The following is a 144,179-nucleotide window of genomic DNA, read 5'->3' as shown; positions in this document are numbered from 1 at the left end:
TAATAGGCTGGAGTAGTGCTATGCCAGCATAATTAGGTGCATGTGAGCTTAATTTCATGAACACAGATCAATACTCAGTGGAATCTGCAAACTGCAATAGTGCATTGTATATAGCTCCTAGATCAATATTGTCTAATAGAATATGTACAGTCACTTTTTAGCGAAATACTCTAATAGAGCATTCACTGATTAAAGTACTCCAAGCTAGATAATTGCAAGAAAAATGTTGTTAACCAAGGAGCATAATGCATGCATAATGGGAACACTGAATGAGCATAATTGGCAGGAATTTTCTGAAAGTGTTTTGGACAAAATTTAGAGCATATTAAGACTCAGGCCTATATAGCTAGCATTGTGCTTTCAGGCACCCACTGTACATGCTCAAATGTTCACATACAGTACAGTAGCTGGTTCCATAACTTTTAAATATCAGTGAATCACAAAAAAGATTGTATTATATATAAAGATTTAATTAGTTATTCGGTTATAAATCTATTGTATACTTTATGAGATGTTCAGGTAATCTAATATTAACAAAGTTGATGCATGAATACACAAAATGTGAGCTTACAGTACGTACAGTTTGTACGTGTTTTGTACATGTTTGCTAATCTTCAAACTAATAGTTCAATCTAACAAAGTGCGATAAATGCTAATAATGTCATGTAATGCTATTGAATTGAGTTATCAAATGTGTGTATAGTTCCTCCAGTTGTAGTCGAATGTCTAGTTCCGACGGATCCTAAACTTGACCTTTGTTGATTTGTATAAACTGTCATCACCAGGACATTTCCCCCTCACAGTGACAGCATGACGTCTCCTTGTTAAATTGTCATAGGTCACAGGGCTTGTACCTTTACAAAGTACAAAAAAAATCATTATTGACAGTAGTGATGACTTAGAAGAAGAGATACAAGTTAATGTTGTACTAATTCTCAAAACCAGGTGTTACTGTAATTCCCTGATATGAGTATTAAATATGTGACTGGGCCTGCGAAAACAGGGCATGTGGGCACAAACTACACCCTGTCACTCTACAGGTCATATCTTAGTACTGGAACAGAACATTTCCATTCTGTAACTTGCGTCATACAGCCAATTAAATGCTTACTAAGAGCTGAAACTTGCAGTGCCATAGCATAATGGTACAAAAAGGTATGAGTGATGAAAGTTTGAAAAAGTAGCCAAAAATCATGTGCCCACATGCCCTATTATCGCAGGCCCAGTCACATATTTTAAAGTTCATCATTTTGTATTATATAGATGTAATTCCTTGTATTTTATAATTCATTTATTATATTGTAATTCATAAATTACCAGTTTTTTATTGCTAACATCCCTCCAAATTGATTTCTTATTTCCCTTCCACTACATGTCCATGAAGCTTTTTTGTGAAGCCAGAAAATTCCAATAGATTACTGTATTTTAGTTTTAGTCTGGATTTTTATCAGGCACAAGTGTATACCAGTCATAGTGTGTTCATACATGAAATGGCTGCAATGATGTAAATGTTTTAATAATGCACAGAACATTTAAAATTATTATCATCTACACCATTTCATGGCTGCCGCCTTTGACTTCACAACTTTTTTCTGCACTCTTTTATACAGCTAGGGTGTTAACATAATGGAACAGTGGAACTTGCCACCTGCCTACAAGCAAAATAAGTGAGCTTGAATTTATGTGAGTATAGAAGCTTAAATCCGGTTACATTTGCAATTTACGTCTCAATGTATCCTGAATCAGTAATTTAACATATAATTATCACTTACAACTCCTGTATCTCTTCCTGTCCAATCTACATTCAAACATAGTTTCAGAATGAGATGGATCAGCAGAAAATGTGACCGTCACATCATTTTGTGACACTTGAGCATCAGCACTGATTGAGGTGAGTGAACAACCTTGAGTAAGAAAACAAATATAAACACTAATTATTTTGTTATTTTATTTATTAAACAAAACCAAAGATGTATAACCTTAATATGTAATATATTTCTAATGTATATACAGTGTTTGAAGCATCTTTAATTTAATTATGATGCCAAAAGGTACTTTTAGTGAACAACTTCACATTGATATACTTAGGACATAAGGTAAACATAATTTAGTCGTGAATATAATAATCATGCCCAGAAGTGCCTTCAGTTGGCCTGAAAGCTTTGCTAAAAGTATTATTTGTGACCAAATTTTGGAAAATCACCCATATGGGCGCATGTGAAATAATTAGAATTTCTATGTTTAGTGGATTGTTAATAAGAGCAGGACACAGTTTTAAAAATATTTCAAGAATTTTCTTGTAATTAAAGGTATTGAGAATGGCTTAAAACCATAAACAAGTACATTTGCCTTGTAAAGTTTGTGATTTGATTATTAATTGTTTTAGGTGTCAAATGTGCCCATATGGGTGATTTTCCAAAATTCGGTCACATTTAGCAGAATTTTTTTCCTGCAAAACTGATGTTTTCATACTATCAGTTTGATACTCTGATTTCACTGTTGGACATCAGTAAAGCCCGACAAATGCCTTTAGCACACAACATTATGCTTTATGCATGAAATTAATTTTGTCCTCCTTTGTCCCATTAGTTTTCACTTACAGCATAAGCTGTCAATTCGTGGTAGTGCACCAATGGAATTGTGTTACCTATCATGCAAAATTCTCTGTAATTTTTGTATCATGCCTCCAACAGTAGAAGTGGGCAGATATGATGTAGGATAGCTTCATATGTTGTTCTCTGTGTGTAGGGCTGTGCAACAGGCAGAACATAGCCAAAAACCACATGAAATGGCTACAGTAAATTGCTTGTTATATTATAGCAATTGCACCTGTTTTGTTACACAATCATATGTAGCTGCCTCTGGTCCATTCTTTCCTTTCATACAATGTTTACAGAATCACTGATGATGAATAATGTCAAACACAAATGACAGTGTATAACAAGTTAAGAGTTACAAGCTAGCAGGAATCATTACAATGTGGTGGATAGTACTCTAATAGAGCACACGCTTTTCTGAGTACTTCTAAAAAGACTGTTCTAGAATTTCCATATACAGTGGAACCTCTCTTATCCGGGAGTCTGGTACATACTACTGTCCATATTTCAGAAATATCCGTAACTAAGAATAACATGCTATTATACTAAAGTGACTAACTTACATAGAAGTAATGTTGTTATTGTTATCAGTTAGTGCTATGCAGTTTAGTGGGCAGAGGGAGAGTCACTAGAGAATATTCATGGTCACTCCCCTAGGCTGCAAAAATCCATTATCACCTAGCAAGCAAGTGGTACTTATTATTAGTAGAATAAACAAGCCAACAAACAGGTAAACAGCAACCTTTGGGCTCCCTTCTTGTGCTTTCATCTAAACCAAACTTCAATATGGTCAATGAACAACAAGCCACATGACCAATTTGGGCTGTCTGGACAATGGAGGTGCCCGGACAATGGAGGTGCCCGGATAATAGAGGTCCAGTTAAGGGAGGTTCCACTGTACATAGATCTATGAAACTATAATTATATTATGTGACTGAATTTTGGAAAATCATCCTTATGGGTGCATTCAACACATTAAATATTTAGTTCTGAAACACAACATTATAAATTAAATTCCTACCCTTAAAACCACAGATACCTTGAATTACAAGAAATATTTTAGAAATGTTTTCTGCTATTAACAGCGCCATGCTAGTTTCAAAAATTCTAATGTTTCAGGTGCGACAATAAGGATGATTTTCCAAATTTGGTCACATATAAAGCCTTACCATTCTGGTAATAGTATGAAACTAGAAATTGATGAACTGTCAAAATTCCCCCGTTACACTATACTTTATTTTATTTATTAATGCTTTACAACACAAGTGCTGAAGGTCTGTAGGACACCTGGTCCTACAGCCTGCTCAAAGACTTTAACTACTGTACCTTGTGTTTAGCACTTTTCATGCAATGACTGCTACTAGCATATATATAAAATTTCTAATTATTACAGTATGGATCTTAATAGACTGCATACAGTGGAACCTGCTACATGTAATGAGGACACTTGAAAATGAGGACACCTGTATAATCTGGACACTTGGTAATGGTTCCAAAATATCCCTTAGCATGTAAACTGACCTGGAAAATCAGAACACTTTGATAATGAGCACACTTTGATAATGAGCACACTAGTAGTAAGTTGAACATTGTGTTGTAAATAAATAGAATCTACTGTATATAATCTTGCTATGCAATAGCTAATGTATATACAACTACTAGTACCAGAATACATACCTCTACAAGTTGCTGCAGTACCAGTCCAGCTGCCTCTACCACTTTGTATCTGACAAGTCCTACTGGAGCTACCAGACAGATCAAAGTCACTATCACATGTGATACTACAAGATTCTCCATCAGCAGGAGCATCATCACGTGTTAATGAACACGTAACATTTCCATCATCTGGGTCAGGAAGTAGTGGACATCTGTTGTCTGATAAGTGACCTACATTGTAGCAGTTACATAATGTATTCCTCAATGGCTAGATATGTGTATGAATAATAATTGAACATGGATCAATCAGGCCTATGTAAAATTGATGTGATCAGAAATGAGAAGAAGCAATGATTGCCTGCACAATTATTTTACAGAAAATATCTTAAAATTTAAAAACCTACAGCGTATTGGACAGCTTTGAATTGTATAGATGCAATGTGCACAGTAATAAAGTCATTGGATATTTTATTATTAAAGGAATGGTCTAGGAAGTGGCTACTTAACATTAATATAGCAAATACAATGATCATGCATTTAGGGAACACGAACCCGTGTTATACAATATGGTATAGCATATTTGGTGAAAGTCACTATTGTTATTTAGAGGAAATTTAAGTTATAATTAATGGAATTAACTACAAAACAACAGGGATACTAACTACAATAATACTTTGTTTACATTCACCCAAGCCCCATGGATACCAAGAACATGTGTGCACTTCCAATGGCTATATTAACTTTAATACTGAAACAAACAAGTTTGATTACATCTTGTACTTGTGCAATACTAGATGTCCAGGACATTTTAGGAGCATCTTAACTCACATATTCTTGCTGATATCAGAACAATTTAGATTGACAGCTATTGCCAAGCTATACAACACTACTAATTGTTTTGGCAACAGCACAACTTAAAGAGAGACCAAAAGTTACGAAAGCACAAACCGACTAGAGATCACCTCATACTACGTGTACATACATACACACTAAGCAATCACTGAATAACTTACGAGCGGTACACATGGCAATTTCCCCACTCCATGTTCCATTTTCATAACATGTCCTAGAATCACTTCCACTTAGATCAAATCCAGCATCACATTCAAAACCACACATGTCCCCAGCATTAGGACCTCCATTGTCTCCATAGTCACAATCAATCATTCCATCGTCAAGAGTGAGTGGTTCACATATTTCTATGATATTAAAAAGTGCAGTATGAAGCTCCTTATAAACAAACCAATATTAAAGAACATGAGCCGAACCCTAGCTGGGTTCTAGAGCAGTGGGGTGAAAGCTAATCTAAACAAAGTAATTTCTATGTTTCTAAATAATCATCTTCAGTCTGTCTATATCAAGCTGAAGTGCTGTTTCATTGCCTGTTTTTTGCAGCTTACTCACCAAACTCTAACCATATTGCCAAAATAATGCTCACAACATAAACTAACTACAGTGGAATTTGATTGAGAGCTTCCACGTGCATATACTTATAATTATCTCTTACAGTACGTTCAAGGCCATGTGTAGAGAAGATCCACTGAAAACTGTATTACAGCTATAGTAGAGTCCATGACTTAAAGGTCACACCAGCTAGTTACATAGAGTACTTTATTCTTTCTAAAAAAATGTGCACACGTTTTAAACCCAACTTATTGTTCATGGTTTATACTATTCTGTAAGCGTCATTTGTGCTTGAAATACTACCTATCAAGCAACTCGGACTGCTATCACTAACTTCTATGTAGAGAAAACTTTAGCTGCTTATTATCACAAATCACTATTCAGTAGGTAAAATGTCCTATATACTTACATGCAATTGTTGCAGTCAGATTGTTACGCGCAATCAGCTGGTCACCTAAAAGTGCTCACATCTTTTAACTACGTATTATAGTTGCAGGAAAACATTATACATGTAAATAATAATGGCTCATGTACTTTTATTAAAAATTTCATGTTACATTATGTATCTGCAACACATGATGAATGGTATTTTGATGTTCAGTAAATATTATTAATTCATATTAGGTTTGAGAAACCAAAGTGCATGCATAAGCAACATGATATTTATTCACACTGTGAATATGAATAGTTTATTTCTTATATATACACTTACGTATATGTAACACTTGGAGTGCAGAGTTTCCAATTTGGCCGGGACATTTAGCTCTTACTCTCACTTGATTATCACCTGGTCTTACTTGCTGTGAAGCATAGGTGAAAGGACTGGTACCTAAGGACAACATCATAATATTAAGTGTGTACATGAATAAATTGAGTGCAGTGTAATACATGAATAAATTGAGTGCAGTGTAATATAATAAGCAACAATAATGGCAATAGTATCAATTCATAATGGAATGCAAGCCCCTGCAGCAGCAAAGTAGGAAGTAAAGTATTCTATACCAAAGGAACTATTGCATGCCAGCAACTTCTAAAGCAATTTTGAATTGTAAAATCTATATGGCTGGGCAGGATCTTGACAAATGACTCAAGTGAGAGGATATCCTGGTGGAATTTGTATCAAAATGAGAATAAAATGATTGGAAATTATCATGACCTTTACCATCCAGTAGATGGGACATATGCAAGTCCAATTGCTGTAGTATAGTGGCATGATTCCAGGATTGGAAAGATGACATGACAGATACTAACAACTTAATTGCAAAGAGCATCCAGACACTCTAGATGCCTTTAGCAGCATTGAAATCAAGTAGGTGGTGGTGTACCAAACAGGAGAGAACAAAAGATTTGTGTATCATCATAGAATAACCAGTAAGGTCCAAAAAGGAAGATATGTGCTGTAGCTGAGACATTCCTCGCTTAGTTTTAGCATGGCCCCTAGTTAAAGAATTTAAACAGAAAATGCAGAATTTGAGTGATAGTACAGTACCTCAACAATTAGGTAACCACTTAAAATAAAGGTGGATGATCGATAGTGCCATGCTTTAGTAAAATAAATAGCGACTTAGTCTTAAAATCTACAAATCACTCCTACCCAAACTGGGACAATGCTGCAAGATCCGTATAAGTTCATTGGCTGCTCTAACATTTAATTACGTTTTAGAGGAAGTGCTTGACCACACTTCTGTCTCTCTGTGACCGGGGTTTGTCTTGCTACACTGTATCTGCATTCTGCAGAATTTTAGTGCAAATGAGAGTGTAATCTTACCCTACATTTACAAATAAAACATTTGCCTTTCATGGTTCAACTATAATCACACTATTCAACATTATTTTGTCTAACAACAGTTGATCGTAAAGTATTTTATTTTAAACTTGATTCCAGGCCTCGTACATGCTACATTGATATTAACACTCTCCAATTGTCAACTCTTGCTGAAAATCATTCACCTAAATTAGCACTGATCCATCATTAATACAGTGTTCATTGTTGTACATTATTTAAATGTGACCAGATTTTAGAAAATTAGCCCTATTGTAACAAGTGAAATAATAAGGATTGTACTACATATTTGCTGTGTTACAATAAAGACAGTTATGTGTTTGTTGGATTATTCCACAGATTTAAGATAGAGAGTTTATATTAATTACAGTAATGTTGATATTGCTTGAAATGCTGTACAAAACATTTGAGTGGTCATAGGCTGGTTTTCCCAAATATGGTCACAAATGTTTTAATCATTACATCCTTACTTACATTCCACAAATTGTCGGTTGTTCAATTTGCAGTCGTATAGAGCATTTGGATCATCAGCAGCAAATTCAACAGTTATGGTTAAGTCATTTGATGAAATACTGGCATCAAGCATTGTAACCTCACAGTCAGCTGTAAAGAAAGTATACATATACATTACAATGCACCATATGTAGTAGATTCATTATAATATTAATATATTAAGCACTTGTTGGATCATTTCACAGTATATATGTGACTGGTCCTATGAAAATAGGGCATGTGGACACATGATTTTTGCCTACTTTTTCAAACTTCCATCACTCATAACTTTTTATACTATTATCCTATATATGGCAATGCAATTTTCAGCGCTTAGGAAACATTAAATTGGCTTTACATGGCAAGTTACAGAATGCATATTCTGTTCCAGTACTGAGTTATGAGCTGTAGTGTGACGGGGTGTAGTTTGTGCCCACATGCTCTGTTTTCGCAGCCTTGGTCACATATTAATTTTGCTGTAATTCAAGGTAGTGACTAATGAATGTAAACACTAGTGCTGAACAACAGCTTGATGAATGCCACATTTGGGTCATAAAATTTTGAGTTGTCAAATTATTTTATGGCATGAATAGTGCCACTATTTCTTTTGATGCGGTTATGTGCAGGTTCAGTAGTCATGATTGTTTTGTTAACCCTTAAACCCTCATAGTCCAGAAACCTGGATTTGAAAAAAAAAACTTAAAATGCATAATACTTTATGCCAATTTACATGCATGGTTTCAAACAGCCATATCTCGTGAAACATTCATTCAGTCTCTTTGAAGTACAGATTTTATTAATTGCCAAGGAGCAAACTATCTAACTGTGTATAACATTTTAACATACAACGAGGAACTCATTCATTACAAAGTGTTGCACTATTTTATTTTACCTTCGTATTGTCACTGTGTTTGCCAGCCATTAAATATATATATATATATATTATAACAACTGAATCAGCATTGCGTCACGAGCAACATGACATCAAGACAAAGTCAATAGGACAATATACGGCCACGTTATGGCCTTTTATCCATCGTTATGTGAAGAGAGAATATCAAGAGATACTTCCATTGTAATTTTAATGAAGTTCTAGGTTGGAAGGATGCAACAGAGGATGGAACCATTTAAGCCAAAAATTTACGGTGAGTATATAAAAGGACATTGATAGTTTTAAGATAGTTTTAACAGTTATTATTAGTATTATTAACACTTTACAGTGACCAGCACTGAAGGTCTGACAGCAACATGTCTGCAGCCTTAGGATTATCTAACCTAATTTGAAGGACTTAGAGTTATTGTACTATGAGAGTTGTTTGTTTTAAAAGGCGTGCTTAAATTCCAGTTTACTGGACAATGATTTTCAGTGCTTGCATTTTTTTAAAATGGCTGTGGGTTTGAGGGTTAAAAAGTAAACAAACAACTAGAAAAAATTTGGAATTTTAAGTTGGATTAGGGATCAAAGAAGTAGTGAAACAAGGGAATAACTAAAATGTAGTGAAACAAGAGAGGTTGTCATAGTATACCTGCAGATATACTATTGGACCTGATTTAGTCATATGCATGGTTATAGACTGAAGTGTAGGAATTAATGTCCATTGGTGTATCAGCAGGTATAGACAACCACTCTGTTTCTTAGCTATTCCCTTGTTTCACTACTTTTTTCTTTAATCCCTAATCCCAACTTAAAATTCCTTCTGTTCGCATATATATACTGTGTGTGAGTGTGTGAGTGTGTGTGTGTGTGTGTGTGTGTGTGTGTGTGTGTGTGTGTGTGTGTGTGTGTGTGTGTGTGTGTGTGTGTGTGTGTGTGTGTGTGTGTGTGTGTGTGTGTGTGCGCGCGCGCGCGCATTTGGGTGTGTGTGTGTGTAATATATAAACCATGGCTACTAGGTATATTGCACTTATATACATCCCGACTGCTATGTCAGAGGAAATGCAATGTTGGTGATGTTGATAAACCCTGAGGCAAAGCCAAGGGATTTATCAACAGTAAACTTCCAATGAGTAAGGAGGAGAGGTGTATATATAACAAGTGCAATACACCAAATAGGCATTGTTTGATATGATGTATAGCATGCCTCGTAATTAACATACACAACATGAAACACTAACACATCAAACGCACACAAACTAACTTAACAAATGAACTCATGCATAATTTGCATTAATGTGGCAGAGTAGAGCTGTTTGTAGGCATCCTCTAGCAACTGAAATAGAAGATCAATTGGATTGTGGGACTTAGTAACAGTAAACATTTTCTGTATATATCCCTAGGACTTGTCCGTTCATAACATTAGTTGCTGCCATCCATCATCAAAGTTGTGAGGTATGTCTATAGTATGAATCCAGTGTGTGGACTCTTACTAGCTGGGGTGATTGGTCACCCGGCGCTGGCGGGCTATTTGCCAGCACTTGCTTGGGTGACTGATCATACTACCACCCACCATAGGGCTATTAGCCTGCAAATAGGCATGACACGTATTAGTGTCACGTGCCTCAAACCACAATGAGTATTATATTTACCTAACTGCAGGCTTACCTTATCCTTACCTACTTACCTTCCCAGTTATGCATAGGTATATGCTGCCTGTGGTTTGAGGTCTATATGCCTAAACATACACCTGGCAACTTGTTAGAAGTTTCACACGATCATGTATACATACTTACGGGCAGTACATGTTGTTTCATCACCAGTCCATGTCCCAAGATCTGTACACATCCTGGAGTCACTACCATCCAAAATGTAGCCACGATCACAAGTCAGAGTACAACTATCTCCAGCATTAGGACCTCCATTGTCCCCTAGCTCACAATTAACTGTCCCATTTCCAAGAGTGAGGGGACTACATATATCTGCAGAAAACAGTAAACACAAATGAGTACATTTTAGAACAAAAGTTCTTACACGTATTTACTAATTATAGTAACAATAATACCTGACTACTCTATTAGAGTAACTGATATGACTGTACTACCAACTTTTTCCTTGACACCTGTCCTCACTATTGTACAATTAGTCTACCTATTATGTAGCTAGCATTATACTTGGTGTTTCAGGCACTTGTTATGCTCAAAATTATTGATAGTACCTACAGTAATATCACACTAATTCCATGAATATACCAATGTCTAAGTCTTTTGTTGGACGATCAATGATTTGACCAGAGCACTGAGCTCGCACCCTAACAATATTTTCTCCATCTCTCACACCATCATCTTCTGTATAGGTGTGGGGACTGGTGCCTACAGAAGGCAATACACACTGTATGGCGTGTTAATATATCAATCTACTTACAATTCGCAAAGTCCCTTTTGTGTATTCTGCAGTCAAAAAATATATTTGGATTTGTACTATCAGAAGTGAAAGTGACTGTCATGCTCTTATTCATTGAAGTGATAGATCCATCAACAACTGAATTTACTTGACAACCATCTGAAATTTGAACAGTATTTAATATCACATACAATATGCTTTTGGTCACATATCACATTCATATTGTGCTATTATTGTGCTATTATAGTGCACCCATGGCTCCAGAAGAATGTATGTGGGCCTGGAAGTTGCCATTACAATTTTTCAATAATAATAGATGAAAATTTTTTTGGAAATTCTTGAGAGCATTTTAGACAAAATTTTGAGCATATTTGACTCAGGCCTAAAAAAATCCCACACAAACTTAAATACTGGTTGAAGGCCTGAAACTACATATTCAGATAGGTACAACTTTCTTGTAAATTTGATGCTTTGCTTTTTCTATGATACAAAGCATAACAACATAATGTACGTATGTTGGTACGTATGACACATTAATGCTATCAATTGTGCATACAATACTTACCAATCACACATTCAGCTGCTAAAGCTGGTGCCCAGTTGCCCTTATTATTACAGGTAGTTGCAGTAGTGTCTCCAATATTGTAGCCTTCATCACATGAGAAACTACAGCTGTCTCCAGGAGTGGGTATTCCATCATCACCCAGTGAACAATTGATTGAACCATATTGAGGAGCACGTAACACTTCACATCCTGTGGAAGCAGAGAACATACATTGAAGACAATACATCAACAATACATTGAATATTTATTGTATTATTACGTATATGACCACACACATACATAATATATATCATATCCCTGGTTTTGATGCTTATAATAGGTATTATACAACAGGTGTAATCGTGTTGATAAAAACCAGCTTTAAATATCTGAACAATTATCAGTGTTATCGATTGTGTACTAATTCCTAAAGCCATGTCTTTCTCCTCTGCACAGTAAATCTTTGTGCACCTTTACATGTGAAGAAAGGTAAACCTAGAGATTAGAACATGGTGGATTTTTTTTTTGGTTTTGAAACAACATAAGGTAGTGTTAAAGTACAAGTATAGAATACTGTGAAGTGCATAAAATTCCAAGAAGAGTCGGATTCCCGCAGGTCCCAGGTCCTTGGTACCCTGCCAGGTCCACTGTTTGTGACCTACCCAGTTTAAAGTGAGGAACCCGGTTTAAAGTGATCAGATGAAAAGGGTGATTATGCTTGCAATGTAGGAGTTGCATTATCTCAATCATGGGTGGCTCTAGTAATGCCTATGACTATCATTACTTCAGTCAGGCATGTTACTGGGGAATATTATTTATTTTATTTTATACTGGGATTCTATTGGTGAGGATGGAGTATAATATTTCTAACTGGACACAATACAGAAACATGGATTTATCATGGTAGTGTTTTTTCAAATTTTCACATGTAATCTACGAGAGCACTTGCCTACAGTTCAAAACCAAGGAAGAAATACTGGTAAAATAATGTAAATATGCTAAACTGCATCTATACATTGTATTTTACCATGATTGATTTTACTATTACTATGAATGATAATGAGAGCACAATGAAGACTACAGTACGTACGTATTAGTTTACAGCGAGTGTTATCACTCCAAGAACCATCATCACCACATGTTATAGTCATGTCACCAACCACCATGTAACCATCATCACAAGTGTAGGTACATGTGTCACCAGGAACAGCTATTCCATCACCTCCAATTGAGCAGTCAATCATTCCATTATCAGGAACATCGAGTGGTGGGCATGCAGTGCCTTGTGGTAGAAATACATGTAATAAAATTAGTGATACATGTACATATACTAAACAGAAAAGATGGATAACAGCTTATGTCAGGGGCAGTGGAGCAGGCCAAAGAGTGAGGGGGCCAAGCCAGTGAAGACCAAAAAAAAAAAAGGTCACAGCCTGCTGAAAATAGCTGCTCTACACCTCCTTATTTATAACTACACATAAGTAGCTAAGTAATTTGCTACACTGCTTCTCTGAATAGTGTGACTGCTCTATTAGAGTATCTTGATCTTTTCTTGCAAACAGTGTCCCAAAAAAGTGCCCCCCCCCCCCCCCCCGTCTCCACCGCCTATGGCTTATGTATTTGCAGGCTACTACAGTGGAAACTAGAACAAACTTTGAAGGATACTACTTTACCAACAATTATTCCCCTAAGCTGGTAACCTTTTAGCAAAAATTTATTGGCTTTAATCAGTATGCAGGTGCATACAGTTGCACTACTATATAAATGCCTCACTGAGGGAATGTAGCCTTTCTATACAAATGGCTGCTAAAACAGGTTCCACTGTAGTTGCAGTGCATTCAGGATGCCTTTTTGTGAAGCTAACATGACATGCAACACTATCTAATCAAAAGCATATGACAACTTCACACTATACCTTGTGCACACACAGCATTAGTTCCACTCCAAGTACCATCACCCTGACAGATCCTAGTTTCACTACCACCCAATTCAAAACCATCATCACATGAGACAGTACAAGTGTCTCCAACCTCGTTACCAGTACAAGAAATCATTCCATTATCAGGAGCAGTGAGTGTGGGACATTGTACTAGTAAAATACGACAAATGTAATAATAAATTAGTAGTAATGTGACCATCTCTACGTTTAACAAATTGACAACTCAACTTCTTAAAAAAGCAATATATTGAAATTTTAATTGCTACATAACACTATATTCTGGTATAATCAGTGACCTCCATGAGGAATTAATTGGAAATAGTTTGTTGTATTAACAGTTATGAATATACTAATAGATAAACAATTTGGTCAAGTAAAAGCATATTTCTTACCTATGTCACAGGTTGGTTTAGTATCAGTCCAAGTCCCATCACCCTGACACTCCCTGACAGGATCATGAGACAACACATAACCATCATCACACTGGTATATACAAAAGTCCCCTTCAGTTGGTATCCCATCATCTCCCAGTGTACAAAATACCATTCCATTTTCAGGATCAGTGAGAATTGGGCACAACCCAGCTGCAAATTTGTTTCAAAATAACACACTGACATATAATTACAGCATTTGTACAGAACTTATTTAGTTATGAAATAGTATACAATGTAATTTTATCTGGGAAGTCTAATATACACATTGTATAGATTTAGGTGAGGGCATTACTCTACTTGAGAAGTGACTCAAGCAAGTGTATGTAGACTAGCAATCTGTAATGACACTGTAGTGTGTTCAGTAACGTCTCTGTCTGCCCACTTAGCTGCACAGCGTTGTTAGTCACTAACTTACTTTAGTGTACATGACTATTTACCATGTATTTTGTAACTGTAGTAGTGACATCTGTAGTTAATATTAATAAACTGGCAGGCATGATGAAGCAAGTTAACTGAAAAGACTGCCAATCATTCCACCATAGCTTTACACATTACCACAATGAAGACTGGTGCAATCCTTTTTGTACAAGAGGGAAGGCGATCAGTACTAACTACTCAGACAATGTAAGGAATTTTGCAGATACAGCACATGGATATCTAAAAATTGTTAGGCTAAATGAAATTGTAAACCAAGTTGTATGCAATGATTGTAAGTCATTTATGATACCTTGGTTTTGCACAACATATGTATCAGACTTTGTAGTTCATAATTTACAGACAAGAAGCCAAATCTAATATATTTGTATACGATATATTACATGTATACTGTATGGTATGTGTTACTACAGATATTGTGGTATTCATAATATATACCAAAAGTGGGAATTAGCTTTTGTCTTCCTCCTATTAATTTTTCTCAATAAGTATTCTATGTTAGAATTTATTAACCACATATGCAAGTTCAGGTTGAGCTGTGTTCACTATGGCTTTTAGAGGGGCTGTTCTAATAGAGTAAATGCAATTAATAGCTGTTCTATTAGAACATTTCTATCTGTTGTGGATCAGTTGTGATACTCCTATTGTAAAATTCTGACAGATGGACAGAATCACACACATCTTAGTTTCATCAATGCTGACAATGCATAAATTGACTTAATTTAATGTGATGACATGCTTTCAATTTTTTCAAGCAAAATGTCATGTGTATTTTGCTTGAGTTTTGTCCTATTATGTTGGTATTTTTGCTTATTACTTTGTCTTCGAATAATATTCAATGCATCCATAACCAAAAGATACACACATATGCTTGGAAAACATACATAGTTGTCAGGAATCCATAATAAGGATCCCTGAGGTTAATGGGTAATGTAATAATGTATACATATTGTGCTTATACTATACCTGATGAACAAGTAGCATCAGTTCCACTCCAAGTACCATCACCCTGACAGGTCCTAGTTTCACTACCACCCAATTCATAACCATCATCACATGAGACAGTACAAGTGTCTCCAACCTCATTACCAGTACAAGAAATCATTCCATTATCAGGAGCAGTAAGTGTTGGACATTGAACTAGTGAAAGATAAAACCACAACTTTACTCACACAGTACCAACTAATCACAAAGTAAATAGATTATAATTAGGAAATACACAAGTAAGTGAGAAATTAGTGTATACCCGATGTTTTACATTGGAGAAAATCAATGAAGGTTAATCTTGATATGGCATAGAGACAGACGTACGTGGATTTAATGAACTTAAGAATTATAAATATTTTATCCAGGGCTATTTGTATACCTGCTGAACAAGTAGCATCAGTTCCACTCCAAGTACCATCACCCTGACAGGTCCTAGTTTCACTACCACTCAATTCATAACCATCATCACATGAGACAGTGCAAGTGTCTCCAACCTCATTACCAGTACAAGAAATTATTCCATTATCAGGAGCAGTGAGTGTGGGACATTGAACTAGTGAAAGATCAAAACAACTTTATTCATACAGTACCAACTAATCACAAAAAAGTGGATTAAAATTAGCTAGAATTATTCTGAAATACACAAGTAAGTATGAGAAATTAGTGCATAACCGATGGTTTACATTGGAGAAAGTTAATCTTGATATGGCCTAGAGACAGACGTACATGGATATAATGAACTTAAGAATTATAAATATTTTATCCAGGGTTATTTGTATACCTGCTGAACAAGTAGCATCAGTTCCACTCCAAGTACCATCACTCTGACAGGTCCTAGTTTCACTACCACCCAATTCATAACCATCATCACATGAGACAGTACAAGTGTCTCCAACCTCATTACCAGTACAAGAAATCATTCCATTATCAGGAGCAGTGAGTGTGGGACATTGAACTAGTGAAACACAGTAAATGTAATTTGACAATATAACAATTTAAGACAACTAATTTTGTTATAAAACTTGAAGCAGGTGAATTCCAGACTACACATAATTCACCTAGATCACAAGTAGGTTCACTACCAGTCCATGTCCCATCACTCTGACATTCCCTGACAGGATTATGAGACAACTCATAACCATCATCACACTGGTATACACAAGTGTCTCCATCAGTAGTTAATCCATCATCTCCCAGTGAGCAAAATACCATTCCATTTTCAGGATCAGTAAGAATCGGACATAATCCAGCTGCAAAAATAATTTGATGTGCGATTTCATGTTCAAAATGACACAAATAATATCATGTCATGTGCATTTTGCTTGAGTTTTGTTGCCAGCATTTTTGCTCCTTGCTTTGTCTTACTTTTGTTCCAAAATATATATATATATATATATTCCAGCAAAATCAATTAATGCATCCCTAACCAAAAGACACACATACATACTTGGAAAAGTTATGAAGCCTTATACCAGCAACCTCATCAGGAAACATAAAATGCATACATATACGGGATCCCTTAGTAAGGATCCCTGAAGTTAATGGGCAATGCATTGATTTATAGTTTTTATGCTTATATAGTACTATACCTGCTGAACAAGTAGCATCAGTTCCACTCCAAGTACCATCACCCTGACAGGTCCTAGTTTCACTACCACCCAATTCATAACCATCATCACATGAGACAGTACAAGTGTCTCCAACCTCATTACCAGTACAAGAAATCATTCCATTATCAGGAGCAGTGAGTGTGGGACATTGTACTAGTGAAAGATCAAAACAACTTTATTCATACAGTATCTACTAATCACAAAAAAGTGGATTAAAATTAGCAATTATTCTAGTAAGTATGAGAATTTAGTGTATAACTGATTAGGGTTTACATTGGAGAAAATCAATGAAATTTAAACATGTTTATCTGGCAAAGAGACAGAGATACAGATCATAACACATGTAATTATGGTGGATATAATAAACTTAATGATTATAAATATTGTATCCAGGGTCATTTGTATACCTGCTGAACAAATAGCGTTAGTTCCACTCCAAGTACCATCACCCTGACAGGTCCTAGTTTCACTACCACTCAATTCATAACCATCATCACATGAGACAGTACAAGTGTCTCCAACCTCATTACCAGTACAAGAAATCATTCCATTATCAGGAGCAGTAAGTGTGGGACATTGTACTAGTGAAATATAGTAAATGTAATTTGGTGATATATTATTTAAGACAACTAATTTTGTTATATAACTTGAAGCAGGTGAATTCCAGACTACACATAATTCTCACCTAGATCACAAGTAGGTTCACTACCAGTCCATGTCCCATCACTCTGACATTCCCTCATCATATCACCAGACAACTCATAACCATCATCACACTGGTAAGTGCAAGTGTCTCCTTCAGTTGGTACTCCATCATCTCCCAGAGAACAGTCCACCATTCCATTATCAGGATCAGTAAGTACTGGACACCGACCTATTATTGTTGCTTATGTTATTTCATGTAGTTTACAAATTATACATATGTACAATAAAGGGAATTTTTAGCTAGCTATAAGCAAGTGTCAAAATTTGGAGGTGTGGCACGCTCTTAGCCTATACAGGATTTGTGAAAAGGGGTCTACCATGCACATCAAATTTACCACCTTTACAATGCAATTCATAACTGTAGTTTGAAACGAGGCAGTGACTTACAATGTGGTCAGTGATGAGCAACAGCAAAGAAAAAGTTTTTAAATTTAAAAAAAAAAGACAAGACAAGACAAAGACATTGTGGTAAATTTCAGGTTTGTGTATCATTATGATACTTAAAACTAAAGCTTTGCTCACTCAAGTTCAAACTATTGGATGTATGTTATAGACTCCCTTCACAAATGTGGTCACATAATTATAGACTTGAAGTCTCTTGCTATATGAGAGCAGTTCAAAAAATATTAATGCATGTCTGATGTAACAATCAAGTCATTCTGTAATAAGGTCACTGTCTAAAGTCTCTAAACTTATAAAACCTCAAATGTGTTATTTGTACAGAAGGTGAGCTGCCTAATGTAGCTACTTGCTTATTAAAGTCAGACAATTGGGCCAGAGTAAAACTGACAGGTTTCATTATAAATCATAACTACAATAAATGATTACACTTCACTCTGTTATTCAAACATTTTTTTTAATTTTAATTACACTACTAGCTTATATTCTTTTACACTTGTGTATTTAGTTGCCATTGTGAAGTCAAGTTTTTCCAGTTTCTGAACATGCTAAAGGGAACTGTAACTTATACATAGTCACTAACTAGACGCTGGCAGTAAATCTACCTATATTATGCACATAACCATAAAGGAAATGGAACTGTGCACAAAGTTTAAGTTAAATATATGTATGTATATAATTGCGTGACTTTTCGAGACTGTTACTGAAATGTGATAATGTGTTAACTCACCAGGACAAGTTGTAGGTTCATCACATTCTCCATCTTCATTGATAATTTGTCCATCAGGACAAAAGCATCCCTCAGCACATCCACTATGACAAGTTGTATCAGTACTATCACATGACTGAGGACAAACTGGACCACATTGCTGGAATGTCATGTCAGCTTTACAACCATCAGCTATTAACATACAATACAATAGTACATGTAAAAATTTACACCACAACATTTCACAAGCTGTTTTCTAATAGATATTATGAATATACCACTATATCTCTACATAGCTTGCATAAAAAGTATTGAGGCAAATTAGCTGTGACTCCTGCTAGTAATCAATTTTGTAAGAATAGCGGTATTGCAACATCGTGTATGGTGGTAATAAACTGTACGTTGTCAATAATAATTAACACCATAACTGCCCGTAAGGCTTACAGTTCATCTAAAGACATACATATCATGTTTATACATGATGTTAACAGTATTAGATATTTTTAACTTACAACAGCCATAGTAATCTCTCCAGCCTTGCAGCACCACTCCAGTAGCTGAACACGCAGAAGAATATGTAGCTAAACTTTCACAGAAACACTGATTTATATTCTCATAAACACAGTTACAGATATCAAATACACAGTCATCTTCAAATGGCTCAGGATCAAGTGCTGAATGGCATGCTGAAAACAATTCACCAGTCAGATAAGCACATCGTTTTATGGCTTGTTCTCTTTTGTCCCCAAAACATAATGGTGTATCTTCAAGTATACCGCAAGCTGATGTATCCCCTGTAGCCCAACTTGTAGCAAACTCATCTGCTGTGGAAAGTTGATTACCATCTTGGTCCATGAAGTCATCTGATGGATTACCATTGTAGTTACCACATAGTCCACACAGTTTGTCTTGCCATGTGGTAGAAGCAGTGACCTCCACACGGTTTACCCCATCATAAAATATTTTAACACGTTGTTCAAGAAGTACAACTTGTGGATGTCCACCAACTCTCAGTACTTGCACTTTATCTGACTGATAGATCACCCCAACACTAACATCAGACTCTAGAACACCATTGACTGTTATTGTTCTACCATTACCCCTTCCCAATACTATGGTTAGTCCATCTCCTGGAACAGAAACTGTCACTTGATCTGCAGATGAGAGATAGGCATCCTTTGCAGCATTTCGGACGACAACAGTGAACTCATCACTGTCACATGGTGTAGAGAGAATGTATTCACAATCTCCTTGAAACTCATAGTAATGGAGATCAAATGTTTGATAGTGAGGATCACCAGCAGCAATACATATTTTTCCATCAATCAAACAAGGTTGTGATTCACACTGGAACTCCCGATTATAACAAGTGCAACGAGTAGAGCAGTTAGGCTGTAGTTGTATACCTTCTTCATACAAAACACCATCCACGTTACATGCTGCAGGGATTAATTTTAAAAAGTTAGTCAATACATTAGTATGTGTAAAATATACCATTTTATTCAATACTTGGTTTTCATATCTTGCAAGCAATAAGTATTAATGTGTATTGTATTTAGTCAATGTAATTGTCCTATACACAGTAGCATGCAGTCTTGGAGTGTATTTGCTTTAACCGCTTTTTGCTTATTGGTGTACAGACAAACGACTACTTGAAGATATCTAACTATATTCACTGATACACACAAACATACATTACCTGTACACACTTCCTCATCCACACATACTCCATCAAGTAGATATTGTGTATAAGGACAGAAACAACCTGCAGCACAACCTCCATCACATGATTCATCTTTGTTATCACATGTTTGAGGACAAATTGGACCACACTCCTGGTATACCATACCATCTGAACAATTAGCAGCTAAAAAGCACCAAAATTAATTTCATAGTATATACAGTAATAGTACAGTATAATACCTAGTCCTTTTAGTCTAGCTACGTTCATGCATACAAATTAAACTAACAACAATACTGTATACTTAAACATTAAAACAGTTAATTTTATAGTGTTCCTTTATGGTGTAGTGAATGTACAATACAAAGCTTACGGCAGCCATATTCATCTCTCCAGTTTGATGGTTGAACTCCAGCTTCAGCACAAACAGCAGCATAAGCGGCCAAAGCACTGCAATAGCACTCCTCACGTTCTTCAAGCAAGCAACAACAGTAGTCAAATTCACAAGCGGAGATATAAAACGTAGGATCCACTACAGCATTGCAGTCAGCAAAACTTCCCTGTGTCATTACGTTGCACCTCATTTGTGCCTCTGATACAGTAGCTGAATCATTATTACATCCTTCATATCCTGATGCATCCCTTTTTACCAAACAACCAGGGACTCCCCAGCTATCTCCAAATACATTTGGTGAACTTACAATTTCACCATCCGGTGTAGTAAAGTCATCAAATGGATTTCCATTATACGTACCACAATGCCCACAGATTTGTCCTTGCAATGATTTAGCAACTTGAACTTTAGCAGTGAGACGTCCATCATAGAATACGCGAACACCATAATTCTTGAGGGTCACAATTGGACGTCCACCAATTCGTACTATTTGAAGTGTTGGTGTCGAAACAATAACTATATCACCAATGTCTCGGTGCAAGTGCCCATCAATTGTGATACTGGCTCTGTGTCCAATAAAACGAGACAATAAGATTTCTCTAGGACTACCATCTGGGATCAAAATTCTAACTTCCTCGACACAAGACAGACGTGCAAAAAAAATTCCGCAACGAGTGTTGACAGTTGATATAAGAAATGCATCACTGTTACACGGTTTAGCTACATAGTATTCACATGTTCCCATATAATCATAAAATCTTTTATCCCATGTAACATAGTGTGGATCACCATGAATTAGACATCCTGGGCCATCAATTGAGCAAGAAACTGTTACACAGTCAAACTGTCCACCAGAGCTACATGTGCATCTAAGAGAACAGTTTGGTTGTATCTGCTCTCCAATCTCATACTGTCGACCATCCCACACACAAGCTGTGTGAGGATAAATACAGTACAATACTGAGTAACAATGTAGTCATTGTGGTTTAATTTGTGACTTGGCCTGTTAAAATAGGGCATGTGGGCACAAACTACACCCCACCACACAACTGGTCATATCTCAGAACTGGAATAAGATATTTGCATTCTGTAACTTGTATCATACAGCCAATTATATGTTTAGTAAGGACTGATAACAGTATGGCCATAGCATGATGTCATTAAAAGTTATGAGTCATGAAAGCTTGAAAAACTAGGCAAATTTTACGTGCCCACATGTCCTATTTTTTCAGGCCCAGCCACATTTTGTACTTAACATATCACTCAGTCATGTTCTATGTACATTCAGCCTATATTACTGTAGCTTGATCTATTCCTGCTTTACAATATTATATGACAACTAATCTAAAACATGCTCAGCTAGCCTTTCAAAATAGCTAGGGTGTAAAAGATATGGTGGCCATTGAATGGCTACAATGGTATAATTATTATGTTAGCAAATTAGTAATGTTGCAAATTACTATAATTAACATTAATTTTTATGGTCAGCATAATGTTTTCAGCATAGTTTTCAATACAGGTTTTTGACTCCCTGCTTCACAGGCTTACTGTTAGCCTCCTTGCAGGTCCCTAGAGGGATAGTTGTCCAATAAATAGTATTATGGCCATGGTTTAATTAAAAGTAACATTTTGAAGCTTGGCTGAAAGTTACTTACATAACACATTACAGATATTAGACGTACGTATGTACACATAATCACATACACTAAACATAATAAGCATTTAAAGTGAATACATACTTAATGGCTGTGTTAAGTCAGTAAGACAATAAACATATTTTCCATTTTCTCCAAAGTTAGAACTATCGTCAATGTTGATGATGTTAGCTGTACCCGATGCAGGATGAGTTAGAGCCATGTTACCACAAGAAAGTCCAGATTGAGCAAATGTACCACCACTTGAACTCCACTGAATTAAGTCATCAGCATACAAGTATATGGCATAACTCATTTCTCCATCAGATGCCAACACCATTTGAAATGTATTTCCCTAAAATAGAACAGAATACATTTAGAACAGGCTATTGGTGTAATTGCGTGCGTACGCATGTGTGTGTGTGTGTGTGTGTGTGTGTGTGTGTGTGTGTGTGTGTGTGTGTGTGTGTGTGTGTGTGTGTGTGTGTGTGTGTGTGTGTGTGTGTGTGTGTGTGTGTGTGTGTGAGTGTGTGTGTGTGTGTGTGTGTGTGTGTGTGTGTGTGTGTGTGTGTGTGTGTGTGTGTGTGTGTGTGTGTGTGTGTGTGTGTGTGTGTGTGTGTGTGTGTGTGTGTGTGTGTGTGTGTGAGTGTGTGTGTGTGAGTATGAGTGTGTGTGTGTGTGTGTGTGTGTGTGTGAGTGTGTGTGTGTGTGTGTGTGTGTGTGTGAGTGTGTGAGTGTGTGAGTGCGTGCGTGCGTGCGTGCGTGCGTGCGTGCGTGCGTGCGTGCGTGCGTGCATGCGTGCGTGCGTGCGTGCGTGCGTGCGTGCGTGCGTGTGCATGTGTCATGTACGGTATGTATATAGCATGCAGTCACAGCAAAATTAATGATTCAGAACTTGTTTTGAAGAATTTATGTTGATGTTGTACCAAATTTGTACTGTGGCACTTGTATATTCATATTTGCTAAAGACACTTTGCCACAAATGTCACTTTGTGATGTATTCCTAACAAAATTCCAGTATTGCAGAAAGGCAAACATTCCTATGATTCTTCTGTGACCCTTTGGAATAGGGCAACAGGGGCGGATCTAGGATTTATAAAAGGGGGGGGGGGGCTAACTCAATATACTAATCTCTTGGGTAGAGGTGTGTGAAGTGCACTTCCCAGCATGCGAAGCATGCTGGAACAAGGGGGGTCTGGGGGCATGCTCCCCCAGGAAATTTTTGAAAAATAGATGCTAAAATACTGCAATTTGGAGACATTTCCACATAAAATTCATAATATTTTCTGCCTGTAGATATTTTATATACTGCCTTTAGATTATAGGTATGGCTCTCTGAAGCATTTTGTTAATGGAAAAGTTTGGGCAGCCAAGGTCATGATGTACCCCTCTCACAATTGCACAACACTGAATAAGTGCATGTTAGAATAATAATGTTAAAAGTGGAAAACTTTGAAATTTGAACAATACAAGATTGAATCTGAGAGCATTTTCAATGGAAACTGTGTACCTGAATTAAGTATTGCCATACATATTAACTATACGAGTAGATGAATGAAGCCCTTTAAACAGACCAATGCACTTCATTGTATGTATAGTTGCAGGCAGATTTGGCATAACAGAACCAACTACATGTTTCCAGTGAATGTTCTATTAGAATAGTTAGCTGACTGCTCTATTAGAGTATCTCGATCTTGTACACCTCCAATGCTGATCCGGGTCCTTGTTGCATAAACTTTAGCATAAATCCACTGATAATACCTTAAAAAGATGTTTATAAGGTGGTTTTATGAGTATTTGTAATATTAGTGATCATATAATTATGCTAAGACAAAATTTCATTATAATACTCAGCATATTGATCAAGTAAAGCCTAAATATGAAGGGGGGGGCTTCAGTCCCAAAAGCCCCCCCCCCCCCCCCCCCCTGGATCCGCCCCTGGGCAATTGGAAACAGTGGAAAGCCATTTTCAATTCAGTTTTCAGTTTCAGTTTTCAATTTCCACTGTTTCCAATGTCCCTTTTTGGAATATTCACTACCCTGAGCACTGTATACACATCGCATAATTTATTAGGCATGCTATTCAAAGGTTTAGTAATATACAGCACATTATTTAAACTTAAATTCATCAACAGCAAATGGACAACTATGTAAGTGTTTGAATATTGCAAATATGAAAACTTATATAAGAACTACAATTCTGCTTACCTGAGCAGCTGACCCACCACGAGCCCCAACACTATCCCAAGTAACAATGAAGAGGTGAGTGGCTGTGAATTGTGGTAAAAAAGGAAATGCTTTCCTTATATCCTCATTAGCTCTTTGTAGAAGAGTAGAAACAGTGCTCTCCCGGAACCACACATCCCCATTTACCGTTGTATCAATATTCACCCAAAAAGGAGCAACTAAATGATGATCTCCTCCCAGTGGAAATTTTTGTGTAGTATACTGTATTGGATCTTCTGCAAAGTTAGCTCCACCATCTGTGGTTATCTAAAATTGTAATACAGTTGAATCACATGACTAGCAAAATCTTTCTGTATAGCAAACATTCTGTGTACATGAAAGGTAATTGAAAATTATATTATACGAAACATTAACTTCCACTACAGAAACAAGTTTGATATAAGCTAACATGTAGCCACACTGTAATGAGAAAGCTTCTGTGCAAAGTACATTCATTAAAACCATGCAAGCTTCCATGGTCTATTTATAATAGAAGGCTGTAGATGTGCAGTTTCAACCAAAGATGACATCACCTATATATGATATTCTTAGCAGCTAGTTATAGATACTCACAGAACTAAGGGTACAACATGTAATATTGTAACTTATAATATACTTACACATAGATCAAAGAATGGAGCATTGCAGAAACGGTACACCTGGTTAGGATAAACACACTGAAATGCGGTATCACCAATGGCAAGTCGCTGGTTGGGCTCATTGAGACCTTCACCATAGGGGTAGAATTTAGGCAAGGGAACACAAACTGTGGTCCTCAGGAAACACAGCAGAAAGATTATACTTCCTTTAAACATCATACTTTGCAAGTGGAAAATGACAATGTTGCATCTCTTTTTATATCTTACCGATGCTTGGTTACTTACGTAAAGCCAAATGCTGCACACATGACATAATATGATGTAATAATTGTACATTAATGTTTATTATTGACAGATGTCGTTTGTATAGTAGATGTGACCGAAAGGATATGGCATTTATAATCAATGGATGCGCTTCTAAATTTCAAACATTTACTGGGGAGGGGGAGGGGGGGATGGTGGCATGCCTCCAGACCCCGTGCTTCTTCGCACACTCACCCATGTCAGAGTATAATAATGTCCACCTTCTAACTGGAAACCCCCTTTATAAATTCCTAGATCTGCCACTGGGAAGAATAGGAGTGTCAGCATAGCCAAAATAAGAAAAAAGAATACATAATGGCAGAAATGTACATGATACATATTTTTATGCTGACAAAATTGGATAAACAACCCCAGTTCCCAAAAGGAATAGAGGTGGGGTGATTATTACATCATTCCTGAGGGGTGTTTATCCATTGAAGAATCCTAGCAATGCATGTCTTAATTATTTAGACAATGGTCTGTGTAACTGGAATTTTGTTAGTAACCCATAGAGTGAAGTTCTATGCCACTGTCTAAAACAATTTTATAACAGAGGTGATTACATCAATTGCTTGTGGTTAGCAAAATCCATTAAAATAAAGTAACTACTGACCATGACAGGAAATCACAGTTATCATAGAGTAAGTCACAAATTATACATCAGCTGAAGCAAATATGTGGCACAAATCTGTACAAGGGGTCTTACAGCTTTCCAAATTTCCAATCATAACTCCTCATGATCATCTCAAAGTTACACCAACCAATAGTGGCATGTTAGGGGTATGTACAATGTGACCAAGTTTCAAGTTGATACCTTAGTCACAAGTAAAGTTATGGGTTGTCAGGTACATGCAATTGGAAAAGCTATAATATGCATACACAATTCAAGACACAATTTAATGGTGAAAGTCTATCTACATATCTATCATAGAACTACTCTGTACATTAGTAACCATAGTTACACTTGGTTGATACAGTTTACACTAATAATGAACTCTACAATTCCCTCTGCTAAGCTAATCATGGGATGTCTGGTGATTTTAAATATTATCTGCATTTGTATGTCACTTATTATTTCTACATAACAATCCATTAGTTTTGACCATCATACGTAAATTCCACAACACCACACCATTATTACAATCAATCATAACATAATCTACATGCTATGACATGAGTATAGAAAAGCCAAGCAACTCACTTAAGATAGCTAAGTCCTACGTATAAAAAAATTATACTAATGAGATAGTAGCACAATATGTGACCTGGCTTGCAAAAATAGGGCATTTTGTGGGCACAAAATTTTGTATGGATTTTCATAACTCATAACTTTTGTGCCATTGTACTATAGCCACACATCTTTCAGCATTTCTATCATATAAATAATTTAATTGGCTTTACAATATAGGCAGATATTCTATGCCAGTATTGAGATATGACCTGTTATGTGAAGGGGGAATACAGGGTGTAGAGTTTGTGCCCACATGCTCTGTTTTCACAGGCTTGGTCACATATGAATTCACTATAAAAATTAAAGCTCAGTGCCATAAAAGTTTAGTGTTATGACATTATGTCTGTCAATGCAAATGGTATAACATACTTGTGTTGTTGGCTAAGTGACATTCAAATGGAGACAACATTAAATTTGCATAATACAAGACCACAAAGTGTATTAAGTGTCATATACTACTTTAAATTGTCCACCACTCTTAACCACATTTTATTTTTACAAAAATATTTTAGTGATAGCTAACATGATGTTATGAGAAATCCATTAGTGTACAGGAAACCATCTAACACTATGTATGTACAAAACGTTTATATGATACAAGCAATAGTGATAACTATGACTCTTGTTAGCATAAGCATTATGGACAATATGTGTATGTACTGTAGTAGCAGGTGTTAAGAATGGCATATGTGACCGGGCCTGCGAAAACAGGGCATGTGGGCACAAACTACACCTCGTCACACTACAGGTAATATCTCAGTATTGGAACAGAATATTTGCATTCTGTAACTTGCATTGTAATGGCAATTAAATGCTTGCTATAAGTGGAAAATTGCATTGCCATAGCATAGTTGTGCAAAACGATATGAGTGGTGAAAGTGTGAAAAAGCAGGAAAAAATCATGTGCCCACATGCCCTATTTTTGCAGGCCCAGTTACACATTGTAATGTTAATGTTGAGGCTACAAGGAAGATGGCAGATGTTCTTTATTATGGAGCGATGGCTTAAACTTTATTAATGTTTCACGTTCTACAAAATCCAGATAAGCTGAAAGAAAAAATGTGAGCCTAAGGTCAACTCCATATCTTGAGCATACCAGCAGAGTTCCAGAAGTCTTTGCCGGCAAATGCTGCATTTACTGCAGTAGCTATTTTGGTTGATCCTTCACACTTCCTACTGAAAATGACCATCAATATTACCAGTAAAAGTGTGCATGACATCTTTTCATAGTGCATCTACCAACTGTTTACAATTCAGTTCTATGATAGGATTTTTAAGTTTTAATTCCTTAAATCCAAGAGACAGCATAAAAAAATTATGCCTCATTTGTCGCAAATCATTCATGGACAGTACCCTGTTGGCATAAAACAGTATGCTTCAGCAACTTAGCTGATATACACAAACAGTTTGGTCCATATTTCTAGTATCACTCATTATATTGTAATACTTTTAGTGCATGGTTTCCAGCTTTTCAAAGGTCAAGAAATGTGACTGCAAGAAAATACCATATGTATGTTCGTGCAAGCCTAATTTTACAGTAGAATGCAATAAATGCAATGGGTGGAAATTGTAAAAAAAAAAAATTTAATTTTTAAAAGCATTTCTTTCACAGTGGAAGAAGCTGATAAAGGCATAAACCTTAGTACCATTGCGATCCCCAAAGCAAGAGGAGTTTCAAAATCTCTGTTTTGTGTCAGTACTCCCGGAAGATATGAGCATTAGTCTGCCAACGTTTACAGCGAATGCAGAACAGAGCAGTTAGAATTTCATACCTCCATAAACATGACCATACTTCTTCTCACCAAACAGGCCTTAAGTGGTTATCATTGGAAGATTCAGTAAAGTTCTCAACAATAATATAAATATATTGTCATTCTCATTATCAGTCAACCCTCCGAACTTGAACCACCCATAGAATTTAAGAAAAAACATCACTATTTAACTAGATGAAGTACAAATTCAGCAAATATCATCTACTATTATACAGCCTTTTCACAGAGAAGCTTTAGAGGTAAGGGAACAACAAGGTGGAATTCTTTGCCATCAGAATTTCAAGACAACATGGATTATTAGTCATTTAACAATAATATTAAGAATTATCTTCTCGGCTTGTACCAGATTACAGTTAAAGTATATGTATGTATTATAACGTATGTATGTATGTATGTATGTATGTATGTATGTATGTATGTATGTATGTATGTATGTATGTATGTATAGTATGTATGTATGTATGTATGTATAGTATGTATGTATGTATTAATGTAGCTATAAGTAGGTAATTTGTGTGTATAGCTATGCTTGTAATTTAGCTATATGTATTGTAAGTGTACATACTCCTGCGTGGAAGAACGGCTACTTTTAGCCAAGAACAGGAGGTTAATAAATAATCAATCAATTGTGTTGGACAAACAGTTCACTATCGTGGGTTTTTTTTTTTAAATTCCCAGGGTTAGCTATATAGTCTAAGATGTGGTTCCCTTGCCAACCACCCCTAGCACAGGAAAGCACTAGTGTTGTTCCATTATCAGCTAGTTATTACAGTTCTAGTTCCAGTTTTGGAACCATAATCTTTAAAATTACAGTTCTAGTTCTAGTTCTAGTTCTGGAACCATAACCTTTAGAATTACAGTTCTAGTTCCAGTTCTGGAACCATAATCTTTAGAATTACGGTTCTAGTTCCAGTTCTGGAACCATAATTTTAGAATTACAGTTCTAGTTCCAGTTCAGGAGCCATGACATTTACTTGATATTCTAGAACAACACTTATTTTAACTTAAGTATTACCAAAAGCCCATAATGAAATATGGAGACTCACTATTAAGTTATATAAGCTAATATGCTACAGGTTTACTTGTTTCATATATGTACCTAATACTGTATAGTATGTAGCCAATACTGTATAGTAGTTATCAGCATTATTACACTAACAACTATAACCCTAACACTCTATAGGGTGGTACTAAAAGACTTGTAGCTACATGTAATTATCAAACACTGAACCAGACATAACATGTGACCGAGCCAGCATTTTGCATTCTGTTCTAATATTATAGCTAATCAGTTGTTTCAAGCAGTTTTTAGCACATTGATGTATACATGGTTGTAATACATACATCTTTTATGAAGTTATATACTACATTAAGTGCTTTTGTCTGCAGATAAATTCTGGTCTTATAAGAACATAAAATCTCATTGGCAAAAGCTGTATGGTTATGACCAATTCAAGTTCCAGTATTAGTTCCAGTACTTGATAAAATTTCTTTATAGTTCTAGTTCTAGTTCCAGTCTTGAAGAAAATAAAATTATAGCTCTAGTTCCAGTTCCAGTCTTAAGAAAAGCAAAATTATTGTTCCAGTTCGGAACTGGAACAAAAAGGGCAGAAACTGGAATTATTTTAGTTCCAGTACTGAGAACTGGAACAACACTAGAAAGCACATCATTTATTTTCATGTTTTCTCCTCTGCCCTGGTCATAGGAAAGGCCTGGAAGACAAAACATACCCAGCAATGGATTCTCCTATTCATGGAGAACCTGATTGTGTAAGTTGCATCATAGAGGACTGCGTTCATAAGTTATAATTGTTTACTTTAGCGCCTGTAGTTTATTTTCCATATTGTCATTGTCTGTTGTTGTCACTTTGTAGTGCTGTAACTTGGCTCTTTAGAGCTGAAACTTTGGTTGACCATCCCTTTGGCTATCTAGATAAGAAAATAATAAAATGGGATTCAAAAAATGTGCTAACCTATCAGTGGGATCCAATCACAAATTACAAAAAATGGTATTGGCTTGGGTCCATCGAGCAATGCTGCTGTAAAAGGTTATGTGATGATGCATAACCGTTGACAAAAATAGTTGCTAAATGGAATTACTGGACACCGGAAATAATCTACTTTTTCTGATGGGTGTTTATCCACTTAAAAATCCTAGTAATGAAAGTCCTAGTTATTTAGACAATGGCCAGCACAACTGGAATTTGTTAGGAACCCAAGTGTGCAACTTGTTTGTCAAAGTTTGTGGCTAGGTGGTTTTCAAAGGACAGCTGTGTAGGTCTCTTAAACACTCTCCAGATGCCATTGCCCAAATATAATTTATAACAGAGGTGATTACATCAATTAGTGTGGTTAGCAAAATCCATTAAGTAGTAAAGTAATTGCTGACCATGACAGGAAAACACAGCACTTAAACCATTACATGGTGTGGATGCTAATGTAAAGAACATATGCTGCCTGAAATAACTGTCTGTAAAAACATTTGAAACCTACTAAATGTTGCAATTTTATCTCTTTTATAGAAAAAACTCCTTGTATGCTCATGATCATATAGCTTTATTATTAGTGCATAGAACAGTACATTATTGTAAAGTACATATTACACTGAAACATATCAGTTGGTTATTAATAATGCAAATGTGTGGCCAAATATGTACAAGGGGCTGGTCTTATAGCCTTTACAAATTTCCAAGTTTGGCCATAACTCCTCATGTTTATAACCTATCACCATAAAGTTACAACAACCAGTAGTGGTTTATGTTAGGAATATAATGTGACCACATTTCAAGCTACAGTAGTACCTTGTTCACAGGTCATGGTTTGTCAGGTACATGCAATTGGAAAGGCTATAAGTCCCTTTTTGCAGATCTGGTCATAAATATAAATATATATATATATATATACACGCAATTTCAATGGTAAAATATCTCACACAGAATAATATTTAAATTATCTCATGTACGTACATTAGTAACCATAGTTACAATTGGCTAATATAATTTACACTATAATACCATACCTGTTTCACTGCCCATACAAAAGTCTCAATAGTAGCAGTGAAATTTATCCCGTATTTCACTGGTAGCAGTGAAAAAGTTGTAATTGCAATTTCATTGGCTAGAATTTATGTTAACAATTAGTGTTGACACGTGTTTAGTACATAGTGACAAATTGCGTACATAGCAACGCTAATGCACGGCATGCGCATATGCAGCGAGTATGGTATTAACTGGGAATAGCATGGGTAGCAGTGAAATTTGGGATAAATACCACTCTTGTTGTATTGGAAATGTTAAATTTCACTCGGCTTCGCCTCGTGAAATTTATCTCCATTTCCAATACAACACTCGTGATATTTATCCCAAATTTCACTGCTACCCATGCTATTACTAGTACTAATAGAAGACAACTTCCTGGCTCCAAGCTAATGGATGCCTGGTGATTTATTATCTACATTTGTATGTCACTCAACCATGTGGTGTTTATAACAGAGGTATCTCTACATAGCAATCCATTAGCATTGACCACCATCATGTCACAACAACCACACCATTGTTGCAATCAAGCTCATAATTAATATAAAACCAAGCAACTCACTTGGTACAAGATAACAAAGTGTGATATAAATCCTAATGCATGTATATACAGGTATATACTATTGAGATGATAACACAATAATAATCATGGAGTCAGCTGACTGTCATGAAAATGTGGCATTGTTGTGGTCAATGCTAATTGATTGTTATCAAGAAAGTACAGTATGTTGTAGACACCACATGGTTATTAAAAAAAATAATGCAATGTCACATGGTTAAGTGACATACAGATGCAGATCTTACTGAATTTGAGACCACTCTGATCATATAGCTAGGTTATATTATTTGTGACCTGCTAGTTGTTTTCGCAAAATTAAATTTTACTATAAAAAAATGTATTGAAATAAACTGTGTAAATATATATATATATATATATATATGCTACATAAAAATTTACGCACATTTTAGTCGCTTCAGTATACACTGAAACAAAGTTCAAGTTAATAACACCATCGGATTCACCTGTTCATGAGGAGTAAGAAAATCTTTGTTTCATACTCATACAGTATATTAACAAGAGTTAATAATAAGATAACTCTTGATATTAAGGTACGGGCACTTATTTACAATGTGGTAGGAATAAAGCTTACCGGACATCATCAATTTTCTTTGTTGGAATGGCCTTATCCATTGTCCGCATGAAGACATACAGGGAAAACACTATACTTTGATCGATTTTCTAGTTCATGGTGAACATACTGAGCCAAGTCCCATCTATATAAGTTGTGATCGATTAAAAAAGCACCTGTAATTATTTGCCATATTGTTGCTGTACAAATTGAATTCCAACATTTATAGTGCTAAGATTATTCATCTCAAAAAGCTGAAACTTAGGCTGCCCATTCCTTTGTTACTATAGATAACAGAGAAGCAATTAACCAAAAAGTTTCTGTGACATCTTAATTTCTGGTAGTGTCAGTTTTTTTTCCCTTTATGCATCTACCAACTGTTTACAACTCAGTTCTATGAAAGGATTTAAAGTTTTAGTTCCTTCCATTACCAGGAGACAGCATATATCTCACCTGTTGTCAACCACTCCTAGTCATCATGGACAACGCTCTGTTGACATATAACATGTTTCAGCAAGTTGCTTTGTCAGGAGTAAGGTCCATGAAATGTTTGAATTTCTGTACCTACCAAAACATCCTTGATTACTGCAGGGTCCTGAATTACTATCATCAACATGATGCCCATATATAAGCAAACAGTTTGGTCCTGGTATATCACTCATTGTAACAATTTAGCATACACCTGTAGCTTCCAGCTTTCACAAGATCAAATGCAAAAGATTCGGGTCCATTGAGTCCAAATGAGTTAACATTGCTGGAAGTAATGCTAGTAGTAATGATAGTAAAACACACACACTTGCTAGCTGCCAGAAGCAAAATGATAATTTCAAAATTTTGCACAACATAAAATCAAAAGTGATTTACAGCAACATTTATATGTACGTACATTTAGTCATTTACCACAGATGTACAGTACATATAGCTAGCTCACAGCACATGCATATATCAAAAATATGCTGGTACATATTTCATACATGAACACACAAACATCCTATTTGCCCTGTATTGAAATAAAAATAATTTTTAAGGTCCAGCAGAAGTAATTAGCACCTGACATCAATACACGTCCACTGTAGGTTCACTAAAAATGAACACTCAGACTACTACTGATTTGATTAGGTGGTGTTGTGTATAAATAATTCCTAAGGAATGACGAAATAACTAGCAAAGAAGAGCTGAGGTGATTATAACATTATTCTCTAAGGGGTGTTTACCCACTGAAGAATGCTAGCAATGTACGTCTTAACTATTCAGACAGTGGCCTGTGTGACTGAATTTGTTAGGAATTCACAAAGTTTGTCAAAGTTAGTGGCTAGTAAGACACCTGTGTAGGTCTCTTAAGCATTCTCCAAGTGCATTCCATTGTCTAAAACAATTTTATAACAGAGGTGATTACATCAATTACTTGTGGTTAGCAAAATCCATTAAGAATTATAAAATAAAATAACTGCTGACCATGACAGGAAATCAGACCATAACATGGTGAGGATGCCAATGTAAAAAACGTATGCTTCCTAATATAATTCTTTAGACTAAAACACGTTTGATACTGAAATTTGATTGGCTGAAAACGTGGTCACTAAATCTCATACTGCCACACTCATGTCCAATAGAGACCACACTCTGAGGTGAACATGGAAATCAGTCATCATTCTAGTAATGCCTCTCCAGAGATGGGCCAGTACAGGGACTTTAAAATAGACTATACATATGTAGTATAAATTAATTTATAGAGACCAAACTAAGGCCAGACAAAGTTGATTGCTAGTTCCCATTTCAAGCATTTTCTAAACTGATGCAGGAGGGTGGCCATTATCAGGGGCAGATTTGGGGGGGAGGGGGGGCTAAGGGGGCTGTAGCCCCCCCCCCCTTTCTTTCTAAGTTAGTACTTGGCCAATAAAACTTCAACTCTTCTATGTGTATCAAAAGCAGACTTATTTGTGACCGGATTTGCGAAAAGGGGTCTTCCACACACATCCAATTCTATGAACTCAGAAGACCATAACTTTGTGTTCAAGAAAGATGCAAACTTGAAAGTTTATCTATCCATTAACCTATGTTGCTTACCTATGACCAAATTGCAAGTCAATAACTTTTTCCAATCTCAAGTTATGAATTGTCAAAGTTCAAAAATTGGATGTGTATGGAAGGCCCTTTTTCGCAAATCTGGTCACATTTCAGGAACTATGCATCACTACCAACACAAATAATGTCTATGTAACTATACCTATTGTTCAACTCTGTTCCAGGAGAGTATAACTTCGTTTTCCTCAAGAGTTCTTCAAGAAAAGGTTTCGATTGTGGGTTGCATCTTTAGTTATAAAAGTTTTAATTGTGGGTTTTGTTATATTCAGATAATTAGCAGTGTTTTCCACTTTGGCTATAAGAGGTGATTAGTGTGGTTTTTATATTTTGAAATGAATTTATTATATGATTCAAAAAGTGTTAGTTGGTTTAATTGGTTAGAGTTATCAGCTTCGGCAGTATAATAATTATGTAGTTAGCTACCAACTCAGCCATTTAGCAAACTGTAGTCTTTTGGTATTTTACAAGTTTATAAGGCAGCTATAGCACTTTTGTCTATGAATGTAAAATCTGTATCAGTTACTTTCTGATATGACCCCATGCTGTGGGTTATGGTGCTGGTATTTGTAGCTAATTATAGATCAGTCTTCATAACCCAGCAGATCTAGAAATAAGTTGACCATCACAACAGCAAATTCAGAAACCCCATAAATGCAAATATAGTTGCACTTTGCTAAGGATTTCCAGTGGACTAGCTAATAGCTACTAGTACCCTTCACTGCATTCTGCTTTTCAGTATGGGGGTTAAGGTTAACAAAGTGTCACTAGGCTAAGGAGCATGCATACTCTGCCTCTGTTTAGCTATACATGTTTCTTCCACACATTATTCCACAAAGGCTTCCCCTATTGTCTGGCTTGTTTGATCATTGGAGTATTTAGAAACAGCATTCTTCATGTAGACTGCAAAATCATCACAGTCAAACTTGTATAGTTTGTAGTCATAGTCACCCAATGTTGATGAATCCCAGATGGCCTTTAGAAGATGATAGTCTAGTGTTCCATAAAGAGAGTCTGCCTTGAATCTGTTGATGTTGAGGCTGGGGTAAGCATTTTCCACAATTCTTCCAACTTCATGTGTGAAATAATCTACTCTTTCCAGTGGGATCCAACAACATTATTTTTATCAGTAAGATAGACAGTTGAGGCTGTTGAAGAGGAGCTGATGCATTTTGGACTTATGGTGTACAGCTAGCTATATCTAAATGATTGGTAGCTACAAATGATAAGATTATCATGTATGCATGATAACTACTCAATGCATATTGCAATCAGTCTTGATTTAATGGAAAAGTTAAAGTGTTTTCATAAACTAAAATTTCATTCAGTATTTTCCACTAAAAAACTGCTAAAAACACTCAGATTCACCTTTAGAGGGCCTAATTTTCAAAAATTTCCTGGGGGGGAGGGGGGGGGCTGCCCCCAGACCCCCCTAGGCTGCTTTGCAAACTAATGTAGTCATTATTCCAAATAGCTAATTTGACTATGGATACTACATGAATCTTACTACTAGGGCCTTGTGAGAAGGCTTGGTATCTTCTAATATCTGGCTAGTTACCTATGTCCCTGTCCAGCTTAGCCCCCCCTTTCAAAAAATCCTAGATCCGCCCCCGATTATTCATTATGGCTAAAACCATGACAAAAATGCCCAGAAATGCAATAATGAAAATTATGTGAATATTTGAAAATACATACAGTGAAAATAGCCATATAATGAAAATTTTGTGGCACTTTCATTAAAGTATGTTGGCAGAAATGGGAAACTAGCAATCAACTTTGCCTGGCCTAAAAAGGAATTCCTTGTAAATATAAAACACGGCAATTACACGCCTGTAACATTGGCAATGGCATGGGCATGGCTAGTAACAGCCGTACTGAATCAGAGGGAGGCGTAATGGGCTTGTTTGTACTACATTTTTTGTTTACAAGCAGCTGTAAAGACGCAACAATGAGATGTAGTCAAATAATTAGTAGCGATTCCGGAATTCCGTAAATTTTGCATAAAACTTTCTCTGTGAATCTTCTATTGGAGAGTTGGCACAATTTGATTTGCTGTGATTTTTCAAATATTTGGATCATTTTTAGGGTTTCTGGGCATAAGGAATACAGTGTTGCAGTTAGTTTCCTGCCATAAATACGTCTGTGTGGTGTTTTATGCCAATTATTTTGCAATATAAAATTTTATATTCTCTTTGCAAGAAACGACTCAGCAGATATTAGTTACAAAAAGGTGAACATTTTTGTCCGTGTAGTTTTTTCAATACTAGTACACTAAAAGTCAGCAAATTTGCAACACATTCAAGTAGCTTAATATGTTTGGTGCCGTGATCATTTTGGTAGCTATCAAGGAGCTGTACATTAAGTGTAAAAATAGTTATATAAGCAGCTATAAATCAACAGTACAACTCCTTGTTTTGCATGCACATTGTATTTTTGGGTGGAGGTGACTGGTACAGAGTGTTTGCACTCAGCCATGTGCATGCTGTTTTGCCATCTGTAAGATGCTAACTGAATGCATGCAACTATTTAGTGGCCTTTTACAGAGGTGACCTTTATTCAGAGGGTCTTACTAAGTAAGGTTACACTGTGGTCAATGTACTAAGGTATTTAGAACAGAAAACAAAAGTTCAAAACGTTTTTGCAAAGCTGAGTTATAAGCACTTTCAATTGTGCCATTTTGTGACTTTTTCAATGGAAATATACAGAGAAAATTATACCTATTTTAAAGGAGAAAATTGCTTAGAACTCCACCATCCTATGACAGATTTTAAAATATAAGTGTTCATGAGATCCTCAGGGCATACTACACAAGGCTATGTTCATTAAAAATTATTTAAAATTCTCCCGGAATCGGTAGCTACAATTACAGTAGTTGTACTTCAAGTCCCTTTAGATTGGAAAAAGGCACTGGTTGCTCCAGTTTTCAAGAAAGGTAATCGCACATGTTTGTATAACTACTGCCCTATCTCACTGACATGTATCCCTTGCAAGATGTCATTTACAGCCACATAGTTAAGCATCTTTCAACGCATAACATACTTTGTAGTGATCAGCATACTGTAGATTTAGAAAACACCGCTCTTGTGATAGCCAACTCCTTACCACTATTGAAGATTTTTCACGGCATATTGACACAAATTTATGTTATAATTTATTATTGGATTTCTTCAAAGCTTTCAATAAGGTACCACATCAGCTCTTGCTTTTAAAGCTTGCACGTTATGGAATTCAGGGCCCTGTATACTTGACTGGATTAAAGATTTTCTTACTAACAGAACACAGCAAGTTGCATTCACTAGTAGTCCAGTCATTGTATTGTCAGGTGTGCCCCAGGGCTCTGTCCTGGGACCTCTTTTATTCTTGTTGTATATTAATGATCTTCCTTCTACTGTCTGATCTTAAGCTATATGTGACCGGATTTGCGAAAAGAGGTCTTCCACACGCATCCAATTTACCAACTTTGACAACTCATAACTTCAGATTGGAAATGGCTATTGATCTAAAGTTTGGTCAATATTGAAAACCAACATAGCTTAGTGGATGGAGAAAGTTTCAGGTTAATATGTTTCTGGAAAACTGAGTTATGGTCTTCTGAGTTCATAGAATTGGATGTGTGTGGAAGAACCCTTTTCACAAATCCAGTCACATAATTTATGTGACCAGATTTTACAGAACCGAACCAAATCGCACATCAGGCAAAATCAAACTAACATCACCAGTGGATAGCTACGCTATCGTACTACAAGTTTTGACCCTCAGCACTACTCAAACTACACGAGGCTGGTTTTAATAGACGTCTTTTCTGGGTGGTGTGGAGTGCCCAAATGGCGGTTTCAGGCTTTGTGAAGGACCTGGCTTGGCAAGAATCAGTGGTTTACTGGTGGACAGCCTTATAATGTTGGCCAGACGTGTTCTCTGTAGAGTTTGCTACATATCAGCCACTAAGGAGCCAGCACAGCCCTGTAATCTCGTGTCTGGACTCCAATCGTGGTCTGCCTCCATTTTGAGGCCTATGTTTTGCCCTCCCCGCCACCCCCCAGCCTCCACCCCTTTGTGAGCACTCGTGATACTACTTCGCTCATCCAACTGCTCAGATTTTCTATCTTATTTGGCGGGAAACTGTACAAGCAGCTACAAGTACTGGAAGTGGCTTGAAAGGTAACAGATTGATGCATCTTTTGTGTAAATTTCATACGCGTGCTTGCTATCCTTGGAGAGTTATGCTGGCTTCAATTCTTTAAAACCGTTTATCTTGAAACTTCTAATGTGCGATTTGGATCGTTTTTCCAAAATCCAGTCACATATTATTATATAACACTCATCTAGCTGTAAAGGAGCCAAACACACAAAAACATACTTTGGAATCACTCCATGACCAGTGCCAGCCACCACACACTGACCAGACTTCTTTCCACTGCTCCAGGATTCTGGGCAGGTCACGTGATCTCACGTGATGCTCCAGAAATAATTTATAATTATGTAGATGACACCTTAATAATAGAATCATCCACACACCTGAAGATATAGCAATGTTGCAAAGAGACTTGGATGCTTTGTCTAAATTGGTAGATAAATGGCTAATGAGCTTTAACCCTTCCAAACAGGAATGTATTTAGGGGGGTTTCCTGGGGTTCTGGAAACCCCCTACGAAATTTTTACTTGTTGGTTTGCAGTTATAATACCAACCACCATAGTTTGGATGCACAAATATACAGAAGAAAAGATGGGAATTGAGCAGAGTTACAGTAAAGTTAATAGGAAACTTGTTCAAAAGGGTTTTAGAGAGAACAAGAGTATGAATATAACTATGCAAGGAAAATGTTAGTAAAGATCGAGATACTCTAATAGAGCAGTCAAAAGTACTCTAATAGATCATACATAATGGAAATCCCCTTTGAAAAATCCTGGATTTGCCCCTACCAAATGTATGCACCTAACTATCACCTGCAAGACACATCCTTTACCTTCAAGATACTCAATCTGTGACTCATTTATTCAACAAACCAATAGTACCAAATACCTCAGAGTTACTATTACAAGGAATCTCTCATGGTCTGAACACATCAACAAGATAACCAACAAAGCCTATTCCACCAGAGCTTTCTTAATTCCAAAGAAATCTTAACCAATTCCAACCATCTATCAAATTAGCTTTTTACACAACCTACATTCACCCCATACTAGAGTATGCTCAACTGTCTGTTCCCCGTATATATCAAGTCAAGGATATATTGAAATGGTCCAACGTCGCTCTGCAAGGTTTGTGCATAACAACTTTATCAGAACAGCTAGTGTCACAACAATGTTACACCTATGGGGTTTGTCCACACGTTGAATGTTTTACAAAGCATTCCACAACCAAATTCCTATATCTATCCCTATCAATTATCTTCCAATGACCAGAGAAACTAGGCAACATCATCAGCATCATTTCATACTTCCAAAAACATCTACAACATCATAGCAAAAAAGCATTTTTTCCAGAACAATACAAGAATGGAAGTCATTACCACAATTCCTAATCAAACTAGATGACTTAAACTTATTTTCTATTAACATTTCAAATTGTTGTACCAATGTAAATGTATGATTTTTGTGTTGTTTTTTTCCTGAGCATACCAGCATTGCTGACTGCTCAGTATAAATAAATAAATAATAAATAAAAATAATAAATAAATAAAATAAACATCATGAAATCTTAGTTTTATCGTGCGCATTACATATAAGTGAGTTTTGCATTGTTTTGTAATCTTTTTAAGTCTTGTAATGTATATAGAACATTTTAAAACGTATTGTTGGGTAGAACATAGTCACTGGTGCTTACTTTAAAGTGCGTAGTTTCTGCACTTGGGTTAGCGATTTTCATCTCCACAGCAATTTTCTGATGGTTGTGTCATCAACTGAAAAGTATAAACCACTTCAAAGTTAGAATAACAATGTCGTAATTGAAACCACAACTCCACCTTAGATATTGTTACATCATTGTGACACCTCCACTTCAGTTAGAAGTTGTTAACTTAGTGTTTACTTACTTGAGATAGCCACTTGCCTATGGGTATACACCATTGTATTGAGAAGTGTGCAATAGGTGAAACATAAGTATTTATTCACCACTGCAAAACATACAAAGATTGCTGAGATCTGATAAACCCTGAAGTTATTCTCATTACATGTACGTACTAACTTGTAGCTAGAAGCAACTGCAATTTCAATACAGTCCAGGTTGCTAGATGGCTTCCTATATCAATTGCACCATTTTCCCCTTTAAAATGTATGGGGAACCCCAGAGAAAATGTACCTTTTTCAGTTTTAAAGCACTGTGGTGCCAAAGTAGCTAATTCCATCACAACAAACTATATATTTCTGAGACCAGCAATCAGTACTCTATCTATTGAGCATATAAAAAGTCCAATTTTCCAATATTTATAAATTAGACTGGAATGCCTACTTATACTACAAAACAATTCCTTGTATGCCCATTATAGCTTTATTATTAGTATACAGAACTGTACATAGGACATAGGTTATTAATAATGCCTAGATAATGGTAGGCAGAGTTTACTTTGATGTGTGGAGGTCTCTAATTTACAAAGAAATCTGATATGTTATGATCAAAGTCTACACTTACGCTCACACCCCACGTGGGCATTATGCGATTCAATCACTACTGCAAATGTCAGTATGTTCAGCGTACTTCACAGCATTACAAACGAAGAACAGTAGGAGAAACGCCTCTGCAGTCACCATGGATAATACAAATGATTCCCGGCATAGGGAAGCCATTGCGCTAGCTACCGTGAATCAACTCCTTGAGCTGTCAGCAAAAAAATGGGACACAAAGGAGGACAAAAGTATAACTTAGGTAAGTCCATGATGTGTGCATTGTACATACGGTGGTATATCAAAAGGCACGTGTTTGGATGAAGCGACATCAAACAGTGAAAGAATCAAGTCTGTAGCCTTAGCCATTATCAAGTTATGCTTGTCTGAAGGAATTAGTCAGTCAGTTAGTCAGCAGAAAATTCCACTAAATAATTTTCATTTTAAATTTGTAGCAACTTTTTGGAGGTCGTACTGAAGGCACTTTTGGGCTTGGTTATATCTAACCAATACTGGCAAGGTGCCATGGAGATATTGTGAAGTTGATTTTAGGGTAATATTTTTGGCCAGAAAAGCCCAAACCTTCATGATCCCTAATATACAGTGCTACCATACTGTATGATAGCTGAACTCTCTACAGGATGACTGGAACTCTTTACAGGGTGACTAGTTTCTAGCTAATCTCCCTACAGGGTGACTTGTTTCTAGACAAACTCTGTGCAGGGCAACTTGTTTCTAGCTGATCTCTCTACAGAGTGACTTGTTTTAGCTGTACTCTCTACAGGATGATATGTTTGTAGCTGAACTCTCTACAGAGCGACTTGTTTGGCTGATCTTCTGTGCAGGGTGACTTGTTTCTAGCTGATCTACTGGACTCTCTACAGAGCAACTTTTTTGTAGCTGAACTCTCTACAGGGTGACTTGTTTCTATTACTATACCTTCTGCAAGGTGACTTATTTTGTAGCTGAACTCTCTACAAGGTGACTTGTTGTTAGCTGAGCTCTTTTGGGTTGGCTTGTTGTGTAGCTGATAGTCTGGTTGTTGAAGGGTGATACTTGGAAAAAATGGTATAAAGATAAATTTGGCATTGTTAGATGCAGAATTTCCTGGAGAACAACATATCCAAAATCCTCTAAAATCCTCTTTGGAGAAAAAAAGTTATGGACGTTTGAAGTTTTATGCTGATACAGTGCAACAAGGCATTAACATCCAAAATTGTAAATTTCATGTTTCTGATTGTAACTCGAGATGTGCACCACACATCTTAATTCTGTTTTGTGTACATGGTTATGCTCATGTATATATGTACTTATTTGTACACAGATTGCCATGACAACAACCACAATTATCTCGCAATTTGTATATTAATTTATGGTTTTTAGTTTTCTCCATATCTAGTTTTACGTATAATAGCTAGTTTTGAGTTTGATAATAATTTTGTGGTAGACGCATTAAGCCCAACAGGTCATAGTCAGTAGCCCATTTCAAAAATTGCTTTAAAAGTAAGCTACGGCCATTTTTGTGATTTGCATAAGGCTTCAAAAATATTTTGTATATGTTTCTGGAAAAAAAATAAACACTGTTAAAAGGTTTTTGTAAATTAATTTCTTTTTAGTATTTTGTTTAATGACATTGTGAACTCTCGTTACAATTTTTTAGTTGAAACCACAATTTATGTATAAAAGTGTGCTCTGACACTGCAAATATATATTCACAGTAAAGCCGTAAATTATGCAATACTAATGGGCAGTGCACCACATTAAGCATAATGAACAAATCAGTGCATATAAATGTGTGAGTACAGAGGCAAATGTTTTGCCATTAGGGTATATAATTAATAGGCAAGGAATGATTCCCTCTTGGATATCAATACCAAGACTATACAATAACAATGTCTAGTGTGAATAAAGAGCAGTACTTATAAATCTACTTAAAGGTCAGGTCTAGGAAACTAAATATCTGTTATTTCCACATCCTTTGCCACTAGAACTATGCTGTGGCATTTTTGGTGGATATTTTGCATTCAAATAGTTAAACTGTTCTGTAGGGCCTTAGCGATTTTTAGTATCTCATCAGCATCCACTTGTATTTTCTTTGCCACATATATTTTCCCATTATTAAAGATGTAACAAACCATTATTTGTCTGAATATCAAAAAGATTGAGCATGTGCAGTTCAGTGTTTAAGATTACTGCACCTATAATACCAGCTATACCTTGTTCACTGTAGTCACAAAATCCTTAAAGATTGTGCAGTGAACCTTCTAACATTTATGTTAGTAAATTCTGCAATCACAAAGGACAACTGTACATAGCTACATCTGAAGTAGACTATAACATTGTGGTCTTGTGCTGCTTTAAGATCAGTTACTGTAAGTATATAGTTAACTAACAGTGATACAGAGAGTTGGGGTATGAAAATAAGCCTATAGTGTAATATATTATATCCATATTGACTCACATGGCCATTTTCTGATGAAAAACTAGAAAACCACAAAGTAATGCATGGCCTAGTAATCCTACTCCAATATTTTAAATTATTTTCTCTCAATAATAAATCTGATAAAGCATGTCTATATTGATCTTTGTTGAAAATCACCTACAATAATTGAAAATTTCACCTTGTGTATGTTAACTTGTGATCAGCCTCACAAAGAAGCAAGCAAAGTGTATAAGCCCTAAAGGCAGCCACATATAGGCTGGCTGCTGGGGTCTCACTAAATGTGACTGGGTCTGCAAAAATAGGGCATGTGGGCACATGATTTTTGCCTACTTTTTAAAACTTTCATCACTCATAACTTTTTGTACCATTATGCTATAGCAATGCAACTTTCTGCTTTTAGTAAGCATTTAGTTGGCCTTATGATGCAAGTTACAGAATGCAAATATTCTGCTCCAGTACTAAGATATGAACTGTAGCATGTCAGGGTGTAGTTTGTGCCCACATGCCCTATTTTCGCAGGCCCGGTCACAAATAGTATTATGGTGGAAAGCATGAAAGTATTGATGTTGAGGTATTTAAATTACAGGTTCACTTGCAGGTTACCCACTGTCATAAATGTTTACTAAGTTGTGCCATGCTTTAAGGCATTCGTAATAATAGACATGAGCTCAGTTCAATTTAAATGCCAACTGTCATAATTATGGTGTACATGTGGCAGTTTCAAAAAGTTAAATTATGTCATAACGGTGGTCAGTCAATCGTGGACTTACAGCTTGAGGGGAGAACATTGTAAAAGGCTGAAAGATTATTGTTAAAGAAATTGTTACTGAGAAAGCATGGCTCTACTCATATGTAGCTATTAACATTGAAAACAATAATTATATATGTATACAAACTGTAACAAAACAAGCATGCAGCTGCACAGTTCTGAATTACCTAAAAGTATTAAAATGACTTTGTTTAAATTTTATGTACATATAAGGTTAAGGTTAAAGTGTTATAAAAAGCAATTTTTTGTAAACTCAATAACTGATTCATGCTCCTATAAATTATAGTATTTTTAATTATTAAAAATCAAACGACTGTAGAAAAAATTCTCAAAAAGGATTTTGGGTATGTCATTCTCTACAGCTAATGACACCAAAATTATTTAGATATCATTTTACTGGGTATCACCCTTCAACAGCTATACCAATACATGTTTATCTTCTCCCAGAAACATATCCAAAAATTTTTGAAGTATGTGAAACTAGAAATATTTTTATGAAACCTTATGCAAATCACGAAAATGGACATTTTTTTAATGGGCTACTGACTAAATTGTTGGGCTTAATGAGAGTTTTCATCTACCACAAAATTATTAAACTCTTATTGAACTCTCTACTTGATTGGAGGAGATTGCATTTTGCAGAATCTGAACTTTCGCACAAAACTCCTGACCATAGACAGATCTGAGAGGGGTCAAGGGGGGTTTTGCCCCCCCCCCCCCCCCCCCCCCCCTTCCCTTGGCCCCTCTCTTGCCCCCTTGGACTTACAGGACTATAGTAGCACCAGAAACAGGAATCATGCATTCACACTGTATTCAGAAGTACAACAGGCAAATAAAAAGCAACAGTTATAAATGCACTTTACAATTATAAACTGTACACTGTGAAGAAAATGAGATAAATAAGTCTGAATTTTTGTGTTAAAAATGGAGATACTCTAATAGAGCAGTCACTACTCTAATAGAACAGTGATAATTCTGATTTCAATACTACAGTTAATACACTTTACCATCAAACAGGTTTATCTAACCAATTTTATATACATGCATTTTGTTAGCTAAATATAGCTATGGAAGGAGGCTTATTTTTTTCTCAGAAGATATTCAGGTATACTAGACAAAGTTATGTAAATTAATATAAGGCTGCAGCACATGTTGCTGTCAGACCTTCAGTGCTGGTCACTGTAATGTGCTAATAATAATAATAATAACTTGTGACAGTTTTCAGGCATTTTTCTCCCATTATAACTATCCTATATTTTTTTATATTACTGTAGTGGATTTTATCCCATAACTTCTTGCCTCCCCCCCAGCAGTGTCTCCTAGATCCGCCTATGGTCATGTATCGTTTTTGCAATGTGGGGAGTCATTTTTCTACACATTACATTCCAACCACATGACAAGATGGCTCACACATTCTCAACCTATACTCCTAAGTACTTATTTTAGCACCTAAGGTTACTTTAGTAAATAGGCATCAACAAAGTGGTTATTTAGTTAGAAATGGTATCACTACAACCAACAAAACCCACAATTATTTCTTTTTGTGCCCACAATTTAAACCCACCATCAATGTTTACAAACCTCTATACAAAAGTAATGTGGTAAATGCAGGTTTGTCTTCCTTCATCTATTAGGCGAGCACACCTGAAAGGTATCAAGAGTTTTGACCAGGTAATACAGTGTTGGATACTCTCCCTCCCTTTCTAAAATGAAATCTTGGTGGTATATATTACTTATAGTTATACCATGACAACTTGGGATTTGCTTGATATATATGCCAGCACCCTTGGACCTGCGGACCTCAGGCTTTAGGCAAAGGTATAACGGTCAGTTCTAGAGTTTCAGCAAGTTCAAAATTATATACAGTGTAGATTGATTCCTGTTTTCATTTTGTGTATTTAGCAGTGGAGTAGCTAGCCCAGAAGGATTGGTTGGGCACCATTGTATGCGTACAAGCTGCAGCAATCAGCATGCAAATTAAGCATGCTGCAGCTAGGGGGTTTTTGTGGCATGCCCCCCCCAGAAAAGTTTTGAAAATTACATGCTGAGATTCAATTTGGTGGCATTTTGCAGCTAAAATTTGTCATCTCTAGTAGGACACTAGCTGTATGAACGTTTTGCTTACATAATTATTACCTAATTCGCATTAGTTACGTACACTGCTTGAAGCCTCTTAGATTACCTATCAGTGAATCAATAGTAATTGGTAAAATTACTGGTTGTTTTACAGGAAGTAAATCCCAAAAAAAATCAAGCAGTAAATTAACAGATGGGAACATTTTGGCTACTGATAATTTACTTATAATACACCAACTAGTAAATCAACAGTGAACCAATGAGTAAACTTACTACACCAGCAGCACTATGGTTTCTGCTTTACTGTTAGTTTACTGTAAGACACACATCACTAGTAATTTAAGAGTAAATTTCAGTGGTGGTTTACAGTTAGTTTACTATACCACAAATACCATGCAGTAAATTAACAGTAATATTAATATGAATAATGTTTGAAAATTTATTGTTTACAGCCAAAAATTACAGCCACATTACCAGTAAATTGGATACAAGACAACAATACATCACATATTGCACAAGTCTAGTACTGTCAGTGATATGGTCATCTGAAATGATCATTTAGTAGAGCTGGATGATCTTCACTGAAGACATGGGTAAGAACATCTTGATAGAGGCAACTTCACAAGGGATGATGAACTGGCAGGCACTTGGAAGAAGCTGTTAGATGAGGCCTCACTGGCATTCCAGATTCCACTGTTTCATTTCTACCTGTTAGAGGAAATTAAGATAGCTGAGACATGGTAGCATAGCAGTATCATCTACATAGCAGAAAATTTACAGCTATGTTCACTTCAAAATTAAAACAGGGACAAAAAGAGTTTCTATTCTTAAACTATAGCTTGAGAAGTATTATTTAATAAATATACAACTGATCTCCCCCCCTTTCAATTTTACAGTATAACGTAGTGATACCAAACTTCCATATTGTGCATCCTTCAACATTATTAATTAACTCTTTCATGGCTGAATTTCCCGGTGCACTTTACAAGGCTCGCCGAATCATGCTGTATAAGCCTCACTGTACACTAAACCACTTACCACTACGTAAACGCTGTGGACTAACGATCTTGACTAGGTTGTTTTTGTTTACATAAATAAAACCACAAAGTAAGTATAAGACAACAAAACTACAAAATACGCTAAAAGCAGCCTTGAGAAACAAGCGGCCACTAATAAACTATCTACAAATAAGTCTTACAGCGTAAGAAACTATTTTTTATTGTTTCCTTACTGAATTATCATCTTCACGGCTGGTTTCTTCAAGTTTTATCACAAATCCAGTGTCACGCATGTGTATACGCACACAATTGAATCATGCCACATGTCTGAAAAACCATCCAGTTACTTGCCAGTTGTCTTAGCCTATTTATTATAACAATGTGCCTTTTTTCAAACATTACTGTCTACTCAAATATAAACAAAACAGCCCTATTTCCAGAGAAAAGTTTTACCGGGTTATGTAATAAACCCACAATAGTGTACAAACTATCCGGTTATCCCAGAAACGGGACCTCTGTGGGCGTGCCCACTTCAGGGTTAGCGCATCATACTATGAAATGCACAATAGACGCGCTAATGTTTGGAATTGCACTCAGCGCATGTTTTATACCATCGTGCCGGATAAATCCAGTTACAGCCATGAAAGGGTTAATAACACAAAAAAAAATTATTTTAGCCATGCAAGATATATATTATGACATAACATCAACGTATTTACCTGTTAATGCAGTAGCCCATTGCTGTAACATCATGGGACTAGTGCTTTTATTCTATAACAGAAAGCATGTTATACACGTTCTGTGAGAAACAATGTCATTGCACCTGTGCAAGTTTTCATTACTGCACTTTATTTCACCTAATCCGCTAAATTTGTAATAACATTTGTAACATTTTTATCGATTTTCACATAGCTGTACCTTGGAGAGAGAAGTGGCAGATCGCCCAGCGAGTGACCACTGCAAAATTCAGTGTTATATCAGTACGATGAGTTAAGGTATCATTGCTGGTTGCTCCCATCGGCAATTATTATAATGCCAAGAGTTCCTTGATCAATGAGGTGTGATTCATTGGGATACCTAGTTTGGAACAACAGTGACCTCACATTTACACTCTACCTTAGCTGACCTTGGCACTATAATATATTTCAAACATGGTGTGCTTCACAGCAACATCTCAGTTAAATTTATTATTAGATGTGACATCAAGGTGTAATTCCTAGTTTGGTAAACTTTAGTCAGCTATATAATAACCATACTGTACCTGTAAATTTTCAATCACATCAAATTAATGCTAATGAATTTTTGTGGTCTCACCGTATTGTCATGTTGTGATCTAAAACCCAGTCTGTCAAACAACGAGATACAAAGACATAATAGCGGGGGTACAATGATGATTTACTAGTAGTTTAGTCAGCATTAATACACGCGGTCGCAACACTGATGATTCGGACAAGCGTGTGTGCCCGGAAGTTAGCACTGCAGATCACCAAAAGCCTCATATAAGATGTCTCTCACCACTCGTAACTGCAGGACGACAAGAGCATCCCGGGCGATAATATCACGACACCCTTCATCAAGTTCTCAACCCGCTTGTGCCAACCGCACAGTTCAAAGTGTAGCTCAAGTGCACGTGGGCTTTATTACATGATTCAACCGCGCATGCAACCGCGGAAGAGAAAGGGACTTCTGTTTCTACCTCGAGTTATGTTCAACCATATTCTGTATGCTTCCAGTCCTCGTTCTAGCGGACACAACGTACTGTTGTAGTGGCGTTACGTACACTGTTAAAAATAAAGAGTAACCACCACTCTGAAGAGTTCCCAGTGTAGGGAGGATTTAACACCCCATGGAGAGTAACCAACACTCTGAAGAGAATAACCATTACTCTGAAGAGTAAGTGACACCACCTTCAGAGCATGTGTTACTCCTCAGTTACTCCTTTAGACTAATGGTTACTCTCCAGGGGTGTTAAATCCTCCCTACACTGGGAACTCCTTGAGAGTTGTGGTTACTCTTCATTTTAACAGTGTACTAGAATCAAGGTAAACCAAAAAGAAAGGCAGCTATTTCACGTGGTGACCTTTAACAGAATTAACGCGCGTACGTGGTATTCCGGCACGAAGTCTCAAACTTGTTCAGGAGTCGGGTTGTATCTGTGTGCACTCAAGCAAACAGGTAAGAAATCCTCTCTCTGTGTGTGTGTGTGTGTGTGTGTGTGTGTGTGTGTGTGTGTGTGTGTGTGTGTGTGTGTGTGTGTGTGTGTGTGTGTGTGTTCGCTGACTTGCCCTTGGTGCGGTATTGCAGGCAGTGTGTGTACTAGCTAACTGACTTGCCATAAAGTGGAGCGGTATTGTTAGCAGTGCACATACTGACCAGCTGACTTGCCCTTGGTGCGGTATTGCAGGCAGTGTGTGTACTAGCTAACTGACTTGCCCTAAAGTGGAGCGGTATTGTTAGCAGTGCACATACTGACCAGCTGACTTGCCCTTGGTGCGGTATTGCAGGCAGTGTGTGTACTAGCTAACTGACTTGCCCTAAAGTGGAGCGGTATTGTTAGCAGTGCACATACTGACCAGCTGACTTGCCCTTGGTGCGGTATTGCAGGCAGTGTGTGTACTAGCTAACTGACTTGCCCTAAAGTGGAGCGGTATTGTTCAGTGGCGGATCCAGGATGGGGCATTTGGGGCAAATGCCCCCCCCCCCCCCCCTTCAAGAAATTGCATACAAGATCGATATACTCTAATAGAGCAGTCAATTACTCTAATAAAGCAGTCACAATGTTCATGAGGCAGTGTAGCTTACCTATGAAGCTACAAATAGGATTTTATTTTACATAACAGACGTGATATAGTAGGTAAGGATAACTAGCTATTATTGTTGTGACCTTTTTTTTTTTTTTTTTTTTTTTTTTTGGTCTTCAACTGTTTTTCAGAAAGGTGCCCCCCCTCTTTCGAAACTCTGGATCCGCCCCTGTTGTTAGCAGTGCACATACTGACCAGCTGACTTTCCCTTGGTGCGGTATTGCAGGCAGTGTGTGTACTAGCTAACTGACTTGCCCTAAAGTGGAGCGGTATTGTTAGCAGTGCGCATACTGACCAGCTGACTTGCCCTTGGTGCGGTATTGCAGGCAGTGTGTGTACCAACTAACTGACTTGCCCTAAAGTGGAGCGGTATTGTTAGCAGTGCACATACTGACTAGCTGACTTGCCCTTGGTGCGGTATTGCAGGCAGTGTGTGTACTAGCTAACTGACTTGCCCTAAAGTGGAGCGGTATTGTTAGCAGTGCACATACTGACCAGCTGACTTGCCCTTGGTGCGGTATTGCAGGCAGTGTGTGTACTAGCTAACTGACTTGCCCTAAAGTGGAGCGGTATTGTTCAGTGGCGGATCCAGGATGGGGCATTTGGGGCAAATGCCCCCCCCCCCCTTCAAGAAATTGCATACAAGATCGATATACTCTAACAGAGCAGTCAATTACTCTAATAAAGCAGTCACAATGTTCATGAGGCAGTGTAGCTTACCTATGAAGCTACAAATAGGATTTTATTTTACATAACAGACGTGATATAGTAGGTAAGGATAACTAGCTATTATTGTTGTGACCTTTTTTTTTTTTTTTTTTTTTTTTTTTTTTTTTTTTTGGTCTTCAACTGTTTTTCAGAAAGGTGCCCCCCCTCTTTCGAAACTCTGGATCCGCCCCTGTTGTTAGCAGTGCACATACTGACCAGCTGACTTTCCCTTGGTGCGGTATTGCAGGCAGTGTGTGTACTAGCTAACTGACTTGCCCTAAAGTGGAGCGGTATTGTTAGCAGTGCGCATACTGACCAGCTGACTTGCCCTTGGTGCGGTATTGCAGGCAGTGTGTGTACCAACTAACTGACTTGCCCTAAAGTGGAGCGGTATTGTTAGCAGTGCACATACTGACTAGCTGACTTGCCCTTGGTGCGGTATTGCAGGCAGTGTGTGTACTAGCTAACTGACTTGCCCTAAAGTGGAGCGGTATTGTTAGCAGTGCACATACTTACCAGCTGACTTGCCCTTGGTGCGGTATTGCTGCAGCACATGTATTGACCAGCTGACTTGCCCATAATTTGGTGCGGTATTGCTGGAAGTCATAGTAAATGTATCATGATTGGCATGTTACTGTTAGTACTGTAGTTGTCTTGTCCTTTGTAGTCAATGTGTGTATGACGTTCTTTGTTGTATGTGCCTTACACACACCATACATACCCATTCAGTTTGTATGGTGTGTTAGCCACTGAAAATGTACTGTATTTACTTGACTTGCGCTGTAGGGGTTTAGAATACAACCCTTTGAATAGTGCTGCACCAGCATTATTTGAGGGTGCGGTACAGCTGCCACTACTAGCTATTCTGTATAAATATAACAATCACAATTTCAAGTCCTTGTAACACAACCATGTCACGCCTTTGTGTTACTTGGTCAGTTTACTAACTAATATCCAGAATTTTGATCATGCGACAGCCTTTTAAGTTAACCAGGGCTATGCCTTCCATTAATCAAGATAGAGATGAATACTATAGGTAGTAATGAGTATTTATAAAATATGTGACCGTCTCAGCAAAAACCCGACTTGTTCGCACAAGCATACGTATTGAAAATCGAAATTTAAAAATAATTTATAAAATTATGCATTAACTATGCTGGTTTTTATAGGGCCAGTACTCGAAGAAGGAAGACGCAAATCGATTAAAACTATATACCATCTTATTCGCCTGTTCATGGAGAGTTCCTAAATCTCTGTTTCGTTTCTCCAGCTACAACGGTATGCATGTCACGTGTGTTTGTTTACGATGCGGTAAACGTAAACAAGATTGTCATCGTTTCTTCTACCAAACCGCCTTCATATCCATATGCACAAGTATCTACAGGAATAATACTATACCTTGGCTGATGTACTGATCTATGGTGAACGTTTTAAGCCAAATTACAACATTGTAGACTAATCCAAACGGAAGTTATGGCTGCGAATGTAAGCGCCTGTAGTTTATTTTCAGTATAGTCGCTGTACATATCGATTACCCTGCTCTTCCTACTGTCTATCGTTATAATTCCAAAATTACATACCACAGAAGGCGGAAACTTTAGTGGTCCATTCCTTGGACACTGCTGATATTGCTGAGTGAATAAAAAATTTTTTTAATGTGCAAACAAGTCGGGTTTTTGCTGAGACATCGGTCACATATAGTGCGTTATTACTCGAGGGTGTGTGGTACAATTAGTATTATTTTCAAAAGCAAGGATAAAACTCTTTATGGTTCCCAACTGTGGTACCATTCGAGAGTGCAGCACAATTGGAGTATATGTGGTATTCTTTATTCTTATATAACATAATTTGGTGACATTTCTTTATGTACAGAGAAATGATATGGATACAAGATAGCTAAAGGAGAGATAGGTGTCGTCTTATACCATGGAAGGACTAGTATATAACCCATATGACGGTAACGAGTAAGATCCCAGCTGGACTTCTCCTGCTGTGTAAGACAAGGATAGCTGGCTCCCAGTTAATACCAGGCATCCATTGATGATACAGCTTGGCAGGCTGCTTCCCCAGTAGACACCAGGTCCCCTAAAGCTGGTATATACACTGAAGCAATGTGAGTAAATTTCCGTGCTCAAGGAAACAATAACAATGGAACCTGGCATTGAACCTGGACCCTTTTGATTATCAGGCCAGTACTCTAGCAACTTGACTATGATTCCTTAATGGACACGAAGCTGACCAGAAGCTGGTCGGATACATTTGTTGTATCTTAATTTCATGTTGGTAAGTATTATTGTATTACAAAAAGCAGATTTTTAATCAAATTTATTTCTATGTAGAAGACCTTCGTTTCAGATATAGCTACTCTGCAGAAAGAAAGCATGTACCTTACATATTGATTTGTGACTAGAATTTCATATTATGAATTGTAAATTACATTCTAATTTACACTTAATCAGCTTGATTATGCAGTCCATAGTGTAAATTAATGCATATAATTAAAAGTATACAGTGTATTTGTGTATAATTATACAGTTATACAATTTTATTGTGACAACCAAATTTCAGGCATGTCCAAATTTGACACACGGTAAGTTGGTAAGCTTGCTTTAGACATCCATTCACTCTCACAACTCATGTAAAGTAATTTGATTGGTAAGTGTCGGATGTTTGGTAGCCTTGCCTTTTGGAGCTCAAGACCTGTTTGATAAAATGATTATAGCACTATAGTAACATAAAGTTAATAAAATTTTCTAACCCCATGGTTTACTATAGGTAAACTGCCAGCACATAACTTGAAGGTTTTCTCCAACAGTAAACCAATGATTTATCACTTGGTAAATATGCAATATAATTGTACTGTAATTTACTGCTGATTTAATCATGGTAAAACTGACACTGGTTTACTGCACCGGTAACCTGAGGGAGACCTATTAGTTTACTACATAGTAAATTTCGGGTAAAACAGCCCTCTTCAAGCAGTGGTAGCTGTAGGAGGCTTCATATTACACCTCGTATCGCACAATTTAGCTATTGCTAGCTATGTATGGTGAGTACCTGAGTTGGTAGGGCACTGGAACTGATTGGTTGGGCATGTGCCCCACCTTAGCTATGCCACTGTTTTTTAGTCATTAACAGTTGGAGTTACACATTCCATACAGGGGAAAGAAACTGGGCCAACTTTTTCCCAGAACTCCGGGTCCAGTCCCCGACCTATTGAGAGACCTCTTTGCATTACTTTATACACAGTAGGGGCCCCACACTTTAAGTCTCTTTTTACTACCAACAGTTATGTATCATTTCTCCTGCAAGTTGAAACCTCTGCAGTAATTTTAAGAATATATAACAATCAATTGTGACTTTCACCTGCATGATTAGCAAGACACATGACTTAATTAGCTGAGACTTGTACTGTATTTTCCCAAAGCATGCACTTGATCAAATGTGATTTTTACATTTTAATTTGTGCTGCAACAATGGAATCAATTGTTACTGAAGTTGAGTAAGTAAGTCATCTACAACTTTTACCATGCAATTACCCCAAGTAGCTCTACCCTCTGAAGTGTCAGTAAATTCATTTCAAATAGACACTCATTGAATTTTTCTGTATTTTTGATTTTTTTGTATCTACTTTATGGTGTTACTTCAAATCTTAATCTTGATATCCATGGATAACTTGTCAAAACCTTAACAAATCTATCAGAGCAAATTGTGCAATTTGTCTATAATTTAGATGTTGTATTAGAAAATGATGTCTGTTTTAGGCAATTTTGTAAGAACGGAACTCCTCCCACAGATAATTGCAAATAAATATCCCATTGGTGCCAATGTGTGCACAATAAGTGAGGCTAAATTTTCTTCAGAGTAGATTTTGCAATATCCTTTCAGAGTAGGAAGAAGTAAAAGAATAGAAAATACACTGAAAATAGCTCAAATTCTAATTAGTGCGCACTATAAACTAGTGTAAATTTGTAGAATTTTAATTAGGCTTTATTATGTTTTTCATTCTGCTGGCATATTTATGCTTAGTTGTGATGTAGAAAGAACAGAGGAAACTACATCCTTGCCTGGAAAGTCCTATTATAGTGTACCAAGGCATGAACTGGAGTATATGATAATTATCAATCTATAGCTATGGACCAAAACTGCATGAATATGATTAAAATATCCACCCTGCAAAACCCATAAGGCTTCTCAATGGGTGTTTTGTGGGTTTGCCATAGCTACATTTGTATAGGGCACTAAGGGTTTTTAATATTCTATAAACAAATGTTTATAACTGTGAACATATCAAGTAAATTTCAGGAATAAAACATGTTTTAGAAATCCTGAGAACAAGTTCTTGAAGTTAATTTGTCCTTCATTACCTCGACTTTCATACGTACGTTGTTTTCACATATTCATACCTTTGGAATGGTTGGTCCTATCAGCAAAAACTAAATGGCATCTTGCTGTAAACATTGTAGCAAAACTAAATGGCATCTTGCTGTAAACATTGTAGCAAAACTAAATGGCATCTTGCTGTAAATGATGTAGCAAATCTGTTGAACTTGATTTCAAGTGTGTGCACTATAGCATATGAAAGTTGCTGCCATTTGTATTATAAGATAGATAAAGAATTTAATAAGAATGTGTATGCAGTCAAAATTTTATTTGATACCATCAATTACTACATTAAAATTGCATCAAAACTTAATACTGTGTAGCTAATGTATTGTGTATTGATATTATTAAATAAAGAGAAAAAATAATGAGTGTGAATAAATCCTGACTTTTACTTGATGCATTCACAGCTGTGAACTTTTGCTACCCTTTGTTTGAAGTGGGCAATTATATATCAGGCATAATTGCCTCACTAGGCTGGAGTAGTGGTGTGCGATATAAGATATTTTCCTATCACGATTATTGCACAGAACATAATATCATGATATCAAGACACACAATAGTATGTCGTGCGGCCCAAGAAGCCGGCGCGCCACACCGTGAGTATATTAACAGGAAGAAAGAAAACGCAATTTTCACACCTATGTAGCTCTGTGATTCCTTATCCGATTGGAACCAAATTTGCTAGAGACGTGCCGCCCAGTTAGGGGAGTCTACATACCAAATTTGAAGAAAATCGCTCCAGCCATTTCCGAGATACGAGCGAACAAAATTTCGTTTTAATTTCTTCGTTTTTTTCTTCTTCTTCATCTTCTTTATTTCGCACACTTCGCAAAATTCGCCATAAAACACGAATGCGTGCTCGGATTGGGCTAAAATTTGGCACACTTAAAGGGCTCATTAAGGCGGATCTCCGTACCAACTTTGGTAGGAATCCGATGAACATTCACGGAGTTATGACCGATTATTTGCGTAAAATAAGGTCGAAGGTCTGTCACGCCTACAGGGTAAACGCCTTGGAGGAATCAGTTGAAAATTGATATGTAGATGGAGCAACCATCGTAGGAGTGCCTTTTTGTGGTTTGAAAGGAATCGGGATAAAGACCATGGAGATATGACACAAAACCCAACCTGTGTCAAAATTACGCGATCGATTTTTATGAATAAAAAAACTATTAGTTTTCGTGTCTACCAGGCAAACCGCTTAGAGCAACGAGCTGAAAATCAGTATGTAGCTGGAATAATCATCATAGAAAGTTCTTGCAGTAGTACAGAAGAATCGGATTACAAATCACTGAGTTATGATTCGAAAGGCAACTATGTGCAGCAAATGCGAGATCGAGATACTCTAATAGAACAGTCACCCTAATAAAGCATTCAGCTGCATGTTTAATTTACTCAGTTATATTACATTGCAAGTTATTCTGTAGGAAATTCAGCTACAAACAAGTCACCCTGTAGTCAGATCAGCTAGAAGAAGGTACCTAATAGAGAGTTCAGCTACAAAGAAGCCATCATGTAGAGAGTTCAGCTCAAATAAATCACCTGTAGGGACAAGTCACCCTGTAGAGAGATCAGCTAGAAACAAGTCATCCTGTAGAGAGTTCAGCTAGAAGAAGTTACATTGTAGAGAGTTCGGTTACAAAGAAACTACCATGTAGAGAGTTCAGCTGCAAACAAATCACCCTGTAGAGGGTTCAGCTACAAACAAGTCACCCTCTAGAGAGTTCAGCTAGAAGAAGTTACATTGTAGAGAGATCAGCTAGAAACAAGTCACCCTGTAGAGAGTTCAGCTAGAAGAAGTTACATTGTAGAGAGTTCAGCTACAAAGAACTACCATGTACAGAGTTCAACTGCAAACAAATTGCCCTGTAGAGAATTCAGCTACAAACAAATCACCCTGTAGAAAGATCAGCTAGAAGAAGTTACCTTGTAGAGAATTCAGCTACAAACAAATCACCCTGTAGAGAGTTCAGCTAGAAACAAGTCATCCTGTAGAGAGTTCAGCTAGAAGAAGTTACATTGTAGAAAGTTCAGCTACAAAGAAACTACCATGTACAGAGTTCAGCAGCAAACAAATTTCCCTGTAGAGAAAATTCAGCTACAGACAAATCACCTTGTAGAAAGATCAGCTAGAAGAAGTTACCTTGTAGAGAGTTCAGCTACAAACAAATCACCCTGTAGAGAGTTCAGCTAGAAACAAGTCACCCTGTAGAGAGTTCAGCTAGAAGAAGTTACATTGTAGAGAGATCAGCTAGAAACAAGTCACCCTGTAGAGAGTTCAGCTAGAAGAATTTACATTATAGAGAGTTCAGCTACAAAGAAACTACCATGTACAGAGTTCAACTGCAAACAAATTGCCCTGTAGACAATTCAGCTACAAAGAAATCACCCTGTAGAAAGTTCAGCTAGAAGAAGTTACCTTGTAGAGAGTTCAGCTAGAAACAAGTCACCCTGTAGAGAGTTCAGCTAGAAGAAGTTACATTGTAAAGAGTTCAGCTACAAAGAACTACCATGTACAGAGTTCAGCAGCAAACAAATTGCCCTGTAGAGAATTCAGCTACAGACAAATCAGCTTGTAGAAAGATCAGCTAGAAGAAGTTACCTTGTAGAGAGTTCAGCTACAAACAAATCACCCTGTAGAGAGTTCAGCTAGAAACAAGTCACCCTGTAGAGAGTTCAGCTAGAAGAAGTTACATTGTAGAGAGATCAGCTAGAAACAAGTCACCCTGTAGAGAGTTCAGCTAGAAGAAGTTACATTATAGAGAGTTCAGCTACAAAGAAACTACCATGTACAGAGTTCAACTGCAAACAAATTGCCCTGTAGACAATTCAGCTACAAAGAAATCACCCTGTAGAAAGTTCAGCTAGAATAAGTTACCTTGTAGAGAGTTCAGCTAGAAACAAGTCATCCTGTAGAGAGTTCAGCTAGAAGAAGTTACATTGTAGAAAGTTCAGCTACAAAGAAACTACCATGTACAGAGTTCAGCAGCAAACAAATTTCCCTGTAGAGAAAATTCAGCTACAGACAAATCACCTTGTAGAAAGATCAGCTAGAAGAAGTTACCTTGTAGAGAGTTCAGCTACAAACAAATCACCCTGTAGAGAGTTCAGCTAGAAACAAGTCACCCTGTAGAGAGTTCAGCTAGAAGAAGTTACATTGTAGAGAGATCAGCTAGAAACAAGTCACCCTGTAGAGAGTTCAGCTAGAAGAATTTACATTATAGAGAGTTCAGCTACAAAGAAACTACCATGTACAGAGTTCAACTGCAAACAAATTTCCCTGTAGACAATTCAGCTACAAAGAAATCACCCTGTAGAAAGTTCAGCTAGAAGAAGTTACCTTGTAGAGAGTTCAGCTAGAAACAAGTCACCCTGTAGAGAGTTCAGCTAGAAGAAGTTACATTGTAAAGAGTTCAGCTACAAAGAACTACCATGTACAGAGTTCAGCAGCAAACAAATTGCCCTGTAGAGAATTCAGCTACAGACAAATCAGCTTGTAGAAAGATCAGCTAGAAGAAGTTACCTTGTAGAGAGTTCAGCTACAAACAAATCACCCTGTAGAGAGTTCAGCTAGAAACAAGTCACCCTGTAGAGAGTTCAGCTAGAAGAAGTTACATTGTAGAGAGATCAGCTAGAAACAAGTCACCCTGTAGAGAGTTCAGCTAGAAGAAGTTACATTATAGAGAGTTCAGCTACAAAGAAACTACCATGTACAGAGTTCAACTGCAAACAAATTGCCCTGTAGACAATTCAGCTACAAAGAAATCACCCTGTAGAAAGTTCAGCTAGAATAAGTTACCTTGTAGAGAGTTCAGCTAGAAACAAGTCATCCTGTAGAGAGTTCAGCTAGAAGAAGTCACATTGTAGAGAGTTCAGCTACAAAGAAACTACCATGTAGAGAGTTCAGCAGCAAATAAATTTCCCTGTAGAGAATTCAGCTACAGACAAATCAGCTTGTAGAAAGATCAGCTAGAAGAAGTTACCTTGTAGAGAGTTCAGCTACAAACAAATCACCCTGTAGAGAGTTCAGCTAGAAACAAGTCACCCTGTAGAGAGTTCAGCTAGAAGAAGTTACATTGTAGAGAGATCAGCTAGAAACAAGTCACCCTGTAGAGAGTTCAGCTAGAAGAAGTTACATTATAGAGAGTTCAGCTACAAAGAAACTACCATGTACAGAGTTCAACTGCAAACAAATTGCCCTGTAGACAATTCAGCTACAAAGAAATCACCCTGTAGAAAGTTCAGCTAGAAGAAGTTACCTTGTAGAGAGTTCAGCTAGAAACAAGTCACCCTGTAGAGAGTTCAGCTAGAAGAAGTCACATTGTAGAGAGTTCAGATACAAAGAAACTACCATGTAGAGAGTTCAGCAGCAAACAAATTGCACTGTAGAGAATTCAGCTACAGACAAATCAGCTTGTAGAAAGATCAGCTAGAAGAAGTTACCTTGTAGAGAGTTTAGCAACAAACAAATCACCCTGTAGAGGGTTCAGCTACAAACAAGTCACCCTGTAGAGAGTTCAGCTAGAAGAAGTTACATTGTAGAGAGTTCAGCTACAAAGAAACTACCATGTAGAGAGTTCAGCTGCAAACAAATTTCCCTGTAGAGACAAACAAATCACCCTGTAGAAAGATCAGCTAGAAGAAGTTACCTTGTAGAGAGTTCAGCTACAAACAAATCACCCTGTAGAGAGTTCAGCTAGAAACAAGTCACCCTATAGAGAGATCAGCTAGAAACAAGTCACCCGTAGAGAGTTCAGCTAGAAGAAGTTACATTGTAGAGAGTTCAGCTACAAAGAAACTACCATGTAGAGAGTTCAGCTGCAAACAAATTGCCCTGTAGAGACAAACACATCACTCTGTAGAAAGATCAGCTAGAAGAAGTTACCTTGTAGAGAGTTCAGCTACAAACAAATCACCCTGTAGAGAGTTCAACTAGAAACAAGTCACCCTGTAGAGAGATCAGCTAGAAACAAGTCACCCTGTAGAGAGTTCAGCTAGAAGAAGTCACATTGTAGAGAGTTCAGCTAAAAAGAAACTACCATGTAGAGAGTTCAGCTGCAAACAAATTGCCCTGTAGAGAATTCAGCTACAAACAAATCACCTTGTAGAAAGATCAGCTAGAAGAAGTTACATTGTAGAGAGTTCAGCAACAAACAAATTACCCTGTAGAGAGTTCAGCTAGAATCAAGTCACCCTGTAGAGAGATCAGCTAGAAACAAGCCACCCGTAGAGAGTTCAGCTAGAAGAAGTTACATTGTAGCAGTTTAGCTGCAAACAAATCACCCTGTAGAGAATTCAGCTACAAACAAATCACCCTGTAGAAAGATCAGCTAGAAGAAGTTACCTTGTAGAGAGTTCAGCTACAAACAAATCACCCTGTAGAGAGTTCAGCTAGAAACAAGTCACCCTGTAGAGAGATCAGCTAGAAACAAGCCACCCGTAGAGAGTTCAGCTAGAAGAAGTTACATTGTAGAGAGTTCAGCTACAAACAAATCACCCTGTAGAGAGTTCAGCTACAAACAAGTCATCCGGTAGAGAGATCAGTAAGAAGGATCACCTTGCAGAGAGGTTAGCTACAAAGAAATCACCCTGCTTCATCTTTTCTTCTTCCTGTAGTAAAGAAAAAATGACAGGTTAAAAAGCCCTAAAGCCGGCCATAGGCCGGCTTTATGGCCGGCTTTGGGGTATACAAATACAAAAAGAAGTGAAATCTAATCCAAAACAGCCAAGCTGTAAAAAAAGAGTGCGGCCCTGAGAAAGGCTATGGTGAAAAAAGATGTGAAATCCAAGGTGGCGGCCAAGAAATGGCTGTGATGGTAGGTTAATGGTAAAAATTTTAATAATGACAATTCAGGTGAATTTTGTGCCAAGACCAAGCGGCACCAAATTCACCTGAATTGTTGTTATTAAAATTTTTACCATTAACCTACCATCACAGCCATTTCTTGGCCGCCACCTTGGATTTCACATCTTTTTTCACCATAGCCTTTCTCAGGGCCGCACTCTTTTTTTACAGCTTGGCTGTTTTGAATTAGATGATATCTATCACGATATACAACTCATCACTCAGCTACTGTATTTACACTGATGACACTTGTAGCACTGATGTACTAGAAGTACAATACAACACAGTACATGACTAGCATACAACATTGCAAGCTCCTTTATAAAAAAAATGTACAATGACATCTGGAGTACATTTTTCTCTGATTATAGCTAAAATCTATACCTAGGCTTATATCATGATAATTTCTATATCATATCACGATATGCGCGATATAAAAAATTTTATCATGGTATTTTGATATAATCACATATCACACATCACTAGGCTGGAGTGCTATTACAGCACAATGCTAGTTGGATATTTCAAACTATGGAGTTTAATTTCATGAAAATAGATTGATAATCAGTGGAATCTGCAAACTGCAATAGTGCATTGTACATAGCTCCTTAGATCGATACTCTCTAATAGAACAGTCACTTAAAATGTTCCAAAATAATTGCAAGAAATATTGCTAACCTAGGTGCATTATGCAAGCATAATGGGAACATTGAATGAGCATAATAGGTGAAAATTTTGGGAATTTCCTGAAAGCAATCCAAGCATTTTGGACAAAATTTAGAGCATATTTGACTCAGGCCTAGCTAAAATTGTGTACGTGCTTTCAGACATCTACCGTACATGCTCAAATATTCACATACAGTATAGTAGCTTGTTCCACAACTTTTTTATATCAGTGAATTGCTAATATGATTGTACTGTAAAGACTTAGTTATCCAGTTATACTGCTCTCGATAAATTATGAGGTGTTTCAGGTGTAATTTAACATTGCAAAATTTTATGCGTCAAAAACTACATACATTCACAAACTGAGCTTACATTTTGTACATGTTTGCTAATTCTAATGTAATAGTTCAATCTAACAAAGTGTAACAAAAATGCTACTGTTGTCAAATGTGTGTACAGTTCCTCCAGTTGTAGTTGAACTTCCTTAGTTCTGACTACCACGACGGATCCTAAACTGGACCTTTGTTCTTTTGTATAAACTGTCGTCACCAGGACATCTCCCCCTCACAATGACAGCATGACGTCTCCTTGACAAATTGTTATAGGTCACAGGGCTCGTGCCTTTACAAAGTGCAAAAAAAATCATTATTGACAGTAGTGATGACTTAGAAGAAGAGATACAAGTCAATGTTATACTAATTCTCAAAACCAGGTGTTACTGTAATTCCTTGATAAGATTATTAAATATTTTAAAGTTCATCATTTTGTATTATTAACTGCATACACATGTAATTCCTTATATTTATAATTATATTGTAATTCATAAATTACCAGTTTTTTATTGCTAACATCCCTCCAAATTGATTTCTTATTTCCCTTCCACTGCATGTCCATGTAGCTTTTTTGTGAAGCCAGAAAGTTCCAATAAATTACAGTATTTTAGTTTTAGTCTGGGCTCTTATCAGACACAACTCTATACCAGTCATAGTTGTGTTCATACATGAAATGGCTGCAATGATGTAAATGTATATAATTTTTAATAATGCACAAAGCATTATTATCATCTACACCATTTCATGGCTGCCACCTTTGACTTCACAACTTTTTTCCGCACTCTTTAATACAGTTAGAGTGTCAACATAATGGAACAATGGAACTTGCCACCTGCCTACAAGCAAAATAAGTGAGCTTGGATTTAGAAGCTGGGTTATCTTAAATCCAGTCACATTTGAAAATTACATCTCAATGTATCCTGAATCAGTAATTTAACATATATAATAATTATCACTTACAACTCTTGTATCTCTTCCTGTCCAATCTACATTCAAACATAGTTTCAGAATGAGATGGATCAGCAGAAAATGTGACCGTCACATCATTTTGTGACACTTGAGCATCAGCACTGATTGAGGTGAGTGAACAACCTTGAGTAAGACAACAAATATAAACACTAATTATTTTGTTATTTTATTTATTGAACAAAAGGCTTTCCTACAATTCAACAAACCAAAGATGTATAACCTTAATATACAATATATTTCTAATATATACAGTGTTTGAAGCATCTTTAATTTAATTATGATGCCAAAAGGTATTTTTAGTGAACAACTTCACATTGATATACTTAGGACATAAGGAAAACACAGTTTGGTCAGGAATATAATAATCATGCCCAAAAGTGCCTTCAGTTTGCCTGAAACACTTTCAAAGCTTTGCTAAAAACAGTGGAATTTTTTTTCTGCAGAACTGATGTTTCAGACTATCAGTCTGATACATTGAATTCACAGTTGGACATCACTAAAGCCCAACAAATGCCTTTTAGCACACCACAGTACATGCATTTTATGCATGAAATTAATTTTGTCCTCCTTTGTGTCCCATTAGTTTTCACTTACAGTATAAGCTGTCAGTTCGTGGTAGTGCACCAATGGAATTGTGTTGCCTATCATGCAGAAATTCTCTGTAATTTTTGTATCATTCCTCCAACAGTAGAAGTGGGCAGATATGATGTAGGATAGCTTCATATGTTGTTCTCTGTGTGCAGGGCTGTGTAACAGGCAGAACATAGCCAAAAACCACATGAAATGGCTACAGTACATTGCTTGTTATATTATAGCAATTGCACATGTTTTGTTACACAATCATAGCTGCCTCTGCTCCATTCTTTCCTTTCATACAATGTTTACAGAATCACCGATGATGAATAATGTCAAACAAAAATGACAGTGTATAACAAGTTAAGAGTTACAAGCTAGCAGGAATCATTACAATGTGGTGGATAGTACTCTAATAGAGCACACACTTTTCTGAGCACTTCTAAAAAGAATGTTCTAGAATTTCCATGTACAGTGGAACCTCTCTTATCCGGGAAGTCTGGTACATACTACTGTCCGTATCTCAGAAATGTCCGTAACATGCTATTATGCTAAAGTGACTAACTTAAATACAAGTAATGTTGTTATTGTTATCAGTTAGTGCTATGCAGTTTAGTGGGCAGAGGGGGAAGTCACTACAGAGTATTCATGGTCACTCCCCTGGGCTGTAAAAATGCATTATCACCTAGCAACTAAGTGGTAGTTATTATTAGTAGAATAAACAAGCCAATAAACAGGTAAACAGCAACCTTTAGGTTCCCTCCTTGTGCTTTCATCTAAACAAAACTTCATTGGTCAATAAACTACAAGCCACATGACCAATTTGGGCTGTCTGGACAATGGAGGTGCCTGGATAAATAGAGGTCCAGTTAAGGGAGGTTCCACCGTACGTAGATCTATGAAACTATGATATTATGTGACCGAAGTTTGGAAAATCATCCTTATGGGTGCATAATTGCGCATTCAACGCATTAAATATTAAGTTCTGAAACACAGCATTATAAGTTAAATTCCTACCCTTAAAACCACAAATACCTTGAATTTCAAGAGAAATTTTAGAAATATTTGAAAAGTGTTTTCTGCTATTAACAGCACCATGCTAGTTTCAAAAATTCTAATTGTTTCAGGTGTGACAATAAGGGTGATTTTCCAAAATTTGGTCACATATAAAGCCTTACCATTCTAGTAATAGTATAAAACTAGAAATTGATGAACTGTCAAAATTCCCCCGTTACACTATACTGTACCTCATATTTAGCACTTTTTATACAATGACTGCTACTAGCATAATATACATATAAAATTCCAAATTATTACAGTATGGATCTTATTACACTGCATACAGTGGAACCTGCTACATGTAATCAGGACACTTGAAAATGAAGACACCTGTATAATCTGGACACTTGGTAATGGTTCCAAAATATCCCTTAGTGTGTAAACTGACCTGGAAAATCAGAACACTTTGACAATCAGGACACTTTGGTCAGTCCCAAGGTGTTATTAGTAGACAGGTATCACCGTCTTCCTACCAATAATTATTACCCCAAAAAACCAGTTAAGGGAGTAGTAAGTTGAAGCTTGCATTGTAAATAAATAAAATGTACTGTACTAATCTTGCTATGCAGTAGCTAATGTATATACAACTACTAGTACCAGAATACATACCTCTACAAGTTGCTGCAGTGCCAGTCCACCTGCCTCTACCACTCTGTATCTGACAAGTCCTACTGGAGCTACCAGACAGATCAAAGCCACTATCACATGTGATACCACAAGATTCTCCATCAGCAGGAACATCATCACGTGCTAGTGAACATGTAACATTTCCATCATCTGGGTCAGGAAGTAGTGGACATCTGTTGTCTGATAATTGACCTACAGTGTACATTGTAGCAGTTATATTCCTCAATGGCAAGATATGTGTATGCATAAAAATTGAAGATATTACCCATGGATCACTCTGGCCTATGTTAAATTGACATGATCAGAATGAGAAGAAGCACTGATCGCCTGCACAATTATTTTATTAAAAACTACAGCATATTGGACATCTTTGAATTGTATAGAAGCGATGTGCACAGTAATAAAAGTAATTGAATATGGTATAGCATATTTGGTGAAAGTCACTATTGTTATTTACAAGTAAATTTTAATAAGTAACATTTAATGGGATTGACTACAAAACAACAGGGATACTAACTACAATTTTGTTCACATTCACCCAAGCCTCATTAATAACAGTAATATCAAACATGTGAACATGTGTGCACTCCCAATGGCTTTATTAACTTTATTACTGGAACAACAAGTTTGATTACATCTTGTACTTGTCCAATACTAGCTGTTTATGATGTTTTAGGAACATCTTAACTCACATATTCATGCTGATATCAAAACAATTTAGATTAACAGCTATTGCCGAGCTATTCAACACTACTAATTGTTTTGGCAACAGCACAACTTAAAGAGAAACCAACAGTTATGAAAGTACAAACTGACTAGAGATCACCTCATACTACATGTACATTCATACACACAAAGCCATCACTGAATAACTTACTAGCGGTACACATGGAAATTTCCCCACTCCATGTTCCATTTTCATAACATGTCCTAGAATCACTTCCACTTAGATCAAATCCAGCATCGCATGTAAAACTACACATGTCCCCAGCATTAGGACCTCCATTGTCTCCATAGTCACAATCAATCATTCCATCGTCAAGAGTGAGTGGTTCACATATTTCTATGATATTATAAAGTGCAGTATGAAGCTCCTTATAAACAAACCCATATTAAACAACATGAGCCAAACCCTGGGTTCTAGTGGGTTCTAGAGCAGTAGCTAATCTAAGCATAGTACTTTCTATGTTTCTAAATAATCATCTTCAGTCTGTCTATATCAAGCCGAAGTGCTGTTTCATTGCCTGTTTTTTGCTGCTTACTCACCTAACTCTAGCCATATTGCCAAAATAATGCTCACAACATAAACTAACTACTGTGGAATTTGATTGAGAGCTTCCACATGCATATATTTATATTCATCTTTTACAGAGCGTTCAAGGCCATGTGTAGAGAAGATTCACTGAAAACTGTATTACAGCTATAGTAGAGTCCATGACTTAAAGGTCACACCAGCTAGTTACATAGCGTACTTTATTCTTTCTAAAATAATGTGTACACGTTTTGAACCCAACTTATTGATCATGGTTTATACCTATCCTGTAAGCGTGGTTTGTGCTTGAATTATACTACAGTAAGTTGAAATACGCGAATTTCATTGGCAACTTACAGGTATCTAAATTCTGTAGATCCCTTGTTCATGATTCCTGTCTCTGGGGCAATATAAAACACGACAATTACACGCCTGTAACATTGGCAACGCATGGACGTTTAACTGGACAGTAAGTGCCGTTACAAATTACAGGGGGCTTGTTATACTTACCAACGCTACATTTCTCGTGTTACAAACAGCTGGAAAGGTACAACAAGCAGCAGCGAAGGTACATGAACGAGCTGTGGTCTAAATTAGTTAGACATCGAAACACAGGGTTCTACAGAAATTAGAAACCCTCAGGCCCTATAGTAGCACCCTTGCTTCGCTTGTGCACCACAACACAGGGCCTTTTGGGTTTCTAAGCTCCGTAGAACTCTGTGTTTCTATGTCTAACTATTATATAAAATACTACCCATCAAGCAATTCGGACTGCTATCACTAACTTCTATGTAGAGAAAACTTTAGCTGCTTACTATCACAAATCGCTGGATAATCTATTTAGCAGGTAAAATGTCCTACATACTTACATGCAATTATTGCAGTCAGATTGTTACATGCAATCATCTTATGTAGCTTACATTCCCACAATTTGCTGGTCATCTAAAAGTGCTCACATCATTTAACTACGTATATAGTTGCAGGAAGACATTATAAATGCAGCTGGGCCAGTGAAAATAGGGCATGTGGGCACATGATTTTTGCCTACTTTTTCAAACTTCCATCACTCATAACTTTTTGTACCATTATGCTATGGCAATGCAATTTTCAGCGCTTAGTAAGCATTTAGTTGGCATCATGATGCAAGTTACAAAATGCGAATATTCTGTTCCAGTACTGAGATATGACCTGTAGTGTGACTGGGTGTAGTTTGTGCTACATGCCCTGTTTTCGTAGGCCCAGTCACAATTACAAAATTAACTCATATTAGGTTTGAGAAACCAAAGTGCATGCATAAGCAACATGATATTTATTCACACTATAAATATGAATAGTTTATTTCTTATATATACACTTACGTATATGTAACACTTGGAGTGCAGAGTTACCAATTTGGCCGGGACATTTAGCTCTAACTCTCACTTGATTATCACCTGGTCTTACTTGCTGTGAAGCATAGGTGAAAGGACTGGTACCTATAAGGACAACATCATAATATTAAGTGTGTACATGAATAAATTGAGTGCAGTGTAATACATGAATAAATTGAGTGCAGTGTAATACAATAAGCAACAATAATGGCAATAGTATCAATTCATAATGGAATGCAAGCCCCTGCAGCAGCAAAGTAGGAAGTAAAGTATTCTATACCAAAGGAACTATTGCATGCCAGCAACTTCTAAAGCAATTTTGAATTGTAAAATCTATATGGCTGGGCAGGATCTTGACAAATGACTCAAGTGAGAGGATATCCTGGTGGAATTTGTATCAAAATGAGGAGGATAAAATGATAGGAAATTATCACGACCTTTACCATCGGACTTATGCAAGTCCAACTGCTGCAGTATAGTGGCATGATTCCAGAGATGGAAAGATGACATGACAGATAATGGCAACTTGATTGCAAAGAGCATCCAGACACTCAAGGTGCTTTTGGCAATATTGAAATCAAGTAGGTGGCCATGTACCAAACAGGAGAGAACAAAAGATTTGTGTATCATCATAGAATGACCAGTAAGGTCCAAAAAGGAAGATATGTGCTGTAGCTGAGACATTCCTCGCTTAGTTTTAGCATGGCCCCTAGTTAAAGAATTTAAACAGAAAATGCAGAATTTGAGTGATAGTACCTCAACAATTAGGTAACCATTTAAAATAAAGGTGGATGATCGATAGTGCCATGCTTTAGTAAAATAAATAGCGACTTAGTCTTAAAATCTACAAATCACTCCTACCCAAACTGGGACAATGATGCAAGATCCGTATAAGTTCATTGGCTGCTCTAACATTTAATTACGTTTTAGAAGAAGTGCTTGACCACACTTCTGTCTCTCTGTGACCGGGGTTTGTCTTGCTACACTGTATCTGCATTCAGCAGAATTTTAGTGCAAATGAGAGTGTAATCTTACCCCTACATTTACAAATAAAACATTTGCCTTTCTTGGTTCAACCATAATCACACTATTCAACATTTGTCTAACAACAGTTGATCGTAAAGTATTTTATTTTAAACTTGATTCCAGGCCTCGTACATGCTACATTGATATTAGCACTCTTCAATTGTCAACTCTTGCTGAAAATAATTCACCTAAATTAGCACTGATCCATCATTAATACAGTGTTCATTGTTGTGCATTACTGATCAGATTTTAGAAAATTAGCCCTATTGTAACAAGTGAAATAATAAGGATTGTACTACATATTTGCTGTGTTACCATAAAGACAGTTATGTGCTTGTTGGATTATTTCACAGATTTAAGATAGAGAATTTATATTAATTACAGTAATGCTGATATTGCTTGAAATGCTGTACAAAACATTTGAGTGGTCATAGGCTGGTTTTTCCAAATATGGTCACAAATGTTTCAATCATTACATCCTTACTTACATTCCACAAATTGTCGGTTGTTCAATTTGCAGTCGTATAGAGCATTTGAATCATCAGCAGCAAATTCAACAGTTATGGTTAAGTCATTTGATGAAATACTGGCATCAAGCATTGTAACTTCACAGTCAGCTGTAAAGAAAATATACATATACATTACAATGCACCTTATGTAGTAGATTCATTATAATATTAATATATTAAGCACTTGTTGGATCATTTCACAGTATTAATTTTGCTGTAATTCAAGGTAGTGACTAATGAGTGTAAACACTAATGCTGAACAACAGCTTGATGAATACCACATTTGGGTCATAAAATTTTGAGTTGTCATAGTATTTCATGGCATGAATGGTGCCACTCTTTTCTTTTGATGCGGTTATGTGCAGGTTCAGTAGTCATAATTGTTTTATTAACCCTTAAACTCTCATAGTACAGAAACCTGGATTAAAAAAAAAAAACTTGTAATACTTAAAAAGTAATACTTTATGCCAATTTACATGCATGGTTTCAAACAGCCACATCTTGTGAAACATTCATCCAGTCTCTTAGAAGTGCAGATTTTATTAATTGGCATGGAGCAAACTATCTAACTGTGTATATAATGTTTTAACATACAATGAGGAACTCATCCATTACAAAGTGTTGAATTATTTTATTTTACCTTCGTATCGTCACTGTGTTTGCTGGCCATTAAATAAATCATGTAATATATTATAACAACTGAATCAGCATTTCACAAGCAACATGACATCAAGAGAAAGTCAATACGACAATATACGGCCAAGTTATGGCCTTTTATCCATCATAATGTGAATAGAGAAAATCAAGAGATACCTCCATTGTAATTTTAATGCACAGCGTAAAGTTCTAGGTTGGAAGAATGCAACAGAGGATGGGACCATTAAACCAAAAATTTACAGTGAGTAAAAAGGCGTTATTATTATTATTATTAACACTTTACGGTGACCAGCACTGAAGGTCTGACAGCAACATGTCTGCAGCCTTAGGATTACCTAACCTAATTTCAAGGACTTAGAGTTATTGTACACTGTACTATGAGAATTTGTTTTAAGAGGTGTGCTTAAAATCCAGTTTACTGGACAATGCGTTTTCAGTGCTTGCATTTTTTTAAATGGCTGTGGGTTTGAGGGTTAAAAAGTAAACAAACAACTAGAAAAAAATTAGGAATTTTAAGTTGGATTAGGGATCAAAGAAGTAGTGAAACAAGGGAATAACTAAAAGTAGTGAAACAAGAGAGGTTGTCTATACCTGCAGATATACTATTGGACCTGATTTAGTCATGGTTATAGACTGAAGTGTACGAATTAATGTCCAGTGGTGTATCTGCAGGTATAGAAAACCACTCTGTTTCTTAGCTATTCCCTTGTTTCACTACTTTTTTCTTTGATCCCTAATCCCAACTTAAAATTCCTAACTTTTCCTTCTGTTTGCATATATATATATATATATATATAGATATACTATATGTGAGTGTGAGTGTGAGTGTGTGTGTGTGTGTGTGTGTGTGTGTGTGTGTGTGTGTGTGTGTGTGTGTGTGTGTGTGTGTGTGTGTGTGTGTGTGTGTGTGTGTGTGTGTGTGTGTGTACATGTGTGTGTACATGTGTGTGTACATGTGTGTGTGTGTACACGTGTGTGTTTACATGTGTGTGTACATGTGTGTGTGTGTGTACATGTGTGTGTGTGTACATGTATGTGTGTGTGTGTACATGTGTGTGTGTGCGTATGTGTGTGCGCATGCATGTGCATGTGTGTGTGTGTGTTACTTTGTAATTTATAACTACAGTGTGCTTTTATGCTCTATTTTGTCTTGCACAGTAATAATAATATAGTGTGTGTGTGCGTGTGCATGTAAGTGTGCGTGTGCGTGTGCGTGTGTGAGTGTGTGTGTGTGAGTGTGTGTGTGTGTGTAATATATAAACCATGGCTACTAGGTATATTGCACTTATATACATCCCGACTGCTATGTCAGAGGAAATGCAATGTTGGTGATGTTGATAAACCCTGAGGCAAAGCCGAGGGGCTTATCAACAGTAAACTTCCAATGAGTAAGGAGGAGAGGTGTATATATAACAAGTGCAATACACCAAATAGGCATTGTTTGATATGATGTATAGCATGCCTCGTAATGAACATACACAACATGAAACACTAACACATCAAATGCACACAAATTAACTTAACAAATGAACTCATGCATAATTTGCATTAATTTGGCAGAGTAGAGCTGTTTGTAGGCATCCTCTAGTAACTGAAATAGAAGATCAATTGGATTGTGGGACTTAGTAACAGTAAACATTTTCTGTACATATCCCTAGGACTTGTCCGTTCATAACGTTACTTGCTGCCACCCATCATCAAAGTTGTGAGGTATGTCTATAGTATGAATCCAGTGTGTGGATTCTTACTGGCAGGGGTGATTGGTCACCCGGCGCTGGTGGGCTATTTGCCAGCACTTGCTTGGGTGACTGATCATACTGCCACCCACCATAGGGCTATTAGCCTGCAAATAGGCATGACACGTATTAGTGTCACGTGCCTCAAACCACAGGTGAGTATTATATTTACCTAACTGCAGGCTTACCTTATCCTTACCTACTTACCTTCCCAGTTATGCATAGGTATATGCTGCCTGTGGTTTGAGGTCTATATGCCTAAACATACACCTGGCAGTTTGTTTGAAGTTTCACACGATCGTGTATACATACTTACGGGCAGTACATGTTGTTTCATCACCAGTCCATGTCCCAAGATCTGTACACATCCTGGAGTCACTACCATCCAAAATGTAGCCACGATCACAAGTCAGAGTACAATTATCTCCAGCATTAGGACCTCCATTATCCCCTAGCTCACAATCAACTGTCCCATTTCCAAGAGTGAGGGGACAACATATGTCTGCAGAAAGCAGTAAACACAAATGAGTACATTTTAGATCAAAAGTTCTTATACATGTACAGAATATGTGACCAACTTGTCAAATAGTTTGGAAAAACATAACCTTTGTCATAAGTAGCTTGAAAGTGCAACACAATACTGTGTTATACATTTTTTTTAAACTGATCAAATTGAAAATTTCCTAATCCAATCACGTCATCCAAACATCCACATATTCACTAATTATAGTAACAATAATACCTGACTACTCTATTAGAGTTAATGATATGATTGTTCTATCAACTTTTTCCTTGACACCTGTACCTGTACTATTGTACAATTAGTCTACCTATTATGTAGCTAGCATTATACTTGATGTTTCAGGCACTTGTTATGCTCAAAATTATTGATAGTACCTACAGTAATATCACACTAATTCCATGAACATACCAATGTCTAAGTCTTGTGTTGGACGATCATTGATCTGACCAGAGCACTGAGCTCGCACCCTAACAATATTTTCTCCTTCTCTCACACCATCATCTTCTGTATAGGTGAGAGGGCTGGTGCCTACAGAAGGCAATACACACTGTATGGCGTGTTAATATATCAATCTACTTACAATTCGCAAAGTCCCTTTTGTGTATTCTGCAGTCAAAAAATATATTTGGATTTGTACTATCAGAAGTGAAAGTGACTGTTATGCTCTTATTCATTGAAGTGATAGATCCATCAACAACTGAATTTACTTGACAACCATCTGAAATTTAAGCAGTGTTTAATATCACATACAACATGCTTGGTCACATATTACATTCAATATGCTATATGTTTGCTTGGTCTGCTTATAGTATGTAAGTGTATGTGTATGTGTGAATATTGTGCTATTATAGTGCATCCAAAGTTCCAGGAGAGTGTATGTGGGCCTGGAAATTGCCATTACAATCCACCATAATTTCAATTCTAGCTAGTACACATCCCAATGCTTCCATACTTCTATACCATAATTTTAGAAAACCATCTCTAAATTACCATCTAGTATCAATGCTATTAGAGCTAGTAACTGATTATTATACACTCAGCTGTCAATCTTAACTTATTTACAATATTGTGACTGAATATACTGAAGGAGTCATATAGCCTCAAGTTTGACTAACCATAATTGCTCATGTTTTTAATCTCTATGTATTTTATACCAACCAATAGTGGTATGTCAGGGGTATAATGTGGCCAAGTTTCATGTTGGTGCCTAATTCACAAGTCAAGTTAAGGGTTGTAGGTACATGCAATTGGAACCACCATTTGCAGATCTGGTCACAGTTTGTTAATTGGAACATTTAATAGAATATATATTCTTGTACGTATGTACATATGTACATATGTACATATGTACATACATTAGCAATCCAAGCAAGATTATACCATGACATCAATGTTTTTCTTAGTGCATGCTTCAGAATCCTTATAGTTATAGCATGCTTGTCCATGGTGTGCTTTAGACATTTGCACCATGCTGAACCAGTCTACTTTTTTGAACAGAATGTAGGACTGATCAAATATGGCAGCATAATAAAAAGCATAATTGGCTGGAGTGCTATGACAGCATAACGCTAGTATATTAGGTGGATATTTCAAACTATGGAGCTTAATTCCATGAACATAGATCAATACTCCCTAATAGAGCAGTCACTTTGTAGTGATATAGTGTAATAGAGCATTCACTGATTAAAATGTTCCAAAGAAATGTTGCTAACATAATGAGAACACTGAAGAGAATAATAGATGAAAAAAGTTTGGAAAATTCTTGAAAGCATTTTAGACAAAATTTTGAGCATATTTGACTCAAGCCTAACAGAATCCAACACAAACTTAAATACTGGTTGAAGGCCTGAAATTACTTATTCAGATAGGTACAACATTCTTGTAAATTTGATACTTTGCTTTTTCTATGATACAAAGCATAACCACATAATGTACATACGTTGGTGCATATGACACATTAATGCTATCAATTGTGCATACAATACTTACCAATCACACATTCAGCTGCTAAAGCTGGTGCCCAGTTGCCCTTATCATTACAGGTAGTTGCGGTAGTGTCTCCAATATTGTAGCCTTCATAACATGAGAAACTACAGCTGTCTCCAGGAGTGGGTATTCCATCATCACCCAGTGAACAATTGATTGAACCATATTGAGGAGCACGTAACACTTCACATCCTGTGGAAGCAGAGAACATACATTGAAGACAATACATCAACAATACATTGAATATTTATTGTATTATTATATGACCACACATATACACACACATATATAATATATATCATATCCCTGGTTTTGATGCTTATAGTAGGTATTATACAACAGGTGTAATCGTGTTGGTAAAAACCAGCTTTAAATATCTGAACAATTATCAGTGTTATCGATTGTGCACTAATTCCTAAAGCCATGTCTTTCTCCTCTGCACAGTAAATCTTTGTGTATCTTTACATGTGAAGAAAGGTAAACCTAGAGATTAGAACATGGTGAATTTTTTTTTGGTTTTGAAACAACATAAGGTACTGTAAAAGTACAAGTATAGAATACTGTGAAGTGCATAAAATTCCAAGAAGAGTTAGATTCCTGCAGGTCCCAGGTCCTTGGTCCCCTGCCAGGTCCACTGTTTGTGACCTACCCAGTTCAACCTAGTTTAAAGTGAGGACTCCAGTTTAAAGTGATCAGATGAAAAGGGTGATTATGCTTGCAATGTAGGAGTTGCTTTATCTCAATCATGGGTGGTTCTAGTAATGCCTGTGACTATAATTACTTCAGTCAGGCATGTTACTGGGGAATATTATTCATTATATTTTATACTGGAATACTATTGGTGAGGATGGAGTATAATATTTCTAACTGGACACAATACAGAAACATAGATTTATCATGGCAGTGTTTTTTCAAATTTTTACTACATGTATTCACCGAGAGCACTTGCGTACAGTTCAAAACCAGGGAAGAAATACTGGTAAAATAATGTAAATATGTTAAACTGCATCTATACATTGTATTTTATCATGATTGAGAGCACAATGAAGACTACAGGACTTACGTATTAGTTTACAGCGAGTGTTATCACTCCAAGACCCATCATCACCACATGTTATAGTCATGTCACCATCCACCATGTAACCATCATCACAAGTGTAGGTACATGTGTCACCAGGAACAGCTATTCCATCACCTCCAATCGAGCAATCGATCATTCCATTATCAGGAACATCGAGTGGTGGGCATGCAGTGCCTTGTGGTAGAAATACATGTAATAAAATCTGTGATACCATATATTGTATGTATACTAAACAGAAAAGATGGATAACAACTTACATATTTGCAGGCTACTACAGTGGAAACTAGTTTAAAGGATATTACTTCACCAACAACTATGCCCCTAAGCTGGTAACCTTTGAGCTAAAATTTATTGGCCTTAATCAGTATGCTGGTACATACAGTTGCACTACTGTATAAATGCCTCACTGAGGGAATGTATAGCTTTACTATACAGGTGGCTGCTAAAACAGGTCCCATTGTTAGTTGCTGTGCATTCTTAGATGCCTTTTCGTGAAGCTTACGTGACATGCAACACTGTCTAATCAAAAGCATATGACAACCTCCCACCCTTCACACTATACCTTGTGCGCACACAGCATTAGTTCCACTCCAAGTACCATCATTCTGACAGGTCCTAGTTTCACTACCACCCAATTCAAAACCATCATCACATGAGATAGTACAAGTGTCTCCAACCTCATTACCAGTACAAGAAATCATTCCATTATCAGGAGCAGTGAGTGTGGGACATTGTACTAGTAAAATACGACAAATGTGATAATGAATTAGCAGTAATGTGACCATCTCTACGTTTGACAATTGACAACTCAACTTCTTTAAAAAAGCAATAAATTATTTTGAAAAATTTAATTGCTAAAACTACCATATAACACTATATTCTGGTATAATCAGTCAACTCAATGAGGAATTACTTTGTTGTTGTATCAACAGTTATGAATACTAATAGATAAACAATTTGGTCAAGTAAGAGCATATTTCTTACCTATGTCACAGGTTGGTTTAGTATCAGTCCAAGTCCCATCACCCTGACACTCCCTGATAGGATCATGAGACAACACATAACCATCATCACACTGGTATACACAAAAGTCTCCTTCACTTGGTATCCCATCATCTCCCAGTGTACAAAATACCATTCCATTTTCAGGATCAGTGAGAATTGGGCACAACCCAGCTGCAAATTTGTTTCAAAATGACACACTGACATATAATGACAGCATTTGTACAGAACTTATCAAACAGTATGATAGTACTGTTTAAGTAGGGATCGGGGTGGATTTGGCGCGTGCCTCAAATTTCGATCCCTCAAAAATCATCCTAGAAATATCTCACACAGCAAATAAACCTTTTACTAAAGAGTCTTCAAGTTTCTAACTTTATTTCTAGCGTTATATATCAGGAAACGACTAGAAAAGTGCTGGAATTGTATTTCTAAAAAATCGCTAAAACAGAAATTTTCGTCTACCTGCCAGCCTGCCTGCCTGCCTGCCTGCCTGCCTGCCTGCCAGCCTGCCTGCCTGCCTGCCTGCCTGCCTGCCTGCCAGCCTGCCTGCCTGCCAGCCTGCCTGCCTGACCACATTCGCAAGGCTACAGGCCAAACGAAGCAGCGAAGTATGACCATTCTTTGCCACAATATTTAACTCGCTGCTGGGATGTGCCTTTTCGGGTTCCGACGAGTGTCTGCCTTCCGCGCTTTGCCTTTCCTTTTATCTTCAATTACGGATCGTCCTCTTCTTTTCAGTCACGGAGGCGTTAATAATTCGTATCGACACTTTCCTTAGAGCAGCCGTATTCGGATGCCACAAAACTAATCACGGATTCCGTACTGTAAGGGCAAGTAGATGCCTGTATAGCAACACTTGCAAAGCGATCAAACAGCCTAGTGAAGTAAGAACACACTGCCACGCCCTTATCAATCAGAGCGCGCGCTCGTACTTAACGATCAGTGGACCACGCCCATTATTAATGGTCCAGCTGTAACTAATTGTAGAAAACAGGAGATAGAAACCCTGCATGCCTTTCAATTTAGTAATTGAGCAGCTTGCATAAAGCAAGCAGCAAGATCGAGATACTCTAATAGAGCAGTCAGTGCCAAAGATCAATAATAGCTATATACCTATACCAAAAAAAGTTAACAAACTAGTGAATTTAAAATTGTTAATTTAGAAATGGAAGTAGGGATCAAGCGATAAAAACTACTGAAACAAGTGATTTGAATGATGGCAACTATTACAACATAGCTTTGTGGGGAAATCCCTACTTTGGCATTGAACATATATGGTGACGTGGTGAGATACCAATGTAAGGATTTCCCCACAAAGCTATGTTGTAATAGTTGCCATCATTCAAATCACTTGTTTCAGTAGTTTTTATCACTTGATCCCTACTTCCATTTCTAAATTAACAATTTTTAAATTCACTATTTAGTTATGAAATAGTATACAATGTAATATTATCTGGGAAGTCTAATATACACATTGTATGGATTTAGGTGAGGGCATTACTCTACTTGAGAAGTGACTCGAGCAAGTGCATGTAGAATAGCAATCTGTAATGACACTGTAGTGTGTTCAGTAACGTCTCTCTCTGCCCACTTAGCTGCATAGTGTTGTTAGTCATTAACTTACTTTAGCGTGCGTGACTATTTACCATGTATTTTGTAACTCTAGTAGTGACATCAGTACTTAATATTAATAAACTGGCAAGCATGATGACGAAAGTTAACTGAAAAGACTGCCAATCATTCTACCATAGCCTTACACATTACCACAATGAAGACTGGTGCAATCCTTTTTGTACAAGAGGGAAGGCGATCAGTACTAACTACTCAGACAATGTAAGGAATTTTGCAGATACAGCACATGGATATCTAAAAATTGTTAGGCTAAATGAAATTGTAAACCAAGCTGTATGCAATGATTGTAAATCATTTATGACACCTTGGTTTTGCACAACATATGTAGCAGACTTTGCAGTTCATAATTTACAGACAAGAAGCCAAAACTAATATATTTGTATACAATATATTACATGTATACTGTATGGTATGTGTTACTACAGATATTGTGGTATTCAAAATATTATATCAAAGGTGGGGATCAGTTTATAATGCTTTTTGTCTTCCTCCTATTAATTTTTCTCAATAAGTATTCTATGTTAGAATTTATTAACCACATATGCAAGTTCAGGTTGAGCTGTGTTCACTAAGGTTTTTAGAGGGGTTGTTCTAATAGAATAAATGCAATTGATAGCTGCTCGATTAGAGCATTTCTATTTGTTGTGAATCACTTGTGATACTCCTATTGCAAAATTCTGACAGATGGACAGAATCACACACATCTTAGTTTCATCAATGCATAAATTGACTTAATTTAATGCGGTTATGTGCTTTCAATTTTCTCAAGCAAATTGTCATGTGCATTTTGCTTGAGTTTTGTCCTATTATGCTGGTATTTTTGCTCCTTGCTTTGTCTTCAAATAATGTTCAATGTATCCATAACCAAAAGATACACACATATGCTTGGAAAACATACATAGTTGTCAGGAATCCATAGTAAGGATCCCTGAGGTTAATGGGCAATGTATTTAATGTATACATATTGTGCTTATAATATACCTGATGAACAAGTAGCATCAGTTCCACTCCAAGTACCATCATTCTGACAGGTCCTAGTTTCACTACCACCCAATTCATAACCATCATCACATGAGACAGTACACGTGTCTCCAACACCATTACCAGTACAAGAAATCATTCCATTATCAGGAGCAGAAAGTGTTGGACATTGTACTAGTGAAAGATAAAAACACAACTTTACTCACACAGTACCAACTAATCACAAAGTAAATAGATTATAATTAGGAAATGCACAAGTAAATATGAGAGATTAGTGTATAACCGATGTTTTACATTGGAGAAAATCAATAAAATTTAAACATGTTAATCTTGATATGGCATAGAGACTGACATATGTGGATATAATGAACTTAAGAATTATAAATATTTTATCCAGTGTATACCTGCTGAACAAGTAGCATCTGTTCCACTCCAAGTACCATCACCCTGACAGGTTCTAGTTTCACTACCACTCAATTCATAACCATCATCACATGAGACAGTACAAGTGTCTCCAACACCATTACCAGTACAAGAAATCATTCCATTATCAGGAGCAGTGAGTGTGGGACATTGAACTAGTGAAAGATAAAACCACAAATTTATTCATACAGTACCAACAATCACAAAGTAAATAGATTATAATTAGGAAATACACAAGTAAATATGAGAGATTAGTGTATAACCGATGTTTTACATTGGAGAAAATCAATGAAATCTAAACATGTTAATCTTGATATGGCATAGAGACAGACGTACGTGGATATAATGAACTTAATAATTATAAATCCAGGGTTATTGTATACCTGCTGAACAAGTAGCATCAGTTCCACTCCAAGTACCATCACCCTGACAGGTCCTAGTTTCACTACCACTCAATTCATAGCCATCATCACATGAGATGGTACAAGTGTCTCCAACCTCATTACCAGTACAAGAAATCATTCCATTATCAGGAGCAGTAAGTGTGGGACATTGTACTAGTAAGTCAAAACACAGTTTTATTCATACAGTATCTACTAATCACAAAAAAGTGGATTAAAATTAGCTTAAATTATTTAAACATGTTAATCTGGCAAAGAGATAGAGATAACATATGTAATTATGGTGGATATAATAAACTCAATATAATTATAAATATTGTATCCAGGGTCATTTGTATACCTGCTGAACAAGTAGCATCAGTTCCACTCCAACTACCATCACCCTGACAGGTCCTAGTTTCACTACCACCCAACTCATAACCATCATCACATGAGACGGTACAAGTGTCTCCAACCTCATTACCAGTACAAGAAATCATTCCATTATCAGGAGCAGTAAGTGTGGGACATTGTATCACTGAAATACAGTAAATGTAATTTGATGATATAACAATTGAAGACAACTAATTTTGTTATATAACTTAAAGTAAATCAAATCCAGACTGCATATTATTCTCACCTAGATCACAAGTAGGATCACTACCAGTCCATGTCCCATCACCCTGACATTCCCTCATCATATCACCAGACAACTCATAACCATCATCACACTGGTAAGTGCAAGTGTCTCCTTCAGTTGGTACTCCATCATCTCCCAGTAAACAGTCCACCATTCCATTATCAGGATCAGTAAGTACTGCACACTGACCTAGGTTGGATTGATTAGTATTTCAAAGAACTTTTTGACAGTATATATAATTATATTAAAAACTTCTGAATATACAGACCATGGGCAGATTTACAGTTGAATTTGTCTCACCTGGACAAGGCATAAAGTCGTCACATTCTCCATCTTGATTGACAATTTGTCCATCAGGACAAAAGCATCCCTCAGCACATCCACTATGACAAGTCGCATCAGTACTATCACATGACTGAGGACACACTGGACCACATTGCTGGAATGTCATGTCCACTGGACATCCATCAGCTATTAATAGACAATACAGTACATGTAAATATTTATAATACATTAGCCATACTTCAAAGAATTTACTTGGATAATACAGTAGTTATATTGTCCAGTAACAAATGTGTAATGCTGGCAATTACAATGCAATAACATGCAAGCTGAATATGAAGCGATATACATCAAAGTGCTCCCAGTCTTTTTACTTGGATGTAGAGCACTATAGTAATCAATTTTATAAGAATCACGGTATTGTGTCTTGTGGTAAAATGTACTTTATCAGTTTTGAGTAATACATATCATGTGTATACATGGTGTTAATAGTATTAGTATTTTTAACTTACAACAGCCATAGTAGTCTCTCCAACCTTGCAGCACCACTCCAGCGGCCGTGCATGCAGAAGAATATGTAGCTAAACTTTCACAGAAGCACTGATGTATATTCTCATGAATACAGTTGCAGACATCAATTATGCAGTAATCTTCAAATGGCTCATAACCAAGTGCTGAATGGCATGGTGAAAAAAATTCCCCATTCAGAACAGCACATCGTTTTATGGCTTGTTCTCTGTCGTCCCCAACGCATAATGGTGCCTCATCAAGTATACCACAAGATGTTGTGTCCCCTGTAGCCCAGCTACTAGCAAACTGTTCTGCTGTGGCAATTTGATTACCATCTTGATCCATGAAGTCATCTGATGGATCACCATTGTAGTTACCACATAGTCCACACAGTTTGTCTTGCCATATGGTAGATGTAGTGACCTCAACACGATTTACCCCATCATAAAATATTCTAACACCTTGCTCAAGAAGTACAACTTGTGGATGTCCACCAACTCTCAGTACTTGTACTTTATCTGACTGATAGATCACCCCAACACTAACATCAGACTCTAGAACACCATTGACTGTAATAGTTCCTCCACTACCCCTTCCCAGTATTATGGTTACTCCATCTCCTGGAACAGAAATAGTTACTTGATCTGCAGATGAGAGATAGGCATTCTTTGCAGCATTTCGGACAACAACAGTGAACTCATCACTGTCACATGGTTTAGATAGGATGTATTCACAATCTCCTTGAAATTCATAGTAATGGAGATCGAATGTTTGGTAGTGAGGATCACCAGCAGCAATACAAGTTGCTCCATCAGCCAAACAAGGTTGTGATTCACACTGAAACTCCCGATTATAACAAGTGCAACGAGTAGAGCAGTTAGGCTGTAGTTGTGTACCTTCTTCATACAAAACACCATCAATGTTACATGCTGCAGGAATTAATAAAAGTATACACAGGTTTTCATAGTATTTAGACAGTGTAATTGTCATAGCATGCAGTACGTGTATTGGCTTGAACCTGCTTTTTTTTGCTTTTTGGTGTGTAGACAAGCCACTGAAAAATTTATTTTGCAGATATGTCTTATGCATCTAACTACTACTGTATATTCACTGATACACACAAACATACATTACCTGTACACACTTCCTCATCCACACATACTCCATCAAGTAGATATTGTTTATAAGGACAAAAACAACCTGCAGCACAACCGCCATCACAGTTTTCATCTTTGTTATCACATGTCTGAGGACAAATTGGACCACACTCCTGATATACCATACCATCTGAACAATTGACAGCTAAAAGGCACCAAAATCAATTTCATAGTATACAATAATGTATAATACACCAACATCCTCGATGTAATAGGGCTTGTTTATGCATAAAAATTAAGCCAACAATGACACTGCATACTTTAAACACTAAAACAATAAATTTTATAATATTCTTTCATGGTATAGTGATTGTACAATACAAAGCTTACGGCAGCCATATTCATCTCTCCAGTTTGATGGTTGAGCTCCAGCGTCAGCACAAGCAGCAGCATAGACAGCTAAAGCACTGCAATAGCACTCCTCACGTTCTTCAAGCAAGCAACAACAGTAGTCAAATTCACAAGCGGAGATATAAAACGTAGGATCCACTACAGCATTGCAGTCAGCAAAACTTCCCTCTGTCATTACATTGCACCTCATTTGTGCCTCTTCTACAGTAGCAGAATCATTGTAACATCCTTCATATCCTGATGCATCCCTTTTTGCCAAACAACCAGGGACTCCCCAGCTATCTGCAAATACATTTGGTGAAACTACAACGTCACCATCCGGTGTAGTAAAGTCATCAAATGGATTTCCATTATACGTACCACACTGCCCACATACTTGCCCTCGCAACGATTTAGCAACATATACTTTAGCACTGCGATGTCCATCATATTTTATGCGAACACCATGACCCTTGAGGGTCACAATTGGATTTCCACCAACTCGTACTACTTCCAGTGTAGGTGATGCAATGATAGCTATATCACCAGTGTCTTCTTGTAACTGCCCATCTATTGTGATAGTGGCTCTATTTCTGTGTCCACTAGACAATAAGATTTCTCTAGGACTATGATCTGGGATCACAATTCTAACTTGTTCAACACAAGACGAAAAAATTCCACAATGACTGTTGACAGTTGATATAAGAAATGCATCACTGTCACACGGTTTAGCTAAATAGTATTCACATTTTCCACTATAATGATAAAATCTATTATCCCAGGTAGCATAGTGTGGATGCCCAAAAATTGTACATGGTGGGCCATCAACTGGGCAAGAAACTGCTTCACAGTCAAACTGTCCATCTTCTTCACATATACATCTAGCAGAACAGTTTGGTTGTATCTGCTCTCCAATCTGGTAATTCCGACCATCTATCACACAAGCTATATGGTGATAAATACAGTACATCACTGAGTCAGTATTATGTAGGCTTGATTTGTAACAGGTATAAGTCAATGCAGGTCAGTTCACTGCATATAATACAGTATATGCAACAGTAAAATTGTATTATAATATGTATTCAATAATGAGTGTAGATGTGCAGTGCTATTATAATTATTTTAATAATGAAATACAGAACCTATAAAGATGCAGTGTAGTGACACTCAATATTTCTCAAACAAAATTTTTGTCAGACTACAGTATAGTCTGTTTGTGGTCACTTGAGCTTTTGTGGCAACCAGTAATATAAAGAGGTGAACATTGCTCTCTTTTATTTAATACACTGTAGCTTACAACCTTATTTGCTTGTACCTAAATACTAATGTGTAGTGTTTTTATTCACCTTCTCGTGTTTATTTTTATTTAAATTCTTACACAATTATGTAAATTAACGTGCATATGGAAGTCATTAAGATTCATAGCAGTTTCTTTCTTGTATCAAAGCTCTTTTACAATGGTTGGCATTAGTAATAGGCTTCGTGTCTGCTACAAAATATTTAGACAGGAGAACAACAAAAATCATTAATTTTCAATGAGAACGTGGGTGGATGGAAACAGAGTATTCTACTCTCATCAAGACGTACTGTACGACGTTTGGCCATGGAAAGCAAATTCAGTTGCACTACTGTAAATTCAAGTTCTTTGCAGTCATATGAAATTCCATCACACCTAACAATACATTGACCATCAACACAATTGAAGTACTGTATTTGGATAAGACATCTACATACAATATCACACCTAATTTTACCCTATCATCTCAGAGATGAGAGCCAAAGATCATCATTTTCATTGTCATGCAACAATTTCCTGGTATTCAAGCCTAACGAATATTACCAGAACTTTGAATATGAAGAGTCGTGCATTTACAAAACAGCCAGGGTATGAAATACAAGAAAAAACAATTTTAAGTTCAACACAAGAGATCATAGAAAGAAAAGTAATAAAACAAGGGGGGGTTGCTAAATATATACTGGTGGACATTTAATCCCTACTTCAGTCTATATCTATGAATGAATTAGGGACTAAATGTCCGTTAGTATATCTGCAGGTGCAGTGCATGTGACTTCCCTTGCTTTACTACTTTTTATTTCTATGATCCCTACAGGTGTATAATCAAACTTAAAATTCCTTATACTTGTTTGTTTACTTTTTACAACATAATTATGGCTGACAAACTTGTGCATGTTATATTTTCAGCTATGTTTAGCCCATTATCCAGCGTTACAAATGAAAAACACTATGAGAAGGAAGGACCATCGCAATCAATTCAATCACAAAGAAAAACTTGGATAATTCCCGGCACTAATGAAGGGAAGCAAGCCAGTGCATGGTGCTACTGCAAATCGACACTTTGAGCAAAGATAAAATGAGACACAAAGGAGGACACAGGTAAGTCCATGAAGAATGCAAATGTAGGTAGGTACTGCAGTATACCAATTAAGGCACCTTTTGGGCTGAAGTGATGTCAAACAGTAAAACAATAAAGCTTGCAGTCTTAGCCATCATCAAGTTATGTTTGTCCGAAGAATCAATCAGTCAGCTGCAGGCTGTCAGTAGAAAATTCCACTAAATAGCTAATTCTTTATTAATTTTGCAGCAAGTATATAGCAACTAGTGCTGAAACGATTATTCAGTTATTTGACTATTCAGTCGGTATGGCACTATCCGATTTGTTAACACACTATTCGAATAACCGTTAGCACTTTGTACACTGTATTCAGATGGAAAAACCAGTTTTGAAACTTAAGATTGCAAACGAAGTGATGTCTCTTTGCTGTAAAAACTCTATTTTAGAAACGATACTATAGAAGCAGCTCTTACGCTTTAGCTACCTTGCTCCCTAACAAAAGGTTTCAGTACTTATTCAACAGAAGTATAAGCTTAAAGAATAATCTAATATTCAGTCGTTTTGTTCACAACTATTCAAATAGTAAAAATTGCTATTCGTTTCAGCACTAATAGCAACCTATTGGAAATATTTAAGGTTATACTGAAGGCACTTTTGGACTTGGTTATACCTAACCAATACTGCAAAGACGCCATGAAGGCTGGTTTTAAGGGGATATTTTTGGCCAGAAAAGCCCAAACATTCATGATCCCCAATACATATACTGCATAGTACTATTGCCCTGGATGATTTAATAGCTGCCATGGAATAATTGCAGTGATATTCTTGTTAGTACATTTTGTAATATTATTGTTATTAATAATCACTGCAGTCATTTTTGGCCTGCATAGCTGTATGATTTTAAAATTGGCCATGTTTTAAAAGTACAATTTTGAATCTTGGCTGTAGAAGCCTACGTAACACATCACATATATTATACATAATGTATATACAGTATGATATGTACATACATAACATTTAAAGTGAATACATACTTAATGGCTCTGTTAAGTCGGTAAGACAATAAACATATTTTCCATTTTCTCCAGTGTTAGTACTATCATCGATGTTGATGATGTTAGATGTACCCGATGCAGGATGAGTTAGAGCCATGTTACCGCAAGAAAGTCCAGATTGAGCAAATGTACCACCACTTGAACTCCACTGAATTAAGTCATCAGCATACAAGTGTATGGCATAACTCATTTCTCCATTAGTTGCCAACACCATTTGAAATGTATTTCTCTAAAACAGAACATAACAGAGTATTAGTGTAATTGTGTGTGCGTGCGTGCGTGCTTTGTATACTGTTGTACAAAGTATGCTAGTTACAGCACAGCAAACTTGTTTTAATTTATGTTGTACCAAATTTGTACTGTGGCACTGTATAGTTTATTTGTTAAAGACACTGCCATAAATGTGGTGCACACATGCACTGAACTTTATGGTGCATTCCTAACAAAAATTCCAGCACTGCAAAAAGACAAGCATTCCTATGATTCTTCTGTGAAAAAATACCCTTTTGAAATAGAAATAGTGGAAATCCAATTTCAGCTTGCAGTTTCAGTTTCAGCTTTGTCCCCCTTTGGAATTTTCACATCAGCTCTCTCCCCCCCCCCCACCTTGAGCACTGTTTACACACTGAATAACAATATTGGATGTACGTACTATTCATAGGCTTATTACTATACAGTACATTATTTAAACTTTCAGTCAGTTGGACAACTGTTTGAATATTGCAAAAACATTTACAAGAAAACTTTACTAAATCTTAGTGAACTATGGTGTATCATTCTAACATTAGTGACAAATTCTGCTTACCTGAGAAGTTGACCCACCACGAGCCCCAACACCATCCCAAGTACCAATGAAGAGGTGAGTGGCTGAGAATTGTGGTAAAAAAGGAAATGCTCTTCTTACATCTTCATCAGCTCTTTGTAGAAGAGCAGGAACAGTGCTCTCCCGAAACCACACATCTCCATTGACCGTTGTATCAATATTCACCCAAAAAGGAGCAACTAAATAATTATCTCCTCCCAGTGGAAATTGTTGTGTAGTATACTGTATTGGTTCATCTCCAAAATTTGTTCCACCATCTGTGGTTATCTAAAATTGTAATACAGTTAACAGTATATACCATACATGACTACCAAAAATCTTTCTGTGCAGCAAACATTCTGCATAGAAAAGTAAAGGTACTTGAAAACTTATATTATTGGTACACATTATAGCTATGTAACATAATACTTTGTGAACAGTCAAGTTCAACATGTAACCACACTGTAATAACAAAGCTTCTGTGTCAAAGAACATTATGAAACATGCAAGCTTCCATGATCTACACAATATACAAGCTGTAGATGTGCAGTTTTGGTTAGCTAAAGATGACATCACCTATGTTAGATACTAACAGAGCTAAGGGTACAACATGTAATAATGTAATTTATATACTTACACATAAATCAAAGAATGGAGTGTTGCAGAAACGGTACACCTGATTTGGAAAAACACAGTCAAATGAGGAATCACCAATGGCAAGTCGCTGGTTGAGCTCATTGAGACCTTCACCATAGGGGTAGAATCCGGACAATGGAACACAAACTGTGCTCCTCAAGAAACACAGCAGAAAGATTACACTTCCTTTATAAATCATATTTTGCAAATGAAAAATGACGATGTTGCATCTCTTTTTATATCTTTTGTTACTTACACAAAGCCACACATGACACTATATGATGTAATAATACCACATTAACACTTATTATTGACGGATGTTGTCTGTATGGTAGAGGATATGGCCTTTGTAATATATTTAATCATTATACCTACTTGGATATGCAATCATATATTTTGAGTACTACTGGCTAAGTTACTTGTGGCTAGAGAGATGTAATAGTCACATAATATTTTTATGCTGGCAGAATTGGATAAACAACCCCAGTACCCAGAGCTGAGGTAATCAGTACATCATTCCACTGAAGAACCCTAGCAATGCATGTCTTACTTATTTAGACAATGGCCTGTGTGACTGGAATTTTGTTAGGAACTTAGGAACCCACAGAGTAGGCAATTTTTTGTCAAAGTTCCAACTGCCATTGTCTAAAAACAATTTTTAAATTACTTGTGGTTAGCAATAATCAAATGAAGTAACTGCTGACCTCACAGCAGGTGTGGATGCTAATGTAAAGAACATATGCTGCCTGAAATAACTGTCTGTAAAAAACAATCTATCCACCTGTTTTGAAGCCAACTACATGTTGCCTTTTACACAAAAGAAATGATATAGCATTATTATTGTATTAGCTAGTACACAGAACAGTACATCATCATAGAGTAAGTCACATATTATACACTGATACATATCAGTTAGTTATTAATAACTCAAATGTGTGGCCAAATCTGTAAAAAGGGTCTTATAACTTTTTCAAAGTTCCAATAATGTCACTCACCCATTGTTGTCCTGTTGGGACGCAGTATCTGGCTGGAGCCCCTCCTCAAGTGCCTCACACAGTCTGTTGATTGTGGAGGTAGTTTGGTTAATGTACAAGGCCTTAACTGCAATGGCATCAAATAGTTTGATACTTGTTCAGTAGCCAACTGAATAGTAGTAAATATATCTGTATACTAGAGTGGGAAAGATTTTTGGGGCAAGACAGGTTCTGTCCCTCCAAGATCTTTCAAGCCGGTAGCTCTGGCCAGCTTTCATCCATGTATCCTGATGATGAGTTTGCTGACTATTCCTTGGTGCAAAATGGTTGACTATACATTCTGTGGTGAGACTGTACTGATTGTGCAAATAATAACAACAAAATAAATTAACCAATATATCACGTGCAGGAGTTACATGGTTATGTTCTCACTGTTCAAAGGGGACGACTAGCTGCCTGGATAGCTTGGCCAGTTCATGAGGTGGCATCTAAACTCTCCAACTCCAAAAAGGCAATGCAGCATGATTCCCACAGTATGATATTAGGTATGAGTAAGGTTCCTACGACAATGAAGTTAATCTGTTTCATGATATGAATTGCTATAAGTATAATCTAATCCTTGTGGGATGAGATCCAGCTTGACGATTCTTGATGCCTCTTAAAACTTGTTGGAGTCATGGCATGAGCTGAATGTTAAAATGTGCATGAAACCTGGCTGACACATGTAGCCATCTGACAGCAGCTAATAATTATACAACCAAGTACTAAGAATAATAAGAAATGCGGTTAAAATTACGTCATAAACAAATAATAATTAATGTTCTCGAAAACTATGAGGCCTAGAGACATGAACTAACCGGGGATAGATTCGTCTGTGAACGAAGGCACAACCGTACAATCGTTGCACCTGTTCGTGCTGATGACTTAAACGTACATATAATTATATATAACGTCCAGTATGACACCCATGCTTTAATTTCAGATTGTGTGAAGGAGAAACAACAAGATTAAAAGTATGTTTAAATGTTTCTAAGCTGTTTTCAGATGGTGCAGTGAGTTCCAAGTTGCCATGCCAGGTGCCAGTGGATACCCTCCATGTGATGTACAAGACTAAGAGTATGTTTTCATGTTAACATGATTGTTTGTTGTGTATTTGTATTATTTTGTATACTTCTGTTCATCCTTTACCTAGCTTGATAGCTGAATAATTTCCATCTCCAGTGTTCAGTGCCAATAATACATTTGCTGCATACAGTTCTATGGTAGCTATAAACTACATCTTCTGTATGCTGTACAGTATTGTGTTACACATCATTATGCCATTGTCACACCATTAATGTGCCGGCACTCAGCTAGCATTGGGCCTGGCAGGCCATTGTGTAGTAGTAGTAAGTAGTAGTAAAAAGCTTTATAGTGCAATGTTAATTAAAAATACATAATGATACAAACCAACGTTGAAACTGGGTCACTACTGCTGACCCGGATGACCCACTGACCTGGATTTGACCCGGATGTGACCCGGATTAATTAAAGCCGAGGCGTGCGATAAGAGCTATGTTTCGGCTAGTCTCGAGCGAGACTACATTTTGAGTGTTCGATTCATGTTGAGTAAATATTGCAACTTCAGCCTAGCTGTAGGTTGAAGACCAAAAAAAAACAAACAAAAAAAACAAAAAAAGGTCATCACCTACTGACAATAGCCATAGATACCCTCAGTTTCGTGCTACATACTAAATGGGCGTAGCTGAGCGTATGTTGGTAACGCGATAAGCGGGCGTGGCTCACGAAAAAGCTATGCGATAGCGTTTATAAGTTTCCACGTCGTCAAACAAACAATTTCGTTTCTCACGTGATCCAATCCAGGTCAGACCCGGATAATTTGTAAATCTGGTCGGACCCGGATGACCCGGAGAAAATGTGACCAGGTTGACCCGACCCGGTTTCAACGCTGATACAAACAGTAGTTATAGCTGCATGAGCAAGTTGCACTAAAGGAATCTGGTGTGGAGAACGCTGGCACAGTTTTCAGCTGATAAGTTTGTGTGTGAGATTGCATAGCTCTCAACCTGAAGCCTTTCAGTGCCAGGACTGAGATCACTTTGTCACAGAAGCACAGCATCTCTTACAACCAGACACTTTCCTGGGTGCACTGTGCTTTGTCATTTTCACTATTACATTCTGCTGTACTGGCCATTCATAGGAGCACAAAGCTACAGTCAACATAGCTCCCTGTTGTCTCCACTGAGCTGCGTTTAGTGGAAAGCTGTATTCTTGTTGATTAAAACAATTGTGGTTTTGTTTGTTTCATTTCATTTTAATTGGTTGTTTTGTCATCACCATTATTTTACTTTGAGACGGAGACTATAATAAACACTGCCGTAATTACATTCCATACAACCTGACAAACACTACATACACAAAATGTGCCCTTAGGCTGATAATTGCTGTGTGGTTGTGCTTGCTGCTGTTTATTTACCAACATGTAAACTATATTATTGTGTCTATAGACTCTACATAGTTACAGTCTGCAATGCTACCGCACAATGGAATTGTACTTTTTCTTGGTGGCATATCCTTTATTTTCTGGTAATGGATTTTTATCCTATTTAAGGTACTGCCATCTTTCACAGTGATCAGCTGTGTCCTCCAAAATTTTATTTCATCTTGTAGTTATCATTTTAGGACATATGGCCCAGCTCATATTAAAAATAACTCAGATAACAGTTTCTAGTGAAATACCCTGCTTCTTTTATCATTGAGGTATACTCTTGGAAACTTCAGCAGCCATGTCTTAATCCAGTACCGTGATTTATCCTCATTATAATTTTAACATGAGGACTAAATTTTATGGACTGCTTAGCTAATGGATGTTTAAGCTTCATTGCTTGCAGGCATGAGATTCATTACCATAGATATGAGAGCATGCACTTGCACCTCAACTTGTGAGAATCATGCATTATGTGGTGTTCCATGGTCGGGTATTCAATACAACGTAATAGTAGCAGGCACTCACAATTTTAATTGCATATTTTGTTTATGTTAACTGTATATGCATCTTTTCCATCCACACACACACTGTGCTGGTCATGCACTGTTGTACATGCATGCCTCATTTGTAGATTGCCCCACTGGTGGTTGTATGTGCCCTGGGCCTAGTAATAATAATAAAAGGCTATCTATGTACTCTCATGTACATTAGTAACCATACACTAATGACGTCTGGTGATTTTAAGTATTATCAGCATTTGTATGTCACATAACCATGTGGTATCTACAAGTATTTCTATATAGCAATCTGTTAGCATTGACCACAATAATGCCACAACAACCACACTATTGTTACAGTCAAGCTTTTAAAAATGATTTCATAGCACACATGCTATGTGGAATAAGTGCCAAGCAACTGCTTGGGATAATAAAGTAACATTAAATCCTAATCCATGTAATATCACAATTATCCAGTCATTTTAAAATTCTCATTGCCATGAAAAGTGGCATTATTGTGGTCAATGCTAATGGATTGTTATGTAGACACATGGCTAAGTGACATACAGATGCAGATATCACTGAATTTGAAATCATTCTGATCACACAGGTAGATTGTATTATTTGTGACCCGCTGAGCGAAAACCGCAAAATGTATTGAGGTAAAAATATACATGCTACATAAAAATTTATGCACATTTTAATCACTTCAGTATACACTGAAACAAAGCTCAGATCAATAACACCATCAGATTCACCTGTTTATGGAGAGCAAGTAAATCTTTGTTTCATAACTGTCTAACACCATAACTCCAAGATTATTCATTTCGGCTCAAACTTTGGCTGTCCACTCCTTTGTTACTATAGATAACAGAGAAGCAATAAAATGAAAGGTGCGAAAATGACTGGTTTTTGCTCAGCTAGTCACATTTGTCATTGTACATGCTCTTACCCATAGATTCATCAGTAGTCAGTTTATAAATTTAACCACTTTAATGGTTTGTTTATAAAATTAGTTTAGCAACAGCCAACATGAAGTCATGAGAAATCCATTAGTACACAGGAAACCTTACACATACCATAACAATTTTAATTATGATACAAGCAATATTTAATTATAACATTGAGTCTACTGTTACATGTAGCAAAAACACTATTATGGACTGTGTACAATACATGATCAAATATGTAGGGCTCTTGAACAAAATAACCCACTTTTAAGAAACATTCAGCCTTAAAATATAACTACTAGATATGGCTGCAAAGATATTATTAAACATAACACAACAATTGATAAGTATGGACACAGGACTTCTAGTGTATAGAGATAGCTACATGCCTAACAACATTATACATACAGTCTACCATCAAATAGTCAAAGTGGCAAATATTCCAATTATTACCTATTAGCTCACTATCTACATACAGTAATTTAATTTGCACTCAGTTATGTGCATTTGATTTGTAGCCAATTAGTTTTCAGTCTAGAGCAAATAGCAACATTTCATTATTAAACAATATTAAATGGCACTACTATAATACAGTGAATATTATCTTCCAAGGCACATTCTGGAGCCATCTTCAAATGCAAGGTATGTACAGCCGTCGTAGGGTTGTAGGACTCCTTGGAATTTGAGCTCGGCAAATTATTTATAGTAACCACTTGGTCAGGCCACTTGAGAATCGCTACACTATTATTAGTAGGGCAGGTCTCTGAGCAGTAAGGGGAAAATATCCTAAGGACCTCTGAAAGAATCATATTTTCTGCAATGCGGTATCAGGGTTGTTGTCAAATTAGTTTTTGATGCCTTCAATAAGTCGTTCTTGGACATCTGGCCATCAAGTAACCCATTAATTGTGTCAAACCATTTCAAGCACTTTCATTTTGTAATTTCACATTTGCTATCTAAACTATATCATTTCTTTTAATGTATGGATCTTTCCGATATTGTAGCTTGTTGCAATGTGCTACACAGCTATCCAATAAAAGCACTTTGCAAAATTAATGGTGTTAAGAAGAAGAAATGTAATTCAAAGGTCATTTCTTGGGAACACAGAGTTCCAAAAGTTTTGCATTTACTGTGTTTACTCACTTTACTGTAGTAACATCGTTTGAACCTTTGTGGAGGTTGCCTTCCTACCGAAAATGCTCATCCACGATATCACCTCCATAGAAAAGCAGTCAAAAGTGTTTGTGACATCTTAGTAACCAGTAGTGTTAGCTTTTTTTTCTTAGTATAATTACCAACTGCTCACAACTCAATTCTATGAAAAGATTCAAAGTTTTAGCTTCTTTCATTACCAGAAGACAGCATATGTCTCACCTGTAGCTAGACAATGTTCTGTTGGTATATATAGCATAGCACATTTCAGCAAGGTCCACAAAATGTCTGAAGTTTTGTAGCAGAACATCCTTGATCACTGCACTTATCATCAACACGATGCCCATACACACAAACAGTTTGTTCCGTATTTCTTTTATCACTCAGTCATTGGAAAAATTTTGCTTCCGGCTTTCAAAAGGTCAAAAATGCCAACGATGATATTGGCTTGGGTCCATCGAGTCCAAATGAGTTTACACAGCTGGAACTAATGTTAGTAGTAGTGATAATAATAAAACACATACACTTGTCAGCAGTAGAACCAATTCCAGAAGCAACATGTTCATCTCGTAATTTCATACACACAGCATAAAATCAAAACTGATTTACAGTCACATTAGTTATACGTAACTACTTCACCACAGACGTACATTACGTAGTTTTCTCACAGCACATGCATAAATTATTTTCACACATGATGAAGACACAAACATCCTGTTTGCCCTGCCATTGAGATGAAGTAACATTTATGGTGTAATTACAATTAGCACCAGACGTCAATACATCCACCATTTACAAGTTCACTAATATGAACACTTAGAGTGTAAGCTAGACTACTGCTGGTTTGGCTAAATTGTGTTGTACCTTTATAAAATGAGAGAAAATACTAGAGAAGGGTATTTGCAGTTGGCCAAAAAATGTGTAACCATTAGCAAAAATAGTAGCTCCCTTACCAATAAAGAAAACAGTGTCTTATACTCCTTGCTAAATGAGCTCCTATAAACAACCAATAAGGAATTACAAAATAACTACCAAGGCAGAGCCGACATGATTATTACATTAGTCCTGAGGGGTGTTTATCCACTGAAAAATCCTAGTATTGTACATCTCAACTATTTAGGCAGTGGCCTGTGCAACTGGAATTTGTTAGGAACCCACGAAGTATTGTCAAAGTTTGTGGCTAAGTGTCTTACCCTGTGTACAGGTATCTCCAACTGCCATTGTCTAAAAACAATTTTATAACAGAGGTGATTACATCAACTACAAGTACATATGGTTAGCAAATCCATTAAGAATTACTATAACTGCTGACCATGACAGGAAATTGGACCATTACATAGTGTGGATGCTAATGTACAGAACATATGCTTCCTAAATTCTTGTAAGCACAATAATTAGATAATTACATATGTCCCTGGAAGCCTATATAAATATTATCTTTTCACACCAAACAAATATGCTTGTATGCTCATTATAGCTTTAGTTTATAGAACTGTACATTATTGTAAAGCAAGTCACATATTATAGACTGAAATATATAATATGTAGGTTATTAATAATGCTTAGACAATGGTTACTTTGATGTGTGGAGGTCTCTTATTCATGAATAAACCTGATAAGAAGTGTCTTATTGGTAAGGAAATAGAAGTTCAACACTTGTTTACAACCACAATGAGACCCACATTAATGCAATTGGCCTATTGTGGAAAACTAGTATTCAACACACATCAGTAAACATCAAAAGAAATGATCCAATTGAGAGACTGTATGAAGAAATTGCACTCAGGTACTCCTGTTTCTGTAGCTAGCAGAGGACTAAACCATTGTGGTAGCTTGAAAAATCTATTCAGAATTCAGTTTGTGGCCTCCTTTTTTACATCATGCCCTAGACAGGCATGTCGACACTGCCTATTCACATATTATGCATCTCCAATTTTATCAACTTTACACAGTTGCTCCATAGTTAGTCGTGACCTCAAATCTTTGCTCGCTGAAATGTCCCCAGTGTTTATGATTGGATCTCTCTATCTATGCCAACTCACTGCTTCTATACCATTGTCTTAGACATTTGTAATAGCATCTTTGAGGATTAAAAACCATCGATAATTAACTTAGCTGTAACATCACCTCAGGTTTATAAATCCTCTAAGATACCTATTACGAGTGTCTAACTATTACAAATTATGTGTCTAGGGGTCTTTTAGCCTTCCAAATTTTCCAAATTGACTAACCATAAATCCTCATATCTTCAACCTATCACCAGCAAATTTAGACGTACCTATCAATAGTGGTATGTTAGGGATATATTGTATTAAATTTTTAAGCTGATACCTTCCTTATTCACAAGTCAAGTTATGCACATGCAATTAGAAAGGAAGTCCCTTTTTTGCAGATCCAGTCATGTAATATGCATACACAACTGATAACACAATTTGTACATATCTCACATAGAAATTATCTCATGTACATTAGTAACCATAGCTACAATTGGTTGATACAATTTACACTATATCCAGTTTCCTCTAAGCTAATGGATGTCTGGTGATTTTAAATAAATTATCTGCATCTGTACAGTCTCATAACCATATGGTGCCTACAACACACATATCATCAACATTAACTATTATATTATGACCCAAGCAACAGTGCTATTACTTTGACTCTTGTTACGTGTCATTATTATGGGCGGTGTGTAGCATAGAATCTGCCCTGATTAAATATGTGTAGTCAATTTATGGAATTCCTTACTGACCTGACTTCATCATTTCAGCACCAACAGTTGAAACCTTCAAGCAGCGCTTGGACAATTTTTGGAAGCAATCTAGATATGGGCACCTACAAAGGCCTGCGGCCTAGCCTTAATCTTCAAGCCCATTAAATAATAATAATAATAATATGAAGGGCTCTAAATTCATTTAAGGAACAGCATTCTGAACCTTTAAACTATAGTAGCTATCTTTAAAAGCGAGTTTAAAAGTTTGGAAATAGCTAACTGCATGCAAAAATGTTATGTCTATCGTAGACTATAGTAGCTGACTCCCAGAACATCTGTATGACAAAAGCATTACACACGAACATCCTATTTGCACTGCTTGATAAAACATTAAAATCCAGACGGAAGTAATTAGCAACTGACGTCAATCTGACCAATTAATCATGTTTGCATTTGACCTTTCTTCGATGAGATAACGGGCGAAGGTGAACACTTAACAGTAAGCCAGACTACTGCTGGTAGACTAGGTTGTGTTGTAAACAATCAGTAATACAAGGTATGTGACTAGCGTGGTATAGATTTGCGGTTGGCAAAAACACTGACTATGGGTGACCAAAAATAGGCAGTTGGTAGGACACCAGAAACACTTTCTAACACTTACTAATAAGAAAAGAGTATCTTTACTCCTCATAATCCTTCCAGCACTCCTTGCTAAACGAGTTGCACAGCAAATCCATAAACCATATACTGCATAGTCAGTATAAATGTCGTACGTTACTTGGCGGCCCCGCCGCAAAAAAATAAACAAAAAACTATTAACTTTTGTGCTGTACAAACGTTTCTACTCTTGCTGCTCATTGGTGCTTATTTACCACATGTACTGTTACAAGACTTATGGTGCATGCGCTAGCTATAGATTACAATGGTTGCCACTGCCTTATTTTATTCAATCACCGGCTGTGTTTAATGTACCACCATGCAGTACCATGTATTCCACTTGAACCACGAATTGTTTTCGGTGGAACTACTTATAATATAAGGACACCAGTATATTTTGCGAAAATACCTATGTTCCGCTTATGCTTTACTCAACGTTTTTTTCGTTATAAAACCATTCAATGGTGGAATGCATTAGCTACCATCATCTGTAACTGACTGTATTACTGTAATTCTCCATTTTATGAGTACGTGGATGTCCTTAAGCAGCACTGTAACTCACTCCTTTGATAATATTAATATGATTGTAATTATATGCCTGTTTTTGTGTGTGTTGTAAGTTGTTTACTTTGGTTGTCTTTGTATCGGTTATACCTTGCTTTGTTTTAGTTTTGTGTGTACTATCTATGTATTGTAATGTGTCCCTCCGGGCAAGGAAGAACAGCTGTAGCCGATTGCTCTGAGGTTAAATATATAAATCAAATCAAATCTATAGCTAGCTAACAGAGTACACCATTCCTCTAAGGTGTGTTTAGTTGTCTAGCAGCGCTACATGTACTTTTTGTAACTATGTGCTTTTTGCAAAGCACCTACTATAGCTAAAGAAGGTCTGAAGTTTGCATTGGTCATTCTTTCTTCATCATGAGCATACATACTATTTCATTTATTGTCTGATGAGCCGTTGGCAAGTTTTTCGGAAACTTCAAATACTGGGGAGGGACTATAGTTTCTTATAGTAAAGTGGCTGTTGCAAGTGTAATAACACACAGAAGCACAAGCACCTTGACATGAATATGCTGTAAAGAAATAATGAGCATGTACAGTATGTTGTGGGTAGACATATCAAAATTCATTGACCTGCGCCCACTATTTTGCTCTGTTACAATGGATGTGTTGCACTATGTGTCACACATTAGAGTTGTTAAGGTAATACTGGTATGACCATTGGTAGAAATGTATATACTGCATTATACACACTGCACATATGAATTGCTATTAGATACTAAAATAATACCGTGCATACTAAAGTATACTATTTGTGTATTTAAACTTACATACAGCATGGAACACCACCTCAGAGCATCGAAGTTGTTATTATACTGTTTTTGTTGGCATGCAACCAAAAACTTCAGACGACAAGCATACTGATTTATGCTTATTGTATGTTTTCAACACCACTTTGTAAATGTCATTACCTAATCTTTGACCCCCACTCTTTATCATGTTCTACCGTGGTTCATAGTAGAGATTGCCTATATTTTTTGACAAAATCCTAATAGACCACTCACCTAAACACCACCTTAGGAAGCTCCCAAACCACAAAAGAAGCTTTAGAAGTTAATTTGAAAGAAGTATAGGTCCAATGGAAAATATGAAGTCAAAGGAATGAATAAAAGTGCTTTTTAAATATGCCATTTTGTTCATCTCCATCACCTGTTTTTAAAGGCATATTGTAATAATAACATCAATTCTCAGGCAAATTTTCTTCTTGTAGGTTCACTTTGTCATTGATCTTCTGACTTAGTCTCTGCAAGGGTAACCAACGTAAGTATCCAATCTATTCACATTAACATGTTCATTTGGAAACCTTATATCATTACCTATATTTTAACCACATGTACAGTATATTGAGTTCACAGCAGAGCAGCAATGTTGTTGTGTTCCACTATGTACTTGACTTATTGTGACTACTTCAGAGGCCATGCTACATGACTACTATAACTTGATATACATGTTTAGCACTGTGTAATATCAAGCACCACCAGCACCTCTTATTATCATGTCTACCTATCCATAAATGGATTAATAAAAATTAAGCAAACTAATGTTAAAATAATTTTAAAACTTAAAACATAGGAATAGAGATTGCTGAAAAAGTTAAGAAACAAGAGTCAAACAAGCCAGCATGTTAAACACACAGAGATCTCTATTTGGACTCAAATAAACATTTATACAGAAGCATTCTCAGTACTTATCTGTCTCTGATTTACCGGGTGATATAAAACTACTGCCTTTTCATTAGTCTCTAGCTACCATATCCATTGACTCCAAATAGAGATCTCTGTGTGTTTAACATGCTGGCTTGTTTGACCCTTGTTTCTTTACTTTTTTCAGCGATCTCTATTCACATCAGTGTTTTACTTTTTAAAATTATTTTTACACTATTAAACAGGAAACCGCTGCACTTAGAATGAGACACAGTAACATGTTAATGTAAAGAGCATATGCCACTTAACTATGTAGACAGACGTGTAAACAACTTAAGTAGAAATGTAACTACAGCCATGAATATCTTTGTAATAATGAACAATGCAGATTATATGTTCTCACTTGCCAAGTCACAATTATAATGTATTTATGCAAGTATACAGTATAGCTATTCTACCTACCTGTAGTTGGTTGTATAAGCAACTGCATTTATGTATACTTGGTCTTTAACCACATGCATACACACAAATAAAAAGCAAAAAATTGCTAAAACGTGAAATGCTTACAACAACACAGCTGGCTATAGCTACATGTGTTATAGTTAATGGTTGTATGCTTTAAGTATTGTCACAGAAAGAATATATAATACATACACTGAAACTCGTGTGTCATAGTAGTCACTTCTTTTGTAAGATAACCATCTCTTGTTCAGTGGTCCCAAACACAGAATTAGAAAAATGGACCACTTGATCTCAATAAGACTTGTTACAAAAGTCTACTTTTCTGTCACGTTGCTGATCTTATAATGGTCAGTTGGTAGACAGTTGCTACATTTTACTGCCACGGCATCAAGCTTATGCCCAATACTATATGCATTGTACAAATAACTCAAAAACACAAGCCTAAACAAATGAAAAATCTATAAGCTATGTAGGGCTGAGTTGAATATATCTTGCATCATTAAGACAGTAGGTACAATACAACACAAGTCAGTACAGGTTCATGATTCTAAAATCAAGGATTATTGCATAGACAGCTATTCTTTTGTAGTTATGTATTAGTTTTCAAGTAAAGTAATATAAACTGTATAGTTACATCCTGCAACTAGTTACAACTGTCCAAAAAGTAATTATAGTCACTAGCATTCATGCTCTTAAATCACAACACTCTACAACTTGTGCACCATACATGCTACAGCCAAATAAGAAGACCTGCACGTTCTATGTACTGGGTATTCCATGATTCAGGATGTGTAATATTATTATTGTGCTTTAATAACAGCTGGACACCACCTGGCTAAGTGCCATGCTTAACAAAATAATTGTTATTGAGTTGGATGAAATCACTAAACATCCATTAGCTGACAGGAAACCATAATATGCCTGAATTGTATATGTGTGCTCTGTAGTAACTTTTTTTTTTAATTCTATCTATGACCAAAGGCTAATTACACATGTGGTGCATATACTAAAGTCAAACCAAAAAGTAAGCTGCATCATAGAAGAGTACAGGAGACTTAAGTTGAGGAAAGTTAATGTCTATTCCACTAGTAGCATTTTTGTGTCAAGTTTACCATATTCTAATAGAACAGTCACTACTCTAATAGAACATTCACCTGATGTTATGTTCCATTGTGAATTATAATGATATTGCCTTATTCCATTTTTTAACATGACTACTAAGCATACATATTCTATCTGAGAAACCAACTAGGTTGCCACATACTTGTTAAAGTATGTACTTGAATAACTAAAAAAATGTTCTCAGATTCAATCATGGCTAGTCTGCTGGTGTAACTAAATTTTCTCAGGGTATATCCGATGAAGAGTTCATACAATACTCTTGGGGCAGAGTGTGTAACTACTAGTTTGGCCTGTACAAAATCACTGCTGCAAGTTTGCTTGTGATCATACAAACTCTCCTCCTCTACCATATTTGGTAGAGGTGGAGTTTTTTTTCTCCTTTCTTTGGTCCTTTTCTGTTTCACCTTATTGTTAGCTAGGCCAAGTAGTCTTCTTTAAGTCTGCAGTTCCAGTTTGTTAGGTTAAGTAATCGAGAGGCTGCAGCATATGTTGCTGTCAGACCTTCAGTGCTGGCCACTGTAAAGCTTTAATAATAATATATTTCTACTGATGATAGAGAAATATTGATAGGTGATGATATAGATGTTGATAATGTCAAGTACAAGTGAAGCTTGAAGTGTTACTTGCAGCAGTGATTTTGCTGGTTGAATATCCAACTAGACTCTGAGTGTGCTTCCAAACTATAATGAACTCTGATTGTGAGAAAAATAATTATAACTTCTGTACCATGGAATTCCATTCTTCCCCACACTCTTGCTTTGCAGTAATAGTTTCTGCATGTAAAACGTATATAAATTATAGCCTTTGTTTTTCTAATTACATACTGGCTGTTTTTGTGTTTTAATATAATGTGAGTTATCCTCAGTTTGTTTTATTTACGTGAATATTACTCTAAAAATCCCAAGAAGAATCAGGGAGACAAAACCCTTCTCAGATTCACTTAAGCCCACTGGGATTAAAATTTTCTTCAATTTTTCTAAATCCCACTGTTATGGTTACAGTGTAACCTCAGACCTATCCAGGCACCTCCATTGTCTAATTAATCATGTTGCTTGTAGTTTATTGAAGTTTGGTGCAAGAAAGCACAAGGAGGGAGACTATAAAAGTTGCTGTGTACCTGCTTATTTATTCTACTAATAATAACTACCACTTGGTTGCTAGGTGATAATGTATTTTTACAGCCCAGGGGAGTGACTATGAATGCTCTATAGTGACTTCTCCTCTGCCCACTAAATTGCACATACGTAGTACTAGCTAATAGCAATTACTTGTGTTAAAAGTTAGTCACTCAGCATGTGCAATTCTTAGTTATAGACATTTCTGAGATATGGACAGTGGTGTGTACCAGACCTCCTGGATTAGCGAGGTTCCACTGTACTGGCTTTCATAGCTATAATTATTAAACTGTTCATTTTACTATTTGCTTCAACCTTGCGATAGTTACCTGTACTTTTCACAAAGTTAGACAGCATGCACTAATCAATGTGTCTCTGGAATTTCATTACTTACCACATTGAATTTTTACAGATATATCAAAATTTAAAAAGCCTAATGACTGAGTATTAAGTGTAAATAAATGTTATTTAGTTATTGTGTGCGTTAGTGTTCACAGTTCTTGTTGGTACCCTTCAGTTTTACCTGTAAAATATAAACATGATAAATTCAGCTACTAAACCTTGGCATGTGTGACTAGACCGGGACTTGTCTAGCTATAATTATTCTCAAAAATTTTATGGCAAAGCCTTTCTTTGTCAACATGCCCAGTTTTTTTAATCTTAGACACATAATACATGACCCGGTCTGACAAAACCAGTGTGATAGAGCCTATCCAATTAGAATAGCTCATAACTCATTTGTACATACAGTATATAGAAACTTAAACCTTTAGCAGCTTGAAATACTTAAAGCAATAATGCGGCAATTGTTCCAGTACAGCCACATTCATTACAGGCAGATTAAGTCATGATTCATCAAATTACAGTAAGATATCTGAAAAGGCTATGAGATTTATTTTTTTGTAAGACTGGATCTGGTTCACATGTATATTGAGCATGTATTTTATAGCCTATTCTATAGGAATAAATATGTAAAGTACATATAATTGTGAAAAGGGTATACAATAGCATGAATAAAACTAGAATATTTTATCCTGGGGTTTGGTGTGTACATATGACATGAATGTGTACATATATGAAATTGCATAAGATTCAAAATTGTCATAACAAATTTTGATTCCTGAAATTGAAATTTAGGAATGTGCTACACTCAACTCAGGTACATACGACATGAACTATGACATCTGTGTTCATATTTTTGAAACTTTCATTAAAGTTTCATTCAGGAAATTCCAAGGAGATGCCAAGGAGATGTATTATTTTTAATGTATATAAATATATTCTATTCCAATAAACACACTGATCCAGTCTTTCCTACGTAGTCACATATTAACGTGATGCAATGGAATTCATTAAACTTTAAGTAACAAGTGAAATAAACTTTGCTGCACAGTGGTGCCACTAGTTTATGATGTAAATACTCTCTAACCAATAGCCATCCACCTTGTTAATAGGTTACATGGACACAAGTTATTGTGTAGTATTAATTATGTACACTTGTTGGACTTTTTCAAAGCAAGGGGAGGCAAGTTTTAGTTATTTTTGTAACACCATTCACTTGTTAATATTGCTTCACCATGTAAACAAAAACGTTGCATTGTCCATGTTAATACATAGCTCTAATTAACTAAGGGACAAAGAACTCTACATACCTGGTGAACACACAGCCTCACTACCACTCCATCTAGCATTACTCTGACAGGTCCTACTGTCACTACCAGTTAACTCATAACCATTGTCACATTGGAAGATACAAATATCCTCATAAAGATCACCAGTGCAAGTCATCGCTCCATTGTCGGGAGCTTCAAGTTCTTCGCATGGCACTAAAATGTATACAAAATGCATCAAGCATTATTTTTATTAATATTATCACATTATATTTGAGCTAAAATGAAAGTTATGATAATATGATTCATCACTGTAAAGGTGATAAGACCAGCTTCTTCCGTGAATGAAATGCATTTGAATGATTGCATGCGCTTCGATATAATATACAGTGCATATGTTTATATAGTTTAAAATTTTAGAAAGAGATGTTCTCACTTTTATGTGCGTGTTTTGGACTTGGTGTGCATGCATGTGTGTGTGTGTACACCTAATGACAAGATAGTACCAATGTATTTACAGTAGGTATTTTGATTACACATTAGCTGCATGAAATTAAACATATCTCAGCCATTTTTTTGGTTAAAGTTATAGTAGTTTAGTTAAAGCATTTACCTCTCTCACAGTTTGGTTCACAACCACTCCAGCTTTCATCACTCTGGCATTCTCTAACAGTAACTTTTCCAGTCAACATAAATCCATCATCACACTCATACATACAACTATCCCCTTCAGTAGGAACTCCATCATCTCCTAGTGAACATGTTGCTCTTCCATTGTCAATATCCTCAAGTGGATCACACAATGGTGGAACTGTTTAATAATATGTTACAAGCATATTATGTAGCAGTATGCATAAACAATAAAATCATTAAAAGCCTACACTATATGAATATAAAATTGATGTGGTTAATATCATTACTGTGGCATATACAGGTCTAAACAAATATTATTATACAGTATATGTGACTGCTATAGTCTAGCATCAAGACTGGTATTTGCAAGCCCTTTATTCTTTCCATGCTAACTAAACAATCCATCATGCGGGGTTATTGGAAAAGGGCTTTGCCAAAGTACGGACTCAGTTTCCCACTATGTTTCTTTATTGCTTTAGTGCCATTAATAAAAGCATGCTGGTATAATACACAATTACATAACTTCAGCAAAGTGCATGTTGTAGAATTTTAAAATAATATGAAATTGAGTACCTGGAAATATTTGAAGGTTAAATCCTTCACAGTGACTATATCCATCATTGTAACTCATGCCGAATATCAATACTGTCATCAGAGCAGCTGGATTATCATGTTTGATGGTGAATGGACCAGACTTAACGAAGTACTGCAAAGCATAAGCTTCAGTGACATTATTAACTTTAATTGATGCCCATCCATCAGCATTTAGTGTACGAGTGATTCCTCCAGTTGTCAAGTGAATAATTTCAGGCTTGTAGTATTCTGCTAACACTATGAGTATAAAGCTGTGTTCATATGTCCAGTAGAAGTCGGAATCATAGTTAGTGGAAGTGAGGGGATCACTAAAGTAATGATTTACACCTGGTACAAGTGTGAAAAATGAGCCATTGCTTGTGTTGCCCTTGAAAAACTGTGCCACAAGTACCTCCTTGGTGGAATGAATAGCACAGAACACATGAGATGTTACCAATTTGGTAAGAGGTTTTCCTTCATTGATGATATCAGAAATTTTAGTATTACCATTGCAGTAAATGTCAACAGTGGTAGAATCATATGCTGCCACTACTCTTAAGATGCTATTGCCATTGTAGTGAGTAACAGGCGAGAGGTAATGAACCTTATCCCAAAATATGGTTGGTGGAATCTGCTCTGCCAAGTAGCTAGGAGCATGTTGAAAGCCTTTTTGATTCCCGCTGAATACAGATGCAAGCTTGTCAGTAACAATTTTGGTTCCACTTAAGTCACCATGTGCTCCGATAAACACAGTTTGTAGTCTGGCTATCACAAATGAGTATTGTCTGCCGGGAACAAGAGTGTGAATGATACCTTCCATGTTGACTTGTACTGTCTGTGTGACTGTTAACTTCATCACTGTATTGTCCTCTGTGCCAACAACCAAGATGCTGCTTAGATAAGCATCATTGGATTCTGGTGAAGATATTGCATAATAGGTATACCTATCAGCATTCAGTCTGGGTACTGGTAAAACTGTGAATGTGTCAGTGTTTCTGTATACATTATTTTTCATGCTGTGGGCAATCACAGTTACTTTATCACTGCTGGTTGTCAAGTAGATGCCTTTGTTTTGATCATGAATTGACAACACTTCTGCTTGACTAGGTATAGTCACAGTAGTTTCCCTTTGGTGTGTAACAACTCCAGTGTGATGATATCCTATTCCGGGAGCTTCAATAGTGTATGAAACTGGTTGAGGATCATTGGTGGTTAAAATCACCCCCAAATAGGAATCGTAGTTAGCATCGAAATTAAGGAAGAACCCAAAGTAGAAATCTGCACTCACTTGTGTACCTAAACGTAAACATCAAAATAGACAAGATTAAATTTTAATTTCCATGTAGAGAAATGCATTTGTAAGGTACAGTATTGATAATAAGGTTTATATTTGTGCAACCGCTAGTGTGCCTGCAAAATGTCTCACCGATGTGCTTTTATTTGCAACAGTGTGGATTTTGTGCTATGTACCCTATTAAAGTGGACATGCGAGCATCATCATGGCCTGTTAATGATTTACTGATTTGAGACAGGAGGGGTATTGACCTACCTGGTATGTATTATGAAATGCTATTTTTTGCACAGAAAAGGTACTCTTAATTGTGGTCTTGGGTCTTGACTTGAATTTGACCAAGAATCGTAACATTTTACAGACTACGAACTCAAACATCTATGCAACAAATCATGCCAGGTCTAATGCAGGTAATTACTTAATCATCTCATTGCATTCAACGCCTATATATATTCTCCAAGATAAAGTACAGTAACTACATTCTATATTATGGATTGTAAGTGATATATATTAAGCCAAGTAAGAGGTCCCATTCATCTGTATATAGAAGGTGACAGCAACTGAGTGATTCAAGTTTCTAAACAACACACATACTGTGTCTAGCTGGATTTTCTGTAAAATGTACCAATTTTGTTTTTATATTCATATAAATTTAGCTGCACTTGTTAAGAACCTATTCTGTAGCTACATACAGTATTATAATTATTTCCAAGAACTCTCACTCTTGCACTACATGTACGTAAGCTGTACTTGACTATATGTTATGATCCCTATATTACGACTGGTCAATGTGTGGCTGCTCTATTACATTTCACTGGCAAAAAATAACTCTCTTCTACTTCCTCTTTAACCAGTTTTGAAATTTCTGAACTCTAATTATAGCATATAAGTTGTAGCTATATAGATGTATATACAGCTGTACTTACGTTTATTGGTAAGGTTACCACCACCACGGCCTTGGTACTCAGATTGTTCTTGTTTGCTAGCACATACAACACTGAGTTGCAAGCTATCAAATAAATACAGCAAGAATACCACTGCACTTGTTTTGCCAGTCATACTTGTGTGTTACTTCTTTAATTTATATCTTCCCTTTATATATTATACTGTAATAGTCGGCAGAGTAGCTAATAAAACACTATTACTTCATATCCTGTAATTATATTACATACTAATAATGGCATATGGCTAATGGATCTGAACAACTTAACTAAAAATAGTCCCTTTTCAATCAGCAGCCAAGTTATGCAATTAAGTTTATGGCTTCTGTGGGGTACTTTATTTTAACAGTGAAATGGTGAAACAATGTTTTCCAATGTCTCCATTGAATGTGTTTATGCCATCTCTTTCTGCGCATGTTACTCGAGCATGATTCATAGTATTAGTGACTACCATGAAACTTTATAGGACTGCTCTTTAAGATAGCCCATGTTGGTGGTTCATACCATGAAGTATGGCATTAATATGCAACAACATAAATAATCGCTCATATATTTGACACCAGTTTGCATATAATCACTGTTTGTAATCTAGAAACCAGGCCAGGAAGAATAAAGGCTAGATTGATAGATTGATTCATACAGTACTGCTAGACTAGTAAGGAAGGTTACCAGAAACAATAGAACAAAAAAAACATCAATTACAATATCATATATATGCTATCACAAGTGAAAACTAGATCTACTTAGTTGGCAAAGCAATACAGCGTTTGTTCCATGATTTGATTATACATTATGTTAGTGATACAGGACGGTAGTTGGCAAGGTCCTTCTTACTGCATGCCTTTTTTATACATACACTGGAACGATGAGAACATATTTTCATATGTCGATCTGGTATGGCCCCTTGGTTCAGTGATGTTTTGAAAATTATAGAGTTGTTAATGGCTACAAGACCAGAGATCATTCAAACACTTTACCACTAAGTGCCCACCTCACAAAACAGCTTTCACCTGGCCTGTTAAAACTGCTAAAGACACCTCACACATAAATGCATGTCATAATTAACAGATCATCAATATCGTGGTGTATTTATTATCTAATCCAAAACAGCCAAGCTGTAAAAAAAAGTGTGCGGCCCTCAGAAAGGCTATGGTGAAAAAAGATGTGAAATCCAAGGTGGCGGCCAAGAAATGGCTGTGATGGTAGGTTAATGGTAAAAATTTTAATAAAGACAATTCAGGTGAATATTTGTGCCGCTTCACAAAATTTACCTAAATTGTCATTATTAAAATTTTTACCATTAACCTACCATCACAGCCATTTCTTGGCCGCCACCTTGGATTTCACATCTTTTTTCACCATAGCCTTTCTGAGGGCCGCACACTTTTTTTTACAGCTTGGCTGTTTTGGATTAGATTTCATTTCTTTTTGTAATTGTATACCAGCTTTGGGACTTTTTTAACCTACGTTTTTTTCTTTACTACAGGAAGAAGAAAAGATGAAGTAGATGTACTTTAAATATTTTATCAGGAAATGTACAAATTATATATACTGTACAGGGGCGGATCCAGGAGCTGGCAAGGGGAGGGGCACAAACAGGCTAAGTTGTAGGTGGTTGGGGAGAGCCAGATTCTCTTGTTAGTTGCTGTTTTTTTGAAGCTGTAAATAATCACCACTTAGTAGTGTCTCACTGTAGATTTTTGACATTTTGGCTTTTTCAGATGGTTGTGGAGTCTTAAAAGCTGTGTAAAAGGCTATGAACCTCTTAAACAACAGCAACACTATAATTATTTCTAGAGGCGCTTACTACGCACGAAGGTGCTGGGGGTTAATTTTACAGCTAGTTTCACTTTGTTTTGCTTTGATTTCAGGTGAATTTGTAATAAATGTGCATACCATTTTCATGAGTTAGTTGATCTAGCCCTGACATAAAGTTTAGTATTTAATCAGAAGTATGATGCCCCAAAAGGAGGGGGGGGGGGGGGCATTTGCCCCAAATGCCCCATCCTGGATCCGCCATTGCTGTATAATACATATTTGACCGCATTTGCAAAAAGGGGTCTTCCACACACATCCAATTTGCCAACTTTGACAATTGATAACTTCAGATTGGAAAGAGCTATTGCCTTGATATTTGGGCAGTGGTGAGCACCACTATAGCTGTATACATGGTGAAATGTTCAGGTTAATATGTTACTTGAACACTGAGTTATGGTCTCCAACGTTTACGGAATTGGATGTGTGTGGAAGACCCCTTTTCGCAAATCCGGTCACATATATTGATTACAGAAATCTCCATGGTGGTTTCTTTGTAACTGAACACTCTACAAGGTGACTTCTTCTAATTGCTCTCTCTACAGGGTGAATTGTTTGTAGCTGAACGATCTACAAGGTAACTTCTTCTAGCTGATCTCTCTACAGGGTGATGTGTTTGTAGCTGAATTTTGTATAGGTGATTTGTTTGCAGCCGAGCTCTTTACAGAATGGTTTCTTTGTAGCTGAACTCTCTAAAAGGTAACTTCTTCTAACTGATCTTTCTACAGGGCAATTTGTTTCTGGCAGAATTTTCTACAGGGTGATTTCTTTGCAGCTGAACTCTCTACATGGTGGTTTCTTTGTAGCTGAACTCTCTACAAGGTAATTTCTTCTAGCTGATCTCTCTACAGGGAGATTTGTTCGTAGTTGAATTCTGTACAGGTGATTTGTTTGCAGCTGAGCTCTTTACAAAATGGTTTCTTTGTAGCTGAACTTTCTCCAAGGTAACTTCTTCTAACTGATCTTTCTACAGGGTGATTTGTTTGTAACTGAACTATCTACAAGGTAATTTCTTCTTGCTGATCTCTCTACAGGGTGATTTGTTTGTAGCTGAATTCTGTACAAGTGATTTGTTTGCAGCTGAGCTCTTTACAGAATGGTTTCTTTGTAGCTGAACTCTCTACAATGTGAATTCTTCTAGCTGAACTCTCTACAAGGTGACTTGTTTCTAGCTGATCTCTCTACAGGGTGACTTGTTTGTAGCTGAACTCTCTACATGGTGGTTTCGTTGTAGCTGAACTCTCTACAAGGTAACTTCTTCTAGCTGATCTTTTTACACTGCATATTTGTTTGTAGCTGAGTTCTCTACAGGGTGATTTGTTTGCAGCTGAACTCTCTACATGGGAGTTTCATTGTAGCTGAACTCTCTACAGTGTGACTTCTTCTAGCTGAACTCTCTACAGGGGGACTTGTTTCTAGCTGAACTCTCTACAGGTGATTTGTTTGCAGCTGAACTCTCTACATGGTGGTTTCTTTGTAGCTGAACTATCTACAAGGTAACTTCTTCTAGCCGATCTTTCTACAAGGTGATTGAGTTTTTTGCAGCTGAACTCTTTACATGGTGGTTGCTTTGTAGCTGAACTCTCTAAAAGGTGACTTGTTCTAGCTGAACTCTCTACAGGATGATTTGTTTGCAGCTGAACTATCTACGTGGTAGTTTCTTTGTAGCTGAACTCTCTACAATGTGACTTCTTCTAGCTGAACTCTCTACAGGGTGACTTGTTTCTAGCTGAAGTCTCTACAGGTGATTTGTTTGCAGCTGAACTCTCTACATGGTGGTTTCTTTGTAGCTGAACTCTCTACAAGGTAACTTCTTCTAGCCGATCTTTCTACAGGGTGATTTGTTTGTAGCTGAATTCTCTACAGGGTGATTTATTTGCAGCTTAACTCTCTACAAGGTGACTTCTTCTAGCTGAACTCTCTACAGAGTGATTGATTTTTTTTGCAGCTGAACTCTCTACATGGTGGTTTCTTTGTAACTTAACTCTCTACAGGGTGATTTGTTTGTAGCTGAACTCTCTACAGGGTGATCTGTTCATAGCTGAACTCCCTATAAGGTAACTTCTTCTAGCTAATCTTTCTACAGGGCGATTTGTTTGTAGCTGAGTTCTCTACAGGGTGATTTGTTTGCAGCTGAACTCTACATGGTAGTTTCTTTGTAGCTCTACAATGTGACTTCTTATAGCTGAACTCTCTACAAGGTGACTTGTTTCTAGCTGATCTCTCTACAGGGTGACTTGTTTCTAGCTGAACTCTCTACAGGTGATTTGTTTGCAGCTGAACTCTCTACATGGTTTATTTCTTTGTAACTGAACTCCCTGCAAGGTGACTTCTTCTAGCTGATCTCCCTACAGGGAGATTTGTTTGTAGCTTAACTCTCTACATGATGGTTTCTTTGTAGCTGAACTCTCTACAAGGTGATTTCTTCTATAGCTGATCTTTCTACAGGGTGATTTGTTTGTAGTTGAACTCTCTACATGATAGATTCTTTGTAGCTGAACTCTCTACAAGGAGATTTCTTCTATAGCTGATCTTTCTACAGGGTGATTTGTTTGTAGCAGAACTCTCTACAAGGTAACTTCTTCTAGCTGATCTCTCTACAGGACAATTTGTTTGTACCTGAACTCTCACATGATTGTTTCTTTGAAGCTGAACTCTCTACAAGGTGATTTCTTCTAGCTGATCTTTCTACAGGGTGATTTGTTTGTAGCAGAACTCTCTACAAGGAAACTTCTTCTAGCTGATATCTCTACAGGGAGATTTTTTTGTAGCTGAACTCTCTATACATGATTTGTTTGCAGCTGAATTCTCTACATGATGGTTTCTTTGTAGCTGAACTCTCTACAAGGTAACTTCTTCTAGCTGATCTCTCTACAGGATGATTTGTTTGTAGCTGAACTATCTACAAGGTAACTTCTTCTAGCTGATCTCTCTACAGGGAGATTGGTTTGTAACTGAACTCTCTACAGGTGATTTGTTTGCAGCTGAATTCTGTATAGGTGATTTGTTTGCAGCTGAGCTCTTTACAGAATGGTTTCTTTGTAGCTGAACTCTCTACAAGGTAACTTCTTCTAGCTGATGTATCTACAGGGTCACTAGTTTGTAGCTGAATTCTCTACATGGTGGTTTCTTTGTAACTGTTCTATCCACAAGGTGACATCTTCTAGCTGATCTTTCAACAGGGTGATTTGTTTGTAACTGAACTCTCTACAAGAAAACTTCTTCTAACTGATGTCTGAACAGGGTGAATTGTTTGTAGCTGAACTCTCTACAGGGTGATTTGTTTGTAGCTGATCTCTATACAGGTTACTTATTTCTAACTTATCTCTTGAATTCTGTTCAGGGTGACTGCTCTATTAGGATGACTGCTCTATTAGAGTATCTCGATCTCGCACTTGCTACACCAAGTTGGATTTCGTATTAGAACTCCGTGGCTTTAAGTCTGATTCTTCTACACCATTGAAGAGCCTTTCTAAGATGATAACTCCATCTGTACAGCGATTTTCAAAGCATTACCCCAAGTGGTTTATCTGGTAGGCGTGGCAAGCATAATAATAATAATAATAATAAAATTAAAAAATTAAAAATTAGCTAATCTCGATTGTGTAATTGTTACACACTGTTGATTTTTTCGCTGTATCTTCCTGGTTTTTAGCTCGATTTCTTTCAAACCACAAAAGGTTTGAGGTTCAATAGTTAATCTATTCACCCACCGATTTTCAGCTTCTTCCCATACGCGGTTTACCCTGTAGGCGTGACAACATATTGGTGTTATTTTTCGTGCATAATCGCTCATACCTCTTTGCCTGTTTATGGTATTCCAGCCAAAGTTGGTACAGAGATGCGCCTTTATACCCCCCTTCTGTGTGCCAAATTTCAAGGCAATCGGATAACGCGTTCGCATGTTATAGCAGTTTTTGTAAGTGTGCGAAAAGAGGAAGAAAAATAAGAAGAAAAAAAAAACGAAGAAACTAAGCCAATTTTTGAAGTCGCATATCTCAGGAATGCCTGAAGCGATTTCGCTCAAATTTGGAATGTGGAGTGCTGAAGGTGGAGGGAATCTACACAGCAAAATTTGTCTTGTTTCATCAAGGCAGCACAGAGCTACGGAGGTGCGAAAATTGCGTTTTCTTTCTTCCTGTCAATATACTCACGGGGTTGCGCGCCGGCTTCTTGGGCCGCACGACACACTACCGTGTGTCTTGATCACTCTACTTCTGTTGATGTAGAATGGTTCATAACCGTTCATGGAGAGTGGTTTCTAGCTTGGGTGTGCTTTCTAGCCTGGGCTAGAGCTATAGCATGTGTACCTGTTCACTTGAACCTGAGTTGACCCTTTAATAACTCACCAATGCAATAAGCTATGAATTTCAAATTTGCACCATTAGGAAGCCAATGAAAATCTCTGAGCACCAAAACCATCCTGTTGTGTAACAAGACATACGAAGCCATATATAAAATTTCTCCTGTACATTGTCTAGCTTGACCACATGGTGCTGTGAATATGTTTGCGGTAAACCAAAAACAGCATAACATTGTCTACCCACTGGTTGATCTACGTATAATAAAGTCATCAAAAACATGCTGACTCAGCACATATCTTAAATAGCTAACATCTGTTGTAATTTCATTTTTCATTGTTTGCTGTTAATGTTTATTAGCTATGGTTGACTAGCTATATGCCTCTATCATTTTGTTGTGTTCAACCTGTAATAAGACACACTTTTATTAGCTACCTTTGTTTGCAGCATACATAATATGGCTCAGCAAGAGCTAGGCAGTACTTCTTTTTAAACTTGGCAAAATTATATTGCGGTTCATAAAGATTCTATTATTTTGTTTAATGATTGAGTCAATGCCTGGCTGTACATGACGGTAGTCTACTAGGTCAAGGAATTAGCTAAGCAGATGTCAGATCCATTAAGTAACTAGTGTGCTTCCTAATGCTATTATGCTGAATACTTAGCAGTTATATATTGTGTACGTAGTAGCAGCAATATACAAACATTGGACACAATAACACACAGTTTTGTGATGTGACATGTGCTGGGGCTATAAGCTCTACCTTTACTTAGATCCACTGATACACTCTTATAAGACCAAGTTGATAGTCCATGATTTTCAGTGTTACTACTAGTAATCTTCTTACAATGGCAGTGGCTTTTATATTCTAGAACTTCTAAGCTATATTCACATGATGCCTAATTAGTACACATAGTATATGACCTTTGTAGCATTGGCATGTGCCTACCATGATGAAATTGCAATGAATGTCCTCTGTAACATATTATCTTGAACATGTGATGTAATGTATAGTAAGCCTGCAGGATAATCCTGTAGGCTTACCATAGTATTGATTATTGTAACTTCAATTTGTTGCAATTGGTATGAAACAAAATGCACAAAGAACCTCCCCAATCTGCTCTTCACACCATCCCGGCTTATGAAGCAGTGTTTGTTTATTTAATTTTTTTATTAAGGCTTTACAGCACAAGTGCTGAAGGTCCGTAGGACACCTGGTCCTACAGCCTGTTACATAAAGTGTGTTTGAAAAAGTGGAGAAAGGAGAAAAAATCATTACTATACCTGTGCAGTCTTGAACCTGTGGCCATCCGATTAATGCTTGAAAGCTTACAGGAGTCCGCCAGGCGGTCAGGACATTTTCTCCTTGTCAATTTTATGTATACGTATCCATAGGATCTCTAGAGAGTGACTTAGTATCTCAACGTACCCCATGTGGAACCAAATTAAGGCTTTACAGCACAAGTGCTGAAGGCACCTGGTCTTGCAGCCGGTTTAAAGTTGTTACATAAGTGTGTTTGAAAAGGTGGAAAATGGAAAAAATCATGGGTGGCCATGAACCTACACCCATCCGATTAGCGCTTGAAAACTTACAGGAGGTCAGGATATTTTCTCCTTGTCAATTACATGTTTGCAGCTTAAGAACATTAATTTTGTATTTGTTCGTCTTATAATACACAGAAATAGGCAGATGGTTGCTAATGTACTATTGGTGTACAAGTGATCATATGGTCTCAACGGTGCTCAGTGGACAGAAACAAGTGATAGAGCCAACAGAACAACTCTACTGGCATCGAGGGCTAAAGATCAAGAATACAATTTACTTTGTCAAGGCCGGTGTGTGTACAAGCCTGCATGATCCCTAGCATGTACAACACTGTTTACAGTTGTATGTTATTACGTCAACACCTGTGATGGTGTGCTAAGTGAGGAAGTTATTTTGGCCATGTGAGACTGTCAAGTGTGACTTAAAAGTGAACATGTAAACTTTAAATACATATACTTTCATGTTTTCACACTTTCCACCATACTTGATGGTTTAGAACTTTTTACCAGTTTACCTGCTCTACTGTTGCATTTGCAACATCAAATTTACTGTGATATTTACTACATACATTTCTTTGGTTATTTCATTTTTTCTTGTATTTCCCTGCCTATGTGTGTTGAATAGAGCAGTTTTGAGAGATCTAGAACAGAGCGAATAGCAAATAGAGTGAATAGATAGAGCAACTAGAGCAGATTTACAGAAAATAGAGCGAATATAGCAGTTTAACATGTTGTCTTGTTTGACTCATAATCTTGATACTTTATTTTTTTTCATCGCATTCTATTTCTTATATTATTTTTAATACTAGTACCTTATGAAGTAGAAGATACACCATGGTGACATAAATTATAGGAGATAAACAACCGTACACGTGAGTATAATAATAGCATGTGCTGAAATGTTCATAATCATATAGAAGAGATATGCCAGTATTAATTTTTATTGAAATACTCTAATAGAACAGTCAAGATTTTATAATGTGCACTTTACATGAGTAAAATTGCTTCAACCCTAAAAATTAATGATAATTCTCACAAAGCAAAGGTTTTTGGTCCTAACAAAGATATAATAAAACACACATAAATTGCAAGAGAAATAATACAGTCTTTGTGTGATTGCTCTTTTTAATTCTCACTTCATAGTATATAATTCATTGCTACTGTGTGACCTTGAGGCTATACATATCACAAAGAAGATATCACTCCTGTTGATATAATTAATAATAACAGACGGTTGATTATCCATTCACACATCAACTTACTGAAATGTCAATCACCAAACCGACTGTCCAATTAGAGTGTTTTGTCTACAACATATACAGTAGTATATATGTTGTATTAGAGTAATTATTGACCAAAGTCTGTATACAGTAAATGAATGACTGTTTACTTATTACATATTTTTCAGTTATACAAATCACTGCTTGAAGGTTCTTAGTTTACTAATTTGTTAAGATGCCTTACTGTAGACATACTGATAGTAAAGTGTCAGTAGACTTAAGCATATGGAACATAATTATTTTACTAAGTTTTAAACTCTCAGTAAAACATCAGTGAATGCGAGTTTACTGAAAAACTACTAAAATAACAAACAATTAACTGTTCCATGTACTGGGGATATACCACTGTAGTAAACTAAGATACTTCAAGCAGTGAATGCTCTTCTCCAACATTAGTTTGGACAAATCAACTGCATTCACATAATATAAGCCCATACATTGACTACTTCATTGCTTTTTTAGACATGCAGGCTTTATAATTTTTCTTAACTTCCTTTCTTTCCTTTTGGCAGCTCCTTATACAGTAGATAATAATGCACTGTACTTTCTAGCTATAGACATAGTGCAGTAATTTGTTTGGATAGCTACAGCTGTACGTTACACTAAACTTATTTCAGGTACATTTCAGCAACCAGATAGCTTTATGCTTTGTTTAAAGCGTAGATGTGAGTGGTTGTGAATAATTTACAGCATAAATGTGAGTATGTAGTTCTGAATGGTACTAATACATACTTTAGAATAAGCTCATGATTACTTTTGCTAACAGTTGAGTGGTAGAGATGAAAGCCATCTATGTTGACATAATATAGCTTTTGGAAATACTGACCTAAATCTGTGAGAGATCCCTTTACATGTATGTTTTATTTCTTGATGGTGATGATATATAATAGAACAGTCACTAAGGTTCATAGGACCAATTATTCTCTGGTGCTTTCCCCCATCTTTCCTTTTAACATCCTAATTACAGGTATTATGGACTATTTAATTGTTTTGAATGAGATTTGTAGTTGATGAAGTATCAGTTATTTATACAACTAGTTAACCATATTAAACCTTGTTTAAAACATTTAACAATGTACTGTTAGTTGTGCAGAGATATTATTGTATAACTTGTATAATATTATACTACTTTACATGTGACAGGTTTCCTTTTTCTTTTAGGTTTACAACATCACATGATATTGTACAATCACAAGATTTTAATTGACTATTATCGTGACAAAAAAATTTGTGCCATGCATATTATAACTATGTACATATGTACCAGTGTTTGTCATGCAGTTCAGTGCTGCCTTATTTATATTTCAGCAATCAGATACAATTACCATGTCTGACTGAAATTAGACTTCTGAATTTGGCGACCAAATTAATAGGTGTGTAAAGCATACATGTTGACACATCAGACAAACCATTAGTGCACACCTAGGCTTACTATAATTCATCAAAATGAAATTTGTCATTGTTCAAATATACTAGATAAGACAAGCATTGCTAGTAGATAAACAACCCTGAAGGAATGATGTAATAATCACCAAGGTAGAGCTAAGGTGATTATTACAGCATTTCTGAAGGTTGTTATCCACTGAAGAATCCTAGCAATGCATGTATTAGTGATTTATACAATGGCCCCTGTATCTGGAATTTTGTTAGTAACCCACAAAGTATATATGCAATTGTTTGTCAAAATTTGTGGCTAGGTGTCTTAGCTAGTAAGACACCTGTGTACAGGTCTCTTACCAGAATAAACACCCTGCATATTTTACAAATATCAAAGCATTCTCTGAATGCCATTATCTAATAACATGCAATTTTTCAGATATTTCAAGCAATATAAAGCACACAAAACATTGCAGAATAGTATTCATTAATCGTATAAATATATGAGCTCATATGCGTCCACTGTTTAAATATAATTGACTTTGTGTAGGGAGAGATGGGGCTTAGGTAACTATAGCATGAAATGACATAGTTTGCACACTGCTTGAAGTTTCTTAGTTTACTACAGTGGTATATCCCCAGTATATGGAACAGTTAATTATTTGTTAGTTTAGTAGTTTTTCAGCAAACCCGCATTCACTGATGTTTTACTGAGAGTTTAAAACCTAGTAAAACAATATGTTCCATATGCTTAAAGTTACCGACATTTTACTATCAGTATAACTGGGGACAACTACAGTAAAGCAGCTTAACAAATTAGTAATCTAAGAACCTTCAAGCAATGGCACTGCAAATACAAAATGGCAGGCCCGTAGCTGGGGGGGGGGTTGAGGGGTTCTGAAGAACCACTCTCTTAGGAAAAAAGGTCCACAATTTTAGTATACAAGTCCAAATTTTCAGTAGCAAAAGTCCATTAGCTACAGTTTACTAAATACCACTAATAAGTACCAATATCAAGCTAAATGAGGTGCTTCAAGTAGTTTATTCAGTACTTGAAATGGACGATCAAGATACTCTAACAGAGCAGTCAAGCACTATAATAGAACAACCACTCTAATAGAACAGTCACGTTTACATTGCTCTTTTACAAGCTGTGTAATTACTTATTCAGTTACAAAAACAATCTGAATGAGAACGTCTAAACTAGAGCTTCCCTTAAAATATGGGGCTTGACCCCATGAATAACATCCATACTTCAGCTCCTTGCAATGTGTGAAGTTCATTGTCTTAAAGCACTTTTTGGCCTGCTCCACTGCCCCTGCTGAGAGGCTTTCCCATCCATATTCACTGTGACATTCCAATACATTTAGACACAGATATGATGGTATAATTACAGTAGCAGTAGAGATACTTTGCCAGATGTCATCCATATATCTGGTCTTGAGCTTGAATTTGCTGCCTATAGTTTGTGCTATTTTTACTGACTGAAATGCCACCACATTCAGCCTTTAGTATCTATTTCAAAAACTTTACCTTCCCCAGACCCCCTAGCATCAGCATATGCTTGCATGCTGGGGAATCACACCCTGAATATAAAAAGGTCCACCTTTTCCTCTACCCATATGAAAGTCTGGCTACAACCCTGTGCATTCACAAGTTCATGAAAAACACATTCTCCATTTATGTAACAAGTATTGTTGTTCTGACCTGCAACACTAGGGATGCCTGCATCATCTTTCACCAAATAAGCACATGTATCAGTGTTAGGCACTGCTTCTGAATATCTTCTAATGTTCTGCAAGAACAATGAAGGTTGAGATTCTCTGTAGCAGCATATTTTACAGTGCAACAATGACAATACCACAGCTAACCAAGAATTTATATAGTCTCACTAAAGGATGTGCTAAGGCCACAAACCCCTGGAAATAGGGACCCGCCGATTATGCTGACATAATTATGAGCATAATAGGTGTATGAAAGCATTGAGCATAATGCTAGCATAATAGGTAGAATATTTGTGTAATAGTATGAATTCTTGCTTATCAAAATAGCTATCACAAAAAGATCGATATACTCTAATAGAACAGTCAGTAACTCTAATAGAACAATCACATAGCTGACTGTTCTATTAGAGTATATCGATCTTTTCTGTGATATGCATTTTGACAAGTAAGTTTGTGCTTCAGCCACTTATTATTTATCCATAAATTGGAAATTATTAGCAGAGCATGAGAACTGAGGCATAAATAATTGGGCATAATTTGAGTATAATAGGTAAGTATTGAGCATAAATTTAAGCATAATAGGTAAATTTTTTAGCAGTGCAGCATAGCATAATAGGTAAAATTATGAGCGTAATCGGCGGGTCCCTACCTGGAAACCATCTGTTGTAAAGTCATACAGATCAGGGGCGTACGCAGGAATTTTGAAAAGGGGTTTCCACTACAGCTAAGTGACTGTTATATTAGAGTAGTTTATATTATCTAACTGCTCTATTAGAGTATCTCGATCTTTTCACCAAAATCATAATTCAGAAAAATATAAGTTTTGCTATCATGTTAGAAACTATTATTTAACTAAGATAAAAGTTTAAAATGTGTCCTGTTCCATGAAAGATTCCAGATCCTGGAAACCTAAGGTTTCAATTTCTTAATGTTTCAAGTAGTGTGTAAAATCCAAAGGGGTTTCCTGAAACCCCTGGAAACCTCCCTCGGTACGCCCCTGTAGATAAATATAATCTACACACGTGCACATTGTCACATTCTTGCAGTGAAATCACATAAAGATATTTAAACATACATACAGTACAGTATGTAACTATGATGCAAAAATGACAACACCACTTTGGTCACTGTTTCATGAAAATTAATAATTTTGAACCTAGTCAATACCGGTATATAATGGTTATGTACAGTGCTAAACAAGGTAAATTGGAGATCAAGTGACACACTTATACACATCAAGCATGATTTACATTCTAGACACTTGTACTGTATAATGATGGTTATAGTATTCGTGGGTCATCATGAATGTTATGATTGTGTTAATTAAAATTAATAAGGTAATCATTGACGCAAAAGCTTTAAATGTATGTATAGCTCAGAAATCATGGACATAGACCAGACCATAACTTCACAGCTTGACATTTGGTTATGATATGAAATGGCAAAGGATCACATGTATATAGCCTAATAATGTACGTAAGCATGTAGATTTTTCTTCAGCTAGAGTGCATGATAGCATATTCATTCAAGTGCCCACATGCACATGCAATTTGTTATATCATCTTGTCTATGAAATTATCCGGTAAGTTACAATTTAGTTAATTAATCAGATATCCTCTAACCATTAAAAGCCCACTTAGATACTGTTTAAACTTCTTAATATAAGGTTTCTCAACTTGTGTACCTATTGTCTAAAAATAACCTACTTTAACGGAGGTAGTGCAAAACTTTTTCATGCAATAATTTTTTGCTAACTCTTACATACAGCACTGTACAAAAAAAAAGTGAATTACAGTGCATGAAAGCCTACCCCTCAAGAAGATTTTTATGTAAATCACAAAGACCATTTTAACCCAGTCTGACAAAACCAGTTTTATAGCCTGTCAAATTTTACTACTATTTAAACGTTTGACACTTTCTCTCTGAACGTGATAACTAAGTAACATTTTTACCACTTATGTACAAATCCCTAGAGATTTTTCTGAATTTTAATAGCTTATACAGAAAGAAGATACGCAATAATTTATTAAGCTAACATAATTATGTATTTTCAGGCTATAAGACTGGTTGTTGTCAGAATTATCACATCGTGCCATATTGATGTATATTGACCATATTGACCTACAATAATACTTACAGTGTAAATTAATTAACTTACAATAAGATGTCATAATGGAAAACATTTGAAGCATTTTCAATAAGGATATGCTGTTAGGCTTCTGTTTCCTACAACAATGCATCTGGTATTCCTCATGAAACTCTTTATGTAGGCAGTACCATGCAGCATTACATATGCACACACCCGGCTTTACAGTACACACACGGACAGAAAGAGAGACTCTCTCACACTCACTCACTCACTTACTCACACGCACGCACGCACGCACGCACGCACGCACGCACGCACGCACGCACGCACGCACGCACGCACGCACGCACGCACGCACGCACGCACGCACGCACGCACGCACGCACGCACGCACGCACGCACTCACACACACACACACACACACACACACACATGCTAGTATAGTTTTTAATTTCTAACAGTGGGTAGTTTGCCATTGCAGCAAGTTGGCCTCGGTGTAGAGTACAACTTGCTGAAATTCTATATCCATATGTGAAGCTGCAAGTAACAGTTGCATGTGTGTCGTTCAACAAGCAATATAACAGTGTGTGGTGTTTAGCTAAGTGGCTAGGATAGGTGTTCATGAAGTATGAGGTAGTGAGATCATATTTCAGCAGCAGTGACAACTTCGATTTTTCCCACCCCCCGGCAACCTTTTACTGTTGTGAGTACTTTACTATTTTCTCTGATTCTGAACTTTTGGTGCAACATTAACTTTTTCTCATAGCTAGCTATATTATGTGATTTTCTGTATACATTGATGGACACATCACCATACGTTTGTATACACAAAGACGCCTGCTCCAATAGAAGTATGGGCTACAATACATGACCTCAACCTCAGTTTACAAAACAAAATGCAGTGTGTTAGTGGTTATGCATAACTCTCACCCACCAGCTGAACTTGATCTATTATAGAGTCTTCCTTATTGTGGCTATTTTTGTAATTGGTCAGTGACAGAATACATCATCTTATGTGTAGTATTGTTGAGAAATATTATTTATGTTATTGTTGTTGTTATTAAAGCTTGTCTTCCAAGAAGGACAAAAATTAATAGCTTACAAAATACTTTCTATGTAGATAGCATATAAACACATGACTGGTTGAAATCTCAACCGTGCCATTTAAAATTATAATATGTTATAGATAGCATTAAAATGTATATGCAGATACTTTGACACAAGCTAATTGAGTGACTACTTCAAAAGGTCTAGAAGTAAGCTTGACTCTATAGTATAGAGCAGTTACTGTGTAATACAGGCAAACGTATCAAGTATTACATAGCTAGCTAGCTGAATAAAGTTGGTGACTCTACTATAATATACCCAAAAACATTGTCGACGCTGCAGTTGAGATCATTTGATAATTAAATATGTAGCTAATGAATGTGAATGTAATCAGATGACATATAGTGTACATAGATCATTTGAAGAAGATTAAAACTGAATGCATACATGTAGCTAAAAACTTCCCATCCTGTATAGTGATGGTAGTAGTTCATGGGAGTTGTACAGATTGCTAGTTGACTAAATATATATAAAAGAACATTTTATCCTATGTAATTGTTAATTTGTAATCATCATTTTAAAAGTATTTATAAGATTTAAGTCATTTAACCACCTCCCCCCTAGTGTACTCTTTGTACAGTGTTGATTAATGGATGACCCCAAACTATAATAAGGTGGCAGTGATGATAGCAAATTCGACATCTTCGCTACTGTATGTATATTCATAGCTAACTGTTTAAAACATTACACTTAAGAAGTTGATGTCACATATCAGTGTATAGTTTGTTGGGATTTCCAGGTAGCTACAAACCAAGTCTGTTTACTAGTCTTGAAAACCTAATCTTTACCAGTCTCCAATCTCTCCATGCAGGTAACTGATTAATTAATTAAACAAGCTGGCAATGGTAACACCTACATGCTGGCACATGCATGGGCACAAATAATTTGGCTGGAATTTCACAAAGTTAAGGGGAGGGGTTAGAAAAAGAGTATTCTTTGTACACTTGCATACAGACTGAAATTGATGGATGGCGCCTTAAATTTGTCACTTCTTTGTTAATGTATAATTACAGTTTTAGACAAGTCTTCATAAGTAACCTAATCAGTAATCTGGTGATATACACTGTATGTACATTTGTACCAAAAGATTCAGTGAATCGGCTTAAGGAAACTAGTTTTCTATGGAGCAGAGAGTGTGTAACACTGTAACACTGTATAACCACTGAAGAGTTCATAACATTGTAATGGCCCACTACTATAAGGTATAACTGTATTTACAATGTGTAATGTTTACATAATTTAAATGGCTTACAAATTTTGAAGGGTTTCAGTGAGGAAGAGAACTGCCATACACAAATAATGTCAGCAGTCAAAAAGTATTTTAATGGTCTGTGAACTGAATTCATGCGCTAAAGATAAGCAAAAAGCTATATAGATAGCTATGCTTTGCATACCTGAATTATGATTTACACTATACATAACTTACGTAAGGTATTACCAGCACTGGTATAGCTACCCTGTGTCTTACCGAAACCAGATAAATCGAATCCCAGGTCTTGTTTACAGGCACTAGACTAAGTCTTCATTGACGAAGCATACAAATGACCTCATGCAATTTGAAGTTACGTAGTTAAAACCACAACAACACTTGTGTCATGCCTTGTGTCATTGGTAAAATTAAACACCCTTCAGTTTAAAAGCCAGCTCTTCCTATGGTGTCTGATCATAGATAATATATGTACACCTGATTCTGACTGATTGACACTTACTAGCACCATAGAAAATATATACCTTTAGATATGTATATGCCAGTACTATGTGTATAGGTGAGATGATAAAGGGCAAACTTGCTGTTTAATACTGAGCTATATCTACAGCCTGAGTACAATGAACAAACTGCTCTGCTGCCTGAAAGTGACCCACTAGAAGTGACCTCTTGATAAGAGTTCTTTACTCACCTCAGTATGCACATAGTGCTAGTAAGTGTCAATCAGTCAGAATCAGGTGTACGTATATTATCTATGGTCAGATATGCCGCAGAAAGAGCTGGCTTTACCAAGTTGAGGCGCCTAACTAGGCACAAGTGGGAGTTGTGGTTTTTACTGTAGTAACCTTAAACTGCATGAGGTCATTTTGAATGCTTCGTCGAAGATTTAGTCTATAGTGCCTTTTCGTTCACGGTTGTGGTGACTCCGAATCACTTAAAGTTGCCCTCCATCCCGGCATTCACTGATAAGGCCAACTAAAGCACTTTCGATTAGACAGCCAGTTTCAGTATACGATCGTCTCAGCTTCATAAACGCTGTGTGCTACATGTTTGCCACTGACTAGACGGGACAATGGATACAGCCACGCCCGGTGATAAAGAGGGCGGACATATTTACAATAAACACAACGGGGACCATCAAGAAGACGATTGCTGTATTGAACATCAGAACGGAGATCTAGAGGATCCGGATGTGAATGGAAAATTACGAGAAGTTGATCTCGCCCCTCAACCAGAGATAACTTCCTCTTACCTACAAGAAAATGATCAAGAGAGTGGCACCATTATTGACCAACAGGCAGCAGGCACACATTCTGTGTCCAATGGGACTGAAAGTTTTTTCATTGCTCAAAAGCTGCAGCAGCTAGAGAATGACCTTAGTGCAACCAAACTAGAATTGCGTGGTATGAAAGAGAAACTAACTACCACTGAAATGGATAGAGATAGCCTATTGCACCAACTTGAACAAACAGAAAACAAACTTACAAAGGAGATGAGGATTATACAACAAGAAGTAGATGTTTATAAACAAGAGGTCAAGAAGAATGAAGAGCTGTTTGCACTGAAATTAGCTAATGCTGAAGATGAAATCAAATTTACAAAGCAACAACTTGCCTCAGCTGATCAAAGTCTTACCAAAGCTGAGAAGAAATATAGTTCATTGGCAGCCAACAGTGACGAAGCACTTGTTAAATTAGAAACACGGTTTTTAAAGATGATTGCAGAGACTGAAAAGATATCTGATAGTAAAATCACTGAACTAGCTGGTGAACTCCAGGAAAGAATGCAGCAAGTTGAGATGGTGCTCTACTGGGCAATACGCATAAATACAGAAGCAATAAAGTCGTCACTGCATACTCAAGTAGTTCCAGTAATTTTAAAAATGTCAGATTATAGTACAAAGAAGCATCACAGAATTGACTGGTACAGTGACCCATTCTACACTCACCAGAAGGGATACAAAATGTGTTTGAATGTATTTGCTGCAGGCCTGAATAGTCCTCACCTAACTGTATGGCTTCATCTTGTGAAGGGTTCATATGATAATCACTTAAAGTGGCCACTTAAAGGTAAATGTGAAGTGAAGTTGTTGAATCAGGTTAACAACTGTGAACACCATTGTGAAATTGGTACTATAGAGAGTGGTGGTAAACAGCCATCTCCTCACAAGAAAGATTATGTGTGGTATAACTATGAGTTTATCTCACATGAAGATCTCCAGACGACTACTAGCTCCTGCCAGTATCTCAAAGATGATGCACTGTTCTTTCAAGTGCAGTGCAAACTGGATTGATAATGGTCAATGAAACACTGAAGTACGTTTCATATAATTATTAATTTTATACTTCCTGCATTGCTAATGTTTGCAGATTAAATTATTGCCTTTCGTAATAAATATTATATTGTCAAACCAGTAGCTATTGGTAAGATGATTTATCTTGGGCATATATTTTTGCAGTACAGTATTTCTGAAATTCTGAAGGCTGTGTATACATGTAGGTTTACATTGCATATCTTTGGCAAAATATATAATTATGAGTGATAAAATTCTGTCTTGTTGAAAATACCAACTAGCTACAAAATATTACCCAAATAAAATTTAGGGACGAATTTTAACTTTAACAGAATTTCTAAAGTGCTTACCAGCAAGTTGTATATTTAGCCAGGTGAATATAGTTTGTTGAAGCAAACAATATTCATTATTAAAATTTTATTAGCATGTACATTCCATTGTTGTGCATGTCAATTCAAATAGTTCCTATATAATTGGCCAAAAGTGGTTAATAATTTTACTAAGTGATATTTGATTTTAGTCTGTAACTATTTAGGTAAAATATTCAAGAATGCTTTGGGAGTCAATATCTTGTTGATTATACTGGAGTTGTGGGATTACCATACAGTGTAGAAACTGCTTGAATATTTCTGTTTCTGTTGATTGAATTCAACATTTTTAGTAATTTTTTGGGTACTTATAGTTGAATTGCTTTGATCAAAGCTCTAGTTTTAAAAATAGATAAAATACTTCTATTGAATTTTACTACATACCACAAACCCTGACAAAATTGATTCTCATTAATGCTCCAGCCACTTTTTTCAATGGGAAAAATGCAATGCAAATAATTACTTCAGTAATTCTGTCAATATGCAAAAGCACTGTACATTAGGTAGCCACGTATTAGTTTAAAGATGAAGGGCTAACTGTATTTTATAAAATTATTACTGTGTGGTTTCCTGTTTTGATTACCATAAACAATATCTCATCACTATATGGGTGTGGTCATTGCTTCAAATTTTTGCAGTATAAATTCCTCATCCATTACACTTGGGAATTTTATAATGTACAGGGTACAACCAGTCTCCCAAAATTGTTATCTCCCTTCCCCCCACCCCCGGACTACTTGCGTGCAGCACTGCAACTTGTCCCCCCCTGGACAACATAAGCCGCCGCCATCAGTCCCCCTCTGCCATAAGTGGTCCCCCACCAACTTTATCATGGACTCGATCATAGATCTTTGAGAAAGTACAAAGCGTGCCACTGTGCCGATCTGGTTTCTTTTATGACCTTCCACTGTGACCTTACTACATATCTCGAGCTAATGCAAGACTATAGCGCTCCCATTATGGAACTTTTATATATAACTATACTGCGGGTGTAGCTAGTGCAGCAATCAAGTAAAGATAACTACTGCTGCATGCTCAGAACTATTCATTTTGATTAAATATTAGGGATAAAATGCACTATAGTAATAACACGTTTACGTACATACAGTTAAACTATAGGATGTGTAGGAGATATTAGTTCATATTTGCCTCATTAAATAGCAAATGTGAACTATCATCTCCTACACATTATATACGTATCCCACCTAAGTACATTTTATGCATATCACATTTAGAGCTCAACACATGCACAAATATGCATTTTATTGTAGTGAGCTAGCATGCTCATTACATTCATCAGATGTTCTTTCTTATTTAGCAGGAATTCTACAAGTACCTGAAAGGTAATAAATTATGCATTTCTGGTGTTAATTTCATATGCGTGCCTTGGCAAGTTACAATAGTTTTAAATCTAAACCATTTATCTCAAAACCTCTAATGTGTGATTTGGATCGGTTTTCCAAACAATAGTTGCATAAATGCTTTTCCATTGTGCTAAAGGAAACTTGTTTATTATGCATGAAGTGCTGTACTTCTGCATGTAGGCGGAATTGATAATCAATGCAACTACATTTCATTGGTGAGGTGTAATGGGAACACCCTTTGACCTACAAGGGTATTTCTGTGAATGAAATCCCACAATTAAAAGTTTCTTTGGTGGTTATGTTATAAGTAGCACATGTTGCTGTCAGACCTTCAGTGCTGGTCACTGTAAAGCACTAATAACAACAAGTACAAATTGCAACTTACATATAAAGTGTAGAAAGACAAGCAAGTAAGTGTATTTGTAATCCTGTTGAATTACAGTACTTCACAGGTCATAATATGTGTTTCCTGAATAAACCAGTAATGAAAATGAAGGGATAAGAGGAGCTCCACTCCCCACGAAAGTGTCGGAAATTAAAATGAAGGTAGTGTACACCATTACACACCCTGAATTTACACCTCTTGTAGCACCTTTACATTCTGGTGTTATATTTCTGGCAACCTTAGCACTCTTCTTTCACACCCTCCAAGTGTCACTACAGCACCTTTTCTAATACCTGAAGGGAGTTGTTTTTAAACATGCAACTGGACACCCCTAAAGGTGCTTTGATTACACCTGAATTTTAACAGTGTAGATCATTACACATTTAGTCTCAACATGCCCTAAGCCATATGATAGTTCTTTCCCAAATACATGAACCTATAGAAATTTTTTGACCTGCATCATGATGGCTTGATCAGTTATATGGTAAACAAGCCACTACAATGCAGAAGTCATGTATACAGCACCTGACCCTATCACTTTAGGAGTGTCAAATTAGCACAATTACAGTGTATTACTTACCACAATCATTCAAACTTATCACTAATAAAAATCAGAGATACTGACTTTATATCATACAGTACGATAGTACTTTATATCATAAAGTATGATAGTACTGTATAGTAGGGACCACAAAGGAGTAGGCGTGGCCCATGACATAACATCACCCAAAAACCAGCCTCAATATTCCTGATGACAATGAGACAGTATTGGTAAGCCCAAACAAGCTTTCAGATCTACCTGAAACGCTTTCAACAAGTTGCTACGGAATTTAAAAAAATTATTTATTTAACAGAATTTTCTGCTGACTGACTGCCTGACTGACTGATTCCTTCAGACAAGTGTAAGTTAACTCGATAACGGCTAAGGCTACGGGCTTGATTTTTTCACTTTTCGACATCGCTTCAGCCTGAGAGGTGCCTATTGGCATACCGCAGTACGTACAGTACAATGTATTCTTCATGGACTTACCAGTGTCCTCCTTTGTGTCCCATTCATCTTTTCTAACAACAAAAAGTGTTGATTTGGTGATAGCACGTAATGGCTTCCCTTCATGAAGGAATTCCCTTCATGAAGGAAATCGTCCATATTTTTAATAGTGGTTGTTTTGATTGCAGAGGTACTTTTCAAACAGTTCTTGATTCGTACTGCTGGGTAACGGGTTGAACATAGCCGACAATGAAGCTTAATAGATACTTCACATTTCAGATGATAATTGATATAGCTGGGGTGTGCGGCACCATTTTTTTCGGTATGCGTGGACTGTAGAGGTGCTTTTTGAACAGTTCTTGATTCGAAAAATGTTGAGTAACGTGTTGAACATAGCTGACAATAAAACATAATGGATACTTCATTTTTCAGGATATAGCTGGGGCATGCAGCACCATTTAAGATGTGGTATGCATGGGTTCACCAGTCACAGGGGCAGATCCAGGGAGGCCAGTGCCCCCCCTTCAGAATTTTTTATAGTGTTGCTCATTGAACATAGGTAGGCACTTTAGACATAATTCAAACATTTTTTATGCAGTTAGTGACTATGTGTAATATAATAAATCTGTCTCTAGCAAATTATTACCCATATTGACATAGCACAAGCAGAACTGACATAGCACAAGCAGAACTAGGTGGGATAGAGCCTGTACCCTCTACATTTAGAAATCGAGATACTCTAATAGAACAGTCATTTACTCTAATAAAACAGTCAAGAGTACCATAATTATAAAACACTGTTTATCATTTTGAACAACTAAAAACCTGTTCTAAATTGAGTTAATGACTCTATCCACACCCTAGTGACTATTTTTAGAAATTCTCTGGAGATGCAGCTGCACACCAAATGCCAAGATTATCTATATCCTTAAAGTTTTTGTGATGCTTGTGCAGGGGACCTTATGCTAATTCAACTCAATTTCAGCCAAAATTAGCACCAAAATCATTCTCAAAAAGTCAATTTTTCAAAATTTCTTAATAGACTTTATAGTTACTAACAGTTCAGTAGCTTCTAGCATTGAATTTTCATTAGCATTTACAAATTTTTCAATCTCAGAGTGTTAATTTTTCAAAATTTTCTTATGGAGTGGCATAGGCCTTTACACTAATTCTGGTTTTTAACTCAGTATCTTCCAGTGTTTGAACTATCAGCAAATTTCAGTCAAAATTGTCACCAAATTCAACCTCAGAACATTAAATCTTCAAAATTTCCTAGGGGGGGGGGGGGGGGGGGGGGGCATGCCCCCAGACCCCCCTAGAAAGCTCATGCTTTGCATTTCACGCAAACACACTGTGGAGTGACTTCTACCTGTGTCCCCCCCTTAGCAAAATCCTGCATCCACCCCTGAGTCATAATAAATATTTTCAAAAAAAATTAACAAACAAGTACACAGAAAAATTTGGAATTTTCAACTAGAGTAGGACCATAGCACTTTGATAAAAAGTACTGAAACAAGCTGGAGTAGTGCACGATATTAAATCACAGTAAAACAATAAGAAGTGTTATATCCCTACTGTGCTCAAGATACGTACCATAATGGAAATACACAGTAGGGATATAACACTTCTTATTGTTTACTGTGATTTAATGTCATGGACTACTCCAACTTGTTTCAGTACTTTTTATCAATGTGCTATGGTCCTACTCTAGTTGAAAATTCCAAATTTTTCTGTGTACTTGTTAACATAGTCTATATAGTACCATTTATTTAGATACAGTGTAGCTCTATGTATATACAGTACACAATATGTGACCAAATTTAGGAAAATCACCCATATGGGCACATTTGACACCTAAAATATTAAAGATCAAATCACAAACTTTATAGTGCAAATCTACTTGTTGATGGTTTTAAGCCTTTCTCAATACCTTAAATTACTTGAAATATTTTCAAACTGTGCCCTGCTCCTATTAGCAACCCACTAAACATAAAAGTTCACCTTGTGCACCCATATGGGTGATATTCCAAAATTCAGTCACATTACCAGCTCAGTCTATGTCAAGTGCATACAACCTATACAAACTAAACATTTCCCTTACTGTGGGTGGCTATCCAATTTTAAATAATCCCACTTTAATAATGATTCTGATCTCTCTCCAGCAGTAATACAATTTAATTAATAAGTGGTTACAGTGATTCCCAAACCATTAATCATATAAGTTGGAAGAAATTAAAGATGACATAAAAATCTTTAGGGGCTTCTAAAGACATAAACAAGACCTACAAATGGTCTGATCTGTGGTGTTAACAACTGGTAATAACATTTTAGAAGGTATGTATATGACCGGATTTGGAAAAATCAGGCTTCCACACATATCCAGTTCGTCAATTTTATAACCGTATGTACCATGAAGCAACCTAACTTCAAATGCAAATTCCAGGGTACATATCGTATAAGCCCTGGTTGGCCATGGTACATTTAACATACTTGTAGAATTGAACTTTCCGTGATATCTTTAGGACTTGCCCGTTCATGTTAACAAACATAGTCACAACATTAGTTGCTGCTGTTCCATAGTCGAATTTCACAAGTTGGTCTATAAAATAAATTGAGTGGTTGGTCTCGTATTGATTTGGGTGATTAATCGTCCGCGAGCTCTTAGCCTGGAACATTTCAGTTGTATCACATGTCCTCATGATTTGCCTGATATGTACACCCATGCTCTCGGGCCTGACAACCCTCGAGCTTGGGTGTACATATCACTCAGGCTAATGATACAACTATTACTTGTAACTTAGTATGCTATTGATCCACCATTGAATAATGTAACAGGTCAAAATCTAGCATATTCCTACACTGAGTTATGATTCTTTAAAGTCACAAATCTGGATGTGTTTGGAAGCCTGGTTTGTCAAATCTGGTCACTTAGCTATATACTTGATAAAATTTTCACAAAAATTTGTGACCCGGTCTGCGAAAAGGGGTCTTATAGTCTTTCCAAATTGTCATGTTTGACTAATCATAACTCCTCATGTTTTCAACCTATCACCTTTATATTACACCAAGTCATATTGCTATGTTAGGGGTATAAGCAGACCAAATTTTCCACATTCACAAGTCAAGTTACAGGTTGCCAAGTACATGCAATTGAAAAGGCTATAAGTCCCCTTTTCGCAGACTGGGTCACAAATATTTTTACAAGTTCTTCCTGTGAACTTCACTAACAGTATGACAACAGATGTTGCATAAATTGTGTGTTCAAATGAGATCCAATGACAAGGCCTGCCAAGTGAGACAATTTTTTACTATAAATAACTTCTCAATACTTGCTGCACAGACTCATAAGCAATAGCTACTTATAGGGACAGAAAATTTGCTGCCAAAACTATAATAGCTGCAGTAGTGATATTGAAGACTGAAAAGCAATGAAGTGGATGATACAATTTACAATGGTGACAATGTCACTTACCTTAATCACTGCTAATGAACGGTGCCAAATTAAAGTATTGCTACTCAACTTGTAGCCCAGCTATGATATCCATCAATAACTGCTGTCATCTCACCAGCTTTCCTCTGAATGTGGCTCCATCCAATGTATACCAGATTAAAACCCAACTGCACTAGTGCTTGTGAAGATCCTTTTGCCACCGCACATGCCTACTGTGACATGGAAGCTGCTGATGGTGGATGGACTGTTGTACAGAGAAACAAGCCAGGAAGTGAAGTTAGCTTTGATAGGAAATGGGTTGACTATGAAGAAGGATTTGGAGACTTGCAAACAGAGTTCTGGTATGGTTTTACATTGCTTGACACAGAATGGCCAGCGGGACATGAGAGTTGATTACCAGACCTCAATGAACTCCTATTCTAACATTCATTATTCTCACTTCAGTGTAGGTAATGCTACAGAAGAATATCCACTGATGGTTACAGGATACACTGGAGAGGGTACTGACAAATTTGCTCCACAGAACAACATAAAATTATTTTACTACCAGAGATAACGACAATGATTTATGAAGTGCTGGGAATTGTGCTACCTATTATAGCACTGCATGGTGGTATGGTGTTAACTGTCCGTCAACCCACATCAACCTTAACAGACAAACTCCTTACCTGGGTAGTAATGTAGCATCTGTGGAAATGAAGATATAACCCAAGAACTGTGTCACACTATGAGTAGTATATCAATTGGATATGTATGTGGCTGTATGTATATATATAATGTCATTAAACACAGCAAGACTATCATTTTACATGCAGCTGTACAGTACTGTATGATGCACACACTTACACTCATAACTTATGAGTATAAAGTATATGAACACATTTCCATGTACTTTATACAAACTACAGTTATATTTGGTTAATTCACTGACTTTTCAGTGAACATCATCAGTTTACCATATGTGGTATTTTTCTGTTGTCATGGTGATAGCATTAACATTCTTTTTATATACACGCAAGCAACTTCTGAAACCTAATATTAGGCCTCAATAATTGAACAATCTTATAATTTAATTCATGCTTTTGCATACTGTACAAAATTCCTGTGTAAAATGTTCAATTATACTTTTAAAATTAAGGTATATGCTACTCAAAAAACTGTTGGTTTTATTGGAGTATATCAGTATTGTGAGACTGTCTTATTAGAGTAACTGATTACTTTATTAGGATACCATGCACAATTTACGTAAATTTACAGAGTGTTTAAAGAATAAATAATCAGCTGAAATGGTATAGCAATTCCCAAAGTCAATGCAGAGAGTCAATGCCAAAAGTTGAACTGTTGGCAATGCTTTAATTTCAGTAGTAATAGTACCTACTGTGTTATGTAATTTGCTTGAGTTTCTTCTTTGAGTACATTTAATTAAAAATCTTGAAATCATATATGCTGCGCTGAAATGTTTTGCTTCAAGTACTATATATAGCCCACTAAAAAGAATATGATATTATAGTTTGATAAGATCTAATGGTCAATTATTTATGGCGCTAGCATATAATAGAATGTAATATATTATCTCTCGAAACTACTATAAGCTGTGAACAACCAATTGCCTTAATTAATAACACATGAACAGCTGATAGCCTTACCACATTTACTGAACTACATGTACATATTAAAGTGTTACATAGCTGTGATATACTATAATTATTATGAAAGTGTGTTCATTGACAAGAGTCTCTATTAGCTAAATAAAACATGTGGCAGAGTATTATCACAGCAGACAAATTGTGCTCTAAAAATTAAACCAAACATTTCCTCATTTGTACACCAGAATTCCTTCTTAAGAGATGTCGCAGTAGGATAACAATCTATAGCTATCAGTACAAACATCATCAGATCTGCTATAATTATTTCCCACTATATAGCTAATCTTTGAAGAGAGATATTTCTTTATAGTCAAGAAATTGCAGATACAGATAAATCAGCACAACACACTTACATAGCTAACATTAGTTAGTATATACATATCACAAACATTTCACTTTGTGATATTCAGCAACTGTACATTAAGGCCTACCAAGATGGATAGCCATAGGTAATTAGTTATATCCTTCTGAGAGTGAGGTAGTTATAACCAGAAATTTTATATAGCTAGTGACTAGGCAACAAAAATGGCATAAACATGCTATGTATGCAGGGGCGGATTTAGGATTTCCCAAAGGGGATGCTATGCTACATAGCTGGACATCTATAGTGGGGGCTATTAAAATGTGGAAACTGGTTGAAACCACTAGTAGTGCAGTGTGAGTAACACACTCAGCATGAGGAGCATGCTTTATCTAGGGCATCCCTCACAGGAAAATTTAGCAAATTTAGCTTTCTGAGATCGAATTTGACAATAATATTCATTGAATAAACATTGTGAGCCATTTTAACTAAGTGAAATCATTATTTTCTATAACTAAAGGAAACAGCATAAATGCTGCAGTATATGGTTTGAGTTCAAAGGAGTTGGTGTTTGTTTAAAGAATTTTGATGATGGGTAGTTGACTGTTATATTAGAGTATTTCAATGTTTAGCAGCTATTAGCAATTTTCCCCTTTGATCCCCTCTTGTTGATTTCTAGAAGAGATTAGCTCTTCTTTTCTCACTCTTTCTATGTATATATTCATTGCTGGCCCCATATATGCTTTAGACGCAACTACATCTGTACTGTACATGTAGCTTCTACTACGTATCTTTTTGGCTATAGCACATTGTGGAGGGAAGTGCTTCAGCCCCCATGCACCCCCACAAATCTGTTCTTGACATACATAACAATTCCAGGGGGATTGATGTCCAGCTAATCAAATTTGGCCAAAAGCTGTAGACAAAAGATTGAACCTAGTTATATAGATCATCTTTAATTATTTGTCTTGTATCGATGTATTTTTTCCCCTCAGTTGTAAACAATGGCGGATCCAGGATGGGACATTTGGAGCAAATGCCCCCTCCCCCACCTTCATACAAGATCGAGATACTCTAATAGAGCAGTCGATTACTCTAATAAAGCAGTCACAATGTTCATGAGGCAGTGTAGCTTACCTATGAAGCTATAAATAGGATTTTATTTTACATAACAGACGTGATATATTTGGTAAAGGATAACTAGCTATTATTGTTGTGACCTTTTTTTTTTTCTGGTCTTCAAATGTTTTTCAGCAAGGTGCCCCCCCCCTCTTTCCAAACTCTGGGTCCGCCCCTGCATGAAATACTTAATGTTTACATTTATTCAAGTACACAGTTTATGTCTAGTTGTGGTCACAGTATGAGAAATATTTTATTGCCAGTCATGATCAGATATATGCAAATCATTGTCTGCAACACATGGGTACAAACTACATCCCTAAAAATTGTACTACCGTGCATATGATTTGTTGTAAAAATTTCAAGAAAAAGTACACAATTTATTACATGCCCAAAGGTATGACTATTTATGTACTCACATGCCCTGTTTCTCAGCCCAAATTAACTCCTACTTCTTTTGATATCTTCTATGTGCAGAGCATTAATTTTAGTATAATTTTGCATACCTGTGAGAAATGATGAATTGAAAATTTCTGATCATCTAAAGCTTTCTTTTGTCTCTGAATTACTTAACATGGTACGTATGTGCGTACATCAGTGTACTAATGCCTACCAGTTGGATATCACTTGTCTGTAGGTGACAAGGTTTAAAGTATTTTAAACTGTTGAATGGTTGACGTTCTGCAGTAGAACATTAAAAGCTACACAATTCAATGTATATTACAGCTGCATATATTAGAGGTTTAAAATTAATAGTGATTTCATTGATCAGTAACTATACCAACATCATAATAGTTACATTACAGTATGGAGCTATACACAAAAGAATTATACTTAACAATAGCTTACTGTATGTACTCAGACCATACTTGATTCAGATATATTATACAGTATAATATTATGTAGTCAGGGGTGGAGAACAGTACTCAAAAGTGAGGGGCAAGTCATGTGAGTGGCTCTAAGCTACGAAGTGTTTTAAACTAATTAACTGTACCTTAGTGTGTGAAGCACACCAGCAGGCAAAGCATGCTAATACTAGTGGGTCTGGGGTCATGTCCCACAGGAAACTTTTGAGATTTGAATACTTTGGGATTATATCTAAGAGTATTTTTAGTAATACATGTGCACTCTAATAGGATATTCCTATGATAATATTATTATAACAATGACTACCATTAAGATAACTTACTGTAGACACATACAGCTATAAATTGAGGCATTTCAGACACCTCTTGATTATGTATGGATTTAATGTGTTAATGGAGACAGGTTGAATCAATTGCATAGCAGAACCAAATCTTCTGAATGTTCTATTAAGTAGTTAGGTGACAGCGCTATTAGAGTATATCGATCTCGTGCACTCCCAGTACTGATTCATACAGTATTCCATTCTTGCATAACTGTTAGCACAAATTCTAGTAAATCAAGGCAACTATATACTGACTAAAACAGTTGCTTTATTTTAGCAACTGGGTATTGGAAAAATGAGGGGGCACTGCCCCCCCCCCCCCATTTCTCCACCCCTGTTAATGTAGTAACATTAATATACATAGCAGAAAATTTCATGAAAAGTTCCATATATGCATGCCACACCAATGAAGTACTTTACATGCTGGTTCAATCATTTTGTAAACCTATTAAATGATTTCTGATACAATACACCAAGATGAGATAGTACACAGTATCAAGAGTTCATAATACAAAATTTGGATACCTATGTTATGAACTCTTGACAGTATGAATAGTCACGAAACCCATGAAAACAGGTTGTTGAAATATCACAGTTCATAATAAGGAGGAATTCTGGTGAAAGGCAAGGATAATGAGATTGTTATGTCTATCATGGTCACACTTCACTGATCAACTGTAAACCGAGCACTTATAGATACCGTACAGCTATAAAACAGCTAAATAACAATAGCTTATAAAATGATAGCAAGAATTATTCATAACTGCATGCTGCAATCAAATCATCTTTTCTACTCAACAAGCAATCAACATACTAACTATGTAGCCATGCATGTAATTTGTATCAATAATAACTTGAAATTGACTGTTGCATGTACTGGATAGAACTATTTTCAGTGTAAATACAGAGAAAACATTCAAGGAATATCAAACGATTGCAATTGGTATCATATTTCAGGAAAGAGGAATTCTCATGAAAATTTAGGACAACTGACATAAAGTGAATATATGTGACCGGGCCTGCGAAAACAGGGCATGTGGGCACAAACTACACCCCATCACTCTACTGGTCATATCTCAGTATTGAAACAGAATATTTGCATTCTGTAACTTGCATCATAAAGCCAATTAAATGCGTACTAAGTGCTGAAAATTGCATTGCCATAGCACAATAGTACAAAAAGTTATAAGTGATTAAAGTTTGAAAAAGTAGGCAAAAATCATGTGCCCACATGCCCTATTTTCGCAGGCCCAGTCACATATTTACAATTCACTGAACTGGAAAAATGAGCTGAAATCCATAACTATATACATGCACACTCTATTAATCTCAAAACAGAAATTTCCTTATGTGTGCTAGGGTTTAGATACAGCGATGCCTCTATGATCTGACACATACTGGGACAAGAAAATTGTGTCAAATTAGTGCTAATGTTAGATTATTGAGGTAGTAGTATTGGTGCAGCAAATCTTATAGAGGTAATCTGGATTATTACAGAGGTGTCAGATTAGAGATGTTTCACAGTTATATGAGCTAACAGCATAAAGTGGTAGCCATAGACGTGTTGTTATAAACTGCACTTTGTGAAGCTCCAAGGTATTAAAAACCATACCACATTTATAGCTAATGTAACAATGTTAGACTGCCTGACTGCCATGAATGCGAGTGACCTACCTAACCAACAACTACACCTAAATGATAAGGTCTTGCTGTTTCATTATTTTTCTGGCCATCAAGATTATCTACAACTTCCTTTCATCACCTGACTACAAGGCATGTGTACACATCAACATGCACACACCAGTTGGTTACTATAGCTTGTATTTTAAATTTTCTCTGAAATATATTATATAGTCAATCGTTGACCTTAACGTTTTACAATAATTTTGCATGCATGAATGCTCTCTTTAAGCCTAACAATCCCTCTGAAATTTTTCCTTCTATATAAAAGAAAGTTATAGCCATATTTCATCATGTTTAAGAACAACTATTGTTGCATCAGTACTTAAAATTATTACTTATTATTTTCTTGAAGGATATGGTCATGGTCATCTTCTGTGAAGAAATATTTTGCTTAGTTTTAACCAGATGGTGTTTTAAAACTCAGTTTATATGGCTCTGGAACTGAAATTTATTGGACATGAATGCATATGGAACATCACTAACACATGCAGATTAACAGTATTAAGTGGTGAACTATATAATTATTAATAGCAATGAACAGAACATGGTATGAAAACAAACTAAAAATATTGTAGGTCACGTCTAGTTGAATACAGAGAAAATGTGGGAGGGTGGACAACTTGTGAGGTAATGTGCATGCAGCGGTACACTATACACAGTTGAACTTCCATAGACACTAAGTTACTGTACGTATAATACAGTTCTCACAACTTAAGAGAGAGCATAGAACATTACTGGCTAAACTCCTATTCTGTTAACATCATGTAGACCAAAATTATTAATGGTTTCTTTAATCATTAAGTCATTAATACATATCACATTGATATAGCTACAGGAACACACAAAGAATCAAAAGCTTATATGACTTTTGTACTGTATTTAATATAATTTGATTCACCTAGCTATAGGCATGCGAACTGTAAAAAATGGCATAGCTAACAGGTCATACATGAAAAGAAATATCTATTTTTTGATGTGTCACAAGACTCACAATGATGAAATGTTTTTACATGTATAAGAATGTAAGCATGCACTTTAATCCTTTTAGCATACTTATTACGTACACAAAGTATGGGTATACTCAAAGGTTAACAATCCTATACACTATAGCAGCACATATCAAGACACACGGTAGTGTGTCGTGCGGCCCAAGAAGCCGGCGCGCCACACCGTGAGTATATTGACAGGAAGAACGAAAACGTCATTTTCACACCTTTGTATCTCGGTGATCACTTATCTGATTGGAACCAAATTTGCTACACAATTGCCCGCCAGCCAAGGGAGTCTACATTCCAAATTTGAAGGAAATCGCTCCAGCCATTTCCGAGATACGAGCTGCCAAAGTTTCGTGTTTTTTTCTTCGTTTTTTTTTTTTTCTTCTTCTTCTTCGTCTTTTCGCACACTTGCAAAAATTGCTATAACAAGCAAACGCGTACTCCGATCGCCTTGAAATTTGACACACAGAAAGGGAGTCCAAAGGCGAATCCTAGCATCAAATTTGGTACAAATCCGATGAATGGTTCAGGATTTATGACCGATTATTCGCGTAAAACAAGATCGATTTGTTGTCACGCCTACAGGGTAAACCGCTTCATGGAATGAGTTGAAAATTGCTATGTAGATGGAGTAACCATCGTAGGAGTGCCTTTTGGTGGTATGAAAGGAATCGAGATAAAGACCACGGAGATATGACACAAAACCCAACCTGTGTCACAATTACGCGATCGATTTTTATGAATAAAAAAGTATTAGTTTTCACGCCTACTAGGCAAACCGCTTAGAGCAATGAGCTGAAAATCGGTGTATAGCTGGAATAATCTTCATAGAAAGTCCTTGCAGTAGTACAGAAGAATCGGATTACAAACCACTGAGTTTTGATTCGAAAGCCAACTCCGTGTAGCAAATGCGAGATCGAGATACTCTAATAGAACAGTCACCCTAATAGAGCATTCGGCTAATTTATTTACTCCAATATAGAATTTTATTACATCACAAGGTATTCTGTAGGGGGTTCAGCTGCAAACAGTTAATCTTATAGACAGTTCAGCAAGAAGACAGTCACCATGTAGAGAGTTAAGCAAATATATCACTATAGAGATTCAGAACATTACAAGTCACACTGAAGAAAGTTCAGCTATAAACAAGTCATGCACTGTGTAGAGAATTCAGCTACAATTAAGTCACTCTCTAGAGAATTCAGTTACACAGAATTCAGCTACACACAAGTCACTGTAGAGAGGGTTCAGCTACAAACAAATTACCCTTTAGAGTGATCAGCTACAAACAAAACACTTTGCAGGGTGTTCAACTGCAACAAATCAACCTTTAGAGCGATCAGCAATGAACAAATCAACACAAATCTACCTGTAAAGATATCAGCTAGAAACAAATCACCCTGAAGAGAGTTCAGCTACAAAAAATCACCCTGTAGAGACATCAGCTATAAACTAGACACAATGTAAGGAGTTCAGCTACAAGCAATCACCCTGTAGAGAGTTCAGCTAAAACAAATCAACCTGCAGAGAGATCAGCTACAAACAAATCACCTTATAGAGAGTTCAGCTACAAACAGATTACCTGTAGAGAGATCGGCTACAAACAAATCAACCTGCAGAGAGATCAGCTACACACAAATCAACTTGTAGAGAGATCAGCTACAAACAAATCACTGTGTAGAGAGATCAGCTAGAAACTACACACAATGTAAGGAGTTCAGCTACAAACAAATCACCCTGTAGAGAGATCAACTACAAACTAGACACAATGTAAGGAGTTCAGCTACAAGCAAATTACCCTGTAGAGAGTTCATCTACAAACAAATCAACCTGTAGAGCAATCAGCTAGAAACAAATCACCCTGAAGAGAGGTCAGCTACAAAAAAATCACCCTGTAGAGAGATCAGCTAGAAACAAATCACCCTGAAGAGAGGTCAGCTACAAAAAAATCACCCTGTAGAGAGATCAGCTACAAACAAATTGCCCTGTAGAGAGATCGGCTACAAACAAATCAACCTGTAGAGAGATCAGCTACAAACAAATTGCCTTGTAGAGAGATCTGCTACAAACAAATCAACCTGCAGAGAGATCAGCTACACACAAATCAACTTGTAGAGAGTTCAGCTACAAACAAATTACCCTGTAGAGAGATCGGCTACAAACAAATCACCCTGTAGAGAGATCAGCTAGAAACTACACACAATGTAAGGAGTTCAGCTACAAACAAATCACCCTGTAGAGAGATCAGCTACAAACTAGACACAAAGTAAGGAGTTCAGCTACAAGCAAGTTACCCTGTAGAGAGTTCATCTACAAGCAAATCAACCTGCAGAGCAATCAGCTAGAAACAAATCACCCTGAAGAGAGGTCAGCTACAAAAAAAATCACCCTGTAGAGAGATCAACTAGAAACAAATCACCCTGAAGAGAGGTCAGCTACAAACAAAACACTTTGCAGAGAATTCAGCTACAAACAAATCAGCTTGTAGAGAGATCAGTTACACACAAATCAACCTGTAGAGAGATAAGCTAGAAACAAATCACCCTGTAGAGAGTTCAGCTACAAACAAATCACCCTGTAGAGAGTTCAGCTACAAGCAAAACAACCTGTAGAGAGTTCAGCAACACCATGTAGAGAGTTCAGCTGCAAACAAATCACCTTATAGAGAGTTCAGCTACAAACAAATCACTCTGTAGAGAGATCAGCTAGAAACTGGACACAATGTAAGGAGCTCAGCTACAAGCAAATCACCCTTTAGTGAGTTCAGCTACAAACAAATCAACCTGCAGTGAGATCACCTACAAAAAAGCACCTTGTACAGACTTCAGCTACAAACAAATTACCCTGTAGAGAGATCGGCTACAAACAAATCAACCAGTAGAAAGATCAGCTACACACAAATCAACTTGTAGAGAGATTAGCTACAAACAAATCACCCTGTAGAGAGATCAGCTAGAAACTAGACACAATGTAAGGAGTTCAGCTACAAGTAAATCACCCTGTAGAGAGTTCAGCTAAAACAAATCGACCTGCAGAGAGATCAGCTACAAATAAATCACTTTATAGACAGTCAGCTACAAACAAATTACCTTGTAGAGACATCGGCTGCAAATTAATCAACCTGCAGAGAGATCAGCTACACACAAATCAACTTGTAGAGAGATCAGCTACAAACAAATCACCCTGTAGAGAGAACAGCTAGAAACTAGATACAATGCAAGGAGTTCAGCTACAAGCAAAATCACCCTTTAGTGAGTTCAGCTACAAACAAATCAACCTGCAGTGAGATCACCCACAAAAACGCACTTGTACAGAGTTCAGTTACAAACAAATCACCCTGTAGAGAGATCAGGTAGAAGAATTCACCTTGTAGAGAGTTCAGCAACAAAGAAACCACCATGTAGAGAGTTCAGCTACAAACAAATCACCCAGTAGAAAGATCAGCTAGAAGAAGTTACCTTGTAGAGAGTTCAGTTACAAAGAAACCATCATATACAGAGTTCAGCTACAAAGAAATTACCCCGTAGAGAGTTCAGCTAGAAGAAGTCACCTTGTAAAGAGTTTAGCTACAAAGAAACCATCATGTACAGAGTTCAGCTACAAAGAAACCACCTGTACAGAATTCAACTACAAACAAATCACCCTGTATAGAGATCAGCTAGAAGAAGTTACCTTGTAGATAGTTCAGCTACAACAATTCACCCAGTAGAAAGATCAGCTAGAAGAAGTCACCTTGTAGAGTGTTCAGTTACAAAGAAACCGTCATGTAGAGAGTTCAGCTGCAAACAAATCACTCTGTAGAGAGTTCAGCTACAAAGAAACCGCCATGTAGAGAGTTCAGCCTCATACAAACCACCTTGTAGAGAATTCAACTACAACAAATCACCCTGTAGAGAAGAAGTTACCTTGTAGAGAGTTCAGCTACAAAGAAACCACCATGTAGAGAGTTTAGCTGCAAACAAATCACCTGTAGAGAGTACAGCTAGAAACAAATCACCCCGTAGAGAGATCAGCTGGACGAAGTCACCTTGTAGAGAGTTCAGCTACAAAGAAACCATCATGTAGAGAGTTCAGCTGCAAACAAATCACCCTGCAGAGAGTTCAGCTACAAAAAAATCACCCTGTAGAGAGTTCAGCTAGACGAAGTCACCTTATAGAGAGTTCAGCTACAAAGAAACCATCATGTAGAGAGTTTGGCTACAAAGACACCACCATGTAGAGAGTTTAGCTGCAAACAAATCACCTGTAGAGAGTTCAGCTAGAAACAAAATACCCTGTAGAGAGACTAGCTAGAAGAGGTTACCTTGTAGAGAGTTCAGCTACAAACAA

The 144,179-nt window shown here is 36.6% G+C and overlaps 4 protein-coding genes and 4 long non-coding RNA genes across 14 annotated transcripts; 3 read left to right on the top strand and 5 right to left on the bottom strand.

Moving 5' to 3' along the window:
• Positions 1 to 498: 498 nt before the first annotated feature.
• LOC136247956 (SCO-spondin-like) lies at positions 499 to 25,721 on the bottom strand. The gene is made up of 26 exons (XM_066039775.1): positions 25,527 to 25,721; positions 24,889 to 25,173; positions 22,786 to 23,035; positions 21,026 to 21,979; positions 20,671 to 20,838; positions 19,484 to 20,410; positions 18,993 to 19,163; positions 17,844 to 18,032; positions 17,566 to 17,739; positions 17,138 to 17,311; positions 16,330 to 16,503; positions 15,928 to 16,101; positions 15,528 to 15,701; positions 14,085 to 14,276; positions 13,669 to 13,842; positions 12,844 to 13,035; positions 11,775 to 11,963; positions 11,231 to 11,368; positions 11,059 to 11,178; positions 10,603 to 10,788; positions 7,915 to 8,043; positions 6,370 to 6,486; positions 5,267 to 5,452; positions 4,275 to 4,484; positions 1,773 to 1,904; positions 499 to 854 (listed from the first exon to the last, which is right to left on the bottom strand). The coding sequence occupies exons 1-26, from the start codon at positions 25,719 to 25,721 to the stop codon at positions 727 to 729; spliced, it is 6,102 nt and encodes a 2,033-aa protein (XP_065895847.1). The 3' UTR covers positions 499 to 726.
• Positions 25,722 to 47,344: 21,623 nt separating this feature from the next.
• On the bottom strand, positions 47,345 to 49,125 carry LOC136246963 (uncharacterized). 2 transcript variants are annotated; one of them, XR_010696951.1, is made up of 5 exons: positions 49,071 to 49,125; positions 48,863 to 49,021; positions 48,768 to 48,809; positions 48,664 to 48,715; positions 47,345 to 47,654 (listed from the first exon to the last, which is right to left on the bottom strand). It is a non-coding gene; the product is annotated as an uncharacterized lncRNA (long non-coding RNA). The 2 variants fall into 2 exon arrangements; XR_010696950.1 differs by having other exon boundaries at positions 48,664 to 48,809.
• LOC136246966 (uncharacterized) lies at positions 49,124 to 49,599 on the bottom strand. Of its 2 annotated transcripts, none has more exons than XR_010696954.1 (3): positions 49,344 to 49,598; positions 49,259 to 49,289; positions 49,124 to 49,205 (listed from the first exon to the last, which is right to left on the bottom strand). It is a non-coding gene; the product is annotated as an uncharacterized lncRNA (long non-coding RNA). The 2 variants fall into 2 exon arrangements; XR_010696955.1 differs by having other exon boundaries at positions 49,125 to 49,160; positions 49,206 to 49,289; positions 49,344 to 49,599.
• Positions 49,600 to 49,973: 374 nt separating this feature from the next.
• LOC136246964 (uncharacterized) lies at positions 49,974 to 54,001 on the top strand. Of its 2 annotated transcripts, XR_010696953.1 has the most exons (4): positions 49,974 to 49,986; positions 50,034 to 50,119; positions 53,326 to 53,736; positions 53,793 to 54,001. It is a non-coding gene; the product is annotated as an uncharacterized lncRNA (long non-coding RNA). The 2 variants fall into 2 exon arrangements; XR_010696952.1 differs by having other exon boundaries at positions 49,979 to 50,119.
• An 8,653-nt stretch (positions 54,002 to 62,654) lies between these two features.
• LOC136246962 (SCO-spondin-like) lies at positions 62,655 to 90,794 on the bottom strand. Of its 3 annotated transcripts, none has more exons than XM_066038559.1 (26): positions 89,233 to 90,794; positions 88,239 to 88,423; positions 87,605 to 87,889; positions 86,779 to 87,028; positions 83,391 to 84,335; positions 83,038 to 83,205; positions 81,906 to 82,832; positions 81,412 to 81,582; positions 81,112 to 81,300; positions 80,833 to 81,009; positions 80,475 to 80,648; positions 80,073 to 80,246; positions 79,669 to 79,842; positions 77,035 to 77,226; positions 76,613 to 76,786; positions 76,033 to 76,224; positions 74,973 to 75,161; positions 73,564 to 73,701; positions 73,392 to 73,511; positions 72,777 to 72,962; positions 70,047 to 70,175; positions 68,521 to 68,637; positions 66,788 to 66,973; positions 65,893 to 66,102; positions 63,643 to 63,774; positions 62,655 to 62,971 (listed from the first exon to the last, which is right to left on the bottom strand). In XM_066038559.1, the coding sequence occupies exons 1-26, from the start codon at positions 89,348 to 89,350 to the stop codon at positions 62,835 to 62,837; spliced, it is 6,039 nt and encodes a 2,012-aa protein (XP_065894631.1). In that variant the 5' UTR covers positions 89,351 to 90,794; the 3' UTR covers positions 62,655 to 62,834. The 3 variants fall into 3 exon arrangements, with proteins under 3 accessions (XP_065894631.1, XP_065894632.1, XP_065894633.1); XM_066038560.1 differs by having other exon boundaries at positions 88,239 to 89,182; positions 89,233 to 89,329; XM_066038561.1 differs by lacking the exons at positions 87,605 to 87,889; positions 88,239 to 88,423 and having other exon boundaries at positions 89,233 to 89,308.
• A 6,662-nt stretch (positions 90,795 to 97,456) lies between these two features.
• Positions 97,457 to 117,875, top strand: LOC136246954 (uncharacterized). Of its 2 annotated transcripts, none has more exons than XR_010696941.1 (5): positions 97,457 to 97,510; positions 99,443 to 99,492; positions 116,094 to 116,156; positions 117,182 to 117,261; positions 117,726 to 117,875. It is a non-coding gene; the product is annotated as an uncharacterized lncRNA (long non-coding RNA). The 2 variants fall into 2 exon arrangements; XR_010696942.1 differs by having other exon boundaries at positions 97,457 to 97,567.
• LOC136246953 (uncharacterized) lies at positions 102,931 to 114,628 on the bottom strand. The gene is made up of 6 exons (XM_066038555.1): positions 114,503 to 114,628; positions 107,608 to 107,834; positions 105,391 to 106,686; positions 104,798 to 104,995; positions 104,227 to 104,400; positions 102,931 to 103,097 (listed from the first exon to the last, which is right to left on the bottom strand). The coding sequence occupies exons 2-6, from the start codon at positions 107,738 to 107,740 to the stop codon at positions 103,066 to 103,068; spliced, it is 1,833 nt and encodes a 610-aa protein (XP_065894627.1). The 5' UTR covers positions 107,741 to 107,834; positions 114,503 to 114,628; the 3' UTR covers positions 102,931 to 103,065.
• Positions 117,876 to 125,140: 7,265 nt separating the features above from the next.
• LOC136247955 (TNF receptor-associated factor 5-like) lies at positions 125,141 to 126,361 on the top strand. The gene has a single exon (XM_066039774.1). The coding sequence runs from the start codon at positions 125,141 to 125,143 to the stop codon at positions 126,359 to 126,361; it is 1,221 nt and encodes a 406-aa protein (XP_065895846.1).
• The last annotated feature ends 17,818 nt before the right edge of the window (positions 126,362 to 144,179 follow it).

Source organism: Dysidea avara, chromosome 2 (assembly GCF_963678975.1).
Source record: "Dysidea avara chromosome 2, odDysAvar1.4, whole genome shotgun sequence".
Classification (NCBI taxonomy): domain Eukaryota; kingdom Metazoa; phylum Porifera; class Demospongiae; order Dictyoceratida; family Dysideidae; genus Dysidea; species Dysidea avara.
This window is presented reverse-complemented; position numbering and strand designations above follow the sequence as displayed.

Coding starts and splice junctions, on each gene's coding strand:
- LOC136247955 (XM_066039774.1), top strand. CDS start 125,141: ATGGATACAGCCACGCCCGGTGATAAAGAGGGCGGACATATTTACAAT.
- LOC136247956 (XM_066039775.1), bottom strand. CDS start 25,721: ATGTTTAAAGGAAGTATAATCTTTCTGCTGTGTTTCCTGAGGACCACA. Junction 23,036..24,888: donor GTGGTGGGTCAGCTGCTCAG/GTAAGCAGAATT, acceptor GTTCTATTTTAG/GGAAATACATTTCAAATGGT. Junction 5,453..6,369: donor ACTCCAAGTGTTACATATAC/GTAAGTGTATAT, acceptor TTAATATCATAG/AAATATGTGAACCACTCACT.
- LOC136246962 (XM_066038559.1), bottom strand. CDS start 89,350: ATGCCATTGCAGTTAAGGCCTTGTACATTAACCAAACTACCTCCACAA. Junction 88,424..89,232: donor TCCCAACAGGACAACAATGG/GTGAGTGACATT, acceptor TGATTTATAAAG/GAAGTGTAATCTTTCTGCTG. Junction 82,833..83,037: donor GGATGAGGAAGTGTGTACAG/GTAATGTATGTT, acceptor TAATTCCTGCAG/CATGTAACATTGATGGTGTT.
- LOC136246953 (XM_066038555.1), bottom strand. CDS start 107,740: ATGACTGGCAAAACAAGTGCAGTGGTATTCTTGCTGTATTTATTTGAT. Junction 106,687..107,607: donor TGGTAACCTTACCAATAAAC/GTAAGTACAGCT, acceptor GTTTACGTTTAG/GTACACAAGTGAGTGCAGAT. Junction 104,401..104,797: donor TGAACCAAACTGTGAGAGAG/GTAAATGCTTTA, acceptor TATACATTTTAG/TGCCATGCGAAGAACTTGAA.